The 144179-nt window shown below is 39.2% G+C and overlaps 1 protein-coding gene across 3 annotated transcripts in view; it reads left to right on the forward strand.

Moving 5' to 3' along the window:
- Positions 1-134902: 134902 nt before the first annotated feature.
- Positions 134903-144179, forward strand: part of ADCYAP1R1 (ADCYAP receptor type I) — a 146579-nt gene continuing 137302 nt past the window's right edge. For 2 of the 3 annotated variants that reach the window (XM_082045140.1, XM_082045141.1), the window contains exon 1: positions 135244-135349. The gene's annotated coding sequence lies outside the window, so the exon portion shown is untranslated. Of the gene's footprint in view, positions 134959-135243; positions 135350-144179 lie in introns of those variants that run through there. The other variant, XM_082045139.1, reaches the window with a different exon arrangement.

The raw sequence follows: 144179 nt of genomic DNA on the forward strand, positions 1-144179 counted from the left end.
TTTTTGTTTCACTGCAGACTGCATTAATATGCCCCCCAATTCTATCTTCTTAAGGCTCCATCTTAAAGTACAGGCCTCATTTACCAGTTCACATTTCTTCTGAATCATTAGTGTAATTGGGTAGCAATGACTGCCTAATGAGTACTTTTTAAGAATGTCCTATGCATATCTTGCTGCTAATTTTGTATATATCAAGGACACAGCTATCCAGCATACATCAGCAGACTGTATCAAAGACAGAAAGGCAGAGCTCTCACAAAAATGACCGAATTATAGGTATCTATCTCCCAAGGTTTCTTTTAATTATTTCATTTTTTTTCCTACTGATCTGTTTCCTTCATTAGGAGACCATTTGTTTTTCAAACAAAATGCACCATGATTATTAAAACATTACAAGAGTAGTACAGACACCTCTAAAATTTTCAAGACATATATTACAACAGGTATGGCAAAAAAAAATGAATAGGATGTGACTCAATTTAACTGGTTATGCAGAAATGTAGATCTTTCTTGTATCCCCACTCAGGTAATTCATAACTTGTAGTGGAATGAAGACAGAGTTCAGAGGAGCACAGACTTGATTTATTTGATATAATGTAGGTTTGTGTTTTCGTGGGCATTTTTGGCGAGTTGTTTTGTTTTTCAGCAGAAGTAGTTCCCATCCATTCATGCTGAAGGAGTTTCTAATTACTTTTCCAAACTCCAAGGACATGAACAAAATGTGTTATGTGAATCATATCCTATAAGCATTTATTTTCATTGACTATCTAAGTAACAGGTAGTGTGAGTCCTACTCTCCTTAAGACTGCATAATCAAAGAGCAAAGATGGATCAAGTTGTAATTTAGCCTAAAGGGAATAAAACCAAAGTAAAAGCTGGTAATAGTCTTCATCTATGTGAAAGATAAGGAAATAAATACAAGGACTTTTGGGATACTTTCCTTCACAGGGTGGCTGTGGTGGCTTCCCAGCTCTGTTAAACATAGTTTTTCTATCTTTCAGCTCACTTAAACACAAGTCATATTAACACTAACACTTCATAGAGCACCAGCCACTCTAAATAAGTAGAAAAAGGAGCATCCAACTAATTCCTTCTGCAGTCACCAGAAGGTGCCAGGTGTAGAGAAGGGCTGGGTTGCTCCAAGTTAAGATTAATTTAAAAATTACTCTGCAGCTTTTCTACCTAGAGAGGGGGATATTGCCTGAAAGCACATCCTGCCCTAATTCTTCTCTGCCATTCCCTGTAAACTGATTGCAAAAACCTGTGTGTTGTGTTGCTTCATAAGAGTGGGTAAAAGAATGATGTTTGTAATAGGCTTTTAGCATGTTGCCTCCCACAGACTCATTTGAGTTTATCACTGCCTTGTTTCCTGTCAGGTGTGAGTCATTCCAGCAAGTCATTGAGCAAATTGTTCCTTATTCCTCTCCAAACATCAATTCAAAGTTGTTCTGCCATCAGAATCTACCCCAAAGAGCATCCACTAGGAAACAAACTTAGACATGACAACTCCAACTAGTTAAAATATTTTGCACTTGACATCTATGGGAGCTGTGTTTTTACCCAAGTATAAAGCACTCCAAGGAAACCATGACCTCGTGAATCCAAGCCTTGTCAAGGGACTTCTTAAATCGAGTGTCAGTATGGCATTGGTAGTTTCTCTGAAACAAACATTCATGACGGATCATTGCTATTTGCTACACAAATATACCCTTCAACAGAATCCTGAGCCTGGATTGCAGCTGAAAAACATGTAGCACTGGAGGTGTGAAGCTGAATTTGTGCAGCTGTCAAAGCTTCTGGCAGTTCTGACTCACAGGTGAATGTCTGGTGGTTAGCAAGGCTGCTTTGGAGAAATGCATCGTCCCTTCAGATCACCTGCGGTTTTGAAGGTAGCAATGCCAGTTGCTGGTACTGTGGGTGCTTGGAGAACTGAGGTCTTCCCCATAAGCAAAGATTCTTTTACTCAATGCTCCTTTCTCTTCTTATCATGAGTCTTCTTCTGGGTGAGTCCAGGTTTAGATGCAGGGTTCAGAGCCTTCCATAGTGACTAAAGGCAATCTACGTCACTTCCTTCTTAAGCTGGGAAGAAGCTGCTCTCGTACATCAACAGATAACTATGTTGTATCAGGTCAGGATAGTGAAGATGGTAGGTCCAAGTCCCATGACAGCTGCATGGTACAACTGCTGAACTTGCCACCCTCAGCCAGCCAGGGTCTTGAGTAGCGATGCAGTGGGCTTGATTGACGTTCCCAATGAGATCTGAATCAGATACCTTCATACCACGTTGTTTGGGCAGGGAGGGTATTTAGCACAGAGATTTTGGGTTCTTCCCTTCATAGTGTAGTCGATAAAGGCAGATGGGTGCTCTAAAGCCTGATTCAATGCAGTTGCTTAGAATCATAGAATCACAGAATCAGTGAGGTTGGAAGAGACCCTCAAGCTCATCGAGTCCAACCATTATTCAGCATTATTTCATCTGTTTCCATTTTCTCAGGGGAAAAAAGAGTATTCCTCTCTCTTGACTGTAGAAGATATCCAGGAAGATTGTCTGCCTGAAGTAAAGTTGGCCCTTGAGAATCTCCTCCCCTTCCTTCTCATACTGACCAGCATGGAATGAAGATCCTTCAGGACTATGATGCTATTGTCATTCTGGTGCTCTTCCTAAAACTCCTCTCCCACTCTTTTGTTCTTCTAGCACATGGGGGTAGAGGACTGAGGAAACCACATCCAATCAACCACTAGAGATGGTCTTCAGATTATGACTCAAATTAATGATCCAAACTCAATACTGACGTGGAGAGCCTAACTTCCCAGAACCTTTGCCAGATGTATTCTTTCTGATAATGTGACTCCTTTTTCTGATAGGTACTGGTTTTGTCACTGATTTGGACATGGGAATTGGATTAACATTTCTAATATCTTTATATATAAAGGTTTCCTTGTACATTGAGAAAGGGTGACTGAGCAGTCCCTGATACCCTGATTAATGGCCATGTCTTTTTTTCATATGTGTCCAGGGTCTTCATGCTCAGGTGTGTGTGTATATTATGGATGAAAGAAAACTATAGAGATCCTTAAGCTGGAGGAGAACAAGACAGAGCCAGAACCATATACATGATAGTTCTGCCAGCACAGCACAACAGCCAAGCTAATTAGCTCCACAGAGAAACAGGGTTAATTAGCCCAGACACAACATCACATCAGTTAAGTTTTACAGTTTGTGTTGCTGAGCTAATAACTCCAAATATCAATGTGAAAAGACACTCAGTATGGATAACACCTTCTGCTGCATTCCATCAGTATGGTACATATGCAGGAGGCCATCCCCTTACTTATGAAATCAATGGATAATTTGCATAACTGATTTTAGAGCAGACCCAACAGATGCCCAATAAAATAGAGTGGGCTGGTGGGTGTTCTGAATTAACTGAAATATTGTTGTTGCTAATCATAGCATAAAATTATACTGAAAAGAACTTACACCATAAAATTTTATACATTAATAACTTTTTTAAACACGAAAAATTAAAGGAATTAAATAATGAAGCATATTTATCCCTTTATGTCCAATATCTAAGTACCTATAGAAGACAGAATTTCTGATTCTGGCACCCTTACAATTTGGCAAGGAATGGGAAAGCAGAAGATACTTAGAAGAAATTAGAGCTACACAAATCAAACCAGAAATGAGAACATCTAGTAAAGCAGGGCGACAGGGGTCATGAGTAAAATCTTCATTGTTAGTGTCTTTGAATAAAGATCAGTTTGAGATAAATTACTGGATGGGAAAAATGAGTTTCTGGATGGCATTTTGTGCTTTTACAGAGGCTGGTCTGAAGGAGCAGCGTGTCTCCTTTTGGCTCACTAAGTAGAATGGTGGCAGCTCATTGGAATGAAGAGTCTGACATGAGATGAAGGAGAGGGCACTTGGATGTCTATAGAAGAGAAGCTCCTGTTTTGCAGTGAACTAATGGGAGAAGAAATTTTCCCTCATGTGATTGCAGGTATTGCTACTTTCAGTCTGGCAAGGCTGTGTACTTGAGCCAGGCAAGGAAAATTTGATCTACAGTGTACCACCTGTAGCTTCAAATTTAATGACCCAATTAAAATTATTATGTCATCAAGTGAGCCATGGTTACTGATCAGATACACTATGAACTGTATCATAACTTAAACTCACTGAAATGGTTTTAAACTAAATTCCCTTACTTGGCACTTACGTAAAAGAGTTCAGTTATCATGCATTAATGTTTCCTATGGGTTTATGTTGTACGTATGGGCCATTACAACACCTTAGTTGACTTGACAAATTGTGATAATTAGAATCTGAAACTGAATCCTTAAGACAAAACTCCTTTGCTCTATAACAGTGACCTCTGCTCAGAATATCATTCCCTGCTTCATGGCTGGACTGAGCAACACAGGGGAATTTTTGCTTCTTCCTTTAATGTATGGGGGTGTATAAGAGAATAACTGGTATGTACTTAGTCACTTATCTTTTCTCAAAACACCAGGCACTGCTGGTGTTTTGTTCCTCTTTTGAATGGATCACGATAAAAATCATCTGAAACACTTCAAAAAGGAAATGAGTTCACAATTTAGTCCATCATAATGATATTTTTCTTTCATATACATCTATATCTATAAGGGCTGAACGCAGTACTAGCCCTAATACAGCATGTAACAATAATGAGGGGTAGGGGGAAATATAAAACATAATGGGTCAAGTCCCCCACTGGAGAAAATTAACCCAATACAACTAATTTCAATGGAGAAATGCCAGTTCATACCAGTTGAGGATCTGCTGCTTTTCACAGGGCCAATTTTAATGATTAATAAGTTACCAGATTGGTATTTGTCGTTGTTTAAAGTGATGGGTGCCTGATATCCCCACATTATTATTTAATTCCAGTATCAACAAGATTATCACTTAATTTGGACAAGTGTGTGTGCATAAAAATGATGCCTCGCAGAGCCTATTTATGATAATCCTATCAGCTGGCAGCCAAGAATTATCTGAGCTATTTGTCATCCACTTTGAAGACGGAATTGTTGAGGAACTGAAATATCTCTCTCTCTCACACTTTCTCTGCCTGCCTTTATGGGGACGGACTGCATTATTAGAGCCAGCTCTTTTGTCCTCCACTGGAATTAAACAGCGTCTCAGAAAAGATAATTAACTGTACACAATGAACAGGGTTACAGAAGGATGAAGGAAGGTTTGTAGGAAAGGACATTGTGTCACTACATTATATTACATCTCTGAATCTTAAGGATAAAGCATCTTCCTGAAATACACTCCAAGAATCTGGTCTTTTTTCTTCTTTTTTAACCAATCTTTCTTTCCTGTAATAAGAAGTCTAGAAAATTTTTGGCAGTATGCTTAAAGCTTAAGGGCTGTGGCCTCCTCTTTATAGTCAAAAGCAGTGCAAATGTCAGGGATCTGCAGTGAGTACATGAACAAAAAGAACATAAAACATAATTTGCACCCATCTGGATTATCAGCACCTAGCAAAGAGAAACAAAAACCAGAGCGACCCATCAGGAACCATGGAAAGTATTGAACTTTGGAGTTTTTAATGGGATTGGGATGACAGGATATAGCCGTGAGATATATATAATCTGCATGCAGTTCGAAGTGAATTCTGCACTATTCATTCCTTTCCAGCCAGCTTCCATATCTGGAGAAGTCCAGTTAAACTGTGATTTTGTACCACAAAGAGATCAGAGAGTCATAGAATGGTTTGGGTTGGAAGGGACTTTCCACTAGAGCAACCTGGCCTTGAAAACTTCCAGGTATGGGGCATCCACAACTTCTCTGGGCACCTGTTCCTGTGCCTTGTCACACTCATGGTAAAGAATTTCTTTCTTATATCTAATCTAAATGTATCCTTTTTCAGTTTAAAGCCATTATTCCTTGTCCTATCACTATGTGCTTTTGTAAAAAGTCCTCCTCCAGCTTTTTTGCAGTCCTCTTTAGGTACTGAAAGGCTGAAGGTCTCTTCAGAGCCTTCTCTTTTCCAGGCTGAACAACTCAACTCTCTCAACCTGTCATCACAGGAGAGGTGCTCCAGCCCTCTGAACATCTTTGTGGCCTCCTCTGGATTAGCTCCAACAGATGTGTGTCCTTCTTACATTGGGGGCCCCAAAGCTGGATGCAGTACTCCAGGTGAGGTCTCACGAGAGCAGAGTAAATGGAGAGAATCGCCTCCCTCAACCTGCTGGCCACGCATCTCGTGATGCAGCCCAGGACACAGTTGGCTTTCTGGGTTGCAAGCGCACATTGCCAGGTCATGTTGAGTTTCTCATAAAGTAACACCCCCAAGTCTTTCTCCTCAGGGCTTCTCTCAATCCATTCTCCACCCATCCTGTATTTGCGCTTGGGTTTGCTCTGACCCATGTGCAGGACCTTGCACTTGGCCTTGTTGCAGATTTCTCTGGGTAGCAAAACTACGGTTCACTGGAAGAGCAGCAACTTACAGGACAGTTTTCATAGTAAACAGAGATGAATGAAAGACTTGGCAAACAGTTTTCTAACACACTTTCATTGTGTGCTTGATCAGTATGTCCATTCCCATCACCCCATAAAAACTTTCAAGAATATGGAATAATGCTAGTGAAGAGCAGCACAACACATGTGAGTACCTGTATTTAAAGGGTAGAAATCTTACATCAAAATATAAAAGGATTTTACCTTTTGTAGAAGTATTACCTTACAGTCTAGCCCCATGATCATCTGTCTCCTGTAGAGTGAGATATCTGCATTGATGATGAATATTGCACAGCTGTAGCAGAGCTGCAGCTGAAACTCTTGCTGTAGACGCTACAGAGAAACAGACTGTTCAGTGTATGATTCCTTTGACTTGAGACACCTATTTCAACATGAGATTAATGATACCCAGCAAATCCTTACTTCTCTCCAGTGATTCTGAACAAGTTGAGATAAACAACCAAGGTGCAGACATCTACAATTCATGTACGTTCAAGTAAATGTTATCCTTTCACACAATTCTTAGTCCTCTAAAATCAGTTGACATTATGAGTCATAATACCATTTTTATAATCATTATTATTCTTCTTCAAAATTCAAATGAATAATGAAATACACAGTAAATTTTCATAAGCCTATGTGTAAGTGCCCCTTAGGGCTTAGCAGACCTGTACTTTTTTGCTGAAGTCAAAGGAAAAAATGTGTATTATTTTCATGGTTTCTTGGAATCCCTTCCTTTATATATTAAGATGTTTGGTGTTATTGTACAGTCCTTGTGCCGAAGGGAACCTGTATAGGTTTTTTACCTCCCTCCAGTGTAATTCGGGGCTGAGGGGAATTTATCATGCTGATTTACCCTTGTATAACTGGAAGTAGAATTAGGTCCACAGCAGGTGAGCCATCTAAGGCATGAGATGGTAAATTGAATTGGAAGAACACAGTAATATTTGAAACTCTATGTCTTCCGTGGCTGGAAAGAAGTCAAGATGATATGAAGACTGTTGAGAATGGTGGATCCACACTGCTTCAAAGCACATGTACTTCTTATACTTATTGTGAACTTCCTATAAAAGCACATTTTTTTTTGTACAAATAACAGGCCTTCATGCTTGGCACCTGAATGATTCTTTGTTTCCAGCAGAGAAACTGTGGGTTTATGGCCTCAGAATGACAAAAGGAATGTGTTTATTGCTAGGGTCACAGCTGGAGATGATTATTACTTTTTTCTTTGTCAAAAGGAAATGCTACAGGCAGTTAAACGTGTTTTCAGGCTGATTTAAGGGAACATTCCTGGAAAAAAAAAAAAGTCCTCTCTTTCTGCTTCAGTTTCCCTTTTTCTGATCTAGATTTACTTATCACCACAAGGCTGGAGGTCCATAATATTTTTGTTCTTACAGGAAATCATGCAAAATTTACATTATTTGCTTTATTAAGGAGACTGGGGAGAAATCAAGGTTAAGGATTCTCAGGATTACAGATTCTCATTCCTCTGCAGGTTTACCCCCGTGCCCACGTATAGCAAGGGGGAGTCAAAGTCTGTCTGTGCTGAAAATCACAGCTTCTCTCTCAATAGGCTGCAAAATCTAGAAAGGGCTGGAGAGGTCTGTTAACATTGAGCTCCAGTGCGAGCTCATGTAAAGCCAGCTTGACGTAATACTGACACGCTCTAAAAGTCCAGTCCAAACCTAAATGTAGCAAATGAGTTAAACATGCTCCAAAAAAGATGTGCCAGTATAGAAATACTGTGGCAGCAGTTCCTCTTGCCAAACCAAGTTCGAAAGATAGCATTTTTAACCTTTCGAAGATATACCTTGCCTTTCAGCCTCAGTAGTCTGCTCAGTCAATAGTAATCTCAGCAAATGGCTGGTATTAATCAGCCTTTTCATAGACAAGAATGCATGTCCAAACATCATCTTTTGTAATTAATACAGTCCATTCCTCCATTCTCCCATTGACTTTGGTAGCTGAGATGTAATCTGATTTGATTTCTGTAACATAATCTTGTTTGTTTTTATGGTACTTCCCCCTGCTAATATTAAAACCCTATTCATTTAGTTGTATGCGCTGTTAGATAGATGTGCATCTGTGAGTGGATTGTAAACATCGAAGAGCTGATATATGAAGTGCTTTCAGTGGGCTGAAATAACTTAGGGCTGAAAAAATATCCAGAAATCTGAGTGTCTGATGAGCTTTTCATAAATGTAGTCACAATAGTGATAAGACAAAGACATTAATGGTTCTCTAGAAGCACAGGTTATTTTGTTCTAAGTCTTTGCAAAATGAAATAGTATCTTTAAGAATTTCCTTTGCCTGGCTACAAACAATACAGTGCACTTTTAATTCTGATTTCATAGGATGGACCTTAAGAATCAGAAGTCTCATATTTCAGACTGAATCAGCTGGTGAATATTCAAATTGTTAATATAGGCTGGCGCCTGAACAATTATAGACATCTGCAATGTAGACATCTTCAGCTGAGATTCTCCTCAGCATCAGAAGAGAGAAACGAGATTTTTTTGTGAGCAGATCATCTTATCGGAAAAAATAGACATTAGAAATACATCCAAGGAACGATGCTCAAAAGGGTCTAATTCTTCCCAACTGCAAATGGTTCACACTGCACTGTAGATGCTGACAGCCGCTGATATCAGTTGCACCCAACGAACACCTGTCCTGGTTTTGCTAAAAAACAAGTTTCTCTTTTAGTGAATTTGCCTGTCAGCTAAAGCTTCATATCAGCTGCATTTTCCTGGAGAACCAGACACATGTTTTGGTAAACATAGCGATAGAATGCAAACTAATTGTTCTTGCCTTCTCAAGGCAGAAGATAACAAAAATTAATACTTTTTTTGGTTATCAAAGACCCACTAAAAGGGCTGGTAGGTCCTCACTTTCTCTTCCTATAAGCTTGGTCTGTCTGAGGTCACTTAGTTTGGGTTAATCAGTTTCCTTTGGATTATTATAATAAATAAAGAAACCAAAACAACAACAATAAAAAAACACCCTACTGATTAAGCACACACATGAGAGGTGCTGCCGACACTGCCTGATTTCCAATTAACATTTTGTCTGAGACAGGATTCTGAAAACTAGAATAGCCAATAAAAGCTTATTTTCCTGAACTAAAAGCATCTTAGCTGTTTTCTGTACTACTGCACTGAACAGTAAGCATAAATGCAGCTGTTAAATCAGTTGCACATCAGCCTGGCAGGCCTAAGTATAGCTAGTTCTGCTTGTCTTGCGATTAATGTCAAGTAGAAGTAGGTGACAGTAATTGGTGTTGTTGTGAAATGAATTCCCCTGAGAAGAGAGCAGTTCTGCGAACGCAGAGAAATGCGGTGTATTGAGAGCTTACTGTGTCAAGGTGAAATTCCAAATTCAGAACTAGACAGTGAAATTATTCAGCTAATAAAATATACATCTGAGGAATCCCTTTAAAATATTCAGCTAGAGTCATTCCTGTCTTATGTCTGGGAAGGCAAAGAATTGTGCCTGGTAGTAAGCCTGTTATGTCTATGGGTGGCGTGCCATATGTTATGATTATATGATTTTATATGGAATTAAGACTCAGTAAAATGAGATCATCATTAAAAATAGTCCAGGTAAGTCACTTCTGCTGAAGTTAATGACATAATTTTAAAGCTCTGATTCATATTCATTACCTCTCACCTTTTTTCTCTGGATGAAAGTCAATTTGCAGAGTAAGATGTCAATGTGTGGGCATCCTCATGCAGGTCTGTAAGCAAGCCAGGTTGCTGTGTTTCCATGATCATCAATGGAGAGCTATTCTTTGCTGTTTGTGGAATTCAGAGAGTGATTCAGCTCATCGTATGAAGGTGTACTGAGGTAAGCATGGGGCTTTCTCACAAGGGACTTGATTCAGTTGTCCTCAGATAGTCTTCTAGTGCCATTCAAGATGCTTGGAGGTGTTCAGATATCCATATAGGGCTAACAGATGACACAAGGGTTAAGAGCAATCCACTTCTTGAGAGATGATTGAGGCCAGACAGCACTCTGAAATGGCAATAAATACTTGCTATGTATTAGATGAACTATATATAGTATGGTAGTACATACTCTATATAGTATATCTACACTATGCATTGTAGAAAACTGAACTGAGTCTTCAATACTTAGCTCATGTGTGCCCAGTTTCGTATAGATAACCAGCAAGCTATTTGGCTGCCCATGTACAACTATATAATGCCCATAGCAAATACACTCCCCACCCCAAAACCAGCAGAAACTTCTAGGCTGGTAGACTCCTGTGGCCATTCACACGCCCCCTGGTTGACAGACAGGGCCCTTGACCAATGAAATGCCTTGGTTTAGAGACGTTTCTGGACACCTACCATAAATGACCACAGCTCAGATTTAGTTAGACTTTAAATGGAGCTGCTGGAGACCCCTATTGAGTTGGTTTTCCTTGGAGGAGCTGTGAGGCAGTTGAAGACTCTTGTCCTTGGACCCACCATCTGAGGAACATTCTTTGAGGTCTGAGACATCTTGCTGAACTGGCAAGAGATTTTCAGTGTACCTTTGAGAATCCTCGCTTTGTAAGAGTGGGAAGATAAACATTTTGAATCATCGCTCTAGAGTTTTGGGACCTGATCCCTTGAGCTTGAGTCAGCTGTGTAGTAATTAACTCATAACCAGTATCTGAACCTTTGTTTTATAATGTTGCCAGTGTTCAATATTTTTGGATAAACCCCATTTCTAGTTGGTTCTTTGCTAAACAGTTCTGGTTAGAACAAAGTCTGTTTGGAGCTTATTGCCTGCCTAAATTGACTTTCAGGGTGCCTCTGTGCCAGTGCCTCTCTGAGATGCTCTAGAATATTGTGCCATTAATGCCAGATCATGTTGCTGTCTCGGACACTGTGGGGAATCTGAACAGGCAGTAGTTGCCAACAGTCAGGAGGTGGGAAGGTATGACAGCAGGATGAGGAAAATAGAGTATTTTGCTGGGATCTTGATCTGGTGATCGTGGAGTCCTGGTTGGAGAATGGGAGTGTGGGGGAGTGCAAGTGATAAGAAGCTGCTAAATAGGGTGTGTGTTACATCTTTGGGAGTGAAAACAGCTGATCAGAATAATCATCAGGATATCATCAGGAGGAGGAGGAGGAGATCCATGCAGTACAAATTAAGGCATAGCAGGTGAGTTGTAACTGATTTATGGTTCTGGTTCATTTCCTTTGTGTCTTTCAAGCTGAAGATATGTATCAGCAACTGTACAGTTTGGTAAGTCTTTACATTCCCAAAAAACAGAAGAGGATTATATGCATAGGAAATGCATAATTTTAGCTTTATTTTGAGAATAGAAAAAACATATCCAAGGTTAATGGGTTTGGTAGGTGAAGGTTTGTGGGGATCACCTGCCATTAGTTGAGTACAGCATGGAACAGAGGAAAAGCTGCAGAGAAGTGGTGCTGCTCCTGTAATATGTCTCAAACTTGTACTAAAGCTCACCATTGGGCAAGAGGTGATCAGGAGAATAAAAAGTATACATCTGAGGAAGAAATCATGGGACTTTGCTATAAATATGTGAGATGCCAGAGAAGCTGGAAGGACCTCTATCAGACCAGAATATATTCAATATAACTTTGAATTTGTAAAGATTTTAAGGTCATTATGTTCGTAACAAATTCCCTGACAGAGAGTGATGTTAAGTAGAAATTAACTGATAATTAGTGGAAGAAGGCATTGCTGATATGTTCTGAAATACACTCAAATTAACACATAAATGAGAAGGCCTAGTTTAAAAGGATACTGTTTGAAGAATGTTTCTGTAAGGTTTTTTTGAGAAGACAGCTTTTAAAATCTGTTGGTCAGTTTTCCCGTCAAGACAAGGAAGGTATATAAAAAAGGAAGACAAAGTTCTAAAGATGTTTTCATTTTTTTCTTAAAAAATAATGACTTCTCAGTCATGAAGATTGTAACTGCTACTTTTTGATTTCTGCAGCTCTGTGCAATAATTCTAGTGCGACTGCTGAGTGTTGGAGGCAGAAGCATTACCATATGTTAACAGGGACTTCTCTAATTTTAAGTTAATCATACATTGAATGTATTTCACAGGACTGAATGAAGTGAGATATAATTTGAGCTTTATTAATACACTCTACTAACAAAAAAATACCACTTCACTCCAATTCAGTGGTGATCAAAATACATTTTAAACCAGTGTACAAGCATATGCAGCTGGATACAGATGGTGTGTGAAGCAATTCTAAGTGCATCAATCAAATGCTTCAAGCGTATTTCATACAGAAGAAAATACATACTGCTAAGAATCTCTTGCTTTGTATCACCACAATTATGCACATAAGTGCCAGATTTCCAGTGTGGCTCCTGGTATGCAAAGACTGTCAATCAGGCAGTGCTGTTTCCTGTGTCATTTAGGGTTGCTGTGAAATCCTCCATCTGGACCAAACAGAGGAAGAAGTCAAACAGGAAAAAACGATGATACGTCCTTGCTTCCCCAAGAACTCCCTTATATCTTGGAGTGGAGCAGAAAATCAAAAGGTAAAATATCTACTATGAAGTAAGGAAGGAATGGCAATAAAGCTATGCTTAGAAATGCAAGGAGATGATGAAAAGTAATAGTGAAAATCAGAAATCTGTATGTATTCATCTGTAAATTCCACATATTTTTAGGCAAGGCAGTCATCGTAGGAGTATTAATATTGGTATTTAAGAACATAAAAGTACAGATCATTTTTCCATCTTCTACCTCGTATTTCAGGACTGGAAGAACATTCTGATGTGATGGAGCTCCATGCAAAGTCCACTTACTGGGGTTCTGCTAGAACTGAAGAATTTTCAAGAGGGATGATAGTGTAGGCTGTACAACTATATGACAATACAAGCAAAAGCAATTAACTTACTGTTCTTACAAACACGGCTATTCAGCATGTATTCTGCTGCTCGTGTTTGGGATAAATCCTGCAGCCCTGAGGAGACAATGGCCAACTCAGCCTTGCTACACAGATGAATTATGCTCTTTCCGGGAAAATACAAAATGGGTATTAGTAGTTCTGGAAGAACTGTTGCTGTTAACATCTCCAGCACTAGATCTTAAGTGGATGTATCATCCTGAAGGGAATCTTCATCAGAGCAGACTGCTCTCTGAGCGGAAGGGGTGCCTGTACCTCAGAAGCACTTACTTGACCTTTGTCTCATGCTGCTGTTTACTCACAAGAAGCTTAGCTCAGGGTCAGGGCAAAAAGACTAAAGTGAAAGAATGGACCTAACGATATGGCAGTGGAAGTAAAACATAAAATCTGAAAAGGAAACAGGTGTATTTAGGCAAGACAAGAAAATTATGTTAGACTTGAAAGAGATACAGGGTAGAACTAGATTGGGAAATACACAATAGTGGGAGCCAGCACTAAAGTAGCAAATTACAGAAGCAAACAGGATATAGCTATACAAGCATTGCAGATGGATTATGGAGTAGTTTGGAGTATGGACTTTCACTTTTTGCCTGAAGTTTATCCACAGTTGTTATTCTCAAAGTTAAACTTCTGCTTGTCAGCTTGACAATTGTTTACCCAGTGAGTCTACTATCAAGAGTTCAGAAGACATATGTACTTTAAAAAATGGCTTATTTTAGATTTGGACAACATTTTGATCCCCTTTACATTTCCAAAATGAAACCCAACATTGATTGAGAACCAAGTCTTTGACTCTGTTTTTCCAAAGAGATTTAGCTCTAAGGTTTTTTGGTTTATACCACTGACTTTATGTATCAGCAGGTGGTGTTGTTTTGGAGTTTTTTTTGTTCTGTTGGGGGTTTTTTGTTTGTTTGGTTGTGGTTTTTTGTTTGTTTGTTTTGGTTTTTGTTGTGTGGGTTTTTTTTCTGGTTTGTTTGTTTGTTTGTTTGTTTGTTTGTTAATTTTCCATGAAACACTTCTTTAGGCTTACAGAACCTCCAGGAGGTTGGTATCTGAGACTCTTGAAAGAATAATGAAGCAGCAGCAAGTCAGAGAAGTGGAAGAACATGAAGAAAATAATGTAGGGAACTGCGTTTATGGGAGAACAAATACATGTGAGCTTCACATTAAAATGTCTGATGTATTGAAAAAAGTATGCAGATTTCAGCAAATATTTCAGCAAACTGCACCATGCTCTTTTATTCTGGGACTCAAGGTGATGTGCATTTCCAAATCTGCCTCTGGAACTTTGTTCTAGTTATTCCAGGAATACTTTGACTGGGCATGATATTGTCATTCAAAACATTATCTCCAACAAGCACCTTCCCAAATTTCTCATTTTCTCTAGGAAATAGGATTAATTCTTGCTTTCTTGGAGACAGGGTTGAATGAAATGGCACGTCTGTGAGAACTATAAAGATTCTTTATATATGTTTTTAAGGCTTCTAGCACCAGAGCAGAAAGATTTTGAGGCAAAGCACATCTTTCTATTTTGTGTGGTACACAGGAGGCCAGAGGAGGGTCTGAGACGCTCACTGGGAAAGAATCTTTTCTGGAATCAGTTAATCATAAGAAAAGCTTTGCCTTTCATATAGATTCACCCAGTGACTCCATACTCGGAACTCAGTCACCCAAATGAAGAGGTTAGGGCTACATATATATTAATAAGTAAAATGTACTAGGCATTGTTTTCTGTCCCTCAGACACACATCACATATGCCCATACTCTTAAACTCTCCAGGATGCCTAACAAGAAATCCCCAAAAGTAACAGGAATGTTTTTGGTTTTGCCTCTTTATCTGTTATTTCTGAGGGAATGCTGAAAATCCCCCAAAATAGATTAGCTGTCGTATCTTGGTAGCTAAACAGCACAGCTTGAATAGAGATATTGTTCTCACTGATGCACAAAGCTTCTGTTTGTCAGCTGTGCACACAAATATTAGGGAACAGTGCACAGCCGTCTTTGAATATGCCTCTTCATCAGGGCAACCACTTGAGATTCATTATTCCCCTGATAGCCCAGGAAAACCACTTTACTTGGCTATTCATAATTATAAGTCACGTCATGCTGTACCACTCAATCAGGACATTAAGACTGAGATTCATCTCCCATAACTTTAGATGTCCACAGCCTAGAGGTTTTCAACTGCAGTGCAGCCATCTGGGCTCCTATTAATCCCTTTGCAGAACAGGCCCTTCAAGTTATGATTAACCTGACTTTGGATGCTTCCTGTAAAATGGGATAGCTAGTACCATAAATATCACAGACTAGATTACCACTGACTGTAAACACTTGTCCAGATGAAAAGGCCACATGGAGACGTCTCCAGTGTAAAATGGCTGCTTATATCCAAATAAATTGCACATTTTCTTATTTGCTGCCTTCTCACTATTGAACTGATTTAAAATACTATTGCCAAGAAAGTGCTCGCCCCCATCTTTTCTGGGAGGTTTCAGCAGCAGAGAGTGTTTCTTTTCACCTCATCCACTCTAGTCCAAAAATCAATCATTCACACATAAACCATTGATGAGGTTGTCTTGAGCTAAGACATCAAAATCTGCACTGGAGCAACTGGAAAGCTGTTACATCTGCTGATTCTGCTATGGATAAGCAACTTCTGGCAGAAAAACTGTTATATCAGGCTGCAGGGTTGTAGCTTTTTTTTGCAATACTACCTATGGGAAGGAATGAGACTCAGGTCCCTTCAATATCCAGCCAGTGGAGCCACAGTGACTTAGAACAGCTGGAATACTTTTTTTTTTTTCACCTTTTAAAAAATTGCTTTCTTGTTTTAGCTCTTCATAATTTCTTTCATATTTCATTTTTTTCCAGATACATAGAAGAGTATTCTCCATCCAGTAGTTAAAGAAATTGATAGCTAAATACACTGAGACACCCCGTGTAGGCACAGAATATTTGCTGTAATGCATAAATTGCTTTAAAAACAAAACAAAACGCACACACACACAAAAACAAACAAAAACGCACAAAAAACACAAGAAAAACCAAAACAAGCAAACACCCCCCACCCCCCAGATATGTATTAATCATGAAAGAATACCAGAATGAGTGCTATGCTTCACAGGGATCCCTACATGCAACTAGGCAACGTAGTTGTCTTGCAACCATGTCCATTTAATGCTTGTGATCCTTGCTTTTGAAAGTCCTCAGATGTTCTTTTTTTGGTGTTGCTAATTATTTAGAGATTTTCATTTGGGGTCTGATTTTTTGGTAAGATTTTACAGAAGCGTATTTTTTGAAGTCTGCCCAGCTTATTTAATCTCTCCCATTGGGCAAAACATTCTGTGTGACTGAATCTCTAATTAAGACATTATTATTGGCACAATTTTGATACCGTTTTGATGACTTGTGCAATCTAGATCACTGTTTTGCAGTCAATGACTCTGCATATTGTGTGAATCTAAACATAATGAAAAGTTGTTTCAAAGTCCGCCCCAAGTTAATTCCACAGAATGCCTTAGTAGGCCATGTTCTATCTGCACATCACAGATGAAGAGTCAAAGTTGGCAAAGGCTGACACTCTGAAGAGTTAACTACTGAAAAGTGCTCTTCTGGGTTTCTAAATGTTATAAAAGACAAATAACTGTGCAGTTGTAGTCAGGCTGCCACCAAAAAGCATGTTCTGCCTACATCGATAAGTCAGATAGCTCTGTCTCTGCTTTCATGCACTTAGTGCATCATATGGAGCTTTCTTTCCTATATGTTTTTGTGTTCATTTCCCACAATTTATTCTGCTGTCTGACAACATTTGGTTTTATTTCCTGAGCTATAGGGCAGAAGAAACAGGTTCTCTATTTCTTGCTTTGATCCAATAAATTTCTTGCAATTCTTTTTCCCGTGCTCTAGTCTGTTACAGATTTTGCTCTTTCCAATTTGGTGTCTGTAGCTAAAAGAAATAGCAATTTCCAGACAGAAAGTGCTTTATTGTGTGGGGTTTTAACCCTCCAGTAAGAGTTTTAGGCATAGGATCTTCATTTCTGGAAGAGAAATAGATACATTACTGCAAAACTGTACTAGCCTTTAATTTTGGAAGGCCTATTGAGAATAGTCAGTGAGACTCAGCAGTTCTTTAACTAACAGGGTGAAAAGTGGATGTACAGAAGTAAAGGAAAATACTGCTTTTGCCACATGGGACAGAGAATCAAAGAGATCTGGGCTCAAATTTTAAAATGCCACAGTGTGTCTATGCAACACTCAGTGATTTTTGAGATAAACAGCTCTGAAATCAGAAGCAGACTGAACATGTCAACTTGGTGCTCAGGTAACTGGCCTGTCTATAAACCTGAGATAATCAATTTGATGAGTTGTTGCAGTAAGAACAGAAGGTGACTGTCCCACTCTGCTCTGTGCTGGGGCCACCTCACCTGGAGCATTCACTGTGTGCAGGGCTGGGGACACAGGGTAAAAAGGAGATAAAGGTACTGGAGAGTGTCCAGAGAAGGGTCACAAAGTTGATGAAGGATTTGGAGGAGAAGCCATATGAGGAACAGCTAAAGTCACTTGGTCTGTTAGGCCTGGAGGAGACTGAGGGGAGACCCCCCATGGCAGCTCCAGCTCCTCACAAGTGGAGGAGAAAGGGCAGGGCTGAGCTCTTCTCTTTAGTGACCAGTGACAGAACCCAAGGGAATAGCAGGAAGATGTGCCAGGGGAGGTTTAGGTTGGACATTGGGAAAAGGTTCTTCACCCAGAGGGAGCTGGACACTGGAATAGGCTCCCCAGGGAGGTGTCACGGCCCCAAGCCTGACAGTGTTCAAGAAGAGACTGGACAATACCCTCAGACACATGGTATGTATTTTGGAGTTGTCCAACAGGAGCTGGACTTGAGAATCTTTGTGGGTCCCTTCCAACTTGGGACATTCTATGATTCTATGAAATGTGCATGTACATTCTCATCCTCTGTTCCTGTTCCAGTAAATTCAAATTCTGTGAGTTATCCTGGAGTTTTGCGTTCTAATTGTTTTCAGGCTGAAGGTGGATCTCAGCCATCCCACTGATTTATCCATCTTCACTCTGAAATCAGACCACTCTTTGTAAGGAATTTCTTCTGTTCCTCACTTGCTCCACCAAATGGTCCCTACTAAGAAGATGTCAGAGGCTCTACGTACTTTTTGCCGAGGGCTGGGTGCTAACAATCCTTTTCTCAGACTTCCATGAAAGATCTGTGCCACCAATGCTGCATTTATTTGTGAGCACATTCAGGTTTGAAATGATCAGAAGCCATTCGTTGCTTAACTAATACTTTGTACTGGGCTATTGTGATTACAGTCAATTTATTGATGCAAGTTTTCAGGTTCAGTGGAAAGTGAACTGGGCTGTCAAGAATTACTAATATCCTCTTCTTCTTGATCTACATTTTTTTTTGTTGTTTTATTTTGGTTAGTAATTTTTGGAATATGATTAAGATTCCTTCGTTGCTTTAAAATGTGAGTTCTTCTGATGGACTGTTTATTCATGACTAACTTTAATCTTCTGAAGTCCATGCAGATTCCGATAATCTGAAAACTGTAGGGCTTGATGAAAAACAGTCAGCATCTATCTTCTTCCAATATGTAAATAATACTGAAACTTGATTTCTCAGTGGAAGATAAATATTCTGTCAAGCCCAGATATTCTCACAATTTCACTTCTCTTCTAAGTCACAGCCCATAGTTTCATATGTGTGATCCCAGGCCCAGTTTGGTGCAGCACAGCTGTGGGATCTTGGCTCGGTTTTGCTGGGAAAATGATTTTCAGCTGTGAGGAAGGCTGTGCACTAAAGCCACGTGAGAAAAGTAAAAATGCAGGCATCAGTGAAATTATTGCAACAGTGATAAGGAGGCATTCAAGGACTGAAAAGTACTGACATGAAAAGATACAAAAAACCTTATAAAAAAAACCCAAACCAAAACCAAAATAACAGAGAACTCAAAGATGGCAACTCAACAAGACAGAGAAGCAACCTGCACAAAGGAGCAAAGAAGGCTTAGCCAGCAGAGATGCTCTGAATATCACATTTAGGGACTTGTCTGTATTAATCTTTCACTTTGTAGCGTATAGATCCTTGCTTCTCACGCTGTGTGTCAGCCAGTAAATATTTGCTGTGTGCTTTTAACTTCTTGATGCTCTGGTCACACAGTGTATTGGTGCATGGTAGAAAACGCCTAAACAAACGTGGTCTACTGAGCTAGGATTTGGGGGGATTATTGCAGTCTCATGCCAAGCATCAGTGTCATGTACATTGATTGAGTTGGAAAGGTCAGAGCAAAGAATGAGCAATAACTCTACTTATCCTTCAACCCAGGTGCCTCTAAACTGGTGGTCATACAGCATTTTCTCCATGCTGTAATATTTTTACATGCTAGGAATCAAGCCATGCACCATTATCTGCTTGTGTGCTACCAGATGACTTCTGCTATAGTTCTGCTGGTGTATACCAACCTAAGGAAATGTAATTTAGCTGCAAATCAGCATTTTACCTGTTTGTCTGAAAGTATTTTACTCTTCTTCTCCCAAACCATGGTTTACGGTGATTTTTTTAATTGTTGCTGTTGTTGCATTGAGTGCATAACACTTACAGGAATATTTTGCCAAACTTCTCAAAAAATCTATCTGGAAGCAGCTTGAACACTGGGGAAAGGACATAACGGCAGGTGGGGTAGACTAACTGAAGTTGAAACAACTTGATACCTTTTCCCAAATGGGAAAAAGTCTGTCCTATTCTGTCTAAAACTGGAAAAAAGCTAAACCCCTTGATATTCCACTTCACATACCAGTCTTGCTTTAAAAAAGAAAAACCAACAAAAAACCAAAACCCATCAAACAAAAACTGTGAGTAATATTTGCATGAATTATTTAATCAATAGGGTATTTTTCTCTTGCATGGAAGTTCCTTTAAGTGAAAAATTTGATTGACACAACAGTCTTCAATAGCATGCATCAGCCCTGCAAATCTGAACCCTTCCTGAAAAAGACAAAGAGATGAAGTTCATTCTGCAGAAGAGCCCACATTCTTCATAGATATGATGAGTCACACGTGCAATCAAAGGAAGCAATATTTTGCTTTGTGCTTTGATCAAAAAGTCTTGCTGTGCTGTGGCTTTTTAGAGCACACCTGATAAAATCCATTATACATTTTTTCTGCTTCACTGGTGATAAAAAGCCTCTGACAACTGGCAATAGCAAGGCCATCTGTCGCTTTGAAAACCTGTATTTTTGGTGAAAGGAACAGAATCAACCTCTTTTAACCTAGTAAGGAAGAAAAAAGCCAGATAACTCTTTCCATACATAAAGCATATGAATAACGTGTAGGCATTCTTACCATGCTTCTCCTCAGGAGATCCCAAAGCACAGGAGATACTCTATCATTCACATTATTACATCTGGGATACTGAAGTGCATGAAGGTGTAGTAAGTGATGAGCATCAAGCAACAGCCTTTGACCTAAGCCAGGGAAAGAGTCTCTTAAGAGTCAGTCTGTTGTGCCAGTGGCGGGTTGACAGCATTACAAGTAACAATCTGACCTAAGTGATTAACGCTTCTGTTACTTTTCTGGAAGGAAAGTGTTCATCAAGTTTCTAGCTAGTATTCGGCTTTCATTATTAGAACTAAAAATGGGACTGAGTTGGGGCTGAATCTTCAAACACACTCAAGTTGCTGCAAACTTTGGAAACTTTGTTTCCTGTCAATCACAGAAAAGAAAGATGAAAAATGTATAAAAAAAAAAAAACACCAAAAATGAAGAAACACAGTCTTGGATCTCTCTAGGCTTTCCACTGGACAGCTCAGATCAAGTGCATCTGGCTAAACACAAATGTAAAATTCTAAGAAAATCTCTGTGAAAATCTATGAAGATCTAGTCATAAAATCAACAAAGTCTGAAGAATAATTCAACTTACCCTGAAGTGCACATGTAAAATAGATTAGATCATCAAACCTGAACAGCGTTGACTATGAAGAGCGGTCTGCTCTGCTGCAGGCATCCACTACAGATGTCGAAAACCAGATGAAATTTATCCCCTCGCTTATAAATTCAAATACAATATTGATGCAGTAAAGGTCCAAGGCACCAGTGAAACAGTCCAACTAAAGCTCTTCCTAATGTTGATAGGCAGTGCAAATGCCAATGATAAATTAGATTGCACATGGAACAAGATGAAAACATTATGCTGGACTATACTGTGTTTATGTGAATCAACAGAGCAGGTTCAGTGGGAATACATCTTCAGTTCTGATAGTCTGAAGACAAAAATGCACTGCCAGAACTGGAGAAATTCTACAGAAGGACCATAAGATAAGGTATAGAAAATCTGTCATATAAAGATTTTTAAAAAGACTGGGTTTGTTCACCTCTACAAGAGGGTGAATATAATAATAAAAGCCATGTTCACAGTGGCTGTGTTCTTCTACTATGCCACCACATATTCATGGTGGCAACTACTCACACCTGGGCATCTCTCAGTGGTCAGATCTCAGATGTTCACCTTGGGCTCCATTTAGACTTAATGAATAGAGAGTACTCTGGAGAGTCACTCCTTCAGTTTCTTAGAGGTATTTATAATAAGGCAGACAAACCATACTCTGATAAAACCTTTATCTTCATTGATAATCAATGATAGATAAATACACTCTGAGGTGTTTGAAACTAGGGAAGACAAATGCTTTCTTCTTTTAAAACTGAAAATATGACAAAATGAAAAAGGGTGCATGGATCTGCTTCTCCTCTGGCTGCAAAAAGTGAACTGTGGATCTTATCATTGCATGACGTGGACAGTACCCCTAAAAGCTGAGTAAGATTGCAGGAGAAACATGATCATTAGATGGTTAAAAAGAATATTTGGACATAAACAGGCTGTAAAAGCCTCAGATTCAAAATGATTAAGCTAACCTTTAGCTTTTATTGCTAAAATGAGATAATTTTGGTTGCAAACTGTAACATCTGCTTAAGATGAAGAATTTTATACTTTTCCCCAGCCAATACTCACAGTCAGAAAGAAAAGTCATTAATTTTTTCCTGTGGTCCATTATGTACATTTTTATGCTGATAGAGAAGATGCAAGTTCCCATTTCTGTCTAACACAGGATTTCCTCTTCTAGCTGGAAATTACCGAGTCTTATTGATCAAGTGCAATTTCCATAAACTCACTATAGCTCTGCAGGATTTAATGATTGCACCCTGCCTAGCAATATTGTCTGCATTTGATTTACTATGTATATTATTTTTAGAGCCTGCCCTGAAGAACCTTTATTGATTTCTTCATCAGATACACAGGTCTATCACCTCATATGACTGGATAACTGGTTGACTAAAATACAGTGCCGTGATAAAGTAATACCTAGATAAGAGACAGATTGATGTGGCTGAAGAAAATTTAAAAGCAAAACCAACCAAACAAAAATTATCAGTGTGTGCTGATGTTTTTGAAGAGAAAGATGATACGGACACTGAACACTGTGAGACATGCAAAATAGTTTGAAAAGTGAGTTACATCACCTTCCAAAAAACCTTTAAATAGCACATTAGGGATGATGTAATCATAACCCCCCAAAATCTCTAAAATCAGATAATTTTATAGCCTGTGGATAGAATATAAGTTGATTTAAGAGCAAATCCCTGGGTGTGGCAATGTAACTATGGACTGCTGACCTCATGTTTGGAAGAGCAAAAACAGGCCGTTGCTGTATGGTTTAAAGCAATATCTGTAGGTGTGGATTTTAAACTAGATGGAAAGCAAGTGTTCAGAAAACACTTTTGAGATTTCATATGATTTCCAAGTGATAGAACACTGTGTGGCATCAGCAGCTTCAGTTTCAGCTGCAGTGAAATTCAGAGCAGGATTTAAATACTATTTCCCCAAGCTTTCTCCCAAAAGTTACATGTTTAATGACCTGTTCTATTAAAAGCTGGATTCCAGGAAGTCTGCATAGTTGTAATGGGGTGAGGTTAATGTTTTTTTTTAGTTTTGGTTGGTTGCTTGGTTGGTTGGTTTTGTTTTGTTTTGTTTTGTTGTGGTTTTGGTTTGGTTTGGTTTTAGTAGAGCTTGGAACCGTGTAGTACATATGAAATCCAGGACATTTCAGGTTGAACTGACAACCTCTTGTTCAACACTTGTGAGTAGATTCATGTCTCCAGATTACTTCAGGGTTTGATACTGAACTCTGGAGTATCAGATAGAGCTGAGCAGAACAGATTAAATCCTGTTGCCATGTAAACATTAAGATCTTGGATGCTAAAATATACAAGTTGATCAAATGCTCCAAAGCATCTGGCAGACATTGTATGATAGATGAATAATCCTTTACTGTAGCCCACACAGTGCTTCCATCTCTTCATTTATTTATTTAAAGCTAGAATTTATTTACATACTTATACAGGAGAGAGGTGAGTTTATCTCTAGAAATAGCTTCACTGAGATACATATACATACATTATAAGACCGTTAAAGCATCATATATATATTTTTTTTTTAGTTACTCATGGGAAGCCTTGCTTTTCACTGATGACTTCAGACATTTTTACTGAGCAGTGTAAACTGAAATTGTTGTAATAAATTAAGAAAGTCTGAGTAGCCTTTTAAGGGTTATAATTATTCCAACTCATCATTTCTTGTTATTTCATTTTTAGCAAAATCGGTATGTCAGTGCACTTACTTAAAGCTGCAAGATAAATGTCAGAAAGACTAGAACTGGTTGTGAGATACACCACCTCCAGGAATTACGCAGATTGGCACCGATGCTTCACAGAATTTAAATGTCCTTTTAGTTTAGTATTCAATTCTGGATGCTTAAGTGGATGCTGAGTACTACATCCAGTTCTGGGGTCCCCAGTACAAGAAAGATGGATCTGTAACAGCAGGTCCAGAGAAGGGCCATGAAAATAATCAGAGGCCTGGACCACCTCTCATATGAAGAATGGCTGGGAGAGTTGGTTTTATTTCAGCCTGGAGAAGCAAAGGCTCCAGTGAGAACTTATTATGACATTCCAGTATATCAGGGGAGCTTATAAGAAAGATAGAGACTTTTTCCCAAGGCCTGTAGTGAACAAATGAGGGGAAATGGTTTTAAACTGAGAGAAGGTAGCTTTAGATTTAACATAAGGAAGAAATTTGCTTACAATGAGAGTGGAGAAACACTGGAACAAGTGGCCCAAAGAAGCTGTGGATGCCCCATTCCGGGCAGTGTTCAAGGTCACGTTGAATGGGGATTTGAGCAACCTCATCTAGTGGAAGGTGTCCTTGCCCATGGCAGGGGGGTTCCAAGTAGATGATCTTTAAGGTCTCTTCCAACCCAAACCATTCTATGATTCTGTGAAGCCATCCTTATTGACTCATTTACAGCCTTATGAATACAAGAACGTGAGAATGGCCACAAGTCAACTAGAAATTCACCTAGTGCAGTATCCCACTGGTGCTTTTTCATGGAAGAGTTTAGAGAAAACTCAGGCATGTAGTGATATTACTCTGCCAGATTTTCCCAGCCTCCAGTGATTTGTCATTTAGAGGCTTCATGAAAGAAAATGATGTCTCTATATTAATAACCCTCAATAGACTTTGCCATCCTAAATTTCCTCAGAGCTTCCTATACTTGAAAATGTTTAGCTTCTGGAGCATGTTTTGGTGAAGAGTATCAGTTTAAATAAAAGTTATACGAATAAATATATTCTTGTTCTGTATGGATCACAAAAAATCAACACTTCTATATGGCCTATAAGAACTAATAGACTTCCCGAATCTCTCTTAATAGTTTCCTACCATTGTACTTGCAGAAACCTGTATGAATTTCCTAATACCAAATCTCTATAAACAGTAGTAAAACTTTCTTCGTCTCCAAATTGACACGAATTTCAAAAAGTTAAGCCAAACAAGTTCCTCTAATCTTTTGTTTGTTTGCTTTTTCTTTTTAAATCTCCTCTGAGCTTCTCTGTCATCCTTACCCTTTCCTGTACTTTCCTGTGCTTTTTCACTTTTTGAACTCCAAAGTATACCATAAATAAGTGGCACTGGGGTTCTTCACTTTCAGCAATCCATATTCAACCAGGGAAATGTCATTTTGCCCTAGTGCCCAGTTGGAATTCAAGAGATTTTACTGCCCTCATTGGAGCTCCCTCCATTTACGTCAGCCAAAAAGCTCAGCTACTGAGTATAATGAGAACACTGAGTGAATCACTTCTTGATGTGAAGTATCCTTTAAACTGGGAAAGCCCATTTCATGTTGTTCCTAACAGCTCCTCTCTGATGCAGCTGACACAGTTCTCAGCTTCCTCACAAACAACAAGCAAAAAGGCTCCTTGAGAACAAAAGTATGAGATGAATAAAATAGAAGTTATGTCTGTGACGTTACCATAGCAATCGAAGTTCATGCTTGATGCCAAAATGGTACAACTATAATCACTGATCAAAGAAAAGTGTCCAGTTGTCATGGCAACTCTGGAAGGCCTTGCACTTCAATTTTGGTATCTCCACAATTCAGAATAAATAAAGAAATAAATATATAGGGCTGCTAGTGGCCTAAATAATTAAAGCTTCTGTATTTTTAGTATAATCCTATGATCATGATATGTTGAAGACAAACAACTTGCTAAACCACATTGGATGCTGTTAGTTTCTTTTCTTCTGACACATGAAGGTGTTTTGTGGACTGATGCCTGCTGGAACGTGTGTTAAGGCATCCGGCTACATGGTATGAGGGTGTCTTTGATGCTAGACAGCAAAGTCTGGGCACATGCTGCCCAAAGACTTGTTCATCTGAGGTTTCAATAATGGTGAAAAGAACAGGGTGGAAAAAGCCCTTGTAACACAAGCAAATCTTGGTGGAAGCCACTTCAAAACTACTGTACTATTTTTCTTAATCTGAAAGTGTGATTTCCACATATACTGTGTATGTGCATGTTTGAAAAGCAGCATGAATGATTGTTAACTATGCATTAAAAATATCTGAAGTCCACTGAGGAAAGGAACAAAATCTTTTAATATAAAGTACAAATAATTGGCAGAATGCTACTGGGGAGCTGGATTCTTGCCTAGATGTAAGTCAATCTCTATCCCATGTCATATGCACCAGTGATTATGTTTCTGCCATTAGCACTTCAAGGAGTGAGAGAGCAGAAAACCAAAGTGAAAAAAAAAAAATTGTAATTCCAATTACTTTGTGGAGAAAAAAAGTCATATTTTAATCTCTCCCTATTCTCTCCATTGTTTCTGTACTAGAAGAAAATAAATGGCTCTGTTCATTTTTATTTCTACATATCCAAATTGGAATTCAATAGCACGTATCATGATATATTTTCAAACAACTTCAAAAGGTTTTGCCTGCACGCTTTCCCCCTAAAATGAGAAGCTGTTAAATGATGTGGAAACCACACATGCTCTAATGAAGTGGGGCACAGAAAATACTGGTAAATAGCTTATGAGCAACTGTTCTTTTTCTTCCTGTCTGGAACAGGATGCACTTGTGTTTTCAATGCAAGATGCTCAGTGTTTGAATCACGCATGATAAATTGGTTTAGACTTAGTTCTACTTTCAATACTGATGAACAACCTAGAATAGACAAAAGATCATAAAGGGAAAGGAAATGCTTGGAATCTTCTTCACTCTCCACCTATAGCAGCAACTACTCATTTACCATTGCGTAGTATTTTTCAGAACCTTCCTAACATCAGATTTTTCTTGTTTTTCTTTTTTCTTGTTGACTAAAGCAGTCGAGTTTATTGCTAATGAGAGAAAACTTGGTAGAACTCCAAGCAATCATTTTTAGATATTGTAGTCACATACTTCTAATCCTCTATTTCTTGCTGGGAATGTTGCCAAAATGCAACAGATAGCAATGTTTGGAAGAGATATTTTGAGTATTAGGCTTTTTTTCTCTGTAAGTAGGTTACAGTTAAGTACAAGATGACATATGTAGTATTTTTTACAAAACTGTACAGATAAAATTACTTGTAAATTTTTCATTATCAATGCTGAAGGAAATAGCAAGTCATTTAATAAATATGCATTGATTAAAACTTAACTTTTTCACAGAATTATGCATTGAAATAGACATCATTTTGCATATTTTATATCTTCTGAGGAAGTAAACTGTAAGTAATTTTCATTCTTTGCAAAGTTAATCAAGCATATCCTTATTATGATGATAACCTGTATACTTTCTTTTTGTAAATCATGAACCATTATGAAGCACATTTACAATTTTTTTCAGTCTTTTCAGACGCCACCACGCACATCTGTTAAAAAATGCAAAATCTTTAATTCATTTCTAATTCATCTTGGCCAGGGCTGGAAAATACTAGGAACATAAAAGCAGATACAGTGGATGGCACTAGAGGGTCAGTCCAGCCTGGTAACTTCTCTCCAGCGATGGCTGAAATTGGACGCCTGCACACAAATACTAGAACAGAGCAAGCAAATGGGCATTGTATGTCTTGGTTGTACTGCCCACAACTACCCTCACAGCCTCCTACTATTTCAGGAATGGTTTGTGTGGAATGAGAGTCCTCTGTTTTTATACTCAAGAAGTCTGATGAGGGGCAACCTAGTTGCAGAGCAAAACTGCCATGACTTCCCAAAGCAGAAAACTCAACTCACACAGACTCACTTCAATTTTTTTCCAAAAGCAGAATGAGGAAAATTACAGCAATATGTTCTCACAGTCTCAAAAATCAAGTATCACTTGTACCCTTTACAAGATACAATTTTGGTTTTAAGACAGTAATTGGTAGAAATAATAAATCATGGGAGGAGTTTTTGATCAATTTGAAATAAATGTGTGTACTCACACATGTATCGTATTAAATGTATTTTAGTGGGTTGTTCAGTAGTGTGCAGATATTCCATGAAGGACAGCATAACTACAGCCTGACTTTACTCCAGAAGCAGCCTCCTTGACTGCAGTCTGGTTATGATTAAGCCAAGGCTTCTCCCTGTTGAGCACTCATTTATACCTCATTTTCATTCAGGGGAGAAGGAGAATTTGCCTCAAAGTCCTCAGAAATGATTTATTTTATCATGGTAGAGGCAGAAGTGATAATTGTCACCTTTTGATGCATCCTGCCCTCCAAAGCAGAATGGCGTAGCCAGTCCTTACCGTACATAACGGAGAATGAGCACGAATCTGTTCCTTCATCAGTGCAGTACCTTCCCTCCCATTTTCCATATCACTGGTCCTGATGACACCTACACTGAGTCATATCCTGAAGGAGCACAAGAGATGAGTAATTAAAGCTTTGTTGAGTGCTGAAAGATTCTCTGCAGTGGATACAAGATGTCTTTGTATATCTATAACGGCTCAAATGCATCATTCATTAAAGGGTATAGATTTCATTCAGTAATAACAGCTTTGAAAAAAGTATTTCAGCTGGCGTTGCATTTTAGTAGAGTTTTGTATGTGATTCATGTAAGAGTCAAATGTGCACATGCATATATTTATATCTACATGTATATGTATGGCAGATGATTCAGGCTTTTATTTCCCAGATGGTTGTTGCAGCCTAACTTTTCTGAAGCAATGATAAGATCATTTATATAATTTGTTGCATAAGAAGTTTTCTTCCTGAAAATGCCTCATTAAGACATTTGTTAAGTGAGTAAGAAATAGCTGAGCTGGGCAAATCAAACCTTAGGGTGTGCACTTGCTAAAGGACAGCCTTGTAATTTTGCACTTTTAGGGTCAAATCTCCCCCAGTGAAGTAACTAAATCTGATCATTTAAAAGCTGAAAAAAAAAGACCTCAGTGAGCCCTGAGTGCTAAAGTAGGAAAAAAGGCAAAATAACAGAAACAAAAACTGAAGAACAGTTCAGCAAATGAGTGAGTTACTTGCAACTTTCCGAATGCATTAGTCTTACTAGAACCCTGCGTCTGCCCTTTGTGTCCATTTTATAAATTTCCTGGACTAGAAACCTTGAAGTACAAATGAGTAAAGTGCTAAGTGGTTTCGGTGGCATTTACCAACTTCGAAAGTAGTTTCAGAGGGTTAGGAGGACATATCTGACTCTTACCTCTGTCCTGGTTAATACTCGGTTTGTAAAAATGAGACCCTGGATGGGCTGAGTCCTCTAGACAGTATGAACAACATGCATGAATGTCCAAATTGTCAGCGAGGGAAGTTACATCAAAACAAGACCCACTGCCACGTTTTCTTTCCTCCTTCTGGTACGAAAGTACAAGGCAAAAAGAAAATGCAAGGAGGATAAATAAGACACTCTAAGTCTTTTTAAATTATAAACAAAATGTGCTGGAAAGGGAACCATGGAGTAATATAGGGATGATTTCAACAGGAAACATTTTGAGAAACTCCCATTTCTTTTTTCTAGCTACAGCCTAGTAAACAATTTTGCAATTTATTTAAAGCAACAGAACTGTAAGCAGCTCCTGATGTAATGTTCTAGGCCTGGTGTTTCTATGGTGTAGATCAGTATATGTCCAGCTTATTTACTGCATTTTGGTAATTATACATTATGTGCAAACACACACTATTATTCTGATAATCACCACTGAGCCTTAGCGTGGGCTGTCACAAGCAGCTGAACTGGGATGGCGGTTGGGTTGCTATATATAACAATCTTTATTCAATTTGGGAGGAAGATTGGAATTCAGTCCTTGGCAAAACTAAACGAAGATTCAGAAAGAGCAAGGAATAGGAAAAATATCTGGAAGGTAAAAGCAGCAGCCCCCCTAACTAACAAAAAATGTGCGTGCCCTCACCTCACCTACCTTTTGCCTGCAGAAATTGCCTGACCCCTGCTGCTAAACTGAACATAGAGAATAGAGACAACCTGAGAAGTGAGGACCCCCATGAATTCAGGAGCAATTACTTGGCTCAGCTGAAAACATCAATAGTGTGTACTAGAATGGAATCCCGGAGCCGTGGATAATAGAAAATACGTACCCTGCGTGTGAGTGCTGAATTGGGAGATTTCTGCTGCTGTATGGCCAGGGCTGTTGTCAGCTTTTCACCGAGAAGGCTGCACCTGAATTAAAGGAACAACTTTAAAGCATTTGTCAAAGTTGATTTTAGCAAGAAGAATTACTGCTCTGATACCCTGACAGTAATTTGACTTTTTTATTAAACATTGCCTGAGCTCCACGTTATGCTATATGTAACTGGAGTATTTGGAAAGATTATTGCCAGAAGTGAAAGCTTCCTTTTGAGGCAGCATTTACCCAGGAGAATTAAAATGAACAGAGTTTTCTCATTACGTTGGTTAATATTGAGTGAAAATCTGCAACTTAAATTCAAGGCTGAGGAGAATTATGGCTCAGATTAATTCCCAGTGTAGACCTAAGACCATAAAGTAAACTGAGGCACTTCTGTAGATGTCTTTCCCTCAATGTGGACTGTAACACTACAAATATTCTATTGACAGCTGCCTCACCTGAGTGTCTGTTTAGTTACTGGGTGAACCTTTGTGCCTTTTGGCCACTTACAGTGCTGTGTAAAATTCATATAGATATTGCTAAGGCATCATAATTAATAATCATAATAATCAGTGATGGACAATTTGAATCCCTCCATTCTAGAGTAAACATCTTCTACCTCCCTCGGCACTCAATGGCGCTTTGGATGATCTGGACAGAAGATGTTTGATCTCCTCAGTTGTGCTGGGTGCAGACGTAGTCTTAGATGTTCTGGCCTCTCTGGTCCTTATCTGGGAGTAAGAATATCCCAGTATTGTATATGTATGTGTCTGTATAGTTGGATGATTCAGAGTTGCATGAGGAGTGAGTTCTGGAAGAATTACTTCAGCAATGGCACATGTTCCACCAGGTGACTTCACCAGTCACCAGCAATAATTTTCACTTGCTAAAGCCATGTAAACAACAAGGTGTATTGCTGGGTAGGGATTCTGCATAAGTTTTAGCCCGAGGCTGTGTTCTGACTAAAAAGGAAGGTTTCATAACCTCATTTCTTTTTTCTTTCATTTCTGTAGTTCACATCATGATAATTTGAGAGAAGTGCCCCTCTTCTCCATAGATACATTCCTGTAGAATTATTTTTTTGTTGTTGTTGGCATTTGCTGTCTATAACTTCGGGCAAAATGGTCTGAAATTTCAAAGTACCCAATGTTGTTTTCTTGCTCAACGTATATATTGCAATACAGAAAAGGGATGTGTTTATATTTCACAGCTGATTCAGGGTTCGATAGGTCAGGAACATCGAGTGTTTGGTAATTAAAGAGCAGAGTCCAACATATGGCCTCAGCACCTCCTGTCTTGAAGGGGTTAGAGTTGTCCGTTACTATTTCTTCTTGGGTATATATTTTCTGATTTCTCAGGGCTGCTATTCTTTCCCATTTTCCTTTTCTAGAATAAAAGGAGCAACTACGATTACTGATGAGCCCTAAGAAATGGGCTGTTACATCTGCTCAGGCGGCAGAGATTTGTCTTGAAAAAGTTCTTTAGATTAAGTGTCTGAGCGAGTTGTCTGTCTTGGTATAGAAGTACAAACTGAATCCAACAGAAATAAATAGAAAGAATATGGGACCTCTTAGCAGCATGTGAAAACTCTCACTTACAATAGCAGCTCAAGATACATCTCTTTTTCTGCATTTTACGGACTAATAATTAAGTTGCCTATTCAATTTTAAACTTTAAACTACTAGCTATATTTAGGTTGCCAAATAAAATGGTCTATTCCATTTTTCTCTTTAGTTTGTTCTCCTTCTCTTTCCCTTTGGAATATATCTTGAATAAACATGGTTTTTGAGCAAAGAAGTGCCTATCTTGCCTAGTTCTCATCTGCTTACTGGTGTTACTGATGCTACGCCATACTTCCGTTAATCTTATACTGGGCTTAAATGAAAGTGCTGTACTAAAATACTGTGAAATAAGCTTTTATTATATTTTTGGTTGGAAATCCAAACCAAATGTGTGTGCATGCTTTTAGGCAAGAAGATTTTTGAGAAATATGGATGATTTGAGTCTCCAGAATTATGTGGAAATGTGAAGGGCTTTTTTGCTTAGAGCAACATCTAGAAGTTACAGCCAGAGTTAGAGCTTCACAGAAAACCTAGATGTATACTGTGAGACAGCATATCCCCCCAAAAAACATACAGGAGTTTTGCTGAGAAATGAAAGATATCAAGGGAAAGTATATGCAGCCCAAAGTCAATAATGTTTTACTGGATAAGTAAGAACCAAAATAGCAGGTACATATGTAAACATTTCAGGGCAGTGATTTAATAAAAATTATTCCACTTTGATTTGGACGAGTTGGAATACAAACCCACATGAATGCATTACAAGACCTGTATCAACTTGCCTCAGTCTAAAATGTGCCTTAAAACCGTGAAAAAGTTACTTCTTCTCTGCATCGCTAATAGTGGTGGGTTAAAGTGTTTACCTTTGGCTATTGTTTCACTCACTTGGAGGTTTCACTCTAGGGTTCTTGTTCCCTGATTGTCCTTGCTACCTGTGTGGTGATGTATTTATTAATTAATAATAGTAATTAATTAATATATCTGTGCTCCCATGTCTAATATTAATGTAAAAAAAGCAAAGCAAACCAAAACAAACTGCAAGGCTGATGGGTGATGGGCTGCTGTGTACACAAGATGCACAACTACTAAGGGAAGTAGACTCGGGTGGTCTTTCGGATGCAGAGTGATATCTTCTCTCACACAAATGCAGTTAGGAACACAGTTTAATAAGGTGACATGACAGTTGTGGTCAGGCACAGAGCATGGCTGGACTGACCAGCAGCTTGTTTACATGCAACTGGCTCCTTATATCCACCCACATCCATTTTCCACTTCTCATTTCTCCATTATCCAGCTCATCTCCCTTCCTTCCCTAGACTTTGGCACTTCCCACCTGAACATACCATAAGTTTTGCACATGCTTGCATAGTAAGTTTTACGCAATCCCACAAACTCCCTCAAATTTCACAGAGTGACTCTACTCTTTCCAATGAGACCCTTGATAGTCTTGTTTCCTTGGCCTCATTAGTTGCTAAATTCTGGCTGAAGTTCTCCAAAGTTACGTATAAGTGGTCTCTTCCAACCCAAACTATTCTATGAGTCTATGATTCTATAATCAGCAAATTCACCTTTCTGGTCTTTATTACCGTCTCAGCTGACCACTTGTTAAAGTTTGTGCACCTGTGTGCTTAATTTACTGCTTCTCCCATATATTCCCTTCACCTCTTTATGCTGAATAGCCATTAACCAGATCTCTTTTACAAATTAGCTATCCTCACACTAAATTCAGCAGGGATGTGATGATAGACGGATAAAGCCTTCGCAATAGGGATATGACAAAACACTTCAAACCAGGCTGAGTGTGCTACAAATGTAGGTTCATTAAAACCCATTATTAATGTAGAGGCTCTAAGACAGTGCTATCTTACCTGTGCTAGACCAAAGGCATGTTCAAAGTGAGTCTTGATGCAGTGTGCTTATTAGGTTGGTTATGTTGGTTATTACGTTTCTGTGCTACCTAAAAAATGATATTTTACTGCAATTTAGAGCAGCTCCAAGCACTGATCTTCAGACCCCTCCTAACAAAATCTTGCTCTCAAAGAACATAAACATTTTAGGTTTTTACCAATAATGCAAGCATGGTCAGTTATTGAAGGTTAGCCCTTGCATGTCTTTGTAAACAATGGTAAAATAAAAAAGAAGCCCTGTTAACATGTTTTAACTTCTAAGAATTCATAGTCACTGCTCTACTGCATTATATTTCCATTAGCATTTTCAATAGTAGGATACTCTCCATGCAAATGCTGTGTGATCTTTGCTGTGTCTGCCTCTCATACCATCTTTGGCTCTATGCAGTCTCACACATAGTCTCTTACACATGCTTGAAATTCTCCGTGTGGACATTTTTTTCCCTTCTTAAAATATGCTTCTCCCATGAAACACAACAGAAATATCTTGCCAAAACAGCCACTCATTTTGTTCTCCATCTGCTATGTCTTTTTCCCCATTTGGACATAAGTACCTAATTTTAGATATGTCCTATCAAACTCTAGGCATTCAGTTGAAGCCTAAGTTAGAATTCTCGTAATCAAATTGTCCTTTTATTACAGACAAAGGGGAAAAAAAACATGCCTATGTCTCTCTTCCTTTCCCTATTTCTCCTTTACAGTGGCTTCAGAGGGGATCTGCAGTACTTGCCTTTAGTTCTTCAGGAGAAATGAGATGAGTAGAACCTCAAATGTTTTACTTTTCCATTTGTTTTTCTTAGTGGACTTATCTTTATAATTAACGGCAAACAGGAAATTATTATTTTTATTAGTATAATTCTACTTACGTCATAGCTTGATATAATTAAAAATTCCAGGATGTTTTTTCCGTTACTCAATTTTCAGTCTATCTTTTATTTTTGTGCAAAATCACACTATTCTGTTTTTTCCAAAGACCAACCCACTCTAAATTTCTTCTCAAATCAATCACCCATAATTCCATGTTCTTGTCACTTTCCAAGAAAAGAAGAACATTGTGAGGTGTCTCTGCTTCCTACGTGAAGCTGTAATACACAATTTCATTCTGTTCTCAGTTTAAAGAGTATTTCCTACTTTGGCTAAAATTGCTATCATCCAGGGTAGTGTCTGTAGTCAAGACTTCCTCTTGGATAAATCGTAGCATTAACTAGAAGCTATACATGTATTAACTGTTATACAACAGAAATAAACTCCTACTACCTCACTTCCATCCACCCAATAAATGACTATTTATATAGATTTCCATATGACCAATTCCAGTGCTTTTATCCCACATTTTATCTTAATTACAGTGCTTCTGTTCTCTTAAGGTATGGATTGATTTGAGCTTGCAATCAGATGAGATCAAGGTAGAACTACGTGGCTTAACAACTGTAGTGTACCTGAAAACCATCCCTTTTGTGAGTTTGTTAGGTCTTTTTGTGGGATTTTGTGTGTGTGGGGGTGGTGTTTGTTTTTCATCACTGTGCAAATCGTGTTTTTTTGCCACATATTACAAAAGCCATCTACTAAAGCACCCATCATGTCTAATGTGCTATATGCACATGAACAATGCATTAGCTTAAAGGAAAATATTTTAAAGCTGTCCGGAAACTGTTTTCCAGATGGCTGATCAAGTGGACACAGATACATGGACACTGTCTCGAAAGAGATGTATTAATAATGGATGTTACTCTCTTGTGCTGGAATGGGACAGAGACAAAGCAAAGAGAATAAAGCTGATACTGAGCACACTATAATCAAGATTTTTCAAAGCTCCTTGTTCCTTTTTAAAAAGCCTGTCATTCATCCTAACTGTGCAAATGTCTTGATAGGTTATTTAAGGGATACTTGATGGCAAATAAAATTGCTACCGTGGTCTGAAGTAATGGATTAAAAAATAAGTGTGAAAAGCTGGGCTTGAATAAGGAGTCACTTTGCTATGAGACAAAATTAATAAATTAAGGATTATTCTCTACTCATTCTCCTCCAGCTGAGCTCTGTAAAACCCTCCTAATGAAACCTTCATTGGAAGAAGATTCACCTTGTATTTGCCTGGTTCACATGCTGGAGGTTTCTGGATCATTTTGTAGAGCAAGACTTCAAAGCACTGCAGAAAGGAGCTTCTTGCCAGATTCCTGGGAAGCACTAGAGGCCCCTATAGCAATGAAGCCCCATTGAAGCCACTCCAAGATCAAACAGCACAAGGCTCCAGGAAAACAGAGAGATGTAATAACCCTCAGGGTAAGATTGGATAACCTGAAGTGTTGGCTGGGGTATGCTGTAGACTTTGCTGCAAGAGGTAATCTGAGTTGTCCTCAGATACCGTCTGTCCCTTTCTGGACAAAGATAACAGATAGGAAACCATGCTTGCATTTCTGTTAACAATCTATCATATTATAGTTTAAAACATCAGAAAAAGTTGTTTTGGTGCTTACCTGCCAGACAGTAAGTTAGTGTTATTTTTCTGCTTTCTATTCTATAGGCTCTGTAAATGGGTGCATAGACAGAAAAATCAACCAGGATGTAGTACAGTCTAGGAAGCAGAGCTCTGGTGTATGAAAAGCTCCCAACATACATCAACAGGAGAGGCGATAGATCCCCTTAGGCATACTGTAAAGTTTGTATGTGTTGCATTTTAAAAGTGGAAGATGCGAAGCCATATGTCTGCTAGCTTTAATCTGGGTGTCTCACCTACCAAGATGTAAGAGTGAATTGCACTGTGTAAGCTCAATGGGGAACTTGATAATTGTTTGGATTTCTGGCTTATATTCTGCATTTCCCCTGCTATTACTACCTTGGATATCTGTGACCTTCACACATCTCAGTCACACTTCCTGATAACCTCAGAGGCAGAATCCTAACTACAGGCTTTCTTTCCTCACTTGAAGTTAGAAACTGAGATTCAGCATAAAGTTTGCTGCTGATTTATAATTGAGTTTTGAAGAGTCTTGGCTTGTTAGATGTTTTTTTTTCACTTGGTACAGACATAGCTTTATCTTCAGTGCAGCTCTGGCTTGAGCATCTGTGTTGACACCAGAAATTCTAAGTGAAATGCAGGAGGATGCAGAAATAAGTATCAAGAGCAGTGATGTTGGTTAGAGGATGAGAGAAAACGGACATGACTTAAGCAAGAAAGATTCTGGCTCCATACGAAGAGAAACATTTTACCCATGAGGACAGTCAAGCAGTAAAAAAGGCTGCCCAAAGACACCATGTGGTCTCAGGCTCTGCAGTCTCCATCCTTGGAGGTTTTCAAGACCCAACTGGATAAAACCCTGTGCAATGTGTTCTGACCACAGGGCTGACCTTGCTTTGAGCAAGAGGTTGGAATGGAGCCCTCCTGCCATCCCTTCCAATCTGAACTATCCCATGATTCCATGATAATAATAATAAGGAAACTGGGCACTGTCAAAAATTTTCTGGAAAAGTGTGAGAAAGTGCACCTGGATATGATGTTAGTTCTGTTAGGTTGTTTAAATATAAGTTAAATTTGGACTACAAATGACCCTACAAGATCAGATCCTAATGGCTCCATTCAGCAGAGAAACAAAATTTTGCTTTACCTTTTCTGTGATTTGCATGGGAGCAAACCAAAGAAGGACCTTAAACAGACAGAAAAAGAAGGAATGACTAAGGAAAAGAGCCACAGAAGGGAATTTCCTTTAAGACTTTTCAGATGCTAGGTAATGTGTTGCTCCTCTGTAATTTATGGAGTTAGAGTGATGTGACACTACTGTAGATGAGATTCCCATACAATCCATGGGACATTGAGAAGTTTAGTGTGAGATTCATGGCAGCTACTGCTGATCACATGAAAATTAAATGTCTGATTTAAGTTAGCTCTCCAGATGCCCCACAACATAGAGAGTTGTGGTTTTAGATGGAGACTCATGTCTTAAAATATCTGTCTTAAACAGGCTGGGTAGATCACACCAGCCTTTCTCCAGTGAATGGATGGAGCACTCTATGACTAAATTAGATCAGAGTCCTAACTTTCACAAATACAAACACAGGTTAGATAAATCCATCTTTGGCTACAAATTGACCTCTCAGACCTCTATACAAGCTGATTTCATGGAATACTGTAGTATTTCTTTTTTTTTCATTGACTGCACTAGACTTCTCATGAAAATCTTAATTATAAATTCCTTTTAAGGCCTTATTTCTCCTTATATTTGTCAGTGAGTTAGCAGATATGCAGGGTCACCCTCATTGGTACAAGGACATGATCCTCACACGTTTCTGCCTTGGTCATTTTTTGTCTTAGGCTCTCAGTCAAGCAAGCAAAATCTGTAATCGGCCTCAGTTTCACAGAAATGCTTGCACTGAATCTGAAGTCTCATGACTCAAATGAGGAAGACATTAAAATGTTTAAATCAAAATATTTGGATTGAACAAATCTTTTTTTTTTTTTAACTTGTCTTATTTAAAGACCTCAAAAAACTGAGAGGGCTTGAAACTCAAATGATGTGTCGCATTGAACTTAAAACAGAAGTTTTTCTTTTTGGTTGGTTGGTTGGTTGGATTTGGGTTTTGTTTATTTGGTTGGGGTTTTTTGTTTGTTTTATTTTTGTTTGTTTTGGTTTGGGATTTTTTTTGTCTTTGTTTATTTGGGTTTTTGTTTATTTTGGTTGTTTTTCCTTTCCTTCTTTGAATTAGACAAAATGGACAAAACTAACAAAATTAGTTTTATGCTTGAGATTTTACAAAGGTGTGTGCACAAGGACAAGTATTTTTTTTTCCCTGCTTTTTGACGCTGATCTCTTTCTAAGCATTAAATTCCCCACTAAATCTATGTAGGTCTGTGCTTTTTATTTCTCTTGTTTAGTCACCGATTTTTCTTTAAACACCTTCCCCACTATCTGACACACCAGAAGGAGAGGGGAATGCATCATCCCCACAAGCCAAAGATTGGCATCGCCTTGGCAAAGAAAAGGGAGTAATGGAAGATGGTTTTGTTGCTTTCGTCGTCTGTGCTTTCTCTCGTGGTGCTGATCATGTTTGATTAGCCTGGTGAATGAGGAACATCTTGTTAAAATTAAAGTTCTGTAGTATTTAGCATATTCTTGCCAATTGTTAATTAGCATATTGACAGGAGAATGTTTCGGATATCATTTTTCAGCAACATCCTCTCCCCTTCCCTGGTCAGTCCTGCCAAAATAAAGATCCTTCCAGTCACAACATGTTTGAGAGCCATATGACATGTCTGTGAAGGCTGTCTTGGAGCACTGGTGCACAGGAGAGATACATATATTATCAGCCAAAAACAATGTGAGACCCGAAAGCATGGGAGATGCAGGGCTAGGGAATCCTTTGTGTTACTAGTTTATCATGTAGATACAGATTTCATGTCCTTTACTGCTACTCTCCCTGATTGGGGCAGGTTCTGATATTCATTCATGTTTTTGAACAAGAGCCCATTGGCACAGAAGCTGCATTTACAATTCCTATTTCAGGAGCAAGTGCTTTGTTTGCCCTCTTTGTGCTGACTGAGGTACTTATAATCTGATCTTTAGCCTCCCCCAGGGCAGCTTTGGGAGTTTTATGGGGTCATATCTCTTGTACTGGTGCTTTTCAGTGAAGAGAAAGAGCTGTGATTCATAGCAGCTTTGACCTAAATTGCTGAGAGCTGTGCACTACACCGCTGTCACTGTGATATGGGATGCATTGGTAGGTGTCAAAGGGTGCTAGAGCCCTCTTAAGTCCTCTTCAGCCTCCAGTAATTCTGTTCTGCATCCACACAGCACAGTGTAGCTGGCATAATAACTCGTACCAATACAGGAAAGTCTTCCCAGCTGCACCAATCCTACTGCCACACTTATCTTCTGCTACCTCTAGTCCAACTCATCCATTAGAATCCTGAATTGTCAGAAAACTACTTCGAGGATGAAAAGATTTTTTGGGCATTGGAACAGGCTGCCCAGGGCAGTGGTGGAGTCACCATCCCTGGAGGTGCTTAAAAGAAGCAGAGATGAGGTTCTTAGGGACATGGTTTAGTCCCAGTGTTGGGTTAATGGTTGGACTCGATGATCTTGAGGGTCTCTTCCAACCAAAATGATTCTGTGAGAGTTTAGTTTTAATTTAAGCACAGCAGAATGTATGACCACTGATGAGGCTGGTATCAAGGAGGTGTCTAGATCATAGATTTGGGAGAAAGACAAGGCTAGGGGAGTGAGGAACATTTTGGTGGCAGCTGACTATAAGGTAAAGTTAGGTTAGGGTTGCTGTCTTCTTATATAAATCAGGCAGGGGCAGTGTTTTGCATTTGTTTTTGGAGATGGCTACATCATTCCCTTGACTATAGAAGGTGTTTAGATTTCAAATGCATTAACCAAAGTACCTGAAAGTAAGCAGCTGAGTAGGTCTTCTATCAACTACTTGTCCTTGGGGGTTTTATAATGGCCAAGACTGATCTTAAATTTGCTTGGAAAGCAATCCGTTCTTAAATCAGTTAGCAAGGAACTTAATGTATAAATAGTTGCATTAAAACAACATAATCTTTTTAACAGGCTACTTTTTTTTTGTCTTTCTCCAGTATACAACTAGAATACCATGGTGACAACTTTTGACAGTTTTATCAGTGTGAAGTTAGGCCCTGGGTCACTAATTTCCGCTCAACAGCTGGGATTCTAATAGCTCAATGATTGACATTTTAAAGCCATTAACTTCCATTCAGTTTGATCACCTGCAGGCAGGAGTCTGTAGTCAGATCCTCAGTTTCTGGCAGGCTCTGCTAGGTTAGCGTGTACTCTCTGATTTGGCATGTGAAAACCAAGCCTTCATCTGCTGAATGGATGTTTAAAGGGATTTTACTAAATGAGCATGTGGGGGAAAAGGAGAAGAAAGGACACAGTGAAATGTCAAGCTGAAAAGTTTATCTTCTGGAGGTACAAGACCTTGGAGAACAAGAATCAATTGCATCTGAGGTCTGGGTAGACATGCTGTTAACACTGGATTTTTGTGGGTGTTTGCTGCTGGACTGAGTAACAGGTAGCTAGTTAAATAAGGCATGTTATTTAGAAAACATTACATTTCTATGTGGTTCAAGACATGGTAAGGAGTCAGGATTTCTACAGAAGAGTGATTTTTCACAGCAATGTTAAGTATATCCTGGTTGCATTTGTGGGCGGACTCTTCTCTCTTCCCCTTCTTTCTTCTCCTCTTCCAAACTTGTAAGTCTTCTTACTGAAGTCAAGGTGTGCTCCCTCATCTTCTGTCTCCTATGGGCCTGAGGTGAAATTCTGCTATAGGGTGTGTAGGAAATAAAAACCAAGTGCAAAACTGCTCCTAATGCCTCTGTCTCTGCAAAAATGTGCCATCTGGGTTGCCAAGAAAGTTACATGGATCCCATGGGTGAATTTGGATGAAATGAAGGAAACTTTATGTTCTTCATGCTGTATTCGTATCACAAAAGGAAAACAAAAATAAGAGAATAAATGTTACATCTACATGAAAAAATATTGAAAAATTCAGAGTAAGAGAAAATAAGCTGGTAGTAATGTCTATGAAAAAATAAAACCAATTCCTGAACAAACCTAGAAATCCACCTCCTGTATAGCTAAATTATTTCCTTTGTAGGCTTTTTTATATAATTCTGCATCAATAACATATTAATAATCCTGTGTGATCTTTAATAAGATGATTTAAACCAAGAAAACCGAACCAGCCAAACCAATTTTAGAAAGGCTGTTGTTTTCTGTACTGCACAGGATGCGGCAAAAGGCCAATAAACGTACATGATGTGCATTCTGTTCCCTCAAAAATTAGCTTTGGATAGGAGCTGTTAAGCACCATGGCCTGATCCTTGACTGCATCCAAAAATATCCCAACATCTGATTCTTACAATCTTTCCTTTTAACTCCATTGATGTGTGGACATTTCTGGCTCTTTGAGATGTGAAAGAAACAAGGGGTGAGAGTTCAGTCCCTCTTCTGTTCATGGTTTCAGGCAAAAGAAAAGCTTTTCCTCGTGATTTATACAACTTTTATTGATGAGCTTGACTGGTAGCATTGACTTGCTGCATCACTTCTGCCTCCTGCTCTGTCCTTGCGCTGGGGTTGTGCAGGTGACACGGAGAGATAAGAGAGAACATGGAAAGGCAGCTAAGGACAAATCCATCCAGCTTTGGCTGGAGGAGAAAAGCAGGTGATGAGAGTGGGGCATTTCTTTCTGGACCCCATTCTGTGCCTCTCTGTAAAAACTTTGCTTATGACTCAGATGCACTGCAAAATGCCTTATGCAGATGGACAGGGTTCCTGGGAGGAAAGGAAGGGTGGATTTTAAAGCTCTGTTGATAATGGATGATATTTGCCCTGGGCCTGTCATCCTCTTTCTTTAGGAGGCTTGTTTTTATCCTCTTATAAGGAAAAAAATACTTTTTCTCCCATGCTGTTATAATTCTGCCTTCAGAACTTGAACTTCCTTATTTTTGTAAAGCTGAAATGCCATATTATGGTGGTAGTTTTTTTGAGTTATTGCTTATCTTTGAAGGTGTATTCATTGCTACAGGGGGGATCTAGACTGGCTAGAGATCAAATTATATCTATAATGTTTGTGTGAGTCTGTGTCCTCTTCCTCCATGTTATTTTAAAAAGAGTCTCTTGACATATAGCATAAATACCCCTTTGTTAAAAGAGGCATTTAGACATGAAGCTATTGTTATTAGATCTGAGATCTGAGTGTTTTTACCTATGTCCTTAACTCTGGAAGTGTGGGAAATGAAGTAGGAAAATGAGACTTTACAATTAAAGTAGGAAGGAAAGGGCTCTTGAGTGGAAGTTAGGGCACCTGAAAATAATGGTTTGTCATCTCATAGTCTTCACAGAGTCCGATATATTTCAGGAGTGAATTAAACATTGACAGTTTGATACTTCAGTTTTCCACTCTCTGCTTTGTTTACAAATGTTTTTTATATTTGTGATAAAATGCTGCCTGTAAACCTGGAGGTGAGAGGTGAAGAAGGGGAAAGACAAAAGAGGTGGAGGGAAACCTTTATGTCAGTGCTCTGAACTTGATGCTTTAAATTGCTTCTGCGAGCCATTAGCCATGACACATAGCACTTATATATAAAAACACAACAGTACTGTGTTTTCGTTAAGTCTATCTCAAAAGAAACATCTGATACCTGTCGATTTACATGCTTATTCTTTATGAGTAGAATAGTTGTTGACCTCCCACTCTGTCTGCAGATTTCTATAGAAGCTGGGCACCATTTACTCCGAAACCTCCTCTTCTGCTACCGTGTATTATCCAGTGATTTTTCTGTGAAAAGACTGAAAGTTTTGTATCGACCGGGGAGCTCTTTCCTTCTCCTGGATACAGAACAAGTGGAAATTCTCTGTGTTGAAGTTTGCAGAGTGTGTGTCTAACATCAGATTTTCTAAAGACATATAAAGTGCAGGGAAAAGGCATCAGCTGGATTTTGTTATGCATAATACTCAGAGCAAGGAAGAAAGAATGGACCATTTAGTGTGTTTCCTTACAGAAGCTTGCTGTAAAAATTGTTTATTCTGGCTGCATCTTACTGGCCAGCTCTTGTTAACAAATTCCAGGCTCGAGTTGAGATTTAATGCTCTAAAGAGTGTGTCATTTTTAAGAGAAGGATCTGAAAAACACCTGCTTGCAGTGTATGTTGCAGACTTGCTCAAGTCATAGTTTTCCCATTGTCTAAAATATATTTTCTTCATTGTATGAACACATCACAGTCTACAGATTAAAAGCACAAATTGCTCAAAAAAGAAATCACACAGCTCATATTGTGAAACCAAGCGAAGAAGTTCCTGGGATTTAAGGTCTCATCCAAATTGCTCTAAATTAAAGGATGCAGTCTAAATCATTCCCCGGGCTTTACACTAACACTGTAAATACCATGTCTCATTGATATTTGTGAGTGACATGCTGAGAGCTGATGGAGGCGTTTTTTTTTGCAGCTTAGCAACAAGCAGTGACTGGCAAATTCCTCTGCTCTTCAAAATCAATGCCACTTTTCTGGATCATTTCCTCATCTCCACGAACATCTGTCAGAACAGAAAATTGACAGTGTTCCCAGGGACAGTGTGGGATCTGCTGCAAGCTTTGATGGTTAGAGGATGAGCCTTTTCAAAGTCAAACATACTATGGTTTTGGATCCCGTGTCAGCATTAGCTTGCTTGTAACACTGTTAATCTGTATGTCTTTTGCACTCCAATAAGTGTTTCACTTTGCATACAAAACATCACTGTGAGAACACACATTTGTTTATTCATATACCAGTCATACAAGTGAGCACATCCAAGTAATGAATGAGGAGTGCCTCGCTTTGAGGTCATGAGCTACCTCTGAGTAAATTAAGTAAATTACACAGCTGTCAACTTTTCACACTTTTCAAGCCTGGTAGTAGCCCTCATGTCTATTGTGGCATCTGACAGGACAATTCCACTGCCCTTCTCCATGAACTAACCAGAAACTCTGGTTCTTTTAGCATGCACCCTACCCCTTGGAAGCCAATAAGGGCTGAGAGCCACTTGTAGGTGGTGATACTTGGAATGATCTGGGCACCTACCATTCCCCTTTATACTGAGAAGTGGGAGGAAGCTTGTTCAGAAAGGGTCAGCTGTTCAGACACCTTTCTGAGGTTCAGCCACGTGGCTGGTGAATGTGAGGTGTGCCTTTTATGATCTTGAAATAGCCTTGGGAACAGAGGCAGAAATCCTTGGCATATCCAGTGTAAAAGCATCTTCAGAGGGAATTTCACAGCTCTTAACGGCTTGAAAAAATAACACTGTGCTGTGGCTCTTTAAGAAAGCAATTATTGTCTGGGTATGGTCTTAATAACTAATCTTTTTCTTAACAGATGTGCTATATGCTTTAAATGGTATTTTTTACCTGTATCATTACTTGTATCATTGATAAAAATCATGAGGCTATTTAAGGCTCAGACTGCTATTTCCATGAAAATCAGGCAAATTACTCTGAGACTGATAACTACAAGATGTGGTGTCTCTAAACAATTTTGTCAGAAAGCCACACTTGAGCAGATTGTGAGTCTGCAGCAACTTGGTGTTTGCAGTTTATTTCAGTCAAGCCTTATCCATGGTCCTGTTAATCTCTTTATATTATTACTGATATCTGCAAGTCAAATTGTACTTTGAACATCCAAAACCTGCTCTAGATTTATTTACCGCTTCACTTTCAAGCTAAGGGCAAAGTAAGAAGTGAAGTCTGCTTCAGAAAAATTAAAGCATTCTGATTTTATCAATCTGATTAAGAAAAGAGAGAAATGTTGCAAAGTACTGAGATTTGGCAGAACTGTAGTTAGAAATTGAGTGGAAATAGGTGCAGCTCAAAATTTCTATGTTTCTTAGTTGCATGTGGAGTATTCACTGTCATGGCTTCTGTGCTATGGGACACTTGATAAGCAAGAGTTGCTGTTAAGCAGGTAACTGTGATGTGTTGTGTGCTTGTCAGGGCTTATAATTATTCAAATTGTATGTCAATTTAATATAAATCATCAGATTAAAAAACTGACTTAATTTGACTTAGTAAACAGCATTTTAATAGAGGAGAGAGAAGAAGAGGAATGGGAAAGGAATAGAATATTAGAATATAGAATTAGAATATAGAATAGAACATCTGTAACTATTCCCAAAACAGCAACAGCAAAAATGCTTTTCTGCAAATAAACAAGCATTCGGGCCTTTTGTCCTGGTGAGAGGCTGTTTGGGGATCAGATAGATGTTACAGTCCTGGATTTCAGGCCATCAGTCATAGAGTGTTTTGCTTTCTTGATGCATTTCTACCTCTGAATATTTTCATCAGTATTATCAAAGCTCTTGCTCTGCAGTTAAAGATTTGAATTGCAAAGACTAGTTGGATTTTCAGTGTATTTTGGATATCCATTGTCTATTTGTCAGCTCATCCTCTTCTCCCACACATGTTGCAATAGATTCCACAAGTCATTGCAACACCTGTTAGGATCAGTACAGATAATCCTATCTGTCTGTACTTATATTATTTTGTTGAACACAACCTGGGACACTGATTTTGTTGAACATAGGAAAGTTTGTTATCCTTGAAGCTATGAGCCCGAAGGAGGATGGTTTTCTTGCTAGATTCCATCCATAATTAAAATCTTACTGAGTAAATACTCAGCAAGAGTATTTTTTATCTATCTTTTTTTTTATTTTCACTTCAGATAAGTAGGAAAAGTGTCCTGAGTCAAGGTGGACTTGTCTGTGGTTATTTGTAAATTCTTAATTTGTTCTTAATTGGTTACTTTTCTTTAAATTAGGTTTAACACTCTGGCTACTGAAGCTACTGCACCTGCTCAGACGCATTTTTTGTCTGCAGCATTTTTTTTCCCCAGACCATGTTCTTGTGAATCTAGGATGTCTATGATTTACCATACAATGTGTTCAGTAAGCTCCTGCTAATGGTAGTCAGGATGTTCAAAGAGGGCATGAGATCAAAGGGTTAGTAAAGTCCATCCCTGCCAGGCACACATCTTGCAGACTCTTTGATGAGTTTAGCTGCCCAAGAGGAACAACCTCCTTCAGATGCTGTCCCTGTGCTGACAACCTTGTCCTTTGGTCTGCTGGAGGGCATGCAGGACAATACCTCCTCTCTAGAGCAATTATCTCAAGAGAACCGGGTGCTTGTGTATTCTTCCTTCGCAGAAAGCCTGATCAGACTCACGAACTGTATCTAGCCTGGAAGTTTTGGTTTTAATGCGTTTTTGTTTTTCACTTAATGTTTTGTTATTCACTGTTGTGACTTTTGGCTTCTTTGAAAAAGATCACGAGAGATGTTTTAAGGACTCTGATGACATGGTAAATAAATCATGTTGAGCTGTTAATCCATGGAGAAGTGCTTGACAAGGAGGATGTGTGAGAAGGAGGGAACCTGAGCTTCAGGGGGGATGTCTGTCAAGAAGACAAATCTGTCAATATGGTAATAAGTAGGTATAGGGCTTGAAGGAGCCCTTGGCTTTTTCACGTTTAACAGCTTATTCAGAATGATTTTTCATTCCAGCTAGAGTGAATGGCTCCAAATTTTTCTGCTTTTAGCCTGCAGGAAAGTCAAATGGGAATTACTTCTTTAGCATATGTGAATATAAATATATGTATATTCCGTATAGATAAAAATATATAAATAAAGGTGTTTTACTTACCAGTTTGTTTCCAGTAGATTTTCAATGGCATTAAGACTTCAGTTTCCGAAGCAGAAGCAAACTTAGGTCTTTCTCTTTTCTGTCCCACACAACATTTAAAAGTAACTTTAGGGACAAAACAAAACAAAACAAAACACAGACACACAATTTTTGGGACGTGCCACTCAGTTACCCGAGTTTTATTTGCTATCCAGAGATTATAAAAACAGTGGAATGTGTGGCTTCCTTCAACATACTGAAATGTTTCGTGACAGATGTTTTAAGACAAGTCTTAATTACAGTGAAAGTCTTTTCCCCAAATTCCAGTAATTTTAATTTCCTGGTTGGCATTTTTCAACTATGCTTAAGTTTCATAAGTAGAGTAAGAAGCCGTAATGGTGTGTGTTGGTGTAGGTGTGAATGGCTGACACATCGCTCCTCTTTGTGTCAGCAGAGCAGATTGCTCTTGGGCCTTGCGTTATTGCTGCGTGAGGGTGTTCGTGCAAAATAGTCCCTTTGTGTTTTGTGTCTTAAAAGCTCTGGAGATGACTGAGCATATGGTGCACCTCGGAAGGGATTCATTTGGAGGCAGGTGCATAATGTTACTTGGGCTGCCACAAGAGGCATCATGTTATCCGAAGCGTAAAGCTGCTGTTTGCTCTTGAGAGGGTGGGAGAGTTCAGCATCGTCCTTAACGCAAATATGTGGCCCAAGGGCTATTCTGCTGCTGCTGCTTTCAGGCTGCAACGGGATGATTCTGTATCTTCTCCCCAAATGCTGAAGGGCACTGCTGAGCATTGTGTCTGCTGGGGATTTGGGCATTATCTTTCTAATTCCTTAGATGATTGCAGTAGCAGATGCAGCATTTGAGATGTAATGGCAAATTTGTGCGATGCAAGATCCTCTGATCAGGTCTGACAGTATGAAAAAAATGCTGACAGTCTGGATGCTATCTTATATTTCCTATGCTGGAGTAAAACACCAGCCAATGTAAATAGAAGTACTGGAGTGAACGAAAGTTTTCAAATATATTATTTACTATTTTGAAAGGAAGTGAGTATCAGAAACTTTTTGGGGGTTTACGTGTTTGGTTTGGATTATCTTTTAAAAAAATGAGAAGATGAATGAGTTTCAGGTAAAATTGCCTGGATTTGTTGTCTTTATTAACTGAAACTTTCGAAAACTATGCAACCATGTAGTATAAGCACTATATTGTTTGTGCACAGAAACACTAAGAAGCAGCTTGTGTTGAACATAAGCTATGAACTTAGCTCAGATGGAGCAAATCTCCAAATGTTTTATCTTATTTCTCTTGTCCTGTGATCTCTTCTGCCATTTGTTTTCTGCAGAGGCACGGGGACAAGAGGCTAAGCCTAACTTAATATGCAACACAACATTCCAGTGCTTTGTGTCTTTCTAATCTTCCACAAAAATGATGCTAAGAAGTCACAGTCACTGTAGCTGAGTTTCTGGATAAAGGAAGGCTTGTGTGGGCTGCATTTTGTAGGAGAGGAAACATCCTTTGCAGATCTTCTGTACCTTGTTACCTTCTGAAACTGGGAGAAAGGCTGCCTCTGTGTGGCATAACTGAGTTAGCAAACCTCAGTATTGAGAGTAGGCCAGACTAACTGGTCTAAGGATCTTGGATATTGTCACTGCCACATAGGAAGCATTAATTCCCAAATATATCTGGAACACCGAGCACTGAGTATAAAGATTACCCTCTCCTTAACTTAAGCAGGACTTTTGCAGGGTCTGTAGAAAAGACCCGTTATATTTCTGAACAGAGATGTGAACAAGGCACAAGGACCTTGGGTCTCTGATCCGTTCTGAAACCAACATCCAGCTTCTCTTGCTTGTGTGAGGGGATATCCCAGTGCTAGAAACTGAGCTTCTGGACATTGGTGTGAACTTTCCAGCCATAATGCAGGTGAAAGAAGTGGCTTAGATCGTGCTTTGAAGTACTCAGAGTGTCTGGGAAAGGAACAGTGAGTGTGATAGATCTGATGTCTAAACCAATAATGTCCAGTTCCTTATGGTGGGAGTGTTTTATCTACCTACCTACCTTGTGAAAATGAACAGACATTATAACATTATTAAATCAAAGTCAGTCTAAGAAAATGTTCTCTTTCTCTTGAGCATTGGAAAAAAATGTGACACAGTGCAGTTCAAATATGTTACAAAGTCTGTCTTCCTGATGCCTGTTTTTCCCAAAAAGGTAGTTGAAACAAAATTGACATTAACATGATAATGAACACATACTGGGAAGACAGTCTCAGTCCTTGGTGTGGGAGCTCTGTGTTTGCTCTCTTCCCCGAACATGACTTAGATTTGTCCCTTAGCAACCTTTTAGGCATCCAGTGTATGTGAGAGAAATAAAAGATAGGTCCTGAATTCATTAATGGGATCCCTCTACAGCAGCCTTGAGAAAATGTTAGGCTGATGTAACAAACACTGCACAATGCAGTGTTCTCCTTTTCATGGCCTGTGACTTTATCATAGGAACTGTTATGTTCTTGACCTGCTTTCTTCTAATGGGAAGGACAAAAACGTGAACACCTTTTTTTTTTTTGGTGTAAAGCTTTGAAGCAGTTGCAGCTGACTGGTAGTTCTGGGGATTCTCATAATAGAACTGTAAAAATTACTAGTAACTTCTGTCATGATTGCCCATGTCAGTCAATGTGTCTTGAAATAAGTGACCAGTTTCTCATCAGGTGGTCAGAGACCATGAGTGATGCTACTTTTTTCTTTCCAGTGCTAGCAAATCCAAACCTGTTAACTTCCATCTTTCTGCTATCTTTCTTTGTTTAATGAGTCTGTGCACTATATTGAGAGTAATTCCTCGAGGCACTACATCATCTCAGCTGCCCCAATACTTCCCTTGTTTACCCTGTTGTGCATAGCCACAATAAACCACTGTTTTACCCCTGAACTTACTTCAGAACTTCTTCCACTGTTGACAATTTTTGTACCTATAAACTGTATTTGTGCATGCAAAAGATCACCGTTAGGTTTAGACCTAGCCTACCTTGTTCACACTAGACCATTCTACTACTCACAGTGGTAAACACACAGTTCTGCATATTTGTAGCTTTCCTTCCACATTCTTACAAGATGCTTCTCGTTTGCTTGCAGAAATAGCTTCAAAATTTGGATCAAGCTTGGTCTACAACATCTGCACGTTCATTCCATGAAGTTCTATCCTTAAGTTCTATCCCTCTTCAGCCTATAATGGGATGGAGGTAAATTTGGTCTATGTTGAGAAAGAATATATAAATGATGGTCTTACTCTACTATACCCTACTTTTTCCTGCTCAGGAAAAAAATGCTTCCAAATTTGGAGATGTGACATCTGAATGGATAAATACCCAAAATAAAATGTAATATGACAGCAGAGGGTGTCCATAAATTGAATCTTTTTCTAGAATAATTATCATTTCTGTCCAATTCTTCATCTCTAAAGAGGATCACAAAATGCTTTGATTTTTTTAAAAAAATCAGTATATTTGTATTGCATTTTGTTAATATTATGTTGCTATACTGTATTCAAACAAGAAAAAAAAATAATAAAAATTCCTCTAAATTGTGAATACACAAGAACTGTGGGTTGTTGTCAGCCATTCTGTGCAAAATGAAGCCTTACACCTCAGCCTCTGAACAGATCATACAAAGACCAGGGGCACGATGAACTGAATGTTTAATGAGAAAACTGAATCAGAGGGCCAGTTAGGAGAAATCTGGGGTCACAATAGGATGAAAAGCTGTAAGACAATGTCTGAAATATTATGTTTTGTAGATTTTTTGAAATCTCAGTCAAGAGTATTTCAACCTTTTTGTATAACCACTCGTTATGGAAAATGAAGTCCTTGCCTCCACTGTTTCTCCAATACAATGCGTGTGTTTTAACCCACTTAAATTGCATACGCATGGAAACCCTACATAACCCTCTCAGAATTACTAACACTTCTTGTTATTTTTTTTTTTTTTTTCTGACTGATTTTGCATATGGAGATAGAACATTATCAACATATTTATAAATAGTGCTTTCAAGCAGGGTATAGTACAAAAGAAGCATTGCCATCTGAATGAGCACTTGCTCGTGTTCATTTCCTGATTAGTCTGTTTTCCTTTTTATCTGAGACTAATGAAAATGACCAGGGGTTTCATGTATGAGACAGTTATCAGCATCCACCGTGAGCACTACTGCTTATTTTATATGTTAATGTGAGGAAGTTCTCTTAATGAGTATGGAAGTTCAAGGATCCTTATGGAAAACAAACATTTACATAATGAACTTAACACCGTAGCCAATATTGTTGCCAAAATGGCATCCATAGAAATTTCCTCTGTTTTTAGACAAGTAAATTTATTTGTGTCCAAAGGATGTAATAAATTACACATAGAGCTTTTATGTATGTGAAAATATCACGTCTATGTGTGTGCGTGTACACATTAATAAAATAGTATGAAATCAGTTCCTACCTTCCCCTCACATTATTTCAGGTCTTCATGGAAACAAAACCCCTATTGATATATGGTTATATACCTTCTAGGTATCCATCTAGTCAAACTGCCATGGCCTCTGCTGAAATCTTAAGTGTTAATTAACAGACTTATATGCAGGGCATTGTTTGGTGACTCTTCCATGAGTATTACAATGATTATCATTGTTTTCTTTCTAGAGGAAGGAACATGTTTGTTTTCCATGATGTAGTTAAGTCTAAGGGTAGATGATTTCCCACTGCTTTTCACAACTTCACGAAACTGGATCATAAACCTTTCTGGACTTTATAATTAGATTTTTAAATAAATAGTTTTTGCTACGAGAATGTGGTAACAATGCAATAATTTTCTATATAGGATTTCTTTATGATCTGATGAATTTCTTTTTCCATTAATTAAAGGCAGAAAAATATCTGATATGTCAAAAAATGTCTTCTGTCTCTTCTGAAACAACTACTACTTGTTCCTTACAATCCTATAAAAATATCATTGGTATTCTAACCCTTTTTTCTTAATATTTTTGGAACACATTACCCATCCAATTTAAACTAATTTTTAATACATATTGTAACTCTATCCTTTACTTCACTAATTTTTGACTCAGCCAAGTAATTATAGCTATGGTACTGTTGCCTTGCATTTTCTGCAAATATGGACATTTACTGCTGATGAATAAATATTCCCACCTTCACTGAATAGTGAGGTCTGTAAAACTGTGGTAATATATCATACTCTAGATATTGGCAGCAGGGGGAAATGTTGGTATTTTAGTGTCTATCTGTCATTTCTTGAATTAGGACAATTCATCTCCATCAAACGCCTCCATTTCCTCCTATCCTTCCCTGTTGGTCTTAATTTTTCTCTTTTCTTTTCCGTTTTCCTCTTAATTTATTTTCAGCTGTTACCCTTCTTTCATGCAATGCTTTTTCCATCCTTCTTTTCCTTTTGTTTTTATTTTCCTGACCTATTTCTAATAGCAACTTTTAATCCATGGTTGTTCTTATCAACCTCTCTTTAGATGACTCTGGCAGCTAAACATCATTCCCATGCTAAGACAGGAGAGAACTGATGTGATGTTGAAGTGCCACATCCTCTGAAGGCAGGAGTTTGTTAATCTCTCTTCTTCTCTGTTGTATATACTCAGGTTCCCCCATTGCAGCAGCTGTTTCTGAGGACAGTGTGCTATTTTGAATTGTGTTTTCTTATAATTGCTCAGCTCTTGGTAGAGATATTTTGGTCTAGGGAGACTGTCTGATTCAAAATTCACTTTTAAAACATCACTCTCAACCTTATCTTTAGTGACAGAACTGATAATCTTTGAACGATCAGGGAGTTTTCTTGCTTGTTTTACTGCTGATGTTTGGAACACGGATTTCCATTCTGTGAAATTACTCATATGAAATCCCTAGTTAATCAATACTGTCCGTATTGATTATATCTGTACTTTTCAGTAAAATATTTTATTGTGGTCCCAGCCACTTTCTGCTTTAATCCTTTTCTCCATAAAATATATACATAATGTATAAAAATGATAATAGTAGTTTTTAATGAGAAGTAAAGAAAAAGAGAACTGTTTGAAACATAGAAACTGAAAGTCAAAGGTAATTTAAAATGAAAACTCCTTAGAAAGCAGTCAGGAGTTCAGACACAAGTGCAGGGAAATTTTAAAGTCATGCTGGGAAGATGGAAATGTAAAAGGAAGCAACAAACATAGTTATTATGCTCTTGAGTTTGAGCCTCTATGTATGAACATCTTGGCCACAAGGAAAGTGTTATTTTAATATTTGAAATGCTTATAATTTTCTTCAGTGTAGTGAACATTAAACACTGGCAGCTTTTTATTGACAACATTTCAGTCTTCATGTGAACTCCTGAGTATCTTGCTTGATGTTCACAGTGTACCCTGGAGGACATCTGTATTCTCTGGAATCACCACATGCTACTCACTTATTGATTCAAAGTGCCATTTTGGAATTTTGCCTCAACTTCGTTAATTTCAGTCAAGTATATTCTGAGATTACCCATAGTGTGTCTTTTGGGGTACATGCAGCTGCTTTTGTTCTTTGTCATTGTCAAAGCTCTTTTTTTTTACAACAGTAAATATGCTATTTCTGATGAAAACAAGGTGGTTTTTCTTTTCCTTAATTAAGTCTCTTTCAATGTTTTTGGCCCTATTATAATGTTATTTTCTGTTCCTTTTTCCCCATCTATTTGTTTGAAGGGCTCAGGAAGAAAAAGTTTTCCATCCTGCACCTCCCCGAGTAAAGCGGCTATCATCCATTCTGTTAAGAAATGATCTTTGAAGTCCTGAGGCTACTTTTATTTGCAATAAATACTCCTTATTAAGGTCCTTCTTTTTCTGTTGCTCATAGCAACATTGTCAACAAGGGTACAAATTGTACAGAATATGGAAAACAGGCATCCTTTCTCTTTGTTCCATGCATGTAGAGTTTGTTTCATCAGGAATTTCTGAAGCTGAGGGGAGGGGAAAAATATTTCTTTGATGCTGTGATACCTGTTAAAAGCAATTAACCTTACTGGCTGTGGTTATGTTGCTGTTTTTGAGGGATGAAAATAGATATTGAGTTTGAGAAAAATCTGAGGCAGAGGCTGTGGATGCAGAGCCCACAGGTTTATCTGATAAAGCAAATGGAAAGAAAGAGTCAAGGAGCTCTCTGAGTCCAAAGTCTGGATGAACAGTGTTATTTCACTTCCCTCTACATGTGTTTTTGAATGAACAAACACTGAAAAGACACCACACAATTTCAGTCACCACTGAAGTATCAGCAACATCCATGAGCATTGCTTTTTGCACCAGCATGCTCAGGATAATACGGGATGTCCAAGGAGGACTCTTGGGCATCGGTTTTCCTTCCCCTTAAGTACTGATACACCTCCACCTTTTGACATGTGGAGACATCTTTCATTGGTGTCATCAAGACAATGCTCATTGCTTTGTATAATTCAGGTTACGTAGCCCCTGTGCCTTTTCACTGCTTTTAGAATGATCCCTTCTTTCCACAGTTTCTTTACCATAGGCAGCTGATGTGTTGTAAGTGCAGCAAGATGACACATTAATGGAGGTAGGTCAGAGATTCCTTCTCCCAGCACATGGGAAGGGGTTAAGGATCCATCGTATGGTTGTTTTCCTCACATGGGTGGTTTTTCCACACCCTTTACAGACTATAGTTATATATATATATGACTATGTATATATAACTATATATATGACAGCATTCAAGAAGAGACTGGACAACACCCTCAGACACATTGTGTGAATTGTGGGGTTGTCACATGCAGGGACAGGGGCTGGACTCGATGATCCTTGTGGGTCTCTCCCAACTGAGGACATTGTGTGTTTCTATAGGCAGGAGTAAGGTAGATATGCAGCCTCTAAGCAGTTTTTCATTGAAGATAAAGCAGAGATTTAATCAGCAGGAGTGGGCTCTTGCACAAATGCATAAACTCTTTTCCGAGTCTTGACCAGGAACATTCAACAGTGACCCTGTCCATTGCTATTCTGATATAATATACAGTGGGGTTACAACTCCGCATGCTCCACCATTCATTTTATTACTTCCAAATTCAATGTTTATTTTATCACTGTCAAATTCAGCATCAGACTTCTCCCATGGGAAATATCAAAAAAGTCAAATGTTTTCACATGTGACGTGTTCACTATTCTTTTTATGCACATATAGAAAAATATGCATATGGAATATCTGATGCTGTATTTGCTGTTCCTGATTCTTCAGCCAAACACGTGAAATCACAGGATAGTTTTAGGTACTCGACTTGTTCCTTTGGTTCCTGCAATTGGGGTAAACTGCTGCCTAGAGAATTTTTAAGCAGTTTAAGAAATAATAGGCATAAGATTGAGCAATGATCCCATTTATACATTTTGCTTTGTTTTTAAATTTTTATCATTCCTTCATTTTTCCTAAGGTTTATTATAGTTATAATTTATTTTCAAGTCATATTAAATGCACAGGATATGATCTTGCTTTTTCATTTAATTTCATCTACTTGTTGTTTGCTTGCATGACCTAGAAAATAGTGTTTCACTTATTTTTCTTCCTCAGCTCTTAATATTCATTCTGATCGTGTAGTGTAACAAAAGGATTTTCAGGCTGTCCTTAGTGCAACTAAATCCATCAAACTAAAATACCTAAAAGCAAATGTTTTTTATTGGTATTTCTTTTGGTGCTGCATCTTTCACAAACTCGCACTAGCAAAAGAGTGGTTTACATTGGTTATGGGGTTTCTAGGGTTGAGAAGTCAATGAACAGAAAGTGGGAATAGCCTGTGATCTAATGAGTAGTTGCCAATATTTCAAAATGTCAGTTTATTCAGTTGACCTTTTTACATCCTTAAAGGGTGACAACAGTAACAGTAACAGAATCTATCTGCTGTGAAATGCGTCCATTTGAGTACAAATGGCTGCAAGACAGATGCTTTTTAAGTAAAATGATCATGTACATGAAAATGCACTTTGAATTCTTAACAACACTGAGAATAAAACGTAGCAGATTGAGTCTTGATTATGTTTTGTGTGATACATAAATGCATCATGTCAGCTTTTATTGTTAACAGATGTCTGCATCTGGGTCTTGTTTTTTCTAAAGTTGTTCTAGTAATTGCCTGGAACTTCTGTTGTCCATCTTTTGGGTAGTTCTCTATTAATGCTCTTTCTGATCGCGAGGCAGCAGATACTCATGTGCACAGTTGCATGCTTTTCCTGTGATAGCTCGTTTGTGATGAGTCTTATACTAAATCAACCTAACACAGGAATAGTTTATATTGCTCATGGGATAAGAGTTCATTTATGGTGAAGGCACATTCCCATCTTGCCTTGGGATGCCTCATGATTTAAACAGCTGTGGGTAATACTAAAGCCATGATGTCATATCGAGAATGGAGAAGCTACCTAATGGGTACACAAGTAACCATAAATAACCATGGACAAAAGTTTCCTGATCTGTTAATTCATGTGATTGCCAGTGGAGCTTTACTGGTGAGACAGGCTCTGCAGTGCAAGGAGGGAAGAGACAGGACAGTGATTTCTCTGTGTCCACTGTGTGGTGGCTCTGAGCTGGAAGCACCATTGGACTTCATGAGTTATCGCTGTGCTCCTATAAATCAAGAGTAACAGCTGCTGTTATTATTGACATTACTACCTGTGTCTGATGTGAAAAACACTGTTTAAGAACCTGTGGTCTCAACTAATACACTTGCTAAGGGAACTAGTAGGTTACTCTCCACATGTGCTTTGTTCTCCATCAAAGGTAAATGTACTGGTGAGAAAGTATGGAAATGGTTGTTCAATCTCTTCCTAACAGTTGCACCAATTGAAATAAAACAGGTGAAAAGTATTTGTTTTGCTTGCTTGCTTCACTTTCTGGTGTCTACTCATTAAGTGCTCTTTGGCAAGATGCTGACCAGCTGCTTTTCTTGGGTTGCAATATACAGGCCAAACATGCTCTAAAACTTTGATGGTCAAAGTACTCGTTGTTTTTGATTCTTGTTTCCTGCACTGCATCTCTTGGGCCCAACCCTGCTGCTGTCTTTTCACAGAAATAGGATCTTCTTATCCTGCTGTTTTCAATCCTGAGAGCTAATGTCTTGTCGGAGTCGTGATTTGTGAAAACGAGGTCATTTTCAAAACTCCAACTGTGTTGGGGTCTGTCTAGGTACAATTTGACTCCAGTGGGACATGTCACCCCTGAGAAGCACTGCTCATATCCAGTTAGACTTTGAACTATTGATAGCTGCCTTTTCATCCTGCTGATCTGACCACTTCTGCAGCCACCTGGAAGTCCATCCTGTCCATGACTCCCCAGCTTGGTCAGAAGGACACTGTGGAATTAACAAAAAAACAACAAACAAACAGAGATCACTTACCTCATGCATGTAAGTAGATCTTGTGTGCTGGCACTTATTTGGGGTAACAGTTGTTTCCCATGGACTTGATTCTGGAAGAGTATGAAAAGGAAAGGGACTAATTTTCTTGAGCCTTGTCCATTTTGTTCTTAGGAGTTCTGCCACCAGAAATTCCCTGCCAAAAATTTTGAGGAGTTTCTCTCTCCAATCTGAAGTTTCCAGCAACAGAGGTACTGCTTCAAGGGCAAAGAGTTGTCAGCAAAAAGGTCTTTATGCCAGAAGTGCAACGGTGTGGTGATAATTAATAAACCTCATTCCAGCTTTGTGGGAGGCTGTGCTCAAGCTTCATGGACTTAGGCTATGAAAGATGTTATCAAAACTAATTTATAGAAAAATGTTAGCTGACACCAACCACACACTTTCCCCTGGTGTCTGACTTGCTCTATTAACAGCATGTTAGATAAATGTCTTTTCAAGGTTAGGTTGCTGTTGTTGCTTGGTTACCAGCCCAATGCAGACTTTTGCATCCATATTCACGCTATTGCCTCGATTGTTTCCCCACCAAAACACATAAAGTTCATTATGTTCTTATAAAATCCTGCAGACAGTGCCAGTGTCTTTACTTTTGATTGCAAAGGGAGTTATGCCGTGAAAATCAGATCGCGTAATCCGCAAGGTGTCTGAGCTGTCTTCTTTCATTGTGGTAGCAATAGAGGCTGTAACATCTTGTGTCCAAAAAACACCCTATCTAGCAGACCGGCTGTTGGTGGACAGTAGTTACAAAAGACAGCAGTTGTCCAAGACAACTGGAAATAAAGGCCAAAAAAATCTAATTGTTATTTGTCCTCCAGGGCTACAGACACATTATCAAAACTAAACAATGGTGGGAAACAGGCGATGTGGGCGTTAATCCGTACTATTAAATTTTTAGCCTTTCTCTGCCTATGTGAAGAGCTCTGGCTTTTCCTGGGAGTCTGTGCTCAGGTTTGCCAAGCCAGGGACTTCAATGACGACTCTGTCCTTTCCTCATTAGGTGTAAATTCACCATTTAATCAAGGCAGCAGCAATGAATCAGAAACAAGAAGGACATCACTTCAGTTTTTGGACTTCCTGAGACCTCTTCTTCGCTGCCATGCATATTCTTATAACATTCAGCACCTTTGAAGATAAGTCGTTCATGCTACTGTTACATATAGACACCTTATGCTACTTAATTTGCATGTTAATGTGTTGGTATTTGGTTTGTATTAGTCACAGACCCAGTGTGAGTGTTGGTTTCTATATTTTTCACACCTGCCGACACATGACCTGTGTGAAAATGTCACATCACTGCAAATTATAATTGAAGTGACAGCTGAAGTTAAACCCGTTCCCTGCAGGGAATGAAAGTGTGGTCCACTTACAAAATCTTTTCCATCCAAGCACACAATAAAATATGTTTTAATCTTTGTCAGGACTGGCTGTTGCTGTATATAACTGTCGCTTCTCTTTTTTCAGTTCTTTAAGCAATGTCAGGTTTTTTTCCATGTTCCAGGCTCACAGGATCATATCTCTTGAGATGAACAGCAGATCACGCAAACAAGGACACTTTCACACTGAAGACAAGTTTGCTTGTGAAATACTGAATATGGCCACTAAGACATCAAAGTCTGCAGCGTAAGTACCAAAATCATGTAGTTGGCTAAATCTGATTTTTTGGTCCAACCCTAATGCATCAAGCTTAGCTAAAGATACATATTTTTAATACATTCTATAAAGATTAAGTAATATTGGTACAGACTGAGATGGATTATTCCCTGCTGTAGGCTGCTATAACCACTAATCATTTGTCTTAGTGCAGTTATTTACTTAAAGAAAGATCCACCTGTTCGTGTCATTTTGAATATTGAATTCAGGTCTGAATTCATTAGGCAAAAGGCAAAACTATGAAGTATGCAATGGCTGCTACACTTAAAATTATGTATTCTTTTCTCATTCTCAGCTTTCCTCTCTTCCCTTGCTGTTTGATGCCCTTAACAGAAACATGGTCCCTGTCATCCTTCAAGAGTTTGTTGAACAGAATTATGGAAAGATGCCTGGACCCCCTCAGCAGGGTGCACCAATTAACACGGCAAGATGTTTTGTGCAGACGTCTGACACTGCTCATCCACCACTGAGATGGCAATTAAAGAAAGAGAAACAGTACCCATAGGTATTAACAGAAGAGTGTAGTTTATTCATAAGTATTAATGTGTTGTGCTCTGTCAATACTGAGTAGCTTTTTTTCGTGATATCGCCAGGTGTCATTTTTCAACTATTTCACCTTCCACGGGAGACATTTTCAGAAGCTGAAAGGTCTAACAGCTAGTCTCCACAAGCAATGTTTGGTATTTGCAGCTGCAAGCCTGCATTACAATTCTGTAATATTGCCCACCTGGTGGTCAAGGCTCTGGTGAATGTAAATTCAGTGAGAATCAGAAGCAGGAACTATAAAGGGTTTGTTTATTTATTTATTTGTTTCCTTTTAAATTTCATTTTGCCACAGAGGACAGATAATAAATAAAATAATTTATAACACAGGCACTTTCCATAGGAAGTGTACCTATTGTTTAAGAAATTGTTTTCCTCAGTATCACGTGTGCTGAATTAAAAATGAGACACTGAGTTAAATATACATTAACTGACATTCATGGCAATGAGTAAGTCTAGGGAGGGATATTCAGGTGCAAACATCCTATTCTTCAAAAATATGCAAATGAAATAGTGTTTTCCTCTTGAAATATTTTTTAAACAAAACAATATTTGCTGTGTTTGCAGAAAAAGTAAAACTTTGGAGCTGTGTTGAATGGTTGCCCAGATATTGTTGCGTTGGAGACTAACCCTGCACAGGTAACACCTGGAGAAAGCACCGCTGTTGCAGCTGGTAATGAGAGATGGAAGGGAGTGAGTCTGCACGAGGAACTGCAGATGGCTGCAGGTGCTGGGATGGGGCTGTGGTTCATGTTCCTTATTCTGAGGGGATCTCTGCTGCTCCACAAGTCTACAACTGTCTACAACTACCTGAAAGGAGGTTGGAGCATGGAGGGGGTTGGTCTCTTCTCCAAAGTAGCAAGTAATAGGACAAGAGGAAAGGGCTCAAGTTGCGTCAGGGGAGGTTTAGATTGAATATTAGGAAAAAATTATTCTCAGAAAGGGCTGTTGGGTATTGGAACAGGCTGCCCAGGGAAGTGGTGGAGTCACCATCCCTGAAGGGGTTTAAAGACATGTAGATGAGGTTCTTAGGGACATGGCTTAGTGCTGGTGCTAGGTGAGGTTATTGTTGGACTCAATGATCCTGAGGGACTCTTCCAACTGAACTGATTCTATGATTCTAAGTCCCTCATTCTATGTGGAAGCCCATCTTCACTTTGGCAGCTCATGCAGAAGACAAAGATGCTCCTTCCCTATGTCAGAACAGCCCAGCCTAAAAATTGGGATGTTTCCTCCTGTTTTAAGTCACCGTGCACTCTGGTATGGATGCACAACCTCACCATGGTAATAAATACCCACTTTCCTTTTTCCTTTTCTCATGCTTTTATGGCTTCTAACCTGCACATCACTCATAATCCTTCTCTATACATTATTTTTTTTTTTTTTTTAAATGAGCTGGCTGCTGGGGCTAAAAATAAATACATAAAATGAAATAGAAAACACCACAAAAGCAAAACTTCCAAGGCTTCATGCCTTCATGAGCTCAGTCTTGCTTTCAGTGTCTTTATGCCAGAGGAGATGGGGAGATGTCATCTCAGTGCCTGTTGCTTATATCCCACCCTCTTTCTGACTGAGCCATCTCTGAACCATGTAGTTCTCCCTCCCACTGCTGGAATAAGATGAGGGCCCCTGTAGAAGCTCATTATCTGTGAAAACCTCAACTTTTGCAGCTCTGCTGTGGGCTGCACAAAGCCCTTCACATTCCCCCATGAGTCCTCAGACAGTTTTTGTCCCACCACACTGTCTATCGCACACAGTGAAGTGCTCCTCAATGAACATTAACCTGCTTTTACTGGGAACAAATGCCTTCTCAGATGTAGCTTGTTATCCTGGCAGTGATTAGCTCATACATCAGTCATAGAGGGCCAGAAGTTACACAGGCCAGGTGCAGGGTGTTTGATAGAAGCTGTTCCCTCTTGCTCCCCAGTATTTTTCAGGAGGTAGGTACTGATGTGCCTTCCAAAGAGGTGACATTGCTGGAGGGCTGTGTATGATCTTGAGGAGAAAGTTGTGTTATCTCTTGTCTTTGAAGTATCAGCAAGGAGCCTCTCACAGAGAAGACATAATAGACTTTAATTCTGCCTTACATCCAGTTTGCCACTGGCTCTCGTTCACAACTTGAGAGTAGAAAGCCTTTTCATTCTTCCAGATCAGCCTTGGTCAAGTGTAAATTATTTCTGTGGCAAGTGACTGGGTGTTTTGAGCAAGCCTGTAGATATTTGGGATACAATATGAGAGAAAGAATGAGGCAGAAGTGAGGGAGTGAGAGCAAGATGAGTAATAACACTAATTCTGACGTTGACAATGGCAATTTCTTTGCCATGAGGAATTTTCCACAAGTTCTTCCCTCATCTCTAAAGTGAGGACAGAAGAGAAAACTTCTCACAAACCTCCCCGTGAGCTGGCAGCCTCAGCTACCAAAAAGCAGCATATGTAGAATAAAATCTGACAGTAGCATCTGCAACGCTTGTATCGAGCAAGAATTATCTCAGGTGTTCGTTATCAGTCACTCTCTGCAAAGTCCAGACTCCATTGCCATGCAGTTCTCAGTGTAAGAGTTCATGATATTTTGGCTGAGACTGTTTGAAAATGTTTATTCCAGTTCTTCTCTACAACTCACTTCTTTAAATTTTTCCCTCGTGGTCATTTTTCACTCTTCTCATCCTGGACCACTCCTGTTCAGCTCTTGTTTGACTGTCATTCAGCTTCCCCTCTTCCTCAACAGTGTATTTTTCTTCCAATTTCCTAATTGACGGTCTCTAACTTTCCCTGTTACAGGAGGATAACAGAGCCTGTGCTCAGCTTAACCAGTGAGCTTTTCTGCTTTGTCAGCGTGCAATGACAAAGTTAACTTTTTCCCAAAGGCAATTCAACTTCTCAAAACACCAGTGGGCTGCTGAATCGATATATGCAGTTAGATATTTTCAGTTTTAAACTGTGGCTCCCAACAGAGTTCTGCTAACAGGGTCAGTAAGCTTAAAGTGCCTTGAATTCACAAGGGGAAGGAAGGGTGCACAGTGTGAAAACTGAGCATGGAGTAGAAACATGCTGGTTTTACTGCTTTTTCTGTGTTTTTGTTTTGTTTGGTTGTGGTTTTGGTTTTGTGTGTGGTTTGTTTGGTTTTGTTTTTTATTGTGAGAAGCTTTGTAGTACTGCCTAAGACTATTATTAATTAACAATCTAAAAAGCTATCAGACACGACAGGGAGAACCACTTAAATTTAAAGAGTGCTGCGAGTTGTTCTTATTGGTTTCAGTGTGCTGTACGACCTAATTGAACAATGAGCCACAAAAGTTTCAGAAGGAGACGATGAAAAATAAAAGTACTGGAAGAAATTCTGGCTGTCTGCAAGGTTATCCTCAAGGCTTTCTAACAAGAAGAGGATTCCATGAAGAAGATAAACCTTTTATAGATCCGCAACCATGTCTAAATAGTGCCTGATGACCAGAGAACTTGAAATGCAGATTCATGGGAGAATAATCTTCCTGCTTTTAAGAACCCACTCTCTTTAGTTCAGTCTCCTATGTATAAATGTATATATTGTTGTATATATAGCAACTTGGAAAAAAAAGTAGGTTTTTCTTTTGCTGGTTACTTCGCTAGTAAGAATAGATCCGGGCAAGTGTAGTGATGCTTGGGCTTGCTCCATTACCATGTGGGAACTGATGCTCCTTGACTCTCAGTTCTGTAATAAGTAGACCTGGTGTACGTTTAAGCTTCAGTACATGAGCCACTCCTCAAAAAGCCCAGGGTGAAATCATTAGCCAGCTTCTGAGACAGAGAATTCAAAGGTTGCTCCTGGTATTCAATGTTTCTAAGGCCTGAGGGATGCCATTAACAGCTTCTAGACTGTCCCCTTGTACAAAGTGGGTCACATCATTTTACCCAGTGCTTGGAATTTTTATAAGGCTTTGAAAAATGAAACTCAGATTTCAAAATTACAAGGAAAAAAATACTTGTAAAAGTACCTATGATATTTCTGCTTATTACTTTAAGAGAATGAAGAAGTCTGCAAATGGACTGAATATAACAGAGGGGTTCTTGATGGTGAGGGATCTGGCAAGTTTGGAAATGAAACTTTTAGCTTTGAAAGACAAGAGAGTGGACTGTTTCACAGGCTCCTGGTGTAATGACACACCAGCCAGTCACAGAGGTAGGTAGAATGTTCTTTTGCAAAGGACATTTTGCAAAGCACTGATAAAGTACCTGCCATACTTTTCTCTCTCTTTTCCTGCTTTCCTTCTCAATAATGCATGGCAAATGGATGAAGTAACATAAAATAACTTAGAATACTTGGTGTCATTAGCTGAGAGGATCTGGATTCTTCTCTTGAAATGCATGTGTTGGTGTGAAGTGCAGGCAGGGATCGCAGGCTCACCACTGAAGTGACCAACAAATGGGAATGTTCTGTTAACCCTTGGTTGGGTTAAGGTGAAAAAGTTCAAAGGAGGAGGAAGGAAGAGGAGGGAGGAAGGAAAAGAGGCATGTATTCCTGTTGACAGTATGGTTCAGTAGTGTGTTTATGGTCTGGGCACAAGCACAGCTTCTGTAGATGAAGGAGGAGGTAGTAGTACGTTAATTTGGTAAAGCATCTGATTCCTGAACTGGTGATACCCGTCATTGCACCCAGCTGCAGGAAGATGCTGGGCTGGGCTAGCTGAGGAGGACCACGATGGAAATTGGGTTTGCTTTAGGTTTAAGCCATGCTGTGCTTGTTAAGCTTGCCTGTCAAGAAGAGGCAAGATCCATAGCCACTCTGTACTGTGCTTCACACTGAAGTTTTCACAGAGTAATTCCCACTGCACGTTGACCTCCCCTTCTCCCTCACCCCTTCCAGCCCTGTTTTTCCACAAAGCATGAAAAAGAGAAGACCACATAGAAAGCCTTATCTTTTGCATTATTACAGAAGCATGACTCTTGGGTAGATTCAAACATGAAATAAGCCCCATTTTGTAAGTAATAGAAGCTAAATTGGCATTTAATAGATGTTGGGCACTGAGAACTGGTACTGAGCATGACCTAGAAGGAGAGACAGTGATATTTTGCAGTGGCTTTGTGTGTGTGACCTGTGCACTTGTCCGAATCTCCTGTAGGTGGTAGGAGCTCTCTTGAACATCACATAATATCAAGCTTTTAAACTCATTGCATGTGAACTTATAACTATTAATCTCTCTATTCTCTGCCTCTTTTCATCCCTGTTTACACTGCTTGTCAGATCTTCACATCCCCAGTGGCTTCAGTGATAACATCTCAGTGGTTTGTTCATGTTGAATTCATATTCTATTCAGCATTTTCCCAAGGTTCAGCTGGACCCTGCTGTGGTCCACAGTCTGGCTCCCCATTCTCTGAAAAGTCTGAGTTTGTAAAAGGCAGATAGGTATTTTTTCTGTGGCTAGACAAAATTGGATGATATGGAAGCTGTGACATCCAGGCATTACCAGTACAATTTACAGAGCAGCACAGTGAAAGTTTGATGTGTTTTATTGTGTTGTAAGTTAGAGGTGTTGAAGAAGGGATGACAGGAATTGTGGAATACTTGATTGAAAAATAAATGCCTTTGAACAAATAAATGAAATAATCGTGTCCTCACTGGACAGTGAGACTGTATTTAGTCTCCTAGTTTTAGTGATCCTTTGTGTGTGAGAGAAACATTAAGTGAATATGTACAATTCTTTCACCTTTTGTCACATTTACATGCAGATTCACCTCACTGGGATGCTGGACTTTCAGATCATTAACACAGACTTCCAGACTAGCAGAAATTTATCATGCTGCGTTCAGGTGGACCAGTAGGATGAAATGTGATCTTCTTCAGTTCATGCAGGGATCTTTGTTCTGTGACAAGTCAGAGTTGATGTGCCAAAACATCATGACTGAAGATACGATTCCCAGAGGAACATAATCTACTAAAAAACTGCAATCCTGAGAGTTTGCCTCTCATACCATGTTATGTAGGGATGGAGTGCCTTCTGGTAAGAAGTGTCAGATAAGGCCAAAACTTCATATTTATATGACTAAGTTGCTGTACAATGTATAGGTAAAATCCTATTAGAAATAATGGAAAAATAACTTTTCTAAACAAGGGGGTGCTTTCTCCTGCCAGGGGTTGGTGAGATGGGTGATGGTACAACACAGAGCATTAAGCACTAGAGATGTTCGAGCTGAGTAGGAAGGACTTGGTCTGGTAATGCAAACACACTGACCCTTGTGGAAAAATCTGACTAGAGTGAGGTACAAGGTAAAGAAAGCTACAAAGTGGATTGGGTCATACAGACTGACGGAGCCACTCCTTTGACGTGACTCACCTTCCCAAGTGCTCCTTGAATTGTTAGTCCTGTGATCATGGACTCTGCTGAGCGCAGGAACATAATTTCTTCCTGACTGACCAGTCTATGACAACAGGAAAGACATGGAAGGAACCTATGAGGAACTTGCAAATCCCAGTAGATATTTGGGAAGTAATCCTTGTGGCACAAGCTCTCACACCGAATATAGCAAGTAGAATGGAAAATAGCAGTAAGTTGGAATTAGATGGTAAATTATCCAGTTCCTTCCCCCTCTTCTGCTTGATTTACTGGTGCCTGGACAGACCAAGAGAAGCTTGGCGTGATCCTCAAATAGGTCGTAGCTCTACAAGTCAAGTTCTTCCAGCTTTCACTCTGCTCTGCGAGACTTCAGCTACATGGGCATTTGCCCATGGTTTTGCATGTTACCCTTGGTATAAAGTGCTACCTGCACACATTTTCCAGATGGCTGAAGTTACTGGAATAGGATCTCTGTTTTCTTCATAGTGTTATTAAAAGTGAGTCATTTGACAACACAGCATCATGGTCAGTAATAAGATGTGCATCCTCTAGTGTGCAGAGCTCAATTACTGTCAGAATTAATGGACTGGCAATTCTTTCACCTCTGATTTGATAATGGCTTTGCTAGTCTGTAGCTGAATATTCTGCTGTCAACAAAATGATACTGCGCATAAGGTCTTCGATTGTTTCTCCTTGTGATACAAAAAAAACATTGGTTTGTTGTTAGGCAGGAGTCTTGCAAAGACATGGCCTTACGTGGTACTGGTTTTGGCAGCTAAAGGAGCTTGAGTTCCATCTTGTTCCAAGACACTTGCTCTTCTGTGATAATGAACTGAGTGAATGGCAGTTCCCAGATTTCCTGGACAGCCATATATGTGCAGTTTTCTAATAATAATAAGTGGTTAGGCTGGTAAGTCTGAAGGTATAATATATTTCTTGCAGTTCTCTCTGAGTCTGCCTAGCTACAGAATTATATTAACATAATCTTGATGCATTGACATCCCAGATTCTTTTTTTTTTTAGTCTTTTGAGCAAGCCTGTTGACCGTTATTCTCCTGAAGATTTATATAGCAGCATGAGAAGTGAGGTACCATAGTAGTTATCACAGTATGAGCTGTCACCTTTCCGTTCATGGCAGTCGATGATGTTTGCATCCTGGAGTGCCTGAGCAATGATCTTGTTATCCCATCTGATGGTAAACAACCGCACCACTTCTCTGTAAAACTAGACACGTTCGTATATGTTAGCAGGGTGCCGGTGACTCCTGCTCCTTCACCCTCTGACATTGATAATTTACCATTTCTGCTGTGGTTGTGGTTGTTGCCAGCTGCTTCTGGCTGGAAAATGATGAAGTTTCAGTCAGTGCATCACTAAAAGGGGCAGGAGGAGACATTAACCAGCTTCCAAAATGTTTGCAAAAGAAATAGTCCCATTTGACAACTTACCCCCATTTCGCTTTCTTCACTTAAAATTGGGAAAGGCTTTAGAGCTGTTTTAACAAGTTTCTCCTGCACATTTTCTTTCATGCCATATATGTGTTACCTGTTTCAACATCTGCTAGGCAGCTGCAATATTGCTGACTGCATGGCAGTGGAAAATGCCTTGCATTAATATTTAGTGTAGCGGGGCAGAGTCATCACAGCCTTTGCACTGTACTCACTGTGGGTTTGGCTGCCATTTACTTGAGCAATAATAAGTGCACAAATTCTCCTAATGCATCCAACATAATGTAGTTCCTCTGTGGAACCACAGCCCTGTTACTCTGATCAGCAGGCAACTTGTTTGAATGATATTTTGTTTAAATTAGGAAACCAGTGAAAACGGGGAGAACTGAGGTGAAGCACAGAGCTACTGAACAGGAATGCATGTGCTTATAGCCATATTCCATATTAAAGTGGTTTGCCATGAAAGACTGTGTTATAGATCTAGGGAATGATTTGGAAATCTTCTAAAAATCAGAGAGGTAATGTTAGAGTATACGTAATAGCAAGTTTTGCAGATCTCCTGTCATCCGCATGGTATAACTACATTATCAATTTTGGGATTACTGTCTGACCTACTCCATGTTCTATACCTTTACCTTTTCTTAACATAAACTAGAATTTGTCCTGAACATCAGTGAAGTGCTTGACAAGTGCAAGTCAAGGATGCTCAGACATTAGGTAAAGACTGTATAAAACTGACAGGAGACACAGACCCTTGTATTTTGAAAAATGTATAGCTGAGTTATATTGCCTGTAAGTACCTTGTGTTTTGGGGTACCTTGCACAGAAGGATGCAAGGGAATTGCTCTCTGAATTTTTCCCAGATTTATAAGGTTATATTTGCTTTTACACGCTGAGTAAAGGAAATCTCATTGTATCTATGACTTCTATACATGTGGCTCTGTTGCTTATAGAATTACCCTGTGAGCAGATGCATCAGTCTCCAAATGACCTTGAAAGGCATTTGCTCAGAACAGGGATTTTGCGTAAAAATAGCTATATAAAAGAATCCTGAAATCTTTCAGTTAGTTTAAATGAAGCTCACTGCCTGGGATGTTTCACAGCTGCCTCCGTACTGGTTTTATAGGCCCACTGGGGAGCTGAGAACCAAGAACCAAGGCTCTCAGTGTTCCAGAAGCAGCTTCATTCCTTGTCAGAGGCAGATTCTCAACTAGTGCGAACAGAGCTTCTAACGCCGTCTGTGTAGGAGGCAACATTAGCCACCGGAGCTGACACTACTGTTCAATAAATGCCAGCGGGATAAGGAGAGGTGGGGGATTCTTTGGAGGAGGTATCGATGTTTCCTAGGCAATGCTGACAAAAGCATGCTGCCTCTAATTGGCTCCACTACAAATATTTACAGCTGTGAAAAGAAGTTTGCTGATCCCACGACGGTAGCCATGGTTGCCTATCTCTTTAGCTTCTGTTGCGCTGGTGAGAAACATGAATAGGTTGCAAGAATCCCTCACTGGCTTTGTAGCAGGAACATTTGCTGACCCAAATGTAGAAGCCAATTAAGCTCTAAAGCTTCTGTGTGTTTTTCTGGTAAGCCTTGCCATTTGTCCTGTTCAATAGGGAAAAAAAAAATACAAAAAATGCAAACCAACCAACAAACCCCTGGTGAGGAGCTACCACAAATCCAGGGCTTGTTACCACTTCTGTTGGTTATGTATATTGTGTATATATTAATGTATTGCTCTACAAATTCAAAATCCCATGCTGGCAGTCTGTTTGCAGGCCTTTGTACTCAATCAACCCCTTGAAGTAGAAATGTTGGCGCAATGTGTTTTAATATTTGTTCTGAAATTACCTACCAGTTTGAATGTGTACTCATTCCTGATGGGAACAAGGGAAGAAGATGGAGCCAGGCTCTTCTCAGTGATGTCCAGTGACAGCACAAGATGCAATGAGCACAAACAGAAATATTGGAAATGTCTTTTAAATGTCTTTTAAATGTAAGAAAAACTTTCTCTACTATGAGGGTGGTCTAAGACTGTAACAGGTTGCCCAGAGGGGTTGTGGAGTCCGCATCCTTAGAGATATACAAAACCTTACTGAACACAGTCCTGGGGCACCTGCTTGAGCAGGGTGGTTGGATTAGATGATTATCAGGGGACCCTATCACTCTCAACTACTTTATGATTCTCTGAACATGTTATTAGTTCTGCACTTAATATTTAAGCACTGTAGTGTATTTTGTACAATGTGTATCTCATTTTAAATAATAGATCTGCAGTCCCACACAATGAATTTGCAGAAACAGAAGGTACATTGACTACTTGCTATCACACACTGACAACTTGCACAGGTAATCAACTTTATAATCCCCAAGTTTGCATGCGCTGGTGCACCAGACTGCACGCTCATTTTATGAGTTGAATGGGAGTCAGAATTTGCCTGGCAGATTTTGTTTTTCGGGAAGTAAAGATGAAAATTTTAATCAGAACACTGTCTTTTGGTAGTTGTGTGCTCTAACGGAAGAAGTCATGAAAATGTCTTTATTTATTTTCCAGACTCCAAAATAATGCCACATTTTTCAATAGATTAATGTCCCCAGAAGCTGCTACTCATTCCATGCTTCAGGCTTCAGCAAAATACCTTTTTTTTTTCTTTCAGTGAAAATCCAGGCTGCAGAATTGCTTGGTAAACTTAACAGCCTTGCCTACTAGTCAAGGACCATTAGCCAGAGCATTGGTATGAGTTTGTCATAGGCACTGTAATAGGCAAGACTACACATTAACATTTAGTGCTGAACATCTTTTCAATCAGATAAAGTGCAGGCTGCTGTATTGTGCTGATATTTGTTCTCCATTTCCAACCAGTTCTTGAAAGTAGTGCAGTGAATTATTAACATCTGTTGACTTTCAATTTAGCTTGAGAAATTTCTCATGAGGCTTGTGCCTGCTTCCTTAATGCAGTGCTTGGATGGGCTTTACTTCTTGTGGTTACTACTGTCAAAGTCTTCAGCTGAGACTGATGCTGCTGACGACTTGATATCTGGCATAATGTGGCCACTCATGTGAGAGCTTTCTGTAAATATGCAATGTAGTCTCAGGCAGTAAATTAAAGATTAAGCTTTTGTGTTGGTTCCGTATGTCAGCAATTTGTCAGGAGAGAATTCCATAGTGATTTAGTATGCATGTGCCTTTGGAAATTATGAATTAGGCTTTAACTAGTGATGAATTATCCAAAAAGTACATGTGTAAGTGAATATGATTTTGGTGGTGACTCAGAACATGAACAAATGAGATCATGAAGATAAGTATCTCCTTGACAAATTAACAAGTTTGTGCTCCATTTTTCTCTAAAGTTCTGTTAAGCTATTAGCATGTCTAATAGCATTGGAAGACTTGTGCATTTTTTCACACAACCATTATTTTGCTTCAACTGTGAGGCCTTGCGTATAGTTGCAAGACTTGATTCCTTCCTTTATCTCTTCGGACATGTACTGTGTGGGTAGCAAGCAGAAAACTTCAGGAACATATAAAAACCATTAGTTCATCTCTATTTTAATTTCTTTCATTTTTCTTGGTATCTTTTTCCTAACTCTGTGCCATTATCTAGATTCTTTGTTCCTCTGCCTTTATTTTTTCCATGCCACTCCAAATAGAGGCTTACATGATGTTTTTGACTGGAGGATCTCCAGATGACTCTTGCTACTGAAAGCACACACCTTCCTGTGTATTGTAAATGGCATTATAAACCAGTTTGACTCAAGGGACATGTCTTAAAACAATCTTTGTTGGTCTTAAATTGGTCATTGTGATTCCTGGTGTTGGGAGAATGAGACATCATCTTTCTCAGGTGCAATTGGTTGTGTGTGCTTTGTCTGCAGAGAAGTGAGGACAATCCCACCTACCTGGTAAAGGTGATCCCCTTTCTGTCCTATTTTATTTGCTCTGGCTGTGGTATTTAATTGCTACTCAGTAATTCCTGATTTTGTTGGAATCTCTGCCAACATGCTTAACAAATTCCCTGACTTGACGACTACAAGAAGATGCATATGATCACAATATGTGAGCAAACCTTTTTCCATCACTAACTTATTTGTTCTTTTCCTCTGACATTTGTGGCAGCTGCCCTATGGTACAGAGCTGGGCTTTACAATCTGCTGCCTTTTTATGGTAATACCTGCTTTACAGACATGCATGAGAGGTTTTAGCTTGAGTAGCATTGTCTTACTTAGGCTGTGTTTCCACTGGACTAAGTCATTATTAATTCAATTATTCTTCAATGTGCCCCTCTGACATCTTTTGATGTCACTAGCTGATGTCCCACACTCCCAGACAAGCTTTATCAGCTCCAGTTTCCTTTGTTCCTTCTTCTTCAAATTGGTTAGCTGCATCACCTCCTCCATAGTAGATCTGCTTCAATTCTGCACTAATTTCTTGCAAATACATCTGCCCATGCTCTGTGCGTTGGGTAGTGTTTCACTGATCTCACTCTTAGTTTTCAATATATATTGTTAATCAACACTGCTTCTTTTTGCCAGTTAGCACTTTGTTCCATTGGACAGTCACATTTCTGGTTTTGAATTTTTGACTCCACTCTGCTTTTTTGTTTGTTTGTTTGATATTTTTTGTTTGTTTGCCTGATTGTTTGTCGTTGTTTGTTTTTGTTTTCTACTCTGTAGCTGCCTTAGTGTCATGCGAGATTTTTCCCATCCATAGCTACCATGTTTGTATTTTCCCCACAAGAAGCTCAGCTCACTACATCTGTCTGGCAAGCCCAGATAGACCCTTAAGTGAAAAGTAATGCCTTGGGTGATGATAATTTCTTCCAGCTCCATGACCAGACCTGACAATTCTGCAGGTCTGCAATTCTATGTATTTGCAGATCTGCAGTTCTCACTTTGCTGAATGAGCACGTTACAAGCCTGATGGATTTCTCTAACAGATTTAGTCAGAAGGCGAGATCAATTTTAGGTTTCCTTTTAACACACTGTAACAATCCACTAATAAATCCAACCTGATATGCTTCAGCATCCAATTTCCTTTCTCTTAAGGCACTTTCTCTAGGAAAGTGAGATTTGCCCTTTGGAAAGAGGCAGTCATGGCGTTACCAGAAGACAATATATATATGTTTATGAGAAGCCTCCCTGGGTATGTATAGGAGCTGCATTTAAGGTCAGGTCCTTGTCCTATGTCAGGTCCTTGTTCTAGGTCCTTGCCTAAGTAAGTTTGTGCCCAGCCTTGTGCCCTGCTGATCCTGACCTTGCCTTGCTGATATCTTCCTGGCTTGATCTTGGCTCTGCCTCATCGCTACAATTTTCCTTGGTTATCAAGGTTCTTGGATGGTGATGGCTGCTGTCATTGGACATGCTTTGTTCTCCCTGCTCGGACAACAATGGTGTGTGCCCATGTTGGTGAGGACAATGCCTCACCTGCCTTTCTGTCACCCTCAGCTCCTGGTGCACCTTCCTTTGAAGGACTCCCCCACTGCTCTTGTTCCTGGAATGGGGTGGACCACTTTTCTGTTTGGATATCAGTAGCCTTTAGAGGTAGATGCCATACGGCAGAATAATTTCACATGAGATACAGTCGTTTTTCCTGAGATAAGGCTCCTTATTATGGAAACAGTTCACACTTCCATATTGCAAAGTACTGTGAAGTAAAGAGTCTGTTTCATTATATACGTTTCCTATGCCATCTGTATAAATGATTTATGTTTTTGTCTACATTTTTCCCCAACAGTCTTGAAGAAGAATGAGATGGCAAATAATGCTGTGGGAGTTTGTAATTGTCTTTTTTATTCTTCTGGCACATATTTTAAAAATGGAGAATTTTGTCAGCATCTGTCCAAAGGACTGATACACATGAATACCTGGCCTTTCATCCACAGCTTGTTTATAGTACCAGTAAGAGACGGGAGAAAGAAAGCAGCACAGTGATACAGATTTTCACATGTTGCGATTTGATACTTTTACTGTGGCTGAATTGTGATTTTGTCTTCAATTTAGGTGTGCTAGAAACCTCTACAAATTCACCGAGGTAAGGCCACATAGAGTGGTAGTGGAATTTGATAGCGTGTAGAGGAATTTAATAACTTCTGATGGCAATTCTGAATGATTCTGAGTTTGATGAAAATCACCTCATCTCACAACACCAGAGCTTCTCTGTCTTTATTTACAAGGCAGCCAAATAAATACACTTCATTGCACACTTGGCTCTTACTAATTTTCAAGCAAAGTGATCTTGATCTTGTAAAATCTTTTTTATTTTTTTTCCACTTTGATAGAACTTTGTGAATGTGTAATCAAAATTAAAACTTGTCATGTAACTTCAGAAAGCATACAGAAAAGATATTGAAAAGACAATGCCATGTGATGGCATTCTACAGCAACACAGAGTCCTTTGCAATAGGGCATTGCTTTCTGCAGTGAAGTAATCCTGGGAACCCATGAAAAGGAGCAAGTTGTACAAACCACAGGAGAGAAATCAATACAACAATAGCCAGTGTGAAGAACCAACAGCATTTTTTTTCTGACTCAGCTATCTGAGCAAGGCCAACAATAATATTATTTGAAAGACAGGATGCTGTATGAACACTGCATGAAGAGATTGGATTTTCCACCTAATGAAACCAAATTGTGCCGTTGCTGCCTGCAGCTGAATTTCTGCAAAGACACATGAAAAAGACATGCTGGTAGGGGAATGCAGAACTAAGCCCTGAGCATTTTAGAAGACAATGGGCTTTGGATCAGATCCTTAAAAATGGTAACCATGGAGTATGAACAACTTCTTTAACATGCTGGGAACAGTGGTGTGAAACAGGTCTTGATCTTATCTTTGGTTCTTCCCCAAGCCCAGTGACTAGTTTTAAGAGTTCGACTGCAGAGCTCTGCACAGATGCAGTGTAATTATTTCATTTGTGAATCATTTAGTCTCATCGTTCAGACTAATTGTCTTTCTAGCTATTTATAGGTCACAACTGCCAACTGGAAAACCAGCAAACATGGGAACAGTAGGGAAATAAGAGATTTTCTGAGTGCCCGCAGGCTGCAACTGAATGTTTAAACTGATCTTGAGACAGAGGTTGTTATTCCTCTGAAGCAGAGTTTGCTGCCAAACACAAGATTGTGTTAACAACACAATAATCCCCACCCCAAAATACAGTTGCCAGGGAGGATTTTTTTAAGTTACTGCTCTTTTGCTACTATAGATTTCTTTACATTTTTCATGTGAGTCTTCATTTAAGGAGAACCTTTACTGGTCTGAAAAGAATCATACAGAGGAGCAGTAATGAAAGAATTTTCCTCCATCAGTGTACTTGATGAAAAATACACACAAAGATGTTTTTTCCTTTCACCTTTTTCAAGAGTACTCATTGTGTTCAGCAGGAAGGTAATGGGATTTATACAAAAGTACTAAATCAAAATGCTTCGCATGCTGCATCTTCCTAAAGAAATGGGAAGAGAAGTCTTCTGCTCTTAGCTGTGGGAATGTAATTTCAGGACCAGGGCCTGAAAATTACAGGTTTTATTTATAATAATCCGGAATATTGATTTTGAACATTATCTTTTTTTGTTTTCTGAAGCATGATGGTGCTGCACTGCTGGTCTGTGTGTCAATCTTCCTTGGTGGGTTTTAGAATCTCTGCCATATGCACTAAATGAGCATCAGACTTCATTGTTTTCAACCTTTGCTTCCACAACCAGGAGAGGCAATTATTGACATTATTTCTATTGTTCTTTTGTGTCATGAACAACTAGTAAAGGGATCAGATTCAGTCCCTTTTCTTTGTTTGACTTTACATTCCTTTCATTGCTGTGTGACAAGGCAAGAAATAACCAACTCTGCATGGACTTGCAGTCAATAGATCAGTCTAAAAGTGTTTTAAGATCTGCTAGAAATTTCTTTCTCTTACTGGAACAAGTGGTTAGCACTAGGGTTTAGATCCTTATTTGTTTGCCAAATCGTAGAATAACAGAATCATAGAATCAGTTTGGTTGGAAAAGAACTTCAAGATCATAAAGTCCAACCATTAACCCACACTGTCAACTCCAGCTCTAAACCATGTCCCTAAGAACCTCATCTACACATGATGAGGTGGAGAAGACTGAGACTGACTCTGGGACAAGGATTTCTGTGAAACATTCATATACAGTAGGTCCCAGAGAGGAGATAAATCTGCAGAAATTCACTTTTTTTTGAGGTAATGCTATACTTAAAGCGGAAATAACATTTCAGTCATCTGATGAATGGACATCCGTCCTCTGCTTCTTCCAAAGCATTTGTCATAGTAGTAGGCAGGACTTATTTATTACCACTCAATGTGGGCAGCTTCAGGTCTCTGGTGACATCACCAAAATTTCTCTTTTTACCTTGAGACAGTGCCACTAGACTGATGAGTCAAACCAGCAGAGAGGTGAACCATATTCATCTGAAATCCTGTGAAAGGCAAAATCTTGAACTCAGCCCTATAACATGGCCCTTCTCACTGTTGTTGTTCACGCTTCTGCCTCTGCAAGGTGCCTGTTGATGTTGGGCTGAATCAGTCAATGGCTTTCTAGGCACTGATCAATGACTCCCTGCCTGACTACCTGGTGGAGGAAAGTCAATTACTTTGTTAATTGAAAATTCCATGTTGTGTTACAACACCTACTATGTCCCTTTTTCACTTAGAAGCTGTCTGGAGGTTGTCACAACCCTTGAGCTCACTGTCCTGAATATGGGACATGTAGGGTGGAATCTGTTTGTCCTGAATTTAGGAACTTAAAAGGTAAATGTGAAATTTTGAGCTCACTTTAGAGTCAGAGAAGCAAATATATATATATATATGTATATATATATATATATATATATATATATATAAGTAGAGGGTAATTTCTCTTGTTCTAATGCAGGTAATTTTGGAGAAATCAAAAAGTCATCTCTAGAGGTAACTGTTTTTTCCAATGCCTAAAAAGTAGGTCTGTAGTGAACAATTTAATAATTATTAATAAATCAGCTATGGTGTTATTTTTCCTTGCTGATCGTGTCTGAATCCTTCAGGAAAGGCACATGGAACAAGATCAGCCTGTGGATGAACAGCTTTTTGCTTAAACCCTACTTGGCAGGCAATGGAGATGCACATTCCTTTTGTTCATCCCCTTTTCTCAGACCGAAGACAACCGTAGTTTTATCTGCTTTGCATGTGACACAAATAAGCAGATGAAGAGGCTCTCTCAATAAATGAAGCTTCTGAGTGAAAAGATTGCCCATCCAATATCTGACTAAACACTGCCATGCTCTTAAAGCTAGGAACCGTGCCCCACAAAGGATTTTCAAACAAAACCAGGGAAATGTATGACATCAAACTTGAGAATACAGCTATCCATAATGATGTTTTTGAGCTGGTAGAATGTCGGGTTTATTTTTCAAATGTACTGAGAACACTGCCACTTTTCACATCTTCGCAAGGCTGGGTACCATCCGTGATATTTTGAACCACATTCCAGCTTTCCACCATGTGTCTGCTAAAAGCCTTCTCCAGGTGTCTGTACCAGTGTTTATTGCTGAAGATACAGATTATTCATTGCTTCCATGGGACTACATCAAGACTGGGATGCACCTGACTTGATGCAGATGTCCCTCTCTCAGATATCTACACAGTGGGTTCCTTAACACTCAGTAAAGAACTGATCAGACTCATCAGGGATTTCTAGGGTGCAGTTTTTCTCATTTTAGTGCAGAATTAGAAAACTGATCAACAAAATCACTGTCTAAATGTTTCACTATAAACTCACTAGCTGCCCAGTTAACTGCTCAATGTGCTGTGAAAGAAGACCTAGCAGCATGCATGTTTATTGCGGAGGAGCTGGGATAAATGGACAAATACCTGTGTCCCTCAGCTAGACAGCAAGCCAAAGACTGATTATGACCCAGCAGAAGGAAGGTAAGGTAGGTTCGGGATTAATTAAGCTTGAGGACAAGGTTTTATGTATGAAAATTTGGAAAAATTACAATTTATCTCCTAATTTGAGTAATCAGTCAAGCCATTCTGTGGTTGATGTTGTTCGCTGCTATGTTTGCTCTTTAACATAATGACTCTTACAAGTTAACAGTCTTCCTGTTGACTTTCCAAAATTTGATTCTTACAAACATAACTGTCAAGGGTTCCTGTGGTATTTTCTCACTTGTATCTTATCCCTTCCCTTGCTTTATCTCTGCCTCCAGGGATGCTGAGAAACTGCAAGGAAAGAAACAAACAAACTAAACAATTGGGAGTGACCTGTACTGACAAAAGCTTTTTGAGGAATTAGATGACAGAGTAGATTCTGGTCTCTGCGGGACATGCGGGAAGTCTTAAAAACAGAAAATAGGGATGGAGAACCTCAGAATTACTGTCAGTTACTCATATGTGCTCATGCCTCAGTTTCCCAGTGCAACTGAATAGTCACTCAGAGATTTATGACCAGAAGAACAAACAAACAAAACAAAACACCATAAAAACAAACAAAACAAACACCAACAAACAAACAACAGGGAAATAGACTGTACTTGAATATCAGTGTCCTCCAGCTAGTCATCTTCAGCAATCATATTTAGGTTGCCAGTTGAGCCAGGGGCTTAAGCCTCCAGAGGTTCTGCTGACCTGCCAAATTCAGCACTGGTGAGGCTGCACCTCAAATCCTGGGTTCAGTTTTGGGCCCATCACTACAAGAAAGACATTGAGGTGCTGGAGCATGTCCAAAAAATGTCATGGAAAAGGAGAAATTTCTGTCTCGTACTCATACCTCCCACCTTAACTGGTGAAAGTCCAGACTGTTCTGCCCTCAAGGTCCTCTCTCAGTCCTTGCAATGATGCCACGTTGCTGATGTTGGTCATGGAGCTGGGCCAGGGATCTTTCCATAGGGGTGCCAAATGTGTGAACTTGAACTTGGACTTCTTATATTTGTAGCTGAACCCTTCCTCAGTGTAATTCTTCCATATTTCAGGGGGAAGTTTGAATGGTCATAAGCTCCTCTGAGTCTGTGAGACCTATGTAGATCTGTTCAAATGGGATTATCTTACTCAGCTTTAGACACCTGTATTTACATTTCTGCTTTAGCTACCCTCCAATAGTCTTGGCCCATACAGAGAAATAGACATCTACAGTTGTTCAGTCATATAAAATGATTTAGTTAGATAGCAAAGTATGAAGTGGGTTACCTTTTGTAGGTACTTTGTTTTGGTTTTGTTTTTACCAGTAAGTGTACAAGGATTCTGGGTAACTAAGGATAACATCCAGTTTTGACCTTTTCACACAGTTCTGCTTTACAACTCATTAAACACCAGTTTAATTCGAGCCACTGAATTGGTTTTTAGCACAAACATTAAACACAAAGAAATCAATTTATTTGAGGTAGTTAATGACCTATGCCTTTCAAAGGAAACAATGCATAAGGAAGCTGGAGGCTTGGGTTTCTACTGTATTTAGAGAACAAAATTAAAGTAGTACATATTTACATATAGTCACTCTTCTCGCACATATGTTCATATGACCAGGTAAGAATAACTTACTTGACAAGACTGTGTTGCTGCTTACTGTCACATCAGTGTGACTTTAAAAGCACATTATTGGCATGCTCACTAATGACTTGTTTTATCATAGATTCTTGTATGGTTATCAATAGCACAAATCTTTTTCATGCACTTTCACAGGTCTCGTGTGACATGGCTTTTAATGCATATTTGGCCACTATTTGAAGTGCTCACTAAGGCTGGCGCACTCCAAAATGTTGTTATTATTAGAGATTTTCTTCTCCATTAAAGAGCCCAAAAATGATCATGGATGTGACCCTAAGGCCCATTTCCTGCACTATGGAATTTAACTGAATTGCTCTAGAAATTGAATTCATCTTGTTGTAGATACCCAAAAATTGCTCATCTATTTCTTAACTGGTCCATCATTTACAGGCATCAGAGAAAAACAGGAATCCTCCCGATGGTTGGTCAGCTCACTTCAGAGCTGGCATCTAGGACAGGTTGGATGAGCTGCTCTCTCAAAATACTTGTTTCACTCCTCTGACTCCTAACAGCATGGGGCTTGTAGAGCCTGTCACAGATACATAAATATCTAGTTCAGGAGAGTGGTATAGTTTTCTAAACTCTATTCTCCATGTATAATGGCCAGTTCACAGACAGACATATATATGTATAAAAACAAATAAAAAAAAAACATGTAAGAGTCCTAATTTGCAGCTGAATCCCACTGCTGAAATTTCAGATGAATCCTACCTTAAAAATGCCAGCTTCTCTCCTGTTTCTGTAACCTACAGTGCTAAATGCAAACACATGCATATTACAAAAGGTGCAACCTCCTCAATTTGTTCAGGACAGATTAACCAGATGGGGTGCACCTACCTAAACATAAGTAACCTGACCACTTGAAATACCTTGGGATATACAAGCTATTTGCCTGTTGCTGGTATATACGATGCAGGATTTAGGGCAGTGTCAGCCACATGTCAGGCAGGTACAGTGCACAGCACCTCAACTGGCAGCTAAACTTATGTCTGACTCTCCCATTCCTCGATTCCAACTCATAAAACTGAGAGCAAGCCCAGGAGGATGTTGTCTTCTCTTGGGTGGTTAGAGCAATTAGACTTTCCATGCAGTCACAGCAGAATATAAGGCAAAGATGCCAGCGCTAGATGAAAATATATATAAATATTACTAAATATTTTTAAATCACTGTTGATTTCTTATTTATGCTTTGGCCACAGATGTTCTTGTATAGCCAGCTAAGACTAGACTGATGATCAGTCTACTGGCAAAAGGGCTATGGAGTGAGCATTACTGCTTCTCGAACAATTTTGATGTATTCATTAATGGTTTTATAGGGATCTTGGGAATTTTTATTCCTTTTCAACTGTTAAAGGAGCTCTTAAGCAAGGCAGGAAAGGTTGTTTCCTTTACAATGTTTATGGCAGTTCTTTTTCATATGAAACTGTTAAGTAAGGTTTAAATACTCATTGTAAAGTGTGGCAAAGGAAGAAGGTTTATTGTTAACGTTTACATTAGTTTTGCTAGGAGACAGTTTCAAATATGAAAACTTTTATTATATTATTATATGTTATTATGCTACAGTTTCAGACAGAATTATCATCACTGCAAAACATCACTTTTCCTTGACCCTCCAAGAACTGGGTAGTAGGTAGTGGCATTTTAAGTTATTCAACACATCCATCCAGTAACCATACAGATGGCTTAAGTAAGATCAACAGAAATGGTTTCTGAACATCACATTTTCCCCACAAATAGTAAGCAGGAAAGTTCCTTAGCACAGAAGACCACGTTGTCCCTCAGCAGTAGCCACCTCATTCTAGAGTTTCCTAAAGGAAACTGTAGCCCAGAAGAGAGAAGACTTTGGAGGGAAATACTGCGGTCTACAGTTACTGACTGGAGGCTACAGAGAAGATGGACCCAGGCAAAATGAAAAAATTCTTCCAGATTTAGAAGAAAAGATGGAAGCTCCAAAGATGGCTTTTTTCGTCTCTTGCTCTGTGGATTTGTCCATGCCTTGATCTCTGACCCAGTGGGTTTTGGCTCTAATAACAGAACATTGCAGGAACAGGAGTTGGACTCAATGATCCTTGTGTGTCCCTTTCAACTCAGCACTTTCTAGGATTCTATAAAATGCATTATTTTTTTCTAGAATTTCTTACTATGTGTGTGAAAGCTGGTCTTACTGCGTGCAACAGAGAGAAGATTGATGGACAACTGGTGACAAAACCCAACATATCTTCAGGGCATGCTAACGTATCAAGTGTTTCTGCCCCTACTCTATTCTGATTTTTCATCCCTTAGCTGAATTTCTCTGCCTTACAGTAGCAGCTGCAGTAGGAATTTCTTTTTGTATTATCATTGTTACAATGAAGCAAAAGAAGTAAATAAACACATCATACCAAGACTAAGATACTATGCTGAAAAAACAGATTGAATCACTTCTTCACTTTGGACATCACAAAGAACAGTTGGGGATCTGGAAACAAAACTAAAAGGCTTTTTTTTGGAGAAAGAAACGAAAGTTAACACAAAGGATCTGCTTACATAGTAATCATGGCATAGACCATATTTCAAATATCGGTCTCAATGGCTTGGTGCTCTGATTGCTTGTGTGTTAACAGAGCATGGGCATACAAGGAGATTTAGGCTTTATTTACCTTGGAAACCTAAGTCAGCCTGCTTGTGCTGTTCATACAGAAACTTGATTTTCATTCCATTCGCTCTGTGGGTATCCTCTGCGTGCTATTTTAACACCACAAATGCCTTGTTAGTATTAAAGCAGGTGAATGCAATCCGTCTCCACGCAAGAAAATATAATAGCAGAACAGGCAATGCAAGAAAATAGCAGCATGGGGAAGAGCAAATAAGCCTGGGCACACTGACCCCAGCTTACTCATTCCATGCTACTCCAAGAGTATTTCTTTCTTTCTTCTCAATTCAACATAGGGACAAAAAAAACAACAAAAGCAAACAACAACAAACAACAACAACAACAAAAAACAAACACACCCTCCCCCCCCAACACACACACAAAAAAAAGAAACAAGAAGAAAAAAGAAAGAAGAAAAAAAGGAAAAAAAAAAAGATACTGCTCCAGGAATATAGAAGTCAAGTTGTTCCCTCCTTCTGCTTCTTCCCTTGTACACGACTTGGAAGGAAAAAGGAGCTGGAATGTTGCCAAGTGTCACTGCACAGAGGTGTCCTTAGCTGGCACAGAGCATGCATAATGTTTCCTACAACACATTTTTTTCTGATGGGATTCATCTTCCCTAACCTTCGCCATCTCATAATTAGGCATCTAATCTAAGCCATTCATTAAGTTCTCTCTGGAGTCAATGCAAAGAGAGAGGTTGGATGAATCGCCCTCTGGGGGTACTTGTCTTTGTGTGTTGACAACACAGTCAGCCTAAAAGACTGGCTTAGAACAGACAGCTAACTTTTTGGCAGCTAAAATTAAATTAGATGAATCCTGGGATCAGCTGCATGACTGTGACTGGCAGACTGACTCAGAGTAAGTCACGGCTTGCCGTGGTACTTTAAATGCTCAACACGAGCCAGTATATTTCTGGCCCTGGGATCACTGTGTTCATCTTCAGCACTGCAAAGTCTGGGTTAACATATTTTCTCTGTATGTAACTGTTGGGGCAGCTCAGCAGGTCCACAAGTGCATTGGGAAATGATGCAAGAAGTATGATCATATGAACATGGTATAAATGCATTGAACACTGGCTGAATTGCTGACATCAAAGGATTGTGATCAGCAGCAGGAAAAGTTCAGCAGAAGGCTAAGTCAATAATGCTGTACCACAGGTGCTGATATTGGGACCAATATCATGTAGTATTTTTATTAATTACATAGATGACGAGACAGAGTCCACCCTCTGCAAGTCTGAAGACAGTAAAGATTCTGGAGGAGTGGTGGACCAGATAGTTGTTCTTTCATTCAGAAGGACCCTGTTGGTTTGGGAAAATGGGCAGAGAGGAATCTCCTGAACATCAACAAAGGGCAATGCTAATCCTGCACCTGAGAAGAAGTAGCCCAGTGCAGTACCCTGTTTTCTTGAAAATAAGACCTAGCATGATTATTCAGGATTTTTGAGGATGCTTGAAATATAAGCCCTACTCCAAAAATAAGCCCTAGTTGCAGTTAATAAAAAAAGTCAATTTAAGTAGTGTCCAGGCGGCTATACATGTAAAAAAGTAAGCATCTTTTGGAGCAAAAATTAAGACCCTGTCTTATTTTTGGGGAAACAGGATAGTATAGGCTGGGGACTGAAAGGCTGGAAAGCAGCTTTGCAGAGAAGACCTGAAGGGTCCTAGTGGACACTAAGTTGACCATGAAACAGCTGTGTTGGGCTGCATTATGAGTATCACCAGTAGCAGGCTGAGGGAGGTGATCCTTCCCCTCTACTCAGCCCCAGTGAGATGTGTCTGGAGGGATGTGTCTAGTGCTGGACTACCCAGTGCAAGAGAGGCATGGGCATAGTAGAGTGAGTCCACAGCAGTTCCACAAAGATGATTAAGGCATCTGTCTCACAAGGTGAGGCTGAGAGAGCTGGGACAGTTCAGCACGAGGAAAATAAGGTTTGGGGGAGATCTTATCAATGTGTATAAATACTTGACTTGGGGGCTGGCGGGCAAATAAAACATCCAGGGTACTCAGAAGGCACCAAGTGAAAGGACAAGAGGTAGTGGGTGCAATCTGAAGTAAAGGAGTAAATTTTAACTTTTTGTTTGGTTGGTTTTGGTAACAGATTTACTCTCATAGTGTTCAAGCACTGGACAGGTTGCCCAGAGAGGTTTTATAGTCTCCATCCTCGGAGACATTAAAAATCCAACTGGACACAATTTTGGGCAAACTGCTGTAGTTGTCCTTTCTCTGAGCAGAGGAGTTGAACTGGATGTTCTTCAGAAGTCCCCGACAACTTCAGCTGTTCTATGTCATTCTCTGGATTGCCAGTCTGGTTGCTACGTTAAGAATCAGCTGAATCTGATATATTTCACGCTTCATAAAAACAAAATGGTTTTAATGCCATTTTTATAGACTGTAGACAAAAAGTCATGTCTGTTGTTTTTCTTTGAGATACTTTCTGATCACTTCTAATTGTTCGAAACCAGTGCAGACCTGGAGCATGAAATCCTGATGCATATGTCAATAAAACTCATGAATCGCATCTATAACATAATGCAAAAGAGATCACAGGTATTTTTTAGAAATTAGAGATATTTTGTCAGGAAATGAGCGAACAAAAATACCCCAATTCATGCTGGCAGGTCTTTGTGCATATTTAAATGTTTTTGCTTTCAGATCTAGAGTTTATGATCTAGAAATTCCTTTCTGAACTCAGTCATGCTTTTAGAATACAATTCAAAAAATACTAAGCCTCTCCAAAATTAAAATGTTCACCTCAGATACTCAGATATTTGCAGATGGCACTTTTAAGTGTGGCTTCCTTAAATATTTGCAGTCAGTAGGTGGTCAGTTAGGCCTACAGGTCCTCCAGCCAATACTGGACATTGAAAAGAGTTGTTGACATTAATTGTTTACTTTTTCCCCAGATCCTTTGGTACTACAGTGTGGGTTCAGTAACCAAATAGTTACACTGAATCACTTCAAGAGAAATATTTCTCTTTCTTTTGTGTGAAGAGTATACCACAAGTTAGTAGGAGTGTAAGTGTCTACAGCTGACTTAATTCAGTGATTCATTTAAGTTTCTAAAATCTGGCTTTAGGGAGCTCTCTCCAGTACATTTGAGGTTAAGACTCAGAAATATTTCTTTTTCTTGTTCGGTGTTTAAGCATTCACTTAAACTCATTAAAGTCTGTAAAAATGAATATATAAAACTTGTTAATGGTGAATGATTTTTTTCTAAGGATAGCTGTGTCTCTCATGTTTGAATTCCTGTTTTTATACTGTAAGAATAGTTTTAATTACATATTGCTACATGTATAATTTTCAGGTAATTATACAGCAAGTAGATAAAGCTCTTATATGCTTATCATACCTGAAGATCTTATTTAACAATTACTTAATATTCACCTAATGTAAAACTGTCTTATTGAAGCTATGCTGAACAGCAAAGACTTTTTTTTTTCCTTTTAAACTTTCACAACTTTGTAAGGGAAGAATAGAATTGTCAGACATGTACGAAGAAACCAGTCTTTAGCTATTATAATTTAGCTTGCGTTTTCTTAAGAAAATGTATGTGACATGTATTTATTAATGCTGAGGCTAACTACAGTGATCTCAGTATCTCTCCTTACCTAGTTACACAGTGTGCATGGTGTGTGAGCTTCCAGCCATAGGATGGGAACACATCCACCACCATTCAGAGACACAGAAGTGACCAAATGTGACCTTTGAATCATTCAAAAGTTCCCCTCTGGAGGGATTTTCCACTGATATGAGGAGCACAGACAGCAACCGAGAATTTTCCTTGTAACCACCTGAAGAGGACAAATTGTCTCAAATGTGATTGGCATTTGGTAAGACAAACTCCAAGTATAGGAGGTAGTGTAGGGGATCAGTCAAAAATAAAGCTGACCACCATTTCTCCTCTGCTCATCCAGATCAATACCTGATGTCTTTGTACCTTCAAATCATCCTGCAGGCTGTGCCTGAACAGATGCCATTAAGTTTCCATGGAACTGGAGGGATAGGTGGTAAAGCAGCCAAACAATATCTAATAAATGTCCAGTCATTTATGCCTGGATGATTAGTGCCTACTATGAAAGGTAAGAGATACCGAAGACCATAAGTGTCTTTGAGGCATCACACACTCAAGTGATAACCAGAATTCATCCTCTGCATTGAGGGCTTTATGCCAGATGATCTACAGGCAAACAAAAGAGCACTGGGGTTAGTAGGGTGCTCATATCTCCTATCTTGCCCTCCTGTTTTAGGTTTCCTGGCAGTTGCCAGCGTGTTCTATTTTAACAAGTACATTTGCATTTGTTTTGAAATCTAATACTGTCCTCTAAATCAGGATTACACACGTGTGTCTGTTGCATATGTGTTAAACCATAGTCTATCTCTTTATTACCTAAGAACCTGTATAGTATTTAGACAACTATATATATGTGGGCAAGGCCTTTGATCTGAGTGTTTCTGAATTTCATCAATGTCTATTAAGCACCCTGAAATATCTGTGAAACAGGCAGATGTATTATTGTTTTTAAGTCAGATACATATGCCAGGAAGTTCAAGTAAATACACCTTAAAAAAGAAAACAACAAAAAAACCACAAACAAAAAACTCCAACAAATGTAGTCATTAGCACAAATAGTATGTAGACTTTGCACCATAGTTGTGTTTTGAGTCTATCCAATCCCATATGTGATTAACTATCCTTATCTATTTTTAGGGTTTATTTGCTTTTGCTACAAGTTAGGTAGTTGGATGAGTCTTTGAACCAGATAATAGGTATGAGTAAGATCTATGAGCATTAAGACCTGTTTTCTTATTAGACTGCAGTCTGTGGTTCTGCTGTATGTTTTACATATAGCTAACCTACTAAACCACAATTCCCTGACAGATGTTAAAGAGGAACAACTTAATCAACACATTCATTCGATGTTTATTTTTCAAAGAAGAATTTAGATTCTGGTGAGGTATGACCATACTTTTAAACCTTGAATAAGTAGCCGTGAATCAGTACAAACCAGAGCTGTCCTGTTTCTTTCCTGCAGGCACAGGACTTGTTGACTGAGTTGTTTGTGCAGGCTAAGCTTCCAAAATCATGTTTTCTAGAAACAAAGAGAGTAGTCCAAGCATTCAGAGCAGGAAACACAAGCTAATTTATAATAGGATTAACTTTGCTCCACCACCCTCCCCGTGGCTTTGCTGGGTTTTCTGTGGTAAGATCTCTACTACAGCTGCTCTGTTTGATTGCAATTCTGTCCATGTCGCCTCTCTGCTGCAAGGCAGGGACTGTTTTTGTGTTTGTTTGGGTTGTTTTGTTTACCCCAGCCACCATACATAGCCACTTCCACAACAGATGAATGTCTCTTAGTGATGCTGTAGAAAACAGGCGATATTCACAGGGGTTTCTTTGGGAGGCACAAGTATTGCCCTTCTTATTCATTGTGCTTGTTACTGAAATAATGAAGTGAATCTATTAAAAAAAAATAATAAAATCCAGCCTTGGGATCTATAGTGTCTGTTACGCTTGGATCTGCCCACTTGGCTCTACCTACATGTACAACAGATGGAGCGGGATTCAGCCAAAGACTAAAACAACTAAATTTAACTAAACATTCAGGTATTCACATAGGAGGTGTTTGTTTCAGTTCCCTGTGTGCTGAGCAGAGATCTGATTTAGTTGCCCACCCCTCTGTGTCTGTTTGCAATACCATGAGTTACCTTTCTTGACCTGCACTTTAGTTTCAAGAGGACACAGATCCTCCGTATGGTGATATATCTACCAGCTCTATGTGGATATCTCCCCTGTCCTAGTATCAAAAGCTGTTGCTTGAAAGTAAGTATGAGTAAGTAAATCTACACCTTGATTAGGAGAGTCTAGGGGGTGGTTCAGCTGACCAAATGCCACTGGCTGCTTGAGGGTTGTTTTTCCTCTTTAGCATCTGTCATTCTTTTGGTTGTGACTGAAGGAGATTCACTTTCTGAAAAACATGATAGGTGTCTGCAACCCGTCAAGTCCATGATAAATGCTTTTTAACCTTTGAACATCTGGTGCTGAAAGCTTTTTCTTTTTTGGCTTTGCTTTTTCTGCGGTTCTGAAAAACAACTGCACAAGAAAAATTGGAATCCCACTGTATTTCACAGAGCATTTACTGCCAGCAGAATGTCACCACAGGCGAAAATAAAAAATGCCATTTTTGAATAAAAAATAATGTTTGGTAAAATTTTGAAGCACTGGCAAATAATGACACGGTACATTCTTACTTCAGACCTTTGTCCAGTTTGTCTATTAGAATATAAAAAAAAAAAAGACAAGGGATATTTATTGTTACTTTGTTACTAACCAGAGAGCTACATTTTCAGGTCACCAAACTTAAATCGCTATGAAAACTCTTCTATGTTATATTCCATTACATTATATGATATAATATCAATTATAGATTGGATTTGATATATGATATGATATGACATGACATGACATGACATGACATGACATGACATGACATTATGTATATTGCATTCTATTCTATTCTATTCTATTCTATTCTATTCTATTCTATTCTATTCTATTCTATTCTATTCTATTGATATGTGATATTTAAAGATTCCATAAAGCAGTTATCAGTCCCTTGCATATACCCTTAACTCTTAGCAATAATGTTTCTCTGTAATGGCATCAGGAGAGGGGAAAATGTATAAGTGAAGACTTTGTCAGAGTTTTTGACCACCACGTTAGTCATATCTCATCCTAAGTCCACAACAGCTGTGTTTAATGGCTTATTTGAGGCACTGTAATGATATTTGCTCTGGTCAGATGGAAGTTCTGCCTAACTCAGCATCGTGCCTGACAAAGTTTAAAAGAAGCAGGGCAAATATAACCTTGTCTTAGTCTTGGTCTCTTCCTTTGGCTTCTGACAGTCAGATGTTTAGAGACGTTGGTGTGTCCTTTTATTGAAGGAAAGCAATTATGTATTGTTTGAATTCTGCAGTTCAGAGGCCAAGTGACCCTCCCATGTGTATACTCTGAAAATGCATTTTCAGAGAAGACAATATAGTTTCCCTATGGCTGTGTCCTTAAACTATCCCTGCAAAATAAGTTAACAACTAAGCCTGTCAGTAGTTGGTTATCATAGAAACAGTTATTTTCATTATACATGTATTGGCATTATCACTGTGATTCAACAGACACTTTGTTCTTTCAGAATTTCTAATTAAAGTGTAGTGTGAATTAATCTTTAGTAACATTTCCATATTATTTTTTTCCGATACTGGTTCTAGAAATGATAATCAAACTTATAGCACTGAAAGACTTAAAACACAGCATGGGATCATCTCCTGGAGATACATTCTCCCAACTCTGAGTCATAACACTGGGGTAGAATTATTATAACCTTGTATAAAAGCTAAACATTCTAGTATGATAGGCTCATCTTACAGTTAAATAATCACCAACAGAGAATAATTCAGGTCATGCTAACCTAAGAATCTAAGATAGACACCACTAGACTTTTAGATATCTTGAATAATTCTTTTTATCAATTAAAGGGGTGACAAGAATGATCAGCTCCAAATTAGATACCTAACTTTTGGGTGTCTGTGTTGCTAGATCCCACCTTTGGTAACTTGGCAACACGTAATTAAAAGGGCACTTTGACCACCTAAGGTGGCTAATCAAGGAGTCACCTGAGTGTACGATTGGACATTATAAAAGGAAAAGTTTCTTGTCAGTCACTCTACAGCAGAAAAGGGCATTGAAAGAGTTTATTTTTTTAAGGCAAGCAGAAAAAAAATACTTGAAGTAGGGAGAGAAGGGAGAGAATAAGAAGAAGGCTGGTTCAGAGGAGTAAACAGATTGAAAATTTCTTGAAGAACTGTCCATATTGGTGAGGAATCTAAGGCGGGAAAATGCCGGTTTCTGGAAAAACTACTTTATCTATTATGCTACTTAATTGCAAGTAATTCATCTTGGAATGAAGTGTGAAGCCCTCTGAGTGCACATCCTTTCTGTATCTCCCACTGAATTTTTGGGGATGGAGCTCAGAGAGAAGGTGGAACTTCATAGGCTTGTGGCGGAGAGATTTGAGAGAGAGGAGCCCTTGTTCTGTGGAGAAAGAAGGGTGCATCATTGCTGTCCTCCAGCCTGACTAGACCCAAGGAATGTGGGGGACAAAAAAAAAAGAATCCTGGTCATCAGGAACTAGGGTAATAGTTGGTACCTGATTTAGGGAAGTTCTGTTAGGGTTATGTCCCCTATTTCCCCTATTTGGGCAACTTCAGAACATCGTGATGTATTGTCTTCCTGTCAACCCATTTAACTTTCATTGGTGACAGTACGTTTGTAAAATTACACTTGTTATTTTGAAAAAAGAGAGCTTGTGAAACTCACTCTCTCCAGCCCAGTGAGGAAGAGTTTCTTCCTTAATATTTTCTAACCACAACTGATGGAAACTCCAATTTTCCTTACAAACTGGTGATCATAGCAGCTGCCTGACCAAACTTTCATTTGTAAAGTTGAAAAGTAGCAGATGCTGCTAGGAGATGCTGCCATGAAGCATGGCTTCCAACACTTCTTAGAGCTGGTTCTTTAAAGAGTCAGGACAGAGATAGCAACATGCTAGCCACCAACATCTTATCTACTGATACCACAACCACTTGCACAAATATGTCTTCTGACCATCTATTTGGGGATACATGGTGTTCCTTTTTGAGGATCATGGTCTCAGACATAGACTGTGCCTCCTCCAGTCTTCAGCAGAAATGATCCCTGATGCACTTGAAAAGCACATATTTGAACATTTCTAAGCTTCCCAACCTGAGATGGATGCAGATTCCTGAAATTTGTTGAAATGGTCACTACACCAAGTAGGACCACGGTGGAGACAGATAATCTTTTTGTACAGCAGAGAGGCTGCTTTTGTGAAGTATATTCTTTGCTGTGTTTCTAGGGCAACATATCTGATTCTGAGGCAAGACATGAAGCACACACCTCCTCCTGTTCCACAAAATTTTCCATTTAAAAAGGTTTTCTCTTTTGGGCCCTAAGGGATATCTCAGAATTGTCTAAAATAAGTTATATGTAAAAAAAAAAAAAAAAAAAAAAAAAAAATAAAATAAAAATGGTGGCTTTTTTTAACTGTTTCTTTCTCAGTGTTTTTGTCCATAGAACTTAGCAAACTGTCTGGATTCAGCCCACCGACAGTGCCAGAGCAGCACCTGACAAAAGCTGATGATCAGACCCGACATATCATAGTGCTGGTTGGTTTGAAAATGTGACAATGAACATCAAAGCAAACACCATGCTCTTTCATACAGCCATAATAGTTCTCTGGGGTAACCTAGATAACCTGTTTTCTGAAATTGCCATGTTCAGTTGGCCACTTTTTCAAGTGTTGCTTCAAGGTATTCTCCTTGAGCTCAGTCTTGCATGATGTAGTTTTGTACTCACATGAATAACCAAATTAATTTTAAATGCTCTTTTAGTCCTAATGGCTGGTGTTGTGGTTTTTTACAACATGGTTTGCTGTAAAATAATTAACATGTCGACTTAAAAACTACAGCAGAGAGCGTATTTTCTCCTGATTAGGGAATGGTGCTTTGAAATAAAGTTGCCCAGCTACGCCTAGAGCACTGACCTGAGACTTGAAAGATTGACTTCTGGCTTTATTCCTAGATTATTTTGAATAAGTCTCTTTTCTTTCCTGTTTGTAAAATCGGGGGGATAGTATAGGCACCTTCATCTGCAGATCTCAAGGCCTTTTGCACATACAATTCTTTCTATTTTATTCCAGTGCTATTTATGAGACTAGTGAACATAATGTCTCAAGGGAAACCAATTTATTTCGATTTTCAGGCAAGAAAACACAACCAACCCTCCACAGAATCAGACCCTTCAAATTATCTAGCTGTTGAAGACTGATGTGCTGAATCTCATCTGCTTCAGAGGGATTTTCATGAGTTTTATTATTCAGAAACTACTTAAACAGAACCCTGAGATGAGAGAACTTATAGACAAGTAACATTTTTATTTTTCTATTTCTCTGTTCCTTTGGCTGGTCAAGTGGACATTTGAACTAATTTCGAAGAACTAAGAGATGCAGGGAGTGCCATTAAAATCTTGATATTTGCTGTTCCCAGTAATTACATTTAGCAGAGTATTCACAGCGGTCATGCTTCTAAACACAGTAAATGCAGTGGGTCAGGTAAATGTTATGATCCAGTAAATACTGAGGGTTTCATGGTACCTATGGTAACATAGGGAGCATTTGAGGAGACAGGCACTAAAGAATTCAGTTTTTACCCAGAACATAAATAAGGGCTTATTTTTAATCTTCATCTCAGCTCTCCTTATGTCCCCTATCAAGAGTGTTTAAGAAAAGGGGGAATTTCAATCCCAAAGTTTTCTCAGAAACAATCGTTTATGAACAGAGCTCAGCTTGAGAAAGCAGTCCAAGAAAGAAAGTTCTGGTTGGAATGTTTAAAGAATTGACAAAATGTTAAGCATCTAGCAGGGTCTTATATTAGGATCTATTTGACAAGACCAGTCTAATATTTAAGTTCCTAGCACTGAAGGAAGATTATCCTTTTGCTTTCCTATCAAGAGGTCTTGGTCTCTTTGCTTTATGGTTAATCTCCACAATGTGAACAGGGCAAAATCCTAAGCTGAAAAAATAATTAAAAAAACCCTAAAACTGAGGCTGATATATGGACAGAGGGTTTTTTTTTTTTGACAAATTCAAAGTTATGGCGCTCTTACAGATCCCCTTTGGGCTGGGAGTTTGCAGACTAGCAAGTTTCTTAGCTCTGATGCTGAACATATGCAAAGAACTTTTTGTGGTAGCTTCCTTATCTGGAAAATTGGTTTAATGATGCTTCTGTCTCTTCTTTCAGCTCTGATAATGAAATGGTGATATGATGATTAATATTAAATCATTGGGACAGGATCAGGCCTCTTGAGAGGGAAATAATAAGTCTTATGTATTTATTAAGTGACTATGTCAGAATGTTATCTTTCCTCCTGAATTATCTTCTAATTATTATTTTTTAAAGTGCACTTAATGGAAAAAGGGAACAAAATTTTCACCCTTGGGACCACATTTCAATGTTGCACATTATACAAAAGTGCATTATGGAAACCTTTTTGTACCAACTGTAATTAGAGATAATTGCCAACAGTCTAGCTGTTCATTTTCAAGAACTAGGCACGGGAGGTTATCTCAGCTTAAAATGCCCATCACATTTGTGCCTGCTTGCATATTTTTGTAGCAAGGACTTCTGTAATTTTGCCTAAGGATGTGAAAGGATAATTTACAGCCTGGCTGAGTACAGTGTACCTGCAAATATGTAGTGTGGATAAACCACTTCAGCTCTGATGCTTGAAAAGAGTGCTCTTGGTGCATAAAATTAGATTGTGCCTGTTCAAATGAATTCAGCTATTGATTCTACTTTATGGAAAATAACTTTACTCTCTGTGTAACTTGAATAAAGCTGCTCAATTCTTACATTATCAGTTTGCCCTGAATGGAAGAGTCAGACTGTACATTGTGGACAGTTCGTGAAGATAACATGAGACTGACAATTTTGAGTCTGATGATGATTAGGAGATGACCTCAATAACTCTCATATGTCAGCGCCATCTACGATAGAATATCAATTATTTTTCCTGCCAGTCTCTCAGTTACTAGTTATGGTGTGAATACAAACCCTTTAACATATCCTGTCAGTATATATAAGGTATACTTTTATATACATAGACATAAATGCGAGTGTTCTGCATCTATTTGTGTATGCGTGCATATATATTTATAAACACATACATAAGTACTCTTCAGGTTCTTTTTTTTGCTTTCACTAGGTGTTCAGAGTAGTTACATGTCAAATCAGTGTCTTACAGTTGTGAAAGTAAAACATTTTTATTAGTTTAGATGGGATTCGTGCCACATAGCTTTTGATGCCTAACCTGTATACATTCAGATCTGTACCAGATAACCCAGGCTCTTCTAACCAACAGATGCGCGTTGGGGGAATAATTCATATGCCCTACTATAGGATTTATGTGTCCTCAAACTGCCTTTTGCTTTCCTTCAATTATAGAGGGATCCAGGAGTCACTAGATCAAAGGTAGACACCTGCATTTGCCCAGATGAATCCCATCCCTTGTTATTCTAAGATGTGGATTGTGCCGGGTCTGAGGCACAGAAACAGACAAACATATACACAGAATATAAATTAAGGGATGCTGAGTGTTAGCCACTTCATAGCAGAAGTGTGGGACATTGAAATCAAATTACTTGATGCATATAACATGGGAAGTTAAAGGTAGAACCCAGAGCAGACTCAGATGTTTTCTGAATCACACTATAAGGTCTCATTTACAAACTACACTTATTGTAATATAAGTAACAATTAATACCAGTGTAGCAACCTTAAATAACTTGCTCTAGGTAAATCATTGAGTCATTATTCTGGTTCGATATTTGTCCTTTTTTACTTTGGAGGAGGAATTACTTAGATACCATCTGTTTCCTGTTAGCTGTATTTTAAGAAAAAAAAAAAAAGTAATAAAAATTCATATTGAGAAAATCTATTACAAATGAGTGCTCAGGAAATACAGAGGACAAGGTCTGGCATGAAAGATGGACCTACAACCTGTGACTTAAAAGGTATTGGCAACAGTAAGGAGGTTTCCCATACCTTTATATATATCCTCTTATCTTTGCCCTTAGGAAAGATCAAAGGAAGATCATGTTATTTCTGTTTCTGCTCAGTGCTTTGTGAGTTGTACAAATATTTTGCCTAATGCAGTGTTACAGTCCTTTGGGAACTGGACTGAGTCCACTGAACACATTGCTCATGATCGTTCTGCCCATGCTTGTTAATCTCTTGTTAAAACAGTTCTTGGTCCTCAGGACAAATTCTTTAACCTATTATTGTACAGAGCTAGAAGCCAAAAAAAGCAGCAATTAAACAGGAAATGAGTGCACTTATTTAGAAAGCTTTTATCTAAGATTTTTAAGAATTAAGAGCCTAAAAATTAAGCCTAAAGATTCATCTCTTGAGTATTGCAAGAGCTCTTACTGTTATGATTTCTGAGACTGAGAGTATGACACTCCTGGAAGTTTATAAGACAGGTAGGTCCTGATTCCTACCTTTAATTAAAGACCCTTAAATGAAGTGCTTATGCTAGGAATGTCATTTATATTCATGCCATTTTAATGACAGTGGATATCTTCCATCTTTACATAGTATTGCCCAGCAAGGGGAGGAATGCAACCTGAACATTATAGTCCTTGCAAGCAAAGAGAATAAGTAATATTTCTGCAAAGAACCTGAAGAATCGCATGGATTTAATATGACAGTTCATGGTAAATACTAATAGAGCATTGTTTTCTGTTTCTGTCTCCCTGTTCTTTGACATGGTGAACCTATTCTAATCAGAGTGTGAGCAAATTGCTGCTAGACTTCTTTTTTATGCATCCCAGTTAGAACAGCTATTAATTTGAGCTTGGAAAGGATTATTTTTGTCCATTGCCCTCTTGTATCTCCACGTGTGAAATATCAGATCTTGAAATCCTATCCACCATTTATATATAAAGGGTTTCTTAATGAAAGCCTGCAAGACACTAATTATCTAGTTGGATTTCTAAGTGGGAACTGTGTTGTGCTTGAAGTTCAGCTGCTAGAAGAGGTTGAAAACTTCACAGAAGAGAATATGTGGCTGTGGTTCTAAAAAATTGATTGAGCATATGCTTAAAGTCTAGTTACGCATATGCTTAAAGCTGCACACAGGTTGTGGTAATCTGCTGGATTACAGGTAGAAAGCAATGCCTTCATCATATAACTTCTGGATTCAACCAAGTGACATGTTTGCTGTGTTCTTGTCACTGGAAAGAGCAGTTAAAAATGTACTATCATCTTATCTCTTTAAATGAATAAATCCCTTGTTTAACAGGTAGCTTTTCTGTTACGTTAAGCACTGCAGTTCATTGAATTTATGGTGGTCAGCAGGACAAGGGCAGTGATCCTTCCCCTGTGCTCTGCAGTGGGGAGGCCACACCTGGAGTATTGTGTTCAGTTCTGGGCCCCTCAGTTCAGGAAAGAGATTGAAGTGCTGGAGCGAGTCCAGAGAAGAGCAACAAGACTGGGGAAGGGACTTGAACACAAGCCCTATGGGGAGAGGCTGAGGGAGCTGGGCTTGTTTAGTCTGGAGAAGAGGAGGCTTAGAGGTGAGCTCAGCACTCTCTAGAACTACCTGAAGGGCAGTTCTAGCCAGGTGGGGATTGGTCTCTTCTCCCAGGCATCAGCAATAGGACAAGGGGCCATGGGCTTCAACTCTGCCAGGGGAAATTTAGGCTGGATATTAGAAAGAAATTCTTTACAGAGAGAGTGGTCAGGCATTGGAATGGCTGCCCAGGGAGGTGCTGGACTCACCGTCCTGGAGGTTTTTAAACTGAGATTGGACATGGCACTTAGTGCCATGATCTAGTAAACAGACTAGAGTTGGACCAAGGGTTGGACTTGATGATCTCTGAGGTCTTTTCCAACCCAGTCGATTCTGTGATTCTGTGTAATTTTTACTTGCACGACCATGCTATTACCTTTCAAACTAAAATATGAATTCAAGGGAGAAACAGTGTTCATGAAATTTCTTAAAATGATTTTCTTAATGACTTTCATTCCAAATGTCTTTGAAAACAAGCTTGACAGCTTTTTGAATGGGTTTTAAATATTCCATAACGCTAATAGAAGACTTTCTCCTACATTGTAAAGGGAAGATTATATAGTGATAGAATGAGGGAGAGGTCTTCAGGTGATTCTAGTTTTTATTCCTATATCAGAGTGATTTTACCACAGCTGAAGATCAAGACATGAATGTAAATATTGCAAACATTAAATAACTCCCTCAGTTTAATGAAATGCAGAATGGCGTATACTGAGAAATAAAGAGTATCTTGATGTAGTTTTAACAACTGGAGGGAGTAGAGTAATTAAACAAATAATCTTCATATTTTTACAGCATGAACTACAGCACTTAAGGTTGACTATATAAAAGTTCACCAGACTGTGCTAGTTGCCAAAGGCATTTAGAAAGGAAAGAATAAGGACCTTTATTAGCAGGAGATTTTCATTGTGCAGATTTTTTGGTGTCAAATATTATGATTGAGATCCTGAACATCCAATTCTTAGAGTTTCAACACCAGCTGTAGTCCTTCTCCTCTTTCTTCCTGATTATCGTTACCAGATGGACTATTGCTGAAACATATACCTCTTGTTTAATGATGGTTGAAACCGGCCAACATACTTAGTGCATAGTGGGGACTGGCAGATATACAGCAGCATCTCAGCAGCTTCCTTTTCATAGGGAACCAATTTGAAAATGATGAAGACTTTTTTTGCATCTTGCATTTTGCAAGTTAGTGGTGTTTGGCAGGACAAAATGAACCTGAAAGCATATTAGTTAAAACAATTAAGAGAGGTGTATAATTAGGCTAATCTGTGGCTCTTCTTATAGACGAATATAAGTGTGGAAGTCCAGGAACTTGCTATGTGTGTGTCTGCAAGAATATCTCACCGGAGCAATAACTGTTTCTAAAGGCCAAGTGAGGGGACAGCTGAGAAACAAGACATTTTCTAAGCCTCTTCCAACTCCTTTCAGCCATGCGAGCTTTGCCAAAACAGCTGCTGTTTTCAAAACCTGATATTTCGGAACCCTTGGTGCTGGTCAGTCTTGGAGTGACTGCTCTGCCCAGCCTCCCTGGGGCAGAAACACCTGCAGAAGGTCCTGTTTAATTGGCATAAAAACAGAAGTGGAGAATCAAAACCTGTCAGCTTCACCTGCTGCTCCTTCTTCCTCCTCAGCTACTTGTCACTTCTGCAAAGATTTCTCTCTGTGCATCAACCTTGGCAACTTAAGCATGACAGCCTAAAGGTGGAAGAAAGTTTTAAGGTATTATCTGATATATATCCAGATATATATCCATATGTCCAGGTATATATCCAGGTGCTTCCCATTCTTTTAGCAAGTAAACACGCGTCCTGGGATGTTTGTGGAACAGTGTTTTTTGGTGGTGTAATGGCACAAGGATACTTTTGGCTGGAAGTGGTTATATGGCACGGATCAACATTATACTGATTTTTTTTTTTAACTTAATTTGCTATGTTGCAGGCTACATTCTGGTGTGTTTCGTGCTACTGTACTTTCATATGATAGCAAAGAAGCTTCCAGGAGAACAAAGAAAAAGGATAAATCTTTTCCATTTGCATTTTACATTTACCTTCCTAATTGGGACAGATGATCTCAAGATGAATGGAGTAAACATCACAGTTTATTGATGTCTCTGCTGTCTTAAGCTGATGATAGAGAAACAGGAAGAAAAATTGCCTAAAGCCAAATCACACAAAATACCACTTCATCTCAGATACTTTAATATGTTCATGCAGTGGTGATGACATCCAAATACTGTGGCTGTCTTATATTTTTATGATCAGAAAAGGAGCTTTTATCTCTAATATGCATGTCTATGACATGACATTGCTTCAGGATCGAACAGCTTTCACCCTGCTCTCACTGTAGCTGTTCCAAAAGGTTCTTGATTTAGTTTTAAGAAACTTCCAGTCTGTTCTGATACTGAACTGGGATGATAACTTCAAAAGGATTAGGTATTGAAGGAATATAATTCTGTTCAAAAGTTGCGACGCTGCTCCAGATTAGTATCTGGATTAACAGCCAACAAGAACAGATAGTTCTGTTCCACAGAGATTGCTTCCTTATAGCTTTGCCTGCCTCCTACACAATTCCTTGTTTGCTAAGAAAAAAATCCGCATCTTCATATTTCCTGTCTTGATAAGGGTGGTTTATGATTGCAAAAATTTAATGGGGGATCAGGAGGGGAGAGAGATAGGGGTGGGCTGCACTTTAAAACAGGAGTATTGAGTTTATTCAGGTGGATTTGGCTTCTATAGTTCAAGAAGAGTGAAATATATATCCAGAATACTCATTTTCATCTTAAACACATATTCAGTGAGAAAAGTTCCCTCGGGAGGTACTATTGTGTCTCTACTGACTACTAAATTGGAGAGCTATTGAAGACCTGCGTTTTTCCTTTTGATCTTCCCATCTCCTCCTCTTGTCTGCAAAAGAGAACATGGAAAGTTTCCCTTAGCTTTGAGGGGCTACCTAATGAATCAGGAATACATGGGAAAAATGAGGAATCAGATGCTTCCCCAACTACGTGTGACACATAACTGGAGACGAGGTGGTCTCAGAAGGTGTGTATATTTGTTCAATCTTATTTCACTGAAGCCCTTTCAACTTTTTGGAAACCTTCTGGTTCATTAAGGTAGTCTCATGATTGCCAAATGTTTGGCTGCAATATGGTGGGCCAACTTTCAAGGAATTATGAAATATAGTTGTCATCTATTCTGGTGCAGTGTATGTGCACAGCTTAAGATCTTCAGTCTTTGGTGAGTTCCATGTTCTTTCCATTGCAAAATTGCCAATGCCAATTGAATTCAATGAAAATGGGTTTGTAACCCTGGGGGTTTGTTCTGGCATTTGCTCTCCTTACCATCCACAATTCTCACTATCCCAGCCATACTCCATGCTGAACTTTAAAACCCATTTATTTTTCATTTATAGGAAATAAATAATGACCCAAAGAACAGATTAATGGAGAATTTGGTCCACTGTGAGCTATATGATGGAACCACAAAATGAAGTTTTGGTGGTTGTGTTTTCCATAATAAATGACCATAATTGTACCTCCTGGCCTTAAATTCAACATGTGCGTTACTACCACAGCTGTAGGAAGTTTAACATCTTTCCCAGTATCCTTCCATTAAAATTTCTATATTACACATTTAAACTCCTTAGAGAGAAACATTTGTGTTCCTCTAGTTATTCTCTTCCTCCAGTATGGATACAGCTTCCATGCTACAAAATGAAAAAATACAGAGAGTTTGGTTCATGCTACAGCCAGAGATAAAGATTTTTAGCTGTTTGAGGCTCCTTTTGCTACCTGGATGTAAACAACTGTAATGATCTTGAAGGGTTGATAGCTTAATCTCTAGGGAATAGTGAAGGTGAAAGGAAAATGTCATAGTCTGACAATAATTGCATAAGTATGATTAAGCTAAACTACTGAAAGGATGCCTACGAGCTTTGATTGTGGCACAGCTAAGGAAAGAGAAAATTATTTCCTGCTTCAGAGGAGCACACAGGAAAAAATATATTCTAATTTTTGATATATCAAATGACAGAGGAACCATACCTCAGCATTTCATTTGTACAAATACATTTGGGGATTTAGAATCATAGCGCAAGGAGAGTATTTTCATTGTGCATTATCCAGAGTCATCAAGGCTATAATTTAATTTGTGATAATGGAAATAAAGGAAAATGTGGATAAAAATGCTTCTGTGTGCATGTGTGTGCATAAATACAGCAGTATGTAGTGCCAAAATACAGCAATCTCTATTAACAGTAAATCATTATTATTTTGGAAGCTGTGGGAAGACAGCAGAGATATGACTTGCATTTCCTTTTCTTCTTTATTCTGAAGAGAGATGGGAATGTTTAGTTCAGTTTAGCAGTGTTTTCATCTGTCTTTCATTTGGTAGTGCTATCACTTATTTATCTTCTTGGGTCCAGACGCACAACTAGTACAATTTGACCCAGTGCCATTGATTTGACTAGAATCACGCTAACTTACTATATTTGGGAACTGGGCCTGCACTGGTTTCTTCTTCTTACTGTAACTGTTTGTAGTGTCTTGCTGAGTTGGCTTTCTTTTTATTTATTTATTTTTTTTAATTAAATATGTTATTTTACTGCTTACTAAACACTGTTGTTTGCAGATAGTGCGGCAAAGGTTAACATGTCAGGTTTTTCTTCATGATACAAGTGTTCAGGTTTGACTGAGGCCACCAAGGAATGACTTTACAGAGCTACAAATTGTTCATTGGAATCTGTGAAAAAAAATAATGACTTTAGAAGAATTCAACTAATACATATCAACTAAATTCCCAATGGCTGGTAAAAACAAGAACACACTCTTGAAAACTGAAAGATCATAATAGTCCATAGTTGTACCCCATCTGATCAGCTTGGTATGTGCTGTAATGCTCAGAATAGAATATTTCATACGGAATTGCAAGAAAACCTGAAGCTGACAAATGCAGCACAATTTCAACTGTCCAAAGAGGTCTTGACCTTTTTCCAGCAACACTCTTATCTATAAATTGTCCTTATCCTCCTCAGCTCCCACTTAACCTGCAAAGGGCAGCTAGGCTGATAAAGATTCAGGAATGTGCAGAACCATTTGCTAATCTATGTATAATCTACCCCAATGACTCTTCTTAATTTTGTTTTTTACAAGAAAGATAAATTTCTAGAGGAGAATCTGATAGAATGTGAAAATAAATCCAAGACAGATATATCACAAAGCCTGACTCAAGAAGAAAATGTCAAAGCGTCTTTTCTGAGGAAGAGGGGAAGGAGATAGTCCTGTCTGGGGATGGAATAGTCCTTCTTTCCCTTCTTCTTCTTCTTCTTTCCCTTCTTCTTTCCCTTCTTCTTTCCCTTTCGTAGAGCTGAGGACTGCTCTGGTGTTCAGCCCCTTATGGACCAAAAGCACTGGAACAAAACAATTATTTCCTTGGAGCAATTTTTGTATGTTACAGCAACGTTCAGAATTAGTCAATTGTATGACAGCATATTTTTCTGGTCATTCTCAATCTTCAGGTGGCTGTGCAGGATTATAGTTTTCCTTCATACAAGCTATACCTCAAGATATGTTTCAAGCTAAACCCCAAGATGTGAGTTCCACCGTGCTTTTATTGGCCAGGGTCTATGTTCCTGTTATGCAGATGCAATCAAAGATATAATACACTTTCATGAATTCTTTATAAGACATGTAGATGCAAGTCATCCATCTCTCTCTGGTCAGTTTAGAGAGGGTAAGAGCTGTTCTGCTCCTTTGATGGAGGAGTTTGATTTTGCAGGTGAAGGTCTATTATTGTTTGTGGTTTTAATTTATGCACCCCTCAGCTCAGTTCCCAGATGGCTGGTCATGAGGGTGGCCCTTCTGCAACCTTTGGCCACGCTGCTCAGTTTCTACCTGAATTAATGCATGAACTGGATTATGTGAGGGTGTAATGCTGCTGTGCTTTTTAGATGGCTCCTGTAAACACAGAGCCCTACAGCACCACAGTCTATTGCCTTTGCAAGGATGTTTTCTATAATTTTTTTTGTTTCACTGGTAGCTTAGCAGCTGGGCCTGCAACGTAGCAAATGCAGGAGAAATACTTCCCTGCCGCATGGCCAGTATGTCCATTGCAACCAGCACAGGTACATGGTGAGGAAAGATGAGGCATAAGGATAGAGGGCATCAGAGAACCCTTGCATGTGAGGTGTTGGATTTACTGGCCCTGCTGCCCTTCCCTTGGGTGGTATTTCCTGCTCCTCTCGTCAGATGTGTGCAATGGAGATGTGGATGTGAGCTGCTTCCCCCAAGGACACGCTGAGCATCAGCGGACAAAAATAGGTAGTTGTGCACCATGGCTCATCTCACCTACATGAGATGTTTAGTTGAGGATGAGAGGAATTGAAGCTTACTGTCCATTGACTTCATTGATTAGATCTCCTGAAGGAGCCCGGGGGGACTAGCTGAAGCAGAAATGACTACTTTGCAGGTGCTTATGAATAGTAAGGTAAATCATTTCCATTTTCCTTCCCTTTCCCTCTCCTCTCCATCTTGTCTTTCTTTTTCACACTGATGCCTAGAGTCAGCATTTTAGTCCAGAGCCTTCTATTTGCTTCTTATTTCTTGTTTTTCGATTAAGAAATCTGCACACAACATCTCTGCTGCTCCCGGAATTTTTCTTCTTCCTCTTTTCATATCCTCACCTAGAATTTCCTTTTTTTTTTTCCCCTGGACTCATAATTATCTCCACAGCAACTAATGGGGATTCTCAAACAAAAGGTTGTTATTTCAGTCAAAAAATAACCAGCAGAAGCAGATACATGACTGCAGCAGCAGACGTACTGTCTGCTCTGCTTTTCAGAGATTTTGAGCATCCCCTGTCCTGTTTTATTCAAAAGATATGACTCCAATGTCAGCTTGAGCACATAGCCCTTTTCTTACATATCCTAGCTACTAAAAATCATTAATTCACCAGACACTGAAAAAAAAGCTTTTGAATCCCAAGATATTAACTTGAAATTTATATCTGAACTTGTTGCTTAAATGAGCAAAAAAACCTAAAGATAATCTATCATCAATATGGAATTGTTTAAAAACAGTTTATTTTCTGCTATGGTCAGGAAGGGGTAAGGTTTAAAGTTGGTGCCTAACATTCATTAGCCAGGAAAGGAAAAAATACCATTCTAACATTTTGCCAAAATAACAATGAAGGAAAAAATAATACTTGCCATGTATGAAGGAACAAGTGTTCCCAATTGTCATGATATTTATTTTAAGTCTTAGAAAGGAGGGTGAAATTCATTTCACCTTAGCTATATATAAGAGCATCCAGAATACCCGTGTCAGTTTCCTCTGTGGACGGTTAAAAGAGAATGGCATCTCCAGTGTGTGATTTTTTTCTAGACACCTTGTATTTAATATAAAATTACCCTGTAAGATGGGAAAGTAATTTAAATGAAACTCCACATTTTATTGTTTCTTTCATGTATTCTCACTTGTCTCTTTGGCTGCAATTGCACAGTTTTGTTTGTTTTGTTTTGTTTTTTCCCCTTCTTAAATATGTTATCCAAGAGGCACTACCACTGTCACTGATGGGCTTGGCCTTGGCCAGTGGCAAGTCTGTCTTGGAGCCAACTGTCATTGGCTTTATCAGACACAGGGGAAACTTCTAGAAGCTTCTCACAGAAGCCATTCTTGTAGCCCCCCTGCTATCAAAACCTTGACATGCAAACCCAACACAATTATTTATTGCAGTGGTGCCTTTGTGTGGAGGTGTCACTATCACAGGTTGTTGTCATTTCAAGATCATTTGGCGCAATTGCTAAGTAAGCATCCCTTCAATGGAAAATGGTGACTCTCAGTCCAGGTCACATTTTACAGTAAAACCTCACAAGATTCCAAGGTGGAGCATTGATACATTGACTGGCAGTTCTCTGGATCAAGTTATGTTGGAGCCATTACTTCCAGACCTCACAAGTCAATCTGAGAGATCCAGGGACCACTGACCACCTCTTAGGCATTTCATACCAACATGGCTTCACCTGGAGCACTGTGTGCAGATCTGGGCAACACAGTATAAAAAGGTTAAAAAGCTACTGGAGGGTGTCCAGAAGAAGCTACGAAATTGGTGAAGGGTTTGGAGAGGAAGCCATATGAGGAATGGCTGAAGTCACTTGGTTTGTTCAGCCTGGAGGAGACTGAGAGGGGACCTCATGGTGGTTACAGCTTCTTCACAAGGGGATGAGGAGGGGCAGGGTTGAACTCTTCTCTTTAGTGACCAATGACAGAACCCGAGAGAATGGCAGGAAGATGTGCCAGGGGAAGTTTAGGTTGGACATCAGGAAAAGGTTCTTCACCCAGAGGGTGCTGGACACTGAACAGGCTCCCCAGGGAGGTGTCACAGTCCCAAGCCTGGCAGTGTTCAAGAAGAGACTGGACAACATCCTCAGACACACATTGTGAACTGTGGGGTGTCCTGTGCAGGGACAGGAGTTGGACTCCATGATCCTTGTGGGTCCCTTTCAACTCAGGACATTCTGTGATTCCATGATATTCAGGCATCTGAGTTAGAACAGAAGTACTGATGGTATTCAGTCTCCAAATGCTTGACTGAAGTGCCCATATTACAGCAGTTCTGACTGATCAGCTCCACTTAGCACAGGGAATTTGGTGGTGCAGCTGGATGGACACCTCCCACATCTGTGGTGGATTATGGACCTTACCCCTGATGTCACTGGAGGAAACCCTGCTTTTGACCCAGACACTGTTTCAACTGCAATTTGTCAGAGCAATTTCCTCTTCAGCAGACAGGACGGTGACCTTGCTGGAGAAGCAAATGATACATCAGGTAAAGGTCATACTGGTCACGTATTTTGCCAGGGAAAGAAACTATCTGTTCTTGTGTAGTCGTGGTCATGGCATTAGTAAATTAAATAAACAATTGCAGAGAGGCAGCTTTCCTGGAGATTTGCCCAAGATGAAATTGCACATCTTTACAAGCTGTAAATCCTCGAGTGAAATAGCTGCTTTAAGGCACAGCCAAAGGACCACGAGGGACTGTGTTTAGAGATGTAACTATGTTTTTTTGCAACAGTGTCACAGCTGACTATGTGCTTATTGTTACTCCATTGGCCTGCAGTAAAAATCAGTCATGTCAGGACTGAAGAGGTCCTATTTTACTTTCCTATGCCAAAAATTAGGGGTGTACTCATTGCACATAGTCACATCTCAGCTGTTAAGGGCTCATCGGTCCAGATTTTGTGTGGGTATGTGACCAGAGACCACATCTCAGACACTCCGCGGAATGGGATATGCTCATTTCTCAGTTCCTACACTTTCCATCCATATTATTACCGAGATAACTTCATGAGCTTGACAGAGAGGGTAAAAGTCCTCTGGGAATCCCATGTTCCTTATGAGTCGCTCTAGAAAGCCTGATAGAATGAAGGCAAGGTGTAGTTAATAAACAAACACTCAAAAACTTCAATATAGTGAAGTCAAGGACAAAGAAATCGAGAACACTGAGGAACAGGTCCAATCGGTCGTGGGAATGTCCAGTGTAAGAAAGCACCGATCAGGTGAGCAGACTGTGTCTCTTTTGATCACAAAGGATATGGGTTTTGCACTCTATGCATATTTTAAGAGAGGAAACTCACAGTAACAAGCATTTCCCGGGAGTAAAGAGTTAAACTAGATTGGACACAGACCTCATTAGGGTGGCAGATTTGGAGATTTCAGAGCAGCGAGTCATCCTGATGCTGGTAACATCTGCTTGTTTAGAGAAACAGGACTGGATGAAAATGCTGTGGAAATTCTTGATGCTTGTTCACCATAAGGAAATAGTGAATGGAAAGAAATTCTGTGCCTTTTGCTGTTGTTCATCCAGAGAAATACCCATAATCCAAGACTGCACTTACTTCTGCAGCAAGAATTTTATTAATACATTTGCACAGGCAACAACAGTATTTCTGAGACTCTGAAACTCCTGGAAATGGAAGGAGTCCACTCTTGCAGCCTTAAAAAAATACTTATATCTAGATAAGGTAAGAATTTAGAATTTTCAACTAAGGACAAGATTAAATATTTATCTGACTCAGCTGTAACACTCCCTCCCTGCTGCTATTTCTCATTTCCATGCTTCCCTTTTCCTACTAATAAACTCTGTGCTGAAGGGTCTTATGGAAAGAATACTAAGCAGAAGTGGAAAGCATGTGATGGCTGTGGAGTTGGAGAGATCGTTCAAAGTATGAATCTCATCTTGGATCTCTGTCTACCTGCTGTTAGGATCCATGTAAAATAACACAGAAGCAAGTTCACAGAGGAGATCCCTGCCTTTATAGCTGTCAACAAGAGAGCTTGAGAGAATATTTTTGAAGATGTATAGAGATCTAAATCACAAATGAATTTCTTTTCTGTTTGGTTTTTTATTATTATTTCTGTGGGAGTTAGGTGTATGGCCTCATTTCATTATGACTTTGGAAGTACATAATTTAGAGGTATAGTCACATTGGTTTCCTACGATGTCAAAGAAACAACCCTTGTAAGGAATTTTAGTCAATTTAGGGATTTTCCTTCCCCTGTGCCCAGCCATGTACATTCATTGCATTTCTACATTACTCTTTAAAATTGTATTCCTAGAGGTCATAATTAGTAACTACTTAGAGACAATCAGTCATAATTAGTAACTACTTAGAGACAATCTCAGACGCCACAGTCTGAGATCTAAATATCCTCAAAACTGGCAGCTGGTGTTTTTTAAATGCCTATATGTTGACTTGTGCGTAATGCATAATGTCTTGAAAGTACCTTGAAAAATGCAGCTTTCTGTCCTTTGTGTTGGGTATCAGATCTTGCATTCTGCACCAAGTATAATTCATTCTTCTTTGCAGTCTGAGCTGTGCTAAAAGAAGGATGGCAAGAAATCATCCATACCAAACAATGCTGAGGAACCCAGGTTCCACATTACTTGTCCTGGGGACCAGATCCTCATTCCTGTTAGTCAAATCGTTAAACATACATTCTTCTGCCTTCAAGATCCCTTTTTCCCTTGGACTAACAAAGGATGAACTTTTGCATTTTCATAGCCCATGACGAATTCAACTAAACTTCTCCATGTGCCTTAAAAATGTCTTGTATGGGGGTTTGCTTCATTCCAGGGGACTGAGGTAAGGTAATTGGTATATGGCTCTCCTTATGTTTTTGTAGCAATTAACATAGCTTTTTTTATTTATTTCATTTTTTAACATTGGGAATCTCTCTTAATCACTGCAGACTTTCAAAGAGGATGGAGAGTGGCAGCATTTTTTCAGCCAGTTCCCTGCTGGATACATCCCATCTGCCTCCAGGACTTGTATAGGTCCAATTTACTAGGTTCATGAGTTTACTAGATTCCCAAATCCCCAACTCAGTGCCTGAATTTCTCCCTCAGAAGACAGTTATTTTTTTTTGTTCCTCTCTGCATCCATCAGCCTAATTATTATGAACAGCCACAGCTGAGGCAAACAGTATCTACAACATTTCAATTAGTGCTCTATTGAAAACACTTAGGGCTGCGTGTATTCACTCCTCTCATTCCACCCATTCTCCCGTCCCAATCTTAAAACCAGCCAGATGGAAATAAAATTGTGTGCAGCAAATCATATGTTTCTTTCAGGTCACCACAGTGGGGCATGTAAAATGGACTGACATTGCACATAGCACAACAGAAGCAGATTTTACTTGTCTGTTTAGTTCCTACTGAGCAGCTGAACATGTGCTTGGCAGAAAGTGGCTTACGGTGAGAAGCGCCTTTGTCTGTCAACAAGGCATCTTGTTTAGTCCACCTTCCATGGTCCAAATGTTTCCCTCAAACCAGCATGGGTTGTGGATACAGTTGTCAATGAAGATTAGAGTTTTTTCCCAGCATGTTCTTTCTTTTCCCATCTGGCATATAGCCCTCAAAGGCTGTTGGAGACCCAAGTAAAGCCATGAAGTGCAGCTTGGGCTCAAATCTCACCCTTTCTGGCTTGGGACATCAGGGAGAAAGTAACAACTCTTGCCTGAAATGGGGGGACAGAGACACATGGGAGCACAGCACATTTATTTTATGTCACATAAATGTTTTCTGCAGTGAAGAATTCCCATATAATTGGCCTTCTTCAGTTTATGCCTCTTTGTGCCAATGCTACAGATTGAAAGGGCCAAGGCTAAAAAAGAATCTGGTCTGTTATCTCAAATTCTGTCTACAACTGCCTGCAATGAGGTTATAACATGGAGGGGGTTGGTCTCATCTCTCAAGTAGCAAGTGATAGGATAAGAGGAAATGGCCTCAAGTTGTGTCAGGGGAGGTTTAGATTGGATATTAGGAAAAAAAATTCTTCATGGAAAGGGTTGTCAGGCATTGGAACAGGCTGCCCAGGGCAGTGGTGGAATCACTATCCCTGGAGGGGTCTAAAAGGCATTTAGACAAGGTTCTTAGGGACATAGTTTAGTGCTAGAGTAGGTTAGGTTGTGGTTGGACTCGATGATCCTGAGGGTCTCTTCCAACTGAAATAATTCCATGATTCTGAAATGATGCTATATGTAACTGTAATGAGATGTAGGATCCGGTAGGATCCGGTAGGATCCGGTCCACTAAAAGTAGACACTGACATTACAGAGTTTTAACTCGGAGGTGGACAACATCAACTGCTCCCTTTACAGTCAATGGAGATATAGGGTAGGATTCTGATTCCTAAACAAAATTGCTTGTTGGTGTCCTGCCAGCTTCACAATTGTTCTCCAGAAGGGCACAAACATCCTATACATCCTGCCATGTTTTCCAGGACTGTGTGGATGTCTGATACCCTCAACATGAGCGCATCCCTAATGCCAATGGGCACTTCCATGGAGGCAAGTGAATCTCTCCCCTGAAGTCTGGCATGTTAAGTCTTACCAACACGGGCTACTTCATTGCCTTTCCTGGTTGTGTCTTTATTAGTCCCTACATGGTTAGAATAAGATTTCTGTTTTGTCAGAGTGGAAAAAAAAATAATTGCTCCTTGATTAAGATGTTATTTTATTCCATGTTCAAAGGGTTCTCTAAATGACATGGAAACAAGCTGAAATTTTAACAATGATAAATGTGATTAATATGTTGGAAGTGCTGGTAATTTTATTTTTCTAGTGAAAAGCCTTTCTCATCCAAATAATGGAATGCATTTTAAAATTTGTTTTTGCTGAACAAATAGAGCTATAATTCTAATGTGTTTCCTTTTCCTTCCTGGAAACTTTTTTTTTTTTTTTCCCAAAAACTAGGAGAAAGGAGGAATTACTTGTTTGTTTACCTTTCTAGGTCATCACTTCATCTTGTCAAATCACCCCATCACATTGAATTATGTCCTTTTCATGCAAATGAGATATTCAATGTACCTCATGAAACAACCCCACAAGCCACATCTTAAAATACAGAAACTGTGTACCTTAGTGAACACCTTAGGATAATCTCACAAGATTAAATTAAACAATTAATTAAAACAACACCTCTGTAGAAAAAGTAAGACCTATACAGTATTTTGCTTGAGAATCACTACACACAGTAGTGGTGGATTTATGTATATTAATTTTGTTCCTGGGGGTCTCATTATGTGACTGGAGCCTGCCCACCACCTTCACTGTGCCAGAAGTTGCAGATGTGATGTGAAGATGCACATTAATGGCCCCTCAACTATACTCCAGGACAAAAATATCCCATTATGAACCTTGGCTTCTTTTGAATGGAAGTCCAGCCATACACATAGGTAAAAAGAACGTCTCAAGGCACCATGGGAAGTCAGGATGGTCAGGATTGATCCAGGATGACTGAGTGGTCTGTCCTGACTGCTCCAGGATGATGACCTTCCTAGCAGTTTAGATAAACCTAGCCCTGATAAGCAGCAAAACAAACAGAAACAATGGTGGTATTCACTCTTTGCTTGAGAATCCTCCAGATTTTACCAGACAATGGCCAGATTGTCATTCTTTTCTTTTCCAGCTGAAAGAGAGAAATAAACTTAACAGTAGAGTTAAGCGACATTCTCTATTTTATCAGTGCTGGGGGACACGGGGAATCATCCTCCATAAGTACTTCAAAAACCGGATGCTCTTGTGTTGCTTATATTCACATAATTATTACATATGCATTACAATTTCTGAAAATTTTGACATATCATCTATACTAAGAAATCATTGATGATGTTAGTTATAATTGTTTAGCTCCTTACTTAAAATACATCTATTAATTATTAGTTAAATGTAAACTAAACACTCTGCTTCTAAACAATGTATTCCTTAATCTTCTGTCTTCCTCTTGTCATGTAGAAGGATCTAAAACTTGAAATATATCCCATCATTTTGCAGGTGGTCAGAAAGCATTTATTATGTCAATTGGTTAATGATGGGTATGCCTTTTATAACTTAATCACAGTAGACATTAATTTGGCAGCTTCTCTTCACTGCAATTATTTAAAGAAGGGTCATGATTTTTTTTTTTTAATTTTTAAGTTTTTTATTTTTCTTAAGGTAGACCATTAATAGTGGTGAAAAGGCCCTGAAGAGCATGGCTAGGCAGTCTTTGAAGACACAGTTGTGTAAGAAGTTACCTCTTTCCCATCTCAGCTGGGAGTTGCAGCTCTCAACAAGGCTGCAGTTTCACAATCAGATCATGCTGGTCTAACTCCAGGCTGCTGCTGAAAAATTTAGTCTTTGATGTCAGCTGGTTGTCCTGCACTATGTTCTGTCACCACCGCTCATGCAAGTTTGTGTTGTGCTGTATTTAAACAGGCTACATGAATATCCCTTTGGAAAGACTATCACTCTCTGTTAAGTAAGAAGGGAATTTAAAGTGGTTTACTTGAGGCTGGACAGTTAGCCATAAGACATCAGGGACAAGGAGAGAGTTACCTAAATGCCATCATCATGGACAACTTCTGTAGTAAAGTTACTACTTCTGTAGTAAAGTTGCTCTTGCTGCAGGACCTATAGGAACCTTTGTGTTCTGTACCTTTATGTTCTGGTAGGTGAGTGCCAAGGAGAACACTTATGTAATTTTTTAAGCAACTACCCTGTTTTCTCAAAAAATATCCTACCCTGAAAATAAGCCCTAGTGTGATTTCTCAGGATTTTTGAGGATGCTCAAAATATAAGCCCTACACCAAAAATAAGCCCTAGTTACAGTTAATTTAAAAAATCAATTTAAATAGTGTCCAGGCAGCTATACATGTAAAAAAAAAGTAATAAGTTTTGGAGCAAAAAATTAATACAATAAAGACCCTGTCTTATTTTTGGGGAAACAGGGTAATTTTCCCCTTAATGTCTTCTTGGTGTCCCAAGGAGCGCTCTAATATCTTCTGACTGGTGATCTTGAAGGTATTGGTCTCTTGTAGGTGCTGTGTGTTACATGTGGATATCACATGTAACCCAGGATAGCTGAAAATACAGTAGAAGCTTGTATTAGGAACAAAGCTCTGAAAACTGAATGTCATGGATTAAACTTTTAGCAAAGATTGTTCTGATTGATTGCATAATTGTGAGCACAATTGGAAGAGATTAAGTAAAAGGTCAGTAAAAACTAACATTATGGAAAACTTAAAAATAAAAGGAAGACTGGAAAACTAAAATCAAAGATGATGTGACTAAGGTCTCTGTGTACTCTCCAGACCTTCTGAAAATCATATTTTCCTCCAGAACAGGACTTCAGTTTGAAAAGGAGAGAGACATAAGAGGAAGTTCTTCAAGGGAAAGCAATAAAAATGACAACCTGCCAAAAGGTAGAGGTGACACATGAGGGAATTATGATGATGACAATAAAAATCTTTCTGTGCATGTGAAAAATTTGCTAATATAAATATTATTTACAGAGCACAGAGGTGTCTAGAGTACTGACCATAACTAAGTACTTTGCTGTCCAATTATTGGCATTTTATAGAACAAAGGAGGTAAGAAAACCACAGAAGAAGCCATTTCCTTTCAACAAACTGTTGTAGCTCATTTGTTTCACTGTATACCTGTGGGCCTTTTTTCCTTCTCATTACTATTCTCTCTCCTTGTCAGATGTTTTGCTTCCAGGGGTATAAAGACAGTTATAAATGTATGCAAGAGTTCCTGCCTGCCAAGACTTGGGACCTATTGCTGCTGAAAGATCAGCCATGAGGTCAATCTCAGTACTCATTGATTTGACAGTGGTGACTATTCAACTCCATAGAAGTAGAAACTGCAAGGCCATTTTTAGGCAAAAGCAAGAGCTTGACCTGACATCAGCAGTGTTAATGGGCCACTAAATTCAAGGTGTGCCTACTCAGGAAGATCAGGTTCCCTTTATGGTTGTAAACAGCATCATTTGACCTACAGCAACTTCTTCCCTTGTGCATGTGTTTGCTAAGGGGCTTAAAAGTTCAAAGATTGCTGGTAACCACCAGACACAGCTGTTCACTCCTTCCCAGTGGAATGGGGGAGAGAGTAATAATTAAAAAAAAAAAAAAAGTTAAAACCAATTAATTGAGATAAAGGCAGTTTAATAGGACAAATAGGAATAACAATAACAATAACAATAATAATTAATAATCAAGTGATGCATAGTGCAATTGCTCACCACTCACCAACTGACACCAAACCAGTTCCAGAGCAGTGACCCCCTGGTTAACTTTCCACTTAATTTATACACTGAACATGATGTCATATGGTATAGAATATCTCCTTGGTCAGTTCTGTCCCAACTGTGTCCCCTCCCAGCTTCTTATGCACTCCCAACCCTTCCTACTTTCTCAGGTTGAAAACTCACATTTTTGTGAAAAAGAGAAGCTTAAATGTCATATGCAGGGACAGGAGTTGGACTCGATGATCCTTGGGGGTCCCTTCCAACTTAGGACATTCTATGATTCTATGATTCCTATTTTTCACAGATCTTGAGCACTAAAAATATTTGATTTATGGATGCGTGTTTAAGGTTACAAAAAAAAAAAAAGCTTAATGTTTCTAGAAATGCCTTGGGAAAAAAAAATTAATGTCAAATCCCTGGATGCTTGATTCTATGATTCCTAAATACTAGTGAAAACTTTTGGTTTACGTTTTCATTGCAGAGGGAAATGAAATTGACAGCCACAATGTGAATTTTTCATTAAAGCGAAATTTATGAAAAATTAAAAATGTTTCATAAATGTATGCCATTTCTTTTTCTGGACCAGGGAAAACAGAGGAAGAAAGAGGGAGAAGGAATAGTAAAAAGAATGTGATCAGAAGCTCTTATTATATGGTCATAATTACAAATCAAAACTCTAGAACTATAAGGTCATAAGAGTTGCCAAATTGTTCTGCAAAGGGAGTCAAAAGTCTAGTCTTCATAGAAAAAGAGTGATCTTAGTCTTCAAAATCCATATCTGGAGACTGTCACCCAGTAATGATGAAGATTCACAAAGCTTTACAATTATCTTCCCTTGTGATCTTTTTTTGGGCTCTGGTGCTTGGAAAGAAGTTCCATAAAGACACACACTGTTTCATTGTCTTGCTATAAATGTTCTTTCCTTACATACCTTCAAATACATTGTTGATCTAGTCAGCTGGAGATCAAGACCTGTGCTACTGATTAGTAATATTGACCAATAGTTTATTTAGAAATTTCTGTCGAAATCAAATAATCTACAAATAAGACTTTCTCTGTGTTTCACTCTTTGCACCATGTTGTCTCTCCTTACAGGTATATTCCACAGGTAGACTAATTTTAGGCACATAAAATACACATTTATTTTGTTCAGAGGAACATTTCAGTCAATAGATTAATGATTTTTAAAAAAAGTGTTAAGATCAGCTAAACCAGTTTCTTGTTAGGCCATCCCAAATCAGCACCAGTCATTATTGCTCTGCATGATCTGTGGACGGGTTGGGTTTTGAGTGACCTAAGGGACCTGAAATAGCAACATCAGGGAAATAGAGAGGACCAGACAGAGATGGCTAAAATCTGTACGGCTTTTTTTCATAAGACTTTTAGGAAAGGTTCAGCAATCATCAGTGAAAAAATAAATAAAAGTAAAATATTGCTGCAGGCAAAAGGCAGACAACTTTTTAATATACTGATGTTGCAGTCATTTAGCGGATAATGGGGTGAAACAAGTACATACCTCTAACAAGGTTAATGTGTTTGACATAAAGGCAAAAACAGTCTTGTCTAAATTGAGGTTGTTTTCCTACTTAATGATTTATAACATAATTATAATCTCCTGTTTAGATCACAGCCAAGATCCTTTGCTATAAATAATTCATAACTCAGTGATCAAAATTCAGATGTAGCAGGTTATAGGAGATCTAATAACACTGGGTAGTGACAGAAGGCAGAAGCCAGGCTGCAGACCCTAGATATTTAGCTGAGATGTGGAGACATACCTGAGAAGAAGGTGTCTGACTCAAACAGGATGATTTAATTAGTCTAAAATAATTTACAAATCTCTTTATGCAATTTTATGTGCAGTTTCTAAGTTCTTTTCCTCAGAGAAGACATTGAATATGAGCTTCTTCTCCAGATTTAGACTTGGAAATTTTCTGAGGGAAAAATGTCAAATTGAGCAGAGCTCCTCTACTTTCTTCCTTCTTTTCATATAGTAGCGATGTGTCATATTGCTGAAACAGAGAAATAAACTTAACAACAGAGTCAATTATACCACTAAGTGACATTCTTTATTTTATCAGTGCTGGGGGACACTGGGGATCATCCTCCATAAGTGCTTCAACAACTGGATGCTCTTGTGTTACTTATATTCACATTATTATTACATGTGCATTACAATATTGAAAATTTTGACATACAATACATCTATACTAAGAAATCATTGATGGTGTTAGTTATAACTGTTTAATTCCTTACTTACAATACTTCTATTAATTATTAGTTAAATATAAACTAAGCACTCTATTAATTATTAGCTAAATATAAAGTAAACACGCCACTTCTAAACAATGTATTACTTAATCTTCTGTCTCCCTTTTGTCATGCAGAAGGATCTAAAACTTGAAAAATATCCCCTCATTTTGCAGGTGTTCAGAAAGCATTTATCATATCAATTGGTTAATAATGGGTACATAAGTCTTTTGTAACTTAATCACAGTAGACTTGAATTTGGCAGCTTCTCTTCACTACCCCACTAGTAAGGAAGGATTTGGTTCTTTTCTCTCTTGGATGGGGACAACTTGAACCCATCAGTCCTGGAAAGATTTCTTAATCAGTAGCCCATTGTTATTTTAAGAGGGCTATGATGGATGCATGTGCTGAGATTTTATTATATTGCTCGACTATCGGGAATGTAAAAGCTACAGGTTTCTGTATCAGAATCTTGCCTTGAAGTACAAGCAGATCTAGGTGGGGTCTTGTGTAGTTTATAGAGAAAATGGACAGAGCTATTCTGTGCAGGCCAGTCTGCACTGGCCAAATGTTTGGTGAAGTTATTCGTCCTAATCAGAGCAACAATCTCTAAAGTTTCACCAGAATTCGTGGTAATCACTGTATCTGGCAAATACATGACATTTTAAGTTCATACTGTGTATGATCCTTTCAAAATGCTTGAGTCTCTGAATCATACAGAGAACAAGAGCCTGCTGAAGCAGATTGAGTTCTCTCTAAACCTACACTATTAAGTCTTTTCTTTGGTTTTAATTACTTCTGAGCATTGTTACACATTGTAGTGTAACATATATTTTAAAATAAACAAACAACAAACCAACAAAACTAAAACCAGTACAACTATTCAGGACAACTTCTTGTAAATCAGGAAAAACTATTTTATATGAGCAAGCAAAATGAATGGACCTATTTCTGTTACACTATGTTAAGAAGGAGAAACAGAGTAAGAAAGAAGGAAAGTAAGAAAGAAAGAATCCATTATCTTTATTTCAGATGACAGTATTTTACAAAGTTAGATATTGACTAAATAGGAAATATAACACTGATTTTTAACCTTGACTACAGGAGAGCAATGATGGCAGTGGATCATGGCAATTATGCTGTTCTATGGGGCAGGGCAATATAGGACTTTGATAAAGAGTTATTAAACTCATAGAGTTTAAGGTGAAAAATAATAATGTAACATGATTTTTCATGATCTAACATGATCCCTTGTATACCAAAGCCCACCTTATATACTAGTAGCATTCATACATGGTTGACAGGCCACGTGCACTGTGTCTTTATTAATAACATTACAAGAAAAACTGAGAAGGCTCATAGCTGAGGAAATGGCCTCAAGTTGCACCACGGGAGGTTTAGATTGCATATTAGGAAAAATTTCTTCATGGAAAGGGTTGTCAAACATTACAGCATAGAAGTTACCATCTCTGGAGGTATTTAAAATATACATATATGTGGCAGTTGGGTTTAGTGGTGGTCTCAGCAGTATGAGGTTAATGGTTGGAGACAATTATCTTAAGGGTCATTTCCAACCTAAGTGAGTCTATGAAATTCAATTCATGCTGTGCCTGTGTTTAATGATTTGTGTCTGGCTAAAGCATCTCCTCAAGAGAAAGACATTACCTTTGATTTGAAGGCATCAGAAAGGAAGAATTTATGGTTTGACTTAGAGTTCATCACTATTTTAAGTACTAAAAATGTGCTTTATTTCTAATGTGAAGTAATAAGACTTTAACATCCAGCCACTCCTCTGGTGCTTTTTACCATTAGGTTAAAGAGATTATCAGGCCTTATTTCCTTCCAGTATGGGTTATTCATATTAGACTATTATCAGTCATCTCTAAGTCAACTTTACGATAACCAAAACAGACTTTTTTTTTCTTTGCCTTTCAGTCTGTGATTTATACTTTTTTATTTTCAATAGAAATATCTCCAATGGAGTTATTCCCTCTTGACTCTTGGCAGTCCCTGAATAGCCAGTGAAAACAGTCAGTGGAAACTGGGACACAATTTATGTCACCTTAAAATTAATTTTCTGAAATATGCTATGTTACTCACACCTCACAAGTGCCTATTTTTTCTCGCTGACTATAAAACAAGCCTGGTATGACCTGCTCAGCAGCAAATGTCTGTTTTGCAGATAAATAGTGTCAAAGTCAAACATTTTCTATAAGCTTTAGTAATTCTTTTTCAGCTGCAGTGAACAAGGGCATACAGTTTTCCTGGATGAATTCCACAGAAACAGCACGGAAAGCAAAAATGACACATTATTCTTCTCTTCCTACATTCAATAACTGCTTCCACTCTTTTTTTTTTGCATAGACAGACAAAGAGGATCACAATGAAACTTATCTTCTCTCCCTCTGAAACCTTTTTGAAATAGCTGCCTGTCAAAACACAACCCCTGTTGTGTCTTTCATTCCTAATTTTCAGGTGTCTGACTCTCCAAATCACCAGAAATCAATGCAGCGGTCCTCTTCGATTTAAGTGCCACATTTGCTGTCATTACATTATTTGCTGCAGAATAAACCACACACAGAGGCAACTTTGTCTTGTTTCCATGAAAGCACAGATTTAATAATGGCCATCATCCTTGTTAATGCTGGCTATTAGCGCTATCTTTCTCTATCTATCTCTGGGCCTGCATTTCATCTTGCATCTAGGCCTTATCAGGATGCTGCAGTTGTCAATTAGCCTCATTATCTGCAAGGAAAAAGAGGCCCAGAACTGCTGGCTCATGCAATAGCTTTAGTGGTGATTACAAGAAGATGTGGCCACCTGAAAACAGTTCCATTTACAAGTGAAGAGTCTGCACTTTTTATTACAGTTGAGCTCCCTCCCTGATCAATCCCTTGCTGTGAGGCTGAAAAGGTGCTTCTGCATTGCATGACGTTGTATTTACATTTATCATCAGTGAGCTGGATAGGAATGTTACAGTCAGCTTCCAACCTTCCTTCTTAAAGCTCTTCTATTTGTTGGCTTATGAACTACAATGCTTTCCATATCTTTAATCTCCTTTAACAGATTTTTAAGACTGTCTGTTGCCAGTTAAGATAGACAGTCACAATATTTTAGTATTACCCTTTATTGTAAATACAATAAAAAAAAAAAAAAAGAAAAAAGCCTTCTTATTTTGCTTTAATGGGAATGACATCTTTGATTCCTTCTAGACCTCTCACCCTTACATCACTGAACTACTGGACACAGCAAGTAAAAGCTGCTACTGCTTGTGAGTGGTGTGTGATGTTACAAAAATGAAAAAATAATACAATACAAAGCTAAACTAAATCTCTTTGGGGCTTGGGCATCACTTTTGTACCATCATTGCTCTGCTCTTTCTGGTGTTTCTCTGCACAGGCACATGATATGCAGCTCGTGGACACAGCAAGGCAGAGATAACAAGCTCAGCTATAAATCTGCCAGAAACTAGGCAAGTAAAGCACTGTGTAACAAATCAAGGCACTCAAGGGCAGTCCAGCTTTAATTTGCTGTGTGTCATAACTGTTTGCTATTCGAGTGATCACAGAGATTATTCCCTGATTCGAGGGAAGAAATTTTTATGGTGATGATGGCAAAACCCTGGGCCAGGTTGGCCAGAGAGGTGGTGGATGAACCATCCCTGGAGACATCCCAGGCCAGGCTGGACGGGGCTCTGAGCAACCTGAGCTGGTGAAGATGTCCCTGCTCATGGCAGGGGTGGCACTGGGTGACTGTTCTATGATTCTTTCTCCAGCCATCCACTGCCTAAGCTAAAACAGACTCTCATGATACACAACACATTACAAGGCTCATAGAGGACAAATGGATATTTTTTGTCTTGAAGCAGATGCAAGTTCATGTGTGTGACCTTGACTTCAGGCCCACCATTACCCACCTCATGCTAGGTTTATTTGCGAATGAGTAATTATTGCCTGGCAAGACACAGCTGGGTATAATGAGTGATTCTGTAAAATAAAATCTGACTGGGAAGAAGGGCAGATTCTCAGGTCATAACTGGAAGACCTTGGCTAAGAAACAAAAACCTCATTGGAAAGACACCTACCAGAGTGAGATTAAGTTTATTTACATGCTAGGAAATTAAGCCTATTCAATTGACATTCCTTTGAGATTAGAGGCGTTCTGGACATACTGAAAGTGTTAACCAGATCTCAGAAAGAAGAGGCTGGAAATAGCTGTTTTACTGATGAAGAGAAAGGGGCTGGCTCAGGGGCTGACACCATCATTTTCTGATCTAGTTGTCATCTCTTCCAAATTTTCCACTTATTAAGCTACTTCTTCCACTCTCTGTGCTGTCCTGTTGCGCAGAATATACAGTTAGCAAGTTCCATCCAAAATGTGACTTTATTTTTCAACAGGATTAAATCCATGTCTGCTTCATTGACACCCAAAGCCTTCCTGGCCTGAAGGTGTCATTGCACTCTCTCTTTCCTGCCTATTCAGTTTTTTAGTGGCTTGGAAAGTAATAATTTTGGATTATTCTAGAATGACATTTGAACCATTTTCCCTAGTGGCTTGTGGCAACTAACACAGCTGAGATGTTTGTAAGCTTAAACTTCCTATGTAGCACTGTAGGGAAAGCAAACAAACAAATCAAAAAAACCCCAAACAATAAAACCCCATGTAAACAAAAAACAAACAAAATGGGCTCAGGAGTTCACAGATGAGAAGATATTGAAAATCACTGCTTTAGATTTACACTGAAGAAGACAAGAAAATTGGCAAACAGCTTGCTTTAATTTTCTGGACTCGTTGAAGATGAAACGTCTGCACAGGTAACACTACTGGTTTCCCAGGGAAGGCTACTTAGGTAGCACCCTGTAGGAATTGCTACCTACCTAAATGCTTTTAAAATCTTCATCTGATTGTCAGGAATATCAAATATGTTATATAAAATACTCCCCTTCTGTTTGTTTTGTTTTTTCTTTACCATTTTGACATTTATACTCACCTCTGCAGGAAAAATAATTTATGCTTGGAAATAATCTAAATACAAAAAAAAAGTCCAGAGCATACGGCTTTCTAAACATCACTGTGAACATCTAAACCTTCTGTAGCACTGAATTATCCAGTGGGTCAGGTGCTGTTAGCAGGTACCGTGCTTCTTTTCAGGGACACAGAATACAAACCCTGTATTTGTCCTGCATTGCAGGACTCTGTGATGAGCCATGTTGCGAGCACAGGGGATAATTATTATTTCACCAACACTTTGTTTTTTTATTCAGGAGTCCCAGAGCTGTTTGCTTCCTCCATAGAGCTAATTCTGATTAGTATTGCAAATTTCTGCCTATGATTCCCTTGTAGGTGCTGCGGAGTACTTCAAATGAGAACAATCACTGGCAATTTTACTTGGAGACAATGCTGTGCAATGGGAAATGATTGTGTTAAGCCAGACTGCTTGCCTGTCATGATTTGGGAAGCTCTTTGAAAAAAACCTGAAAGAAATGTCTGCAAAAATTGCAGTTCCAAAGCTTACAAAGTCTTTATTGCTAGTGATGACATTTTGGGGCCTTTTTTTCTAGATTTCCAATCTGTGTTCATTCAGAGCATTTCATTACCGTTCTAAGTGCAAAAGAGCAGAGTTGATAGAATGATGTACTTTATTCCTTGTAAGAAAGAACTAGAAATGAATAAAGGGAACATTTAGTGTTTGGAGGCACTGCAGCTGGAGTGTGTTTTCAAGCTTATTGCAGAAAACTGCTTAATGCTACAATGCTATTGCCTCCATGGTTCATTGAAATATTTATCAGCAAAATAGGTGCTTCAAAATTATCTGTGATAGTCACAAATATATAGAGAATCAACCTTCATTTTGGCCTCTCCATGCTGATGGCAAAACCTTAATGGGATGTGAGTTACCACAGATGAAGTGCCAGTTTCTAGTCCCTGAGAAAGCACCTGTGTCCACCAGTTGTGAAGTTATAACTTGTGTGTGTGTGATAATGTGTTTCCATTAGATTGGTAAAATATACTCCATATTTCAGCTACTTTGTTGGTGTTCTCCAGAGGAGACCAGACCATTTTTTTAATGGGGAAACTGAGGAAGTGAAGGAGAAAGGGTAAGACAAGGAGTAATGGTTTTAAACTAAACGGGAGGATATAAGGAGCAAATTGTTTGCGGTGAGCGTGGTGGAACACTGGCCCAGGTTGCCCAGAGAGGTGGTGGATGAACCATCCCTGGAGACATCCCAGGCCAGGCTGGACGGGGCTCTGAGCAGCCTGAGCTGGATGAAGATCTGGATTGGACTAGGTGAGCTTTGAAAGTCCCTTCCAACCCAAACTATTCTATGATTCTTGAAATAAGACAATACAATAACTCAGGCCACTGTCACGATTTCAACTCGGGTCTTTGATCCATCAAGCATAGATATCCCTTCAGGAAAATAATAACCTTGTTTTGGTTCTTAATGCATTTGCAGAATGTGTATTTTTGACTTAAAGTGGCATATACATGGAGAAATTGTTTTCGAAGATGAAATGATCCTATAGCAACTTTGTAATAGGCAAATTTATACTGTATACAGATCTAATAGTATTAAGTGTGCATATAGTTGGCAAAAAGCCGAGGATATCATGGGAGACATCTGAGGGATGTATTTTATCTCTGGCTGTTAAAGGCACTTAAAAGCAGCATGAGCAATGTGTATTATAGAAATTATTGACCTTAATTGAACTGAGTATGTGTACATATGGAAGAGGAAGCTGTAGTGATAGTCCCTCCACATTTGTACATGTAAACACTTATTCTGTAGTCATCGTCACTTAGTGGAACAAACATATCTTATATATTTATTTTCAAGAGAGATAAACTATTTTAAGAATCCCTTCTCTAAGAGGAAATGGGTTGAATCCTGGATTTTTATCTATGCCAATATTTCTAAAACCTTTCATTCACCACTTCTCATGAGGATGATGGCAAATTTACTCCTGAAGGTTGTGAGATGCTCAGATATGGCACTGCAGTATCTTCTGAAATAATGTAAATGAATCACAGGAACATCTGACAGACATCTTTGGACATCTTTGGAAACGTCCACAGAAGAATGAGAAGATGACAGAAGGAAGTGAAATACAATACACAGGCAGATTTTACCAGCATCTTTAAAGCAGCAGCACAGGTGGACAGAAGCCAGAGGAATGAAAAATAGAAGAGAGGTAAAACCAGCTACAATTGGATAAAGTGCAAAGATCAGAACTGATTGAAGAGAGGATGTTGTAACCTTTGTACAAGGTTTTAGACTAAAATTAATAAGAAAGGAATTAGGCTGTAAGGCAGACATTTAGTGAATTAATGGTATGTTGATAAAAAAAGAAAAAGAAAAGTAGTTATTTGTCCTGGACACAGATAGCATTTGATTCTTGCTAATCTTGTTATTGCAGGGCAAAAATCCCTCATAAACCACCGATTTCTTTAGGATGAGAATGTGTTATATTCACCTTCCGTTGTGTCAACCTGCGAGGATCAGACTGTGCTTTGACTGGAGAGCAGAAACAAAGCTGGTGTTTAAAATAAGCAATATGTGAGGAACTCTTTGTTTCAAATGTAGAGTGTATCTAGAGCTAAGCAAAATCCTGAGATAAAATTGCTGTGACAAAAATACAAAAGAAGTCATATTAAATCTGTTGGCTTTATGCACTGTTTATTGTGGGATTATGTAAAACAAGCACAAAATATTAATAAAAAAGGAAGTTAGACAGCTCAAAGATAAAAGAGAGTGCTAATGAATCATTTTTGGGAGCTTTTCCCTGAAGTGACACTCCACCACGTCATGTTTCTGCCATGCTAGTGTGTGAAGTATGAGGTCTTATGTTCTGCATAACTTTTATTTTTAGTAATTATGTAACTCACTTTCTGTTTTGCTTTCTGCAACATGTATTTCTCTGTGTAACTCTAAGAACATTCATTGTCACTGTTGAAAGAGAACTGAGAAATTCAAGAAACCCATACCTTATATAAAGAAATGATAAGAACTTCAATAAGGGAAGTGGTAAATCCCAGCACTGAATAGAAAACCAGATACAGATATGAACAGAGGGTGCAGGTTTTGTTTGTTTGTTTCTTCATTTAATTCATTGATTGTTATTATTACAGCAGAATATAAGATTAACAGGCTTTCTTTCCAGGAATCTATGAGAACATAGGAATCTCCTAATTTCATCATATCCTTTACCCATCTAAGCCAGTCTTCAGTTTACCCAAGGCAAGGTATGTTAGATGAAAGTGTAAGAATCTAATGCCTAGGGCAATACTACTTCTGTGTTATTCTTGTCGTGGCTTTCAGCAATTTGGGTCTGATTTAAGTGTTCAAGCAATAGCTTTAACATACCCTATTACATTTATTTCATCATTATTAAAGTTTCCTCTGGATAATCTTGACATTTTTCTTATTTTCCAGTTTATTCCATTCTGAATTTTATGATTTTTCTATATTTTTTTTTTCTTTACAGAAATGCATTTTACTACTAAAATCTTGTCTTACAAAGTATTTCCTTTTATCAGGTTCGAGTGCCTCACCTTTTCATTCCTCTGACCTTCATAAGCTACTAAATTTTATTCAGTTATTGAAGCCGATGTTTTATGTTTGGATAAAACATCTCCTTAAAGTGACAAATGGACTTTTCTTGGAGACATCTAGGCTGGGATTAATCTCACCCATCTTTAGATGTTGGCTGCATAGGTACCTTTTTCTGACCAAGGTTCCTTCAAAGTTAGTACAGACAAATAACACTTTTAGGGTGTGTTTTTTCTCATTTATTTTACATGCCTCTCTTAGGTTGAGGTGATTCATACGCTGATTTCTGGTGACTGTATGAACTAGATTTCTTTTGACTAGGAAGGCAAACAGGGATTAGCTCAGCTACAGGCACTTACATCGCAGGTAGACCAAACCTTTGATTACACAAACCCCTTAGAGATTAAGAACCTTCCTGTTCCTCTGGTACATTATTCCAGTGTTTAATTATGCTAATTATTTAAGAAAGCATTTTTCATTTCTGAAATGCATTTGTCTGGCTTTTGCTTCCAGTCACTAGCTTTTCTGTTTTTCTTTTCTCTGCTAGGTTTGACAGACTCTAAGGAGCAAGTGTACTCTTGTTGTGAATATTTAATCTAATCTAATGTTTTCATATGTTCATGTTGCAGGAGATGAAGACAGAAATTTTGAATGAATCTGCCTTTGATTCTTTGCCTAGTATTTTCATGCTCAGAGAAGGGAAATGGATTGTCAGGGATGCTATTGTCCCTTGTAGGAGATCAGATTTCATACCAATATACACTAGACTATAAAGAGCCTCATGAAACATGGGAACAGCAGAAGAGATACCTACTAGAAGTCAAAGGAAAAAAGATTTTTAGTGTTTTCATATTTGATTTAAGACAATCGGCTTTCATCCAAATGTAGAGGAAGGCAATTTAAACAGAAAAGAAAAAAAATACATATACAGGGAAAAGACAGAGAAAAAAAAAGAACATACCTGAATGTAATTACCAGTTATGTTCTAATGACAAAGCATATTCATTATTAGAGTCTGCCTCACTAAATGATGACAAACTACTACTAGGAACAGTCCAGCTATTCCTTTGATGCGAGTGCAAGTAGGAGATATTTTGTGATGGTTAAAGTCCCATCTTTGTTCACTGCTAATGACTCATATTGGAAGGTACTATTTCACATAATAAATGCTATGTAGCACCTGGGAACCAAGACAGTGTGTTAAGAAAAACAAATCTGTGTAATAAAAGGAGAAAGAAATTGAGGCAGTGAAGAAGTTCGGTAAGAAATCTAACCAAACCAAATTTCATTCTCTAGATAAGAGATGATTTCCATGTTACATGTGAAGAATTGCATCAGGTAAAACAGCCACCAGGCACCAGTCCCACATGAGAAAACTCCATGAGTAGCATTTGCAGAAAGCAACAATAAGCTCCTTCTGTTAAAATCTTTTCATTATGGCTTGACTAACACAGATTTGATACTCAGGGTAGTCATACACCTTCCGCAGCCCACACTAGAGTGTTATTTCCTTCCATCTTCTCCTCTTTGGAAGGAAAAGAGATTTGCCCTTCATCTTCTATAGCTGAATCTCCTTTGAAAGGTATCTCATGCCAGAAGAGAACACCAGATATTAGACTTAAGTAATTTTGAGTGCCAGAGTCAGACAATGACCACGATTGGATGATCCTCACCTCACAAAGAGGAGTGCAGTAAGGAAATTAACTCAAGACATCCTGTCAGAGAAATTAGAAGAAAGGTTAGGGGAGCCATCTGTCTATGCCAGGAGATAAAGGAAAAGCAGAGTCATCCAAAGTGACAAAAACAGCTTATAAATCAAGATAGTTCAGATGGGAAGTGTGACCTTTGAATTTAGCCACAAGCTGGTCATTCATAACTCTAGTAAGAGCTGTCTAAGGAGGATCTAATGCATCTTTCAGCTGCTGCAAAAGAAGACTTGGTCTGAAAGATGAAAGAAGGTGTGTATGAGTCAGAGATGGAAGCTGGATAGATCAGTGATTTCTTCCTCAGATCTGCTTCACTATTGTTGTTATTATGCGTTAATTAAAGGGAAGTTGTCTGGATCAAGGCTTAGGCCACAAAGCCTAAAGCCATCAACCTGCAAGGCAAAAATTCCCTTGTGGACTCACCTTCCATCACCTTTTAGGTTAGAAGTTCAAAGTGAAAATTTTTGCTGGTGGCTTTGGTTTTAAGAAAAGATTTTAGAAATTCTGATAGGTATCTACACTCTTTAGATAGAATAAAAACCCCTGAAAGGAGACATCTGCTTATCATTCACGTTCTGATAAATGTCCATGAAGGTTTGTATGATTGTGGAGGGCTCTTTCCACACCTCTTGGCAAGTAGAAACTACAGACAATTTTCTGCCTTCAGAGAACACTTCTTCTAAGATTTTTGTCTTAGGCTCTTTATGTCACTACAATATCCACTATTCTAAGATACATACCTATAAGGAATACTCCTTATGCCTGTTTTTATTTCTGGTTCTGTGATCTCTTTTGAAACAATCACAAATTCTTACAAAAATGCTATTCATAAAAGCTTTATATATATCGAGCTTCTTTATATTTGTAGGTAGAAATTCAGAGAGATTTGTCAATGAATCTTTCTGCAAACAATTAGCTGCTGATTTCTGGATTACAAAAGAAGACATAGGTGTATGTGCCTTGCTACATTATTGCTGCTTTTTCCAATTCTTTATACAGATAGTCAAAGTCATTTACTTCTGGTGCTACTTAAAGTCAACTGTCTCATCAGACTATCTCACCACTCCTCCTGAAGCTGCTGTCCCTCCCAACAAACAAAACAAGCCAAGAAGAAGACAAGAATATTTCCTGGAAAACCACAATTTTCTCTTCTAAACATCCTGCTGACACTTATGGATTGGCCAGAGCTCTGAGCAAACTCACTGAATCGGTGGGAAATCTCATAACAGCAAAGTGAAGGACAAGAATAAGTGTTCTCAGGACTGTGACCCTAACAACAGCCTTGAGAGCCCTTCCCTGCCTCCACACAGCACTGCCAGCTTTATTTTATCTGTAATGTGCTTGAGCAGGACATGAGTCACAGCTCAGAGGTTGCCCCTAAGTGTTTCTCAGCACTTCATTGCTGCTTTCCATTTCTGACCAGAGCCAGCAATTCCCAGTGAAGCTTCTTCCTCACCTTCCTAGAAGGCAGAAGACTTAATTCATCTGTGATTATTTGTTCTTGGATGCAAATAGTCTGGGACCCAGGCTTCCAGGAACTAAGAAAATGAAGAGAAGCCAGTAGACTGGCTCTCAACTCAACTGGGCAGTGGTAATACCAGCTGCTGTCTTCTATCTGAAACTTCAGTCTGACTTCAGATGTGACACCAGCAGGCTGATAGGCTCATGATGACAAAATCAAGTGCCCCAACCTGGCCTTTAAGTGAAGACTGAACAACAGACTCTTTCCACACCCTTGTATTGGATGTGTTCGTCCTTAAACATCAGCAGCTTTGTTTCCTGTAAGGAGTAGTGCAACTTCTTGTGTCCTGTGCTCTTTGAGGCATTGCATATCTATTTCTCCTGCCCTGTGATAAAGAACATAATATCTATTTCCCTTACTGAGTGCCAGGTATGCAGATGCAGTGTGACCATTGGTGGTTTCTCTTCTGTTTCCCAGTTTGTCTAGATTTGGGAAAGAGGCAAACTCCTCGGTGTTTCATTAAGGACATGGGGAAAACTTCCGCCTGTACAGAAGTTTAGATCTGAGTGGTAGAAAGTGGATATTATCTCCCAAGTTGCTTGTTTTTGACATTTGTCTCCCCCTTTAGCATCATTTGATGTAGTGTTTCTTGTTTCTTCTGTGGTTGCATCTGCATGACTAGACATGTCTTACCATTTAAAACAAAGATGCATCCACAACTAGTTGTTGTTATTTATGCTACTCATGTTTCTCATTGCTTCACTCCTCATTCAAAAATCCAGAAAAAAAGCCCAACAACCCACCCCAGTCTTAAGGGAAAGGATCAGGTGTGGTTGAAATTAAGTAATACTCACTATAATCATTAACAACTAATTTATTTAGAGAGCTTGCATTTTTTTTTTTTTTAGAAGCTCCAAACTCAAACAAATTTTACTGTTTTTGCCAAATTTTCTGCAGAACTTTGATGGGTTTCCAAGACTGGTTTGAAGTTTAGTATGGATGTTGAACCTGAAATCCACACACACTGCCATTTATTTATCAAATCAAGGAACAGAATTGTTGCAAAATTCAACTGAAAATCAAACCAAGTTTTCTTAAGAAAGTTTATTGACTGAGCATAGACATCTGAGTACTTTCCACTCACAGAAATGCTTTAGAGATCATAATTAGAAAAATGGACAGGAAAATAACACTTGAGAGACAGGTATCTGAGAAGAGAATAGCTCACCTGCCAGAAATCCCACCAGTAAAAGTATTGCTTGCAAGTTATTTGTTTGTGCCTAAGAACAAGTGAGACCTTCTTTCACAGATGGCACCTCTGCAAATAATAGTAATTCTTATACCTGAAAGTACTACTTGGGTTGCTTATGTGGTAATCACACTACACATTTCTCCCTTAGAACCCAAATCATTTTAATGTAATTTAGAGTGTAGACACTGTGAGGAGTTTTTCAGAAGTACCCTGCCAATCACAGGAGGAGTCTGTCTCCAGAAACAGAGATGATAGAGCAAGGAAAGTCCTAGAAAAGCAATTAAGTGTCTAAAATGCAGTAGGATGGATCTTGGCCACATGGCAATAGAGGGGTTATAAGTAGAACTGCAAGAAATTTGGAGCTTTTAGTTCAGATCAGAACAGTGATTTATATAATAAATTATATAAGACATATTTATAGATTGATATATTTATGATTTCATATATCTAAAGCATATTTTTGCCCACACAGTCTGAAAAAAAGTAAAAAAAATTAATTCCAGATCGATTCAAGCATTTTGTTAAACATGTCAAAATGGAGACCAAACTGTCAAAGCATTTCATTTAGCAAGTATTGAAATGAAACCTCTCTATTCCTTTTTTTTTTTCCTTATTCATCAGGTACACCTGATTACACAATACATTAGTTCCTTAAAACTGCATTTTTGTCATAGTTTGTCCCAATTATTTGTTGTTCCAATTACAGACCCTAGGGTGGAAATTTGAGTGTTGAGGTACATTGAGGTGAGAACATCAATAACATTATATATTTCTGAAAGATGTCAAATGAAACCTTTGCTTTAGATATCTAAATCTCTAAAAACAGAGATATCTAATCTGTAAACCATCACTTGGTAGTTTCCAGCAATTCATACTCAGGAGTGGTGAGATGTTACTACTTTCTGAATATGTACCTGAATCTTCTGTTTGAAGTAACTTTTCTCCAAACAAAGTTGGCAGAAACAATGATGTCTGAGCTTCCCAGATGCCAGTGTAGCTGTGTGAGCTGTTTGTATCATAGTTTAGTGACCAGACTCAAAACCTCGTCAATTTTGGCCAATGGATTGAGTGACAAGGTGCATACAACAACATAAAATGTAAGAATGTCTCACTGAGCTAGGCCAGAAATCGGCATGTAACCTTGCAAGTCCCTAGAAAGAACAAAAGCAAGAGGCAAGCACCGAGGTATAAATGCCTTAAATTATCTCCCAGAATTATCTTTCTGAGCCAGACGTGGTCTTGTGGTATATAATTGTCTTTGTCAACTTTTCCTCCATGGATTTGCTTTGAGCTATTGGGAGCTTCTAGCATCTGCCAGGTCATATAACATTTTTGGTTAATGTTTTGTATTGTTTTGAACCAGGCCTCTCTGATTTTTGTTTGGTACATTTTCATTCTTGCACTAGGAAAGACAGTGGACATTTTTTCCTTATTCACTTTCTCAGTGCCATTTTTTATATACCTCCACTATTTTCCTTCTCAGTAGTGTCTATGGAAAGCTGAAGAATCCTGATCTAGCCAGTTTTTAAAGTCATTCATCCTATGCATTTAATCCCCTTGATGACCTCCTGCTGTGTCTTTTCCATTTCTACTTTGCCCATTTTCTCTCTATCACAGAAACTCACATTCCCTTCTGTTCACTCCTTTTAGTGGGGATGCAGCTTTCACTGGAATGATTCACACAATGTAATTTCTTTAAACAGCTGATCATGAATCACAAGAGTTTGTCAGAGGGCTTATTTACCTGAGAAGGTGAAAGAACAAATTCTGCTCTCCTGCCAAGTGGGGCTGGGGCTCCAAGACGAGGAGGTAAGTCAGATAGAGAAAATAACTCTGAGTTTATTGGTACCTGTACTCTTGACTTCAAAAAATGTAGGATACTGGAGCCTTGAGTTGGTCACCTGAACTATACACTTTTTTAGTAGACCAAGTGTATCTAAGACATTCCCTTGAGACAGCAGATAAAATACAAGAGCTGCAGAAGACCCGTGGTCTCCTGAAGTAGCATTTGTTGCAAGAGAAGGTCCTCTAGAACATCTCAAAAGGCACTGGATACTTCTTTCTAGGCAGTTGTTTGTAACTTAAAAGTTACTGAAGATGAAGATATTAAAAGAGCCAACAGAGTCCAAGGAGCTGTTCAGTTTCTATGGTAGGGTTAGCTCAGCATATCCTTGGTCTTCACAGACTGTAAGACTAGATCTCTATTGGCTATAGTGGGAGCATACTACCTCACATACCACCTGCATTCATCTGTCAGTCTGCAAAGAGACTCCCATCCTTTGTCCCTGGGATGTTGTACCTTGCTATGTGGCAGTCTGTGAAGGCTGGTCAAGGTAACGTATGGCTACCACCATTTGGATAAGCATGGCCTTCTTTTTAGCTGGCCTGCAAGCTGGCTCGCAGACCATGCCTTCCAGTCATGGCCAACTTCTGGTGGCGATTTCTGCACTTGCAGAACTCTGAGGCAGAGACAGGTTAGCACTACCTGCATGCACGGCCAACCAAGCTTAATGTGTGTCCTCGCTCCCTTCATTTTTCAGAGTAGTCAAATAAAGTATTCTGGAGCACAATATGTGTGAGGGAAGAGAGGGGAGGTGGTGATGGAAGGTACAGTTGTTCTCCAATAAACCTCATTACAGTGCTGGGGGAGGCGAAGAAAGGGTAGATACACAAATCAAGGGCTTTGATTCAATTAAACTCCCTTTGAGGACTGTCAGATCAACAGCCTCCCATCCAGTCAGCTGGGACTGAATTTACAGCACCTCAGCTTCCCACTGATGGCTGCTGTGCCCCAAGACTGATGGTGTGCAAAAAGAGACTGGGCAACACCCTCAGACACATGGTGTGAGCTGTGAGGTTGTCATATGCAGGGACAGGAGCTGGATTTGATCCTTGTGGGTCCCTTCCAACTCAGGACATTCTATGATTCTACTTCCCAGCATCCTGAGGTACACACCCCTGGGGGGTTAAGATGCCTTGTATTTACTAAAAGGTAAGAGTAGACACAAACCAGGGTATCTACTGCTCTTTAAGTTCACAATTTGAGTTACCACCTTCTAACATAGTGATATAGACCTTTGCATACACACCAAGTGTGTCCCAGTTAATTGCAGCAAGTGCAATATTTAGCATTCTGCCTTCTCCCTGGCTGTGGATACGGTTCTACTAGTAGAAATCTCTTAAAACAGTACAGCTCATCTACATAGCTAGAAAGGGAGCAAAATGACTGTTGTTGTCTGTATAAATAGCTGATTTCTCCCACTATCTACCTCCACCAGATCTTGTCCTCAGGAGCCAAGGGATGTCTCTTTCTAAATGTAAGAAATCTACTGGTTGGTAGGAAGTGACTGAGGAACGTGCAGACCCATCTGGGATCTCAGCTGCAGCACAGGAGAGCTTTCCTTTCCTCTGGGTCTCTTTTTTGATCCCCAGCACAGCCGATCATCACATCAGAGGTTCTGCACGCTGATAAGTTCTGGCAGACATGATTTTAGTGTGGGTGGGAGGCTATGGCACTACCTGGGGGTACTTCTTGTTTTGACAGATGGGAACAAGCCAACTGAGTCTCAATATTTCAGGCCTGTCAAACCTGATAGTGAAAGAGGAATTCACAGAATCACAGGATGGTTGGGCTTGGAAGGGACCTCTGGAGATCACCTAGTCCAACCCACCTACTAAAGCAGGTTCACCAGAGCAGATCACACAGGAATGTGTCCAGGTGGGTTTGAATGCCTCCAGAGAAGGAGACTCCACAACCTTTCTGGGCATCCTGTTCCAGGGCTCTGGCACCTCAAAGCAAAGAAGTTTCTCTTCACATTCAGGTGGAAACTCCTGTTCTTCAGCCTGTGCCCATTGGCCCTCATCCTGTCATTGGGCACCACTGAACAGAGCCTGGTCCATCCTCTTGACACCCACCCTGGAGATATTTATAAACATTGATGAGATTCCCTCTCAGCTTCTCTTCTCCAGCTGAACAGCCACAGCTATCTCAGTCTCTCCTCATAGGAAAGGTGTTCTAGGCCACCCTATCATCTTGTAGCTCTCTGCTGGACTCCCTCCAGTAATTCCTAGTTCTTTGTAAACTGGGGAGCCCAGAACTGGACGCAGAGGGGGAGGAACAACCTCCCTTGACCTCCTGGTCACACCTGGTCCTCCTAATGCACCCCAGGTACCATTGGCCTCTTGGCCACCAGGGCACATTTTGTGACTCATGGTCAACCTGTTGTCAACCAGAACTCCCAAGTCCTTCACTGCAAAGCTGCTTTCCAGCAGGTCTGCCCCTAACCTGTACTGGTCTGTGGGTTTATTCCTCTGTAATAATTAATTGATCTAATTAAACCTTGGAGGTCTACTTTGTGGTGGTGTTGACAAGCTGGGCTAGTGTTCCCAGAGTGTCTAACTTTAATTCAGTCTCAACAAAGACTCCGGCAGCCAGCTTACCAGTGCCTTGCCCCTGTGTAGGATGACAGATGTGTGGCTCTCTAGGTGATGTAGCAGCAACTCACAGTTTTCTTTCAGGTAGTCTTCTCCTGCCCTGTCGGTCTCTCATGCTAGCCAAGATAACAGCTATTATGCTTCACACACACTTAAATAATGAAGTGCTATTTAATAGAATTTAATAGACTGCTCATGAGGATAACAATAAAGACCATTTGCCTGAAAATGGCTTGGTTGTTTTCTCCTAAAGAAAAATTGTCTTATTCGGAGAACAAAGTTCTTAAATAGACTCTCCTGACTACTTCAGTAGGAAACCTGATATGAATACCAGCTGAGATCATCTAAGGCAGTCCAACTGCGGCTGGATATGGGCCACTAGATGATTCTCTTGGCCCCTTGCCCTTCTCCTGGGAAAGATAAAGAGCAGATGTTGGAGCAGTACATAATAAATGAACAGCTGGGAGTCTTCTTCCACACTTACCAAACCAAGACAACATTTTATAGTGGGGCTTCGGTTTTTTAGGTAGGACTGCTATAAATTCTGGAAGTTTCGAGGAGACACAGCTGGGATATTTTTGTTTTCTGTGAGTTGTTCTTTTTTTTGGTGGGGGAAGGTACTTTAGGTCTGCAGAGTGAATATAGATGCTTTTTCATGGGAAGAACAAACATTTTGCTGTGGAGTTGTTTTTTTTGTCCTACATCTTACCCTTTAGGATGCAGAAAAATAAGTCGTGCTGAGATACACCTGACTAACAAATAGATGTCGACATCTGATTGAGTTGTCAGTCATGGCTCCCTTTAGGAAAATAGTCAGGTATTTTATACTATGTAGACATATAAAGTAGGTGCAATGGATTACATCCTCTTGTTAATGTCTACATAGAGTGCACAGGCTGATTAGCTCAGCTGTGCAGTGTAAACATGTACATCTTTTGTTTTCTTTTTTGCCCCTTGTATTTACTGAGGTTACTTAAAGCTGTGAGATATCACTAGAGAAAATAATTGGGTCAGGGATTTTCGCACAGAACGTTCAATGGATGTTGCTTCTTTTATGGCCAAATTACCTTTTTTTCTCCCTCGTTTGAATTGGGAGCAGAGTAAAAGCAAGGAGGATTTGAAATGAATTTACTTGTTCAGAGAAATGGAAGGTGGGAAATGCAGAAAATGAAGGGGAAGTGGTAAAAGATCAACAAACGAAAGGGCTTCCACAGTGGGAAGGGCAAAATTATTAGGATCCCAGGTGTTGTGAGATTTCAGGTTAATTAGAAGAACCTCATCAGCAGGCAGCTGCTCTTACAACACAGGTGTCAGAAAATTTGGCTAAGGATGTGGGCATTCAGGATCTCACCTTCTTGATGTGGATCTGTGGGGCCTGAGAGTAGCATGACTGGCAGCAACAAAAAGCAGCGTGGTACCAAGTGTCTCCATGGGATGCTCTGGCAGAAGGCTATTCTAGGCCTGCTATAGATGTTCAGACACTTTGAGCAATCATTTTCCAGGTCTTGAGAGCTTTCCTTTGAGTGCTACTCTCTGCAGAAGGGACCAGCAACTGGGTGCTTTTGTGCACTTACCTTGCAGCGTTCATGTGCCATCAGGCTCTTTTTCAGATACAAGTCAAAGGAACGAGCTGGACATCCCTTCCCTCCTCACCAGCAATCTCAGCCCTCTCTACAGTTCCACTCCACTGATTTTCCAGCAACAGGTACCGCTCCTGCACAGCTGTTGCAGGGATCTTATTGCTGTGTAGCTCTGGGGCAATGCAGAACAGCGCAGATGCTGATGTTCTTGTGCAGTCACATCCCTTCCTGGGTGTCTGTGTCTGCTGTGGGAGAGCAGATCCTTTCCCCAAGCTCAGAGGGCTCATCCGGGACACGGGCCACCTGCAAATACCATCTGCAAAATGCTGTTTCTAGGTGAAATTCCCGCTTCACTTCACCTCAGTTCCCCTCCCTGCCATCTCCAGCTACTTTATTGCTTTTCTTTGCAATCAACTCTCCTGCAGCTGAGGGAAAAATTATGTCCCTTCATCCTCCCTTTCACATATCGCCTCTCCCTTCCAGCAGCAATGCCATCCTCCCTCCCATCACCGTGTTTTGCTGACCCTGTCACACTAATTAAAAAAAGAAATAAAATCTCCGGGACAGCAGAAACGGCGCTTAGGTGACAGGGAGAAGGAGGAATTGGGGGAGGTAGGAGGAGGAAAGAAAAAGGGGAGGAAAAAAAAAAGAAAAGTGCTTGATTTAAGAAACTTAATTTGAATAAACCCCTCCTCCCGCTCGTCCTCATTGGTTTTCTTCTCCTCCTCCATATTAATGAGACTAGCCAAGGAAAAGCTATTGGTTCCATGTCCCTTTTCCTTTCCTCAGGCACTTGTGGGAGGAGGTGTTTGCATTTCTCCGCAGGACCAGCTCGCTTTGCAGAGCATTGTCTGGGTATGAGAATCACACGCACAGAAATACAGGGGCGAGCACACCAGAGTCTTGACTCGCAGACAGAGCATCTGATCCAGCCTGAATACTCTTCTCCTTCCCCCACACCATCCCTTACTTCCCAAGCACGAGTAATCCCCCCCTAGGAATAATAATAATAATAAAAAGCAGGGAAAAAAAAAAAAGAAGAAAGTTTGTAAATCCCCTGCCTTCCTTTTTATTCCGGGAGGTTTTTGTCTTGCTTTTTTATTTTTATTTATTTATTATTTTTTATTTTGTATTTAGCCATGGCAAATTCCTTCACGGCCAGAACCTGGCCCATCCCCTGAGCAAAGGCAGCCTGGACATGACCGACAGGCGAGGGAGGAGGAATTTGGATTCCCTTCGGAGGCACCGACCCCTCCTCCGCCCGGTACGAGCGAGGCGGGGGGAACCGGGCTCCGGCCGCTCCCTCCCACCGCGGGCAGCCGGGGCTGGGCAGGTTCTGCCGGGGAACCGGTCACTGTCCCCCCCGCCGCTGGCTCTGACCCCACCGGTACCCGCCCCTCCCCGGCACGACGGGGATGCAGCATCTCCAGCACCCGGACGGATCCTTGCTGCAATGGTAAGTGCATTTCTCCGGTCTCTCCCCCAGCCTTCACCCCGGGGTGGCGCCGCTCCGGTTCCCCCGCCGGGCTCTGCCCCGTTCGGCCGCATCCCGGAGATGCCAAAGCTCCGTTATTGCAGCCGGCGGGGGAAAAAAACCCCTCCGGTTTGTCTTAGAGTGACATTGATTTACCGGCTCTTCCCTCATCTTCCCCAGGTCCTGGGAATACTTCTTTTGGGAGAAATTGCATGCAGGCTTTTTGCCTTCATCCTCAGAGCTGCAGGCTCTGAGGATGCGTCCGCGAAATGGGTTTGATTCTTTTCAAACAAATAAATCTCCCTTTGCAAGTGGTGACAGGTTAACGTGCTCGCTATGGGAATTACGTCTGTTTTTTAACATAATATGGCTGGTAAATAAAACCTGATTGCTAACAGACCTGCTGCTGCTGTTTAGCATTTTCGAGCTCCAGGCTCCCTTTGCAGCTCTGCATCTTCACCTGCCGCAGAAACTCTGATTCACCCTTCAAGCAGTGCACCAGGACTCCTCTATTTTAACTGTGGGGTAGTAGTAAAAATTGCTGTTAATGTGCCTTTGACCTCTGCTCGCATGCTTCTGTGCACTTCTCCTTATCAGTATTTGAACAGCTGGTTCTAATAATACCATCTTTATGCAAAGCACATCTTAAGTCAGAGGGATAGCATACAGGACAGATGCTTTAACGCTTTGCTGTGAATTTAGCATGTGAACAGTTCGGTTATGTATTGGAATCTGAAGAGTTTACAGCCAGGGAGAGCAAGATAATGCAGCATGATGTTCAGGACTGGAAAATGCATGGGGAAAAAAAAAGAGAGAGATTTGTTTGGTGACTACTGGTGTTTATGACTAGACGATCACCCTACTTACACAGAAGCAGGTCTGGAAGAACTCCCTGGAAGTCAGTGGCTTTCCTCTGCATCTCATCTGCTGGTAAACAGAATCTGGCCTTTAGCTTGAAGAATATATTGAGGTAGCACTGGAGGTAATGATACTAATGATAAAAAAAATATTAATCAAAGTGAATAAGGCAGCAAAGTGACCTGATTCTTTCCTAGGGTATTACAGATTACCATCCGTCTTTTGTATCTTAATTATAGTGCGAGTGTTGGACTGATATGGCAATATGCGACGTAACTGAAGTAGCATTTGTTTGTTAGTTTGTTTGAAATCTGTTGGAGTCAACAAACAACAAATGAATTTTCATTTGATGTTATTTGGGCACACAGCCGTCTCACTTCTCTATTCAGCGTATGCAACGCTGGTCAGGTACAGTGGGGAAACGTTTCTGTACATAACACATGCTAATCAATGATGGGAATGAGTGGGAATGGATGGGAATGGATGATTACTTAAGGTTACCATCAATGACAGCACGAAGGCAAACTCCTTAAAGTAGTGTTGGTATAGCTACAGAGAAAAAATGTGTTATACAAGCGTCTGTATCGGGCTAATGCAAAACACACTGGAGCTGTCTTGAAAGAAGTTGTCCTATAGGATGGGCAAGACAACACTGCTCCATTTTGATGAATAATTAAGGAATATTATTCAGTGCCATAATGGGAGTTTAGATTAAAGTTGATATCTCTGCTTGAGTCTTGGTTGCAGTTCTGGGTTATGGTCTTCTACCTTTTTTCCTCCTGTTTCTATGTGCCGAGGGCAATGGTTGCTGCTCATTCAGGACAGATACAATTGATCTGTTATTGTACTGGCAATTTACCCCGGACATCATGAAGCGGAAGGCTTCTGTTATTTTGTTTTCTTCTACCGAAGGCATGTGTGCAGTGACTGGGAGGATAACCATTGGCACTGAACAGACTCCAAGGTCATGCGAGGCTTTATATTTACCTTTAAATAGGGAAAGAGCTTTGTGATTGCTCCTTCGCTATGGTGTTTCATCATTCGTTGGGGTCCCTACAAGAAAACGAGGGCTCCTTCTTCCCTGTAGATTTAAGATGTCTGCTGTTTGTGTGGTGGTGCCACAGCCACATGGAGCTCTCTAGATCTGCTATTGTTGGTATATATGTGAAGCTCATAAACACAAAGGCAGATGCTTTGTTGTGGTATGTTACCAGGGAGAGAAAAACAGAGATTTCTGAGGTTGTGGGTTGCACTGTTGATCACGTTCAGACCTTTGCTCATCACATCTCTCTTCATTTGGCTGACTGAGCCAGCATGGAGAGATTTTTTCTGGGGTTGAGTTCCATATGTGCCTACGCCTTTGATAAGTTAAGACCTGTGTCCCCAAGCTGATTCATTTCAGTGTAGCAGATTTTGTTTTCCTTTCCTTCCTTCTGAGCACACTTAGTACAAACAGTCTAATTCCTAAATTAGCTCGGATTATCTTTTAATGAAAGCAGAATATTTGAGTTAAGAAGCATTGAGAAAAAGTAAACTCAGGACAGGATCATGCTGCAACTCATATTTGACGGAAAGACCTGCAGAAATATCAGGTCTTACAGTCACTCCTGACTTAAGAAAGGAGTTATTTATTTGTCACAGTTCTCAGGAGAGGTAAACTGATATCAGGACATAGAAGCCAGTGGAGATACTGAATTTTACTTCACTCCGCTACTTGGCCCATAGACCACAGGCTCAATCTTTAAGTCAGCAAAGTGTATTTTTGCTTTGGCTCATGTTCCTTTGTTTCCATTCCCTGTCCTCCTTTCACATCCAGCCATCCCATACCACCTGTGAAGATAGCAGGGTAAGATTTGTTAGACACTGCAGTCGACAGGATTTTGGAATGAATCTTCCACATCGGTGCAAAAGTAGAACAACTCTGCTGAAAGAGATGTAAACGCACCAGTGTGGAACTCCCTCTTTTTTCCTATTCGCTACTTTAAAGTCATCTTTGCTGATAGTATATCATCAGGGATAGCTGTAACACCACTCTGAGTCCCCTTGCTACTTTATATATACAGCATTCCTGGATGAAATACTTTTCCAGTTCCCTCTGTGCTAAACTTGTAGTGTTCTTAAGAAATGCTTTGCATACAGAAAAGTATTTGGTAGTTTTCCACTATGCTAGCAAGCACTAGAATTCAGGTCTCTGTGGTGGCTGTTGAAACGCTGTTTGGATTGTAATTGAGTGGGCACAAATATAAGGGAAGAAAGGCAGAATTTTTGCAGAATGCTTCATGACAATGTCCAGTCCTCACCTCGTTGCTTTGCTTGCATTTTATTCTCTGGCCACCTTTTGCTCTCTCAATTTCTTGATCTGTCTTCTTAGGTTTGAACTTTTGTCTCCGCAAGATAAAGAACTTTTGTAAAATCAGATTGCTCAAGTCTTATGTAATTCACTGCAATTCATTGATTGTATCCACATGAAAGCTGATGGGTTCATCTGTAGAGTAGCCAGACTAATAATTTCAGGGTAGAACTTCTTAAGAGGCACTAAATCATTCAGTCTCCCAAACAAAAAGTAAAAGCATCGTCACACAGAGCATTTTGAGGTAACATGGCTGTTGTGCTGAGGAATATTCCCTTGGAAAAATTCCTGCAGAAATATCCAGCTGAAGTTGCAGGGACTCCTGCCTGTGATTCTGATTTAGGATACTGTTGAATCCAAATTCTTCTGAGATAATAATCTCATGAAATGAGCTGGTTTACATTTGACATTAGACTTTATCTGCCCTTCAGACATCTTGACAGTCTCGTTCCTGCTCATTCAGGTGTCACATTTTAGTCTTAGATGGCTCAAGGTAGGACTATGTTGTGCAACTGCTCTGATCTATTTATTTGACAGATTCCTTATTAAAAAAAAAATAAAGGTATTAAAACTTCTGCTTAATACTACTGCTTAACACCCTCCCCCAACAAATTAAAGCAATAATTCTAATTTTTGTTAGCGTAACTCGTAATCCACTCTAACACTGACATATTTATATGGTCTAATTAGTCTTTTTCTTAATAATAGTTATGGCAATAGAAGTAATATTAATTTATTTTTAACCTGTTTGGAATATCAAAGTCTAAGAGCTCCTTACTGAACATACAACATCAAGCTTCTACCACATATATTTGCAGGTTTGTCTGTCCAGTGTTGAGGCATTTCACAAAAAGCCTCCATCACAGTGGCTTTTGTACTCCATTAGAAATGATTGGGTCACTATTGCTCAGGAGCTGCAAATGGAAGGATAATTATAGTCCGTTATCTATGATTTGTTGGGCTTGCTAAATGGAGCTGAGGGTTAGGGCAGGAAAAGCCCTTTTAATCTGCAGGCTGGGTTAATAGCCTGGATTTTTTATTTTTATTCTTTAATTCCTCAGAATGAGTCAAGTTTTGCTATTTTATTTTCCTGCAAGGGACAGTGTATTGTTCTATCTGATTGGGTGGGGATTCTTAAGGAAAAAAATGCCTCATTGAAGGGAAATGTGACAGAATCAAGTTCTTTTGCAGGGAGTAGATGTATCATTAGGTCCATCTCTGAGGAGTGAAGGAAGTAAAAATTTCCTCATTCTGAAGGGGAAAACTTGGCCCCAAAGGATCCCCTGACAAAGCTATCATTCATTACATGTGGAGGAAGGCTTTCTCACTCAGTAGAAGTGTTTGGCAGCCTGACCGATGTTCTTCTACTCTCACTTAAACATCTGAAAACTACATGGTCACATCCCAGCTAATCACTCCCATTCACTAAATTATAAGTGGGGAGTGTGGCTCCTTTCATCCTGAAGTGGGTCAGATGAATCACCTTATGGAGGTTCTTGCAGCAGCTGACTCAGAGATGCACATCCAAAATCAGTGAGAAGAATCCTTCCATGGTATCTCAGAGATACCCCTATGAAGTGTAATTCCTTTCTTGCTCCCATCTTTGCTCAAGGGAAGACTGGTAATTTCTTGCTAGCTCTTAGCAATAGCAAATCATGCTAGACTTTAAATTTTCTGAAAAGTCCAAACCTGCTGTGGTGCCCCCCACATCTTCCTCACCTACATCTTCTCATAGAATCATGGAATAGTTTGGGTTGGAAAGGACCTTCAAAGGTCACCTAGTGCCACCCGTGCCATGAGCAGAGATGTCTTCACCCAGATCAGGTTTCCTGTCTTCATGGATGGGGCATCCACCACCTCTTTGGACAGCCTGTTGCACCCTCATTGTAAAACATTTCTTCCTCACGTCTAACCTGAATCTTTCCTCTTCTAGTTTAAAACCATTACTCCTTTTCCTGCCATAACCACCCTCCTAAATAGTCTGTCCCCATCCTTCTCATAGGCTTATTTTAAGCACTGAAAGGCCACAATAGGGTCTCCACAGAGCCTTCTCTTCTCCAGGCTGAACACCCCAACTCAATCAACCTGTTTCATCTTCCCTTTATCCACCCAATGGCAGTCTCAGCCTGTCCCTTGCAGGAGAATTCGTGTCATCATGCCACGTGTCTCAGGTGACACCCTATTTGTTAGTTTATATATATATTTTTTCTTAATTATTCAATTATTTTAGATCTCAGAGGCTTCGATGGCTTATCGACACTTTCTGTCTTCAGCGTACGTCCATTTACTAAGAGGGATTTGTCAACTGAAGCTTGTATGTAATTTTGTGAACAGGTGGGGACACATCAACACAGAGGCACATGTAGGATGGCTGCATGATTTTCTGTAGGTAGATTCAAGCTTGCTCTGCCTGTTCTCTGAGCCAGCCAGAAGCTCTGCAGCGCTCCAGGCTTCATCTGATATACCCAACTTTGAAAAGCTACACTGTACGCTGCTAGAAGATGGAGATGAATGCTGACCAGGCCTCATTAGCTTAGGGTTGGCACCTTCCTAAATATATTTGGGCCAGCTTGGAGCACTTGACATGCTTAGAATTAGGTGACCTAAAAGCCAGTTTTTCACTACAAATCAATACCTCAATGCTTTCTTAGTATAATGCATCCGCCCTCTGTCCTAAACTAAATCCCACAGTCAGTTGATACATGGATTTAAATAACACCTTCCTCCTTAACTGTGGCCTTTAAAAATATTTACTGAAATCCAAACCATGAAAGAAAAAATACCACAAACCTCTCAGAACACATTGATATGTAGGCTGAAATTAAATTTGTAGTAGTAAGAGATACACTTCTTCACAGCAGAACCAAATGGTATGTATTTGGAAAGGGAGTTTAAAATAGCTAATATGTTCTCAATTATTAATTCCTTTTCCTGGAATGGTAAGGCTTTATTAAATCATAACATTTCTGTTTCTGCTCTTACTGTCACTTTTTTTGAAGTAAGTTTATAAAAGTGGGGTTTTTTAAAATATTTTTTTAATTTCTAGCAAAAATATAAAATGGCACATTCCATGTGATAAGTAAAAAATATTTCTTTTTAAAAAACTATTTTTGTAATAATGGTATTTATATACATGTCTAAATTATTAAATTGCTGTAACTAGTACCAAAAGTAAAATATAAGCTTGGGCTTAGTACATTCCTAAGACGTTGGACAAACAAAAGAACTTTCTCTCTTTGAGTTGGCCTAGAAACCAATTATATAAAGAAGGCAGCACAAGTACATTTTATAAAGGCCCAAGTTAAAGTTAGTAAAGTTACTCATTTCCTGTGCTTTAGAGAGCTGGATCTTTGGATTCCTTCCAGGAGTTTTGTGCTCGAACTTAAGATGCAGAGATGAGAGAGCATCAGAAATACCACAGATGCTCAAGCTCCTCATGACTAAGGCTGCGAATATGTCACAGCTGTCACTGGAGCCTTGGATTGTACAATCCACGCTCATTCATTTGAGTTGCCTGGAGTTTGACAGCTTGGATGGTGTTTTTGTGTTAGTAAATGGGTTAGTTAGCTGAGATGATTATGTACAGTGGGCGAACAGCTGGAACAAACTTCATTAGATAATAGTGCTTGATGACTGCAGAAGAGAGCAGCATGAAAAACCATCATTAGACCTGTTGAAGTTTCTTCTCTGCAACATCCAAGTCTCTGGACACTGCTCTATATTTTCTAGCTTTTTTTTTTTTTTCGGACTTGTTATTTGTACTACGGCTGAATGCAGTAATGATGGTCATAGAAAAGAGCCTTCAGAGACTAACAAATTCTGCATATTATTTAGAATAAACAAATGTCACAGTATTTTTGGTTCCCCCACCAAGTGTACAACTGACAGATTTTCATCTCTATTATTCAACTCATTCCCTTTCCTCTGTATAGAAGACTTGTAGGTGTCTTTCGATAAAATAGTTTCCATTGTGCTTACTAGAAATGGGATTCAGCTCACAGATTAAGACACCTAAAGATAGGTGTGTATTTTGAGGTGCCTACCTGTATCTAAGTATATAAGCTCCTGATATAGTCAAAGGAGTTTTAGGACACAGTTTGGTCACCTAAATGTGGTCGTTAAGTGCCATCTGAGATCTAACAGAGTATCTAACATTCACTAGGGATCTGTAGGTGCAATGCTTATGTCCACCACATCGTCGACACTCTGTATGAGGGCTGGTAAGATATCCTGGGGTATTGGTGACACCAAACACCAGTGTTTGGGCTACTGATTGTGGCCCCAGGCAAATGCCCAGTAAATGTAGATAAATATGGGTATCTACTATAGAGTGAGCTCTGTAACTCTTTAGCCTGAAAAGTCTTCAATAAATACCACTGAGATGGTTTAATCTGCAGTCTGAACCCTGTCCTGCATTTCTGATCCCTCCTGGTGGTTTAAAATGAGACTGATCAAACATTGGCCTCAGTGTCTTATCACACAAAGAGTTCAGTTATTTTTTCATATACTCTCACGCAGGGGTTGAAAATATCCATTAGCATTGTTGTCTTGGGATATCACAGTTAAAATACTGGAGCACAAATGAATTACTACGTTGTAGGTGTATCTACTTATCTCCAGATCATTCCTGGAATTGTTTTCCATGAGACAACCTTGAGATTTAATTCGCCTTTCTCCAGATTCAGCTACCACTGGTCATCCTGTGACTGAATAATCCAGAGGGTGTTTTTCTCCCTATAACATTTACAGCAGAAGCGTTCCCACCTTCTGGTTTATCCTTCAGTATGTTGCCTTGTACAGCTCACTAGTCCATGTTGGCTCTGTGCTGTTCCCTTAGCCGTTGTTCCTTCATCCGTGCATCATCACTGCCTTAATTTCAAGCAGAGGAAAAGGTCAATCCACGGCAGATGTGCTGGGGTCATACCTATGATCTTGCTTTGCTTTCCTTAGGACAGTCTGACTGAATATTATCACTTTACGCTGACACTTCTGGATGTCCAAGACACAGGTCTTTTTTTTCCCAGCTTTCTTTCCTCTGTTACTTCCAGATTCTTTGACTATTTGGGATTCAGCAGCTTCAGTCTGAAATTTTTCATTGTGACTTCTTTTTTCAGCTTCCTTGAAATAAGTTCCCTGAAGTTTTCGCATTTTTGGTGCAAAAACACCTTTCCATCCAAGTTCCCAGTCTCCTTAGTGCTGTTGTCTTTGCTGTCATCTGGTTGTTTAAGTTTCTCTCAGCTCTCCTCTTTGCAATGAATGACAGCTACGCACCTACTTTGATGAAGGTTTGTGTTGTCTTTTTTAAAATTTTATTTCATTTCTTTTATTTTTTCTGGCATGTTCTCTAGCTCCAGAAAACATAGAGCTGGGTCCGAGGTGATCAAAGTAAAACATGACCTATTTAAAACACAACTCTTTAAAGCACCACGCTTTAGTACTATTCCAATAGGCCAAGCTTCTTTAAGTTCTTTTGCAGAACTATATGTGCATCAGTTTGGAAAAATGCTGATGTATCTCCCTGAAAAAAATATTTCTCAGCTTTTCAAGGACCATTTTATCTGTAGCTTCCTGATCTGGCAAAACAAGCCTCATATCTTCCTAGCAGAAACAATAAAAGGTTCTCCAAACTAAGGGTGTCCCTTTTGACACTATTGTCTTGTTTTTTTTCCTTCTGATAGCCCATTAAATTGACCTCTTGTTTTCCTTCCCACTGTCTCTACTGCATTAGAATAACAAGGGCATAATTTATTTACTCTACTATTCTTGAAGTGCTTCTGAAACAAACCTCAATAAGTAGATTATGTATATTTTGTAGCATTTTCATGTACATCACTACTGCATTATGCGGTACAATGGATGGATCCATTGTCAAATCTATTCACAGCCACAGAAAGTTTAGTGTGTAAAATGTCATTAAAAATATGCGTATGAAAGCAACAATGTGGTAGCTCAACCACACAGCTTAGATCAGATAATTTGTAACACATGACTATTT

This window comes from Streptopelia decaocto, assembly GCF_964273445.1.
Source record: "Streptopelia decaocto genome assembly, chromosome: 2".
Lineage (NCBI taxonomy): Eukaryota > Metazoa > Chordata > Aves > Columbiformes > Columbidae > Streptopelia > Streptopelia decaocto.